A 144,179-nucleotide genomic window follows, 5' to 3' on the forward strand; every position below is an offset into this window, starting at 1 on the left:
AAGAACTGTGTAGGGTGCCAGGCGGGTACTAGAATTATCAGGAGGATCACTTCATCAGTTATATAAATGCCTAACCATTGTGCTGCACACCTGAAACTAATATAAAATAATACTGACTGTCAAATAATATTGACTGTCAACTATAACTAATACATAGTCACGGGATATAAAGTACAGCATAGGGAATACAGTCAGTGGTATTGTAATATGTATGGTATCAGATGGTAGTACACTTGTTGGGGTTATCATTTTGTGAGGTGTGTAAATGTCTAATCAGTATCTTGTTTTGTGTACCTGAAACTAATTAAAAAAAAAAAAAGAAAGAAAAAAGAATCCATGACCCAGGGTTCTTCTCCCTGCCTTGGCCACGCCCTCTGTGCTTTTGAACAGGTCACTCGCCTTCTCTGAGACTTGATTTTCTCCTCTGTGAGATGGGGGTGGTGATATTTGCCAGGAAACAGAGAAGCGAGCCAGCAGGAGTGTGCTGAGAGTGTGAAAAGGCAGGTCGTGGGTGGAGGAAGGGAGAACGCTAAGGGAGCAGAAAATAGGAGTGGCCCAATGTGGGGAGTCTGGAAGGGCCTCCCTGGGAATTGACGTTTAGCCTGGAATGTGAAGGAGTAGGAACGAGGAAGGGACATTGCTCCTGGCTTCTCTAGCTTCTGTCCTACTCCCGTATCTGTTGGGGGCCAGGAGTCCCTCCCCTTGCTCTCTGGGCAGGACAGACTGTCGTGGTCCTTCCTGGATTGCCCTGGCCCGCTCTGCCCTAGGCTCTGGGTATCAGTGACGTCCCAGCAGCATGTTTGCCCTTCTACCGAGAACAGCAGCCCCAAGGTGCTCCGCGAGGAGGGGCCCAAGTCCACGGGAGTCCGATAACTGGAAATTGCCCCGCTGGAGCCACAGTGCGCAGGACGATGTATAGTCCTGGCATCAAACGAGTGGAAGGAGCCGCCAGGAAAAGGGCCCTCAGGAGCCCCAAATCTCAAGAGGCCATCACTGGCTCTTACATGCAGATTGGGGCTGTGCAGCTAACTGTGCACTTTTCCCAAGCCTCCTCCTGAGGAGGAGATTCTGGAAACACACCACCAGAAGACCAGGTGTCTGGGGGTCCCATTGGTACAGAGGCCTTCCTTCCCAATGTATAAGTTGCAGTAGCAGCAAAAGTGCATGAGAAAGTACTTTAGCAGGCATGAGAAGCTTTGTGTGGAAAATATGGTAGATGCACAATAAAGGTTGCATGGATGGATGAATGGATGGTGGATGGATGGATGGATGGATGAAGGTGGATGAATGGATGGATGGATGGATGGATGGATGGATGAAGGATAGATGGATAGATGGATAGGTGGAAGAGTGAATATCTGTGTACATGAATGTGTGAGCATGAGTGAATGAGTGAGTCAGTGAGTGAGTGAATGAATGAAAGAATGAGCCATTAGATGAATGGGTTGATAAGTAAATGAATGAATGCACAACTAGATGCTTGAGTGTGTCAACACGTTAGTACCTAAGCAAGTAAACTTCTAATCCAGAACAGAAAATCTACCTTAGATGTAGGAAACCCTTAGAAAGACAGCAAGAGGAAGAGAGAGTAGCCTGACTCTTGAGTGAGCTGCACTTTCAGGCTTCTTTAAGGAAGTACCACCTCTTGGCTTCCTGGAGAGCCATGCATACTGAGAATGAAGTGAAGTGTGTCCACGCTCTAGACAACATTCCTCAGGGCTGGCTGGGTCCCAGCCCCGGAGTATCGGCCAGGCCGGTTAGGTCACGGTGGAGTGACTCAGACATGGCAGCCCTGCACCCGGGCAGCCTGCCATCCATCCCACCCACCCACTGTCGTCAAGAGCCAGACCCGTCATGCCTCTCAGACCCAGAAAGCACCCCAGGGCAATGTGCTGTGTGCTCAGCATTTCCTCCCTGCCTTTCTATCTCTCCCACTCCCCACTCTAGCACTGTCCTACCCTGTGTGATGTAGTGGAGCCCTGTAGGCCTGGGATTGATACTCAGCTCTGCCACTTAGGCTGTGTGACCTCAGGCAAGTGCCTTAACCTCTCTGAGTCCCAGCTGCCTCATCATTTCAATGAAAATCTTGCCGGTCTCCAGGGGTGGTTGTGAGAGTTCAGAGTGATAATACACACCCTGCACCTAATTTCTAGGTGCTCAACTTTTTTCGTTTGGCAACAGTTTATGGAACATTGATACAGTGCCAGCCAAGCACTGTGCTCAGAGATTTATGTGTGTTACTACATTCAGTCCTTGAACCGTGTCCCACCACAATTATATGTGGAAGTCCTAACCGCCAGGACTTCACAATATGACCTTTATTTGAAAATAGGGTCTCAACAGAGGTGATCAAGTTAAACTGTTACCCTTACGGTGGGCCCAATCCAATGACTGATCCTTAGGAAAAGGGGAAATTTGGACACAAATAAATATGAGGTCAATTAAGTTCCTGAACTCTTCCTAGAAAAAGTGCTACATACCCCATTGCTGAATATCAGTACAGTCACCTTCGAATTCCTCCCCTTATGAGCTATGCACCAATGCCAGCGCCTAGTCCACTCTTCAACGCAATTTTGGAACTCTTTTTCTGGAATAGCCATCAGAGCTGTCGTTTTATTACCCTTGATGTCCTGAATGTCATCAAAATGTCTTTCTTTCAATATTTCCTTTATCTTCGGGTAGAGAAAGAAGTCATTGGGGGCCAGCTCAGGTGAGTAGGGAGGGTGTTCCAATACAGTTATTTGTTGCCTGGCTAAAAACACCCTCACAGACAGCGCCGTGTGAGCTGGTGCATTGTCATGATGCAAGAGCCATGAATTGTTGGCTAAAAGTTCAGGTTGTTTTCATCTAACTTTTTCATGCAGCCTTTTCAGCACTTCCAAATAGTAAACTTGGTGAACTGTTTGTCCAGTTGGTACAAATTCATAATGAATAATTCCTCTGATAGCAAAAAAGGTTGGCAACATCGTTGCAACAAGTTCACGCACTGAATGGTCAGACCTCGTGTGTGCAGAGGGAAGATGATGAGACACACAGGGAGAAGTCCTATGAAGATGGAGGCAGAGATCGGAGTGATGTGGCCACAAGTCAAGTGACATCTGGAGGTGCCACAAGTTGGAAGGGGCAAGGAAGTTTTCTTCCCCTGCATGTTCAGAGGGGGCCTGACCCTGCCAGCACCTTGATTCCGGACTTCTAGTCTCTAGTGCTGGGAGACACTAAATTTCTGTTTGTTCTAAGCCACCCAGTTTGTAACCCTTTTTTTGTGGCAGCCACAGGAAACTAATACATAGGGGATTGGTGCCATTGTGCTGGTAGTGACACTAAGGTTTAAAGGGATGATGGTAGGAAGGGAGGGGCTTGTACTTGGGATTAAGGGTGGGCCTGGGAGATGTGTGGTGACAAGTGTTCCAGAGACTGTTGGGTGGACCCTGCGTCTCCGATGGCCCCTGCAGCGCCCCTACCTTACCCTGGTGACTGTCCTCCCAGCCTCCCTGAGTCCCTGGGTCTGGGAAGACAGGTACACTTACTGTTCTCAGCTCACTTGTGTTTACTGCAAGCATGAACAGCACAACCTTAAGCTGCAGCGTTGCAGTCCAGGAAGTGGCAGGGATACTATGTGACTCCTGAGAAACATGTCCCCGTTAAGCGTCAGAAAAATAGGCCACTTCCGGGCTAGGTGACTTTGGGCAAGTTACTTAACCTCTATGACCCTAAGTTTCCTCATCGGAAACTGGAACTATGACCGACCTCACAAGGTTGTGAAAATTGAATAAGAAACCACGTGAGAAGCACTTCGCACTGGACCAGGCCCTCGGCCATGGCTGTTATAATAGAGATGAGGTCTGTCAGGGAGCCTATCACTGGAGGATCACTGGATGTGTTTACTAGACACACACACACACATACACACACACACACACACGCACACAGTGTGCTGCCTAACAGGACAAAATGCCAGCAAGGAAGCTTCAGTCCACACCCTCTGAGAACCAGGGTCTCAACCCCCTCCCCGCCCCACTCAAAGCAGGAGGGCATCTGCCCACAGTCCCCACCATCCGCTCATCCAGAGCTGCTTACCTGCCAGGGACCCCAAGTTGCTGTCTCCCCTGCTTTCTGCCATGTTCTCCCAGGAGCACAACCAAACATCCTCCTGCAGAGCTGGGGCCCACCCTCCCTCAGGGGTCTGAGCTCCCCGAGGCTCCTCTGGCCCCTCCAGAGCAGCTGGGGCCTGGGAGGGGTGGTGACTCACCGGGCTTTTCTAGATCTGCATGGAGGCTGAACACCCCACAGCCCTTGACGGCACAGGGGGCAGTGGCCAGCTGAGCCACCACGGGACTCCATGGAGCAGGGAGGTTGGAGAAAATGCCAGACAAAGCCAGGGAGAAGCTTTGGCCTGTAGGGGAGGTTTGTTACCAAAAGCTCCCAGGAAAACACAACATTGACAAAAGCTCATCGTCCAGAACAAAGCATATGTAGAGAAAGGAGTGTGTGTGTGTGTGCGCTCTCGCGCGCAGTGGGGCAAAGGCCTGGAAAAACAGGCAATTTTATGTACACTCTTGGTCCGTCTTTTGATAAGACAACTTGGCAATATATATAAAATGTAAATGCAGAGATCTTATATTTAAGAATTCCTCCTTTTGGAATTTATCCCGTAGATAGAAGCACACTTGTGTGCAAAAATATAAGTTCAAGGGTGTTTGCTGCAGCAGCACGGATGGTAAGAACAGAAACTGCGTCCAGAAAATTCAGTAGGGCTCAGATCCCAAAGGGTAGCTCTCTCACCCACATGGAACTCGGACTTTAGCCCGGAGCCATAGAGGGCTTTGAGCAGGTGGAGGGACGTGTCCTGAGTGTGCTTTCGATGGATTATTCAGACTATCAGGGAAGAAAGAGCAGAGCCCAGAAGACCAAAGTCTGGGAGACCAGCTAACACTTCAGGCTCCGTTCTTTCTCCTTTGGACAGTTTAAAAGCCTTGTGGTGGCTGGTGGGATGTGGGGTGAGACAGAAAGAGGGGACGAAGGTGATACCCAGTAAAGGGGGTGGGGGCCCTCCCACCCCCTTCTCCAGACCATCCAAACTGCTGCCTCTGGGTAGCCAGTGGGGTGCAAGGACAGGTTGGGATTTCTTCAAAGTGCACCCCTAATGACTCCTCCAACACCCCAACCTGGAGAAGAATTGGCGTAGCAGCTTGGGGCCAAGCTCTAGAGTCACCGGGCCTACGTCCAAACCCCAACACCACCATTGTGATTCAACAAGTTTATTGACTCCTCTGGGCCTCAGTTTCCCCATCTACAAAACAGAGATAACCAAAGACCCTACCGCATAGAATTCTTGTGAGGGTTAAAAACAAGAATGTGTGTAAAAGCGCCACCCAGAACAGAGCCAGGGGCACAGTAAGCACTCGTTAAACATGAGCTCTCCTTAGCACAACTAGGCATGTGGGAGACGCCTGTAGATATTTATAAAATCAATATTCATTCTAATATTAAAATCAACCTGAAGGCTAATCAAGGTGAGTGAGTCTGATCGCAGAGCAAGATCACCCAGCCTTCTGAACAGATGGGAAGGAGGGTCAGGGATTCCCAAGGGGGTTGGCAATGGCTCAGGTTGGTGCCACGGCTGGGGCTGGGCTCAGGCCCCACAGCTCGTTGAAAGAATGGAGTTGGCCAGGCCCAGCGCATTTGTCAGGGGTCTCCGGATCACAGGAAGCCTCTGGTTTCTTTACTATGGACCCACACCCTCTGGCCCAGCCCTGCCCTAGGATGGCCTCTGAATGGAGTCACCATCTTTGCCCTGTGTGCCTGCTTAGACCATCTTTACAGACTTGGGCTCCTCCCTGGGGGCCTGGGGGCATCGTCTGTAATGGAGAATAGCTGGTCCTCCGGAGGCACTTGTGTGTCCATCGGTGGGGGTCCCAGGGAAGCACTTCACTCGCCAAAGTCCTCTTCCCTCCCCGGTGAGTCTCTCCCTTCCACTTCGACCATTGCCACTGCCCAGCTGACTCCAGGGTAAGCAAGCTGGGAACAAACGCAGGTTGGGTTAGGGATGACAACGGAATGCGAGTAAGAACGGGATAGATACATGATGGGAGTGGAGAGGGCTCTATATAAATGGGAGAGGGTCTCTGAGCAGAGTTCGGACATCTCTTTTTCTTATCCTCCTAATTGTACACAAACAGGACAGGCTACATAATTTGTGGGGCCCATAAAAAAATGAACACGTGGGGCCCCTTGTTCAAAAATGAAGACTTTTAAGACAGTAACAGCAGAGCATTACAGCAAGCACAAGCTCTCCCGAACATGGGACCTGGTGGGGCCACACAAGTCACACCCTGTGAAACCGGCCCCATAAACAGAACTCTGAGTGCATGCACGTGTGTGTGTGTGTTTTTCTGGGGAAAGAACCCTCAGCTGTCAAGGTTGTGACCCAGAAAGGCTAAGAATCACTGTGACAGAGTAAGTGAGGGCCCCTGCTTCTCACTCCCATCTCCTTCCTCCCTTCAGACAGGCTGGGGCTCCACGTTGTGACCCCCAGGGGGCAGAGTAGGGGTTTAGTGACATGTTGATGAAGCAGACTTCAGAGCAAGCCTGGCTGTGGTGGCAGTGGGGACAGAGACAAACGGACATGTGAGAGATGGAGAATGGGCAGGACTGGATGGGATGGGAGAAAAAGAAAGGCATGAATCTGCCCCGAGGTGTGTGGCTCCAGCAGCTGGACCAATCGATGGTGGTTCTGTACATGGAGATGGAGAAAGGCTGGCAGGAGATCACGTTGGTGTTTTGCTTTGTTGGGTAGAAAAGGGGATACCAAAAAAAAAAAAAAATCCTGTTCTGGCCATGAAAAGGGGTCAAGCAGACAGATACTATAGCTCAGCAGGAAGACGAGAGCGAGAGCCACACATTTGGGTCAATGGCTTAGAGGCAGCATTTTGCCTAATTGGAATGGGTGAGGTCTCCTCGCTGTGCAACGGGACCTCTGTGACTCTGGGCAATTGCTTAACTGCACTGCCGCTCTCATTTGTAAAACGGAGGTAAGAATAATATCCTCTTTGTAGGATTTCATATATGAGCTTGTGGAAAGGAACTGCTCAGCACGGGCCCTGGTACCTCCTAAGCACCCAGTATCAGTTCTTCTTATTATTATTAATTATTATTGCTGTTATTCCTTTTCAAATATCTACTGAGTCCCCACTATGGATCAGGTATTGCTGTGGGTACATGTAAGAAGGTGATAAGTGCTGCCGATGGCATAAGAAAAAAGAGAGCAGAGTAAGGGGGTCATGGAGCCGGGGAGAGATGGTAATATTAAAGGAGGTGGTCAGGGGGCCCCGCTGAAAAAAGTGAATTTGAGCAAAACCTGAGAGGTGAGGGGATGCACCAAGTGGCTGCCTGGGGGAGAAAGGTTCCAGGCAGAGGGAAGAGTCAATGCAAAGTCCACAAGGAGAGTTGTGAGACGTGAGGTCAAGAAGTAAAGGGTAGGAGAGAACTTTGTAAGAAAAGTCTTCACGGCAGAGATGGCTGGTCCTCCAACAGGGCAAAAGCAGGTCTCCAACCCGATGAGGCAGAAGGTTCTTGGACATGGCAGAGATGGCAAGCTCTCCAATAGGGTGAAAGGAACCAGCTCTCCACGTGGCAGCCGCCCAAGGCTGGGGGTAGGTTCTGAGGCTCCCGCTTCTCCCCTAACCCCACCTCCCTAGAAGGGCCTTACCTGGCATGACATGCTCACCAGCCGGGCCTCTCCTCCTTTTGGCTTTGGCGTGTCTTGTCACGACGAAACTCGGCTGGGCCTTTGCTCCAGGACTCCCAATCAAAGCATAAATCTGAGTCATTTTCCTCTGAATCTGTGGAGGTATAAGACAAGGCCTCTTGGGTGGTCACATCTTGTCTCCTACCCCTGACGCAAAAGGAGCCCCCACCGGGCCTACGCATCCCTGCAGCTTTGCCTAAGGCCAGGTTGCCATGGCAGAATCATGACATATGGGACAGCTCAGACCTCAGGAAGACGTCAGGGCCTTGACTGTGATAAGGGATCAGAAAGAAGGTTGTCCTGTGGCTCAGAAAGTGGCCCTATCCACCTACTAAACAAGGAAGGACCCTAGAGGCGAACAAATTACCTGCCTGTATTGGGAGTGGTCCAGAGCATGCACGGAGGAGACACAGACCCAACCATTCATTTGTCCACCAGTCCCTTCATTAACAAATATCTGAATACGTATGTATCATGACTTCCACTGCAGCACTGTTTTGTGGTAACACACACACAAGCAATAAAACACCCTGGAAACCATGTGTGTGTGTGTGTGTCCATCATAAGAAGTCTGGTTGGCTGAAATCTGGCAGACTCCCACCAAATGGAGACCTGGCACATCCCTCCAATGGGATGTCATGAAGCTGTGAAAATGACTGCATTAGGCCTGTATCTTTCTACCTGCAGGACATCTATGATGCACTACAAGCAAGTCGCAGAGAAATGTATATGGTAGAACACTCTCTCCCCCATATTTTGGGGAAACCTACACGTGACATTAGAGGTACATGAGCTTGCTAACATGGCTTACCTTGGGAAGGCAACGTGAGAAAGGAGATGGGGCAGGGAGATTATTATTTTTCTTACTACGTATACTCCTGTTTCACTGATTGCAGAGAAGTAAAGGAAGCTGAAGAGAGCCCTCAGACTGCAGACCAAGAGCAGGAGACAGAAGAGGCTGAGCCTCAGTGCCCTCATCTGTAAAATGGGCATAATAGTAGCCTCTTCTGTGATGAGGGTTAACTTCCTCAGAAATAAGACATGTAAGATGGATCATCCACAATGTTGGCCGTTACCATGAGTTAAAAATCAGCATGATGGCTTGAAGTGTCTTTTGCTCACTAGACACAGTAATTGTTTTCTGAACACATACTACGTGCTAAGTGTTTCACATGCATTTTCTCATTTAATCCTCTTAACAACTTCCTGAAGGCAATTGCTGTTGTTACTCACATTCTATAATGAGGAAATCTCAGAAAGGTGAAATGTTGGGTCTCACAGCCAGAAAGTGGTCTGCTGGACTCAAATCCGCCTCCCACTCCACAGGCCCGGGGGTTTCCATCGGTGCACCTGTTTGAAGTCAGGGAACTCAAAGGCAGCTTTGAAATTAACAACTTGCTCCAAGGACCAGCATGAGAGATGGGTAGGACCCTCAACAGGCGTGGCCTCTGGTGCCACTTCTCTGTCTCAGCCCTAATTCCACGTCTTTGGAGGTTTCCCTTCTTCTTTCTGTCAGTTACTTTCAAATCACAAAGGAAATGTCCTCAGTACAGTATCTTCCCCTTGAAGGGCACGTGTGGCTTCGTCCTCTCTCCTCATGTCATGGTCGGGGATTGATGTTGTCCCTAGGCCAGCTTCTCCAGGGCTCAGCTGTCCACAATCTTTTCTTGCCTTAGTGCCCGCTCACCAGGCAGCTCCCTTCTCCTCCCCACTTGCTCCTTTCTTGACTTGGGAAATCGTGTCCTCGTGGGCCACATGGCACTCGCTGCTCAACTCTGCCTCCTGGGCCCTGAAAATGCCCTGCTGATCCAGACTGGGGGGTTGGGGGCTGGGGGGAGGGGCAATCAGAGCTACTCTTGTCTGTTTTTCATACTGGTTTCCAGGCCAAACTGACTCCAGTGAAAAGATCCCCAGCAGACTAGAAAGCCACAGGCTAGAGTGTCGCAAGCCCCAACCCCCCCAAACCCTGGCAGGCCCATACCCTGGGTTGGGGCCAGTTCCTAGCACAAAGACAGAACAAATGCAATAATACTGAGAGTTCCAAGAAGACGGGGACCCTGAGGGAGGGTTGCTTACCTCACTTTAAGGATGGTTTCTGGTCATTGCAAAATTAACAAAAGGACTCATTTCTTAGTGCCATGTGAGATGTCGGTGGGTAAACAGCCTCTCAGGAGAGAGTGGGAGAAGGAGTCGGGGCAGGGCAGCTTGTGGATGGCTTTAGAGCAGGGCCTCCAAGGAGAATGACTTGGAGAGTAGTGCCTTAGACCTTAGGTAACTAGCAGTGGCCCTAAGGGGACACATACATGCACACATATGTATTGCACCCCCTTCCAGAGAAGCCATCCAAAGCCACTCCTTGATGAAACATACCGACTGGATATTTCTCAGCCTATAAGCACCTACTATGTGCCACACGTATACACATACTGTGTGCATCTCTCCACAGCCCCAAAGGGTAGGGGGACCATTATTATCTCCATTTGGTAGATGAGAAAACTAAGGCTCAGGGAGGATCTGCCCAAAGTCGCACAGCTGGTAGGTGGCAGAGCCAGGATTTGACACCAGACAATCGGCACTCTTAACTACTTCATAAGTGTGTGACCTTGGACGGGTTGCTTCTCTGAGCCTCGGTTTTCTGTTGTACAATAAGGATTATTTCACAGGTTATCCTGAAGACTAAATGAAATGATGCCCATCAAGTGTTTAGCACAAGGCCTAGCACACAGTGTTCAAAAAAGCTTAGCTATTATTATGAACTCTTAAGGGGCAAGGCTGAAATCGGGGCTCACGGCTCCTAGACTCCGGACAGATGGCTTCTATAGCCACTACTGGTGAAGACGGCTTCACCAGCCATTGGTCTGACGCCCGAGATGTGCCCCTCAGGGAGGTCTGGGGTCCACCCTGGGAATGAGGAGATCATACTTTAAACCAGCATTTTCTGGAAGCTCCTGCCAGGAACTCCTAATAATTACACCATAACCAGCCCCACATTTGAGTATGGGGCAGGTCGGTGGGGGAACTGCTCACCCTGTCTCAGTGCTATCTGACCAGACGTGGCAGCACACTCAGGGCCCTCCCTGCCCAGTTGGCCAAAGGTCATGGGCTGGGAGGTCAAGCAGTCGCCAGGAAGAGGCCCAGGGAGACCGGACGCCTGACAGAACAGTGTCAGTCCCGCCACGTGGCCAGGCTGCATCCTTGCCCACCGGACCCCAGCTTCCCTCCTGGTCAGCTCCACCTGCCTCCTGCTTCTCTTGGTAGTATGCTGAGCTCAGGACGAATATCCGCCAGGTGCAGTGATCCTGTGCCCCAGAGAAACCCAGATCGTCCCTGATGTGTGGTCTGGGCAGAAAACTGTGTGTCACTGGGCCCCTGATAAATGCCTAAGGCTGCCATACCCCATTGAGCAAGTTGTTTATTGCACAAAAGCACGGAGCTAAAGGGGTGAGAGGGACTGAAATCCAGCCCATGCTCTGCTCAGAGCCTTGTGCCCTGGCTGCATTCACAGGAGGCGGCACTGTTTACTAATTCATCGGCCCAGAGGGGACACCTATTTCTGAGGACCCTGCTAGCACCAAAGACCTTACGTGCTAGCAGTGGCCCTAAGGGGACACATACATGCACACATATGTATTGCTTCCCAGTCAAACTTGGGGATTCACTCTCGGACTCTTGGTTAAGAAACTCTAAACTACCAAGTCAGTCCTTTTCTCTTTCAGGTGACCACCTGTCAACTGTGAGGCAGCTGTGAAAAGGCCTGAAGGAAGCCCCTCTCTCTGCAATGGTTTCAGAGCCCCCTGCCCAGCTCCAGGATTAGGACCCCGCCTGGGCAGCTCACCTTGGCTAAGTAAGAAGTGAAACCAGACGATCAGCAAGGACAGCAGCAAGCCCACGGGCAGGCAGAGCCAGAACACCAGGAAAGAAAACGTGAGGTCGTTCACCAGCGGTACCAGAGGATACTTCATGGCGTGTGTGTGGCTAAGCCGGGCCAGCATGGGCTGGGCTGGCAGGGTTGCCCTGGGGACCTGGTGGGCTGGGCCACGCTCTGCTCTCAGCCCAATTGTGACTGAGCTGGTGACGTCACAGGGAAGTCACAGTGTCCTTCAGGTGAAGGGAGAGCTGTTTTGGACAGGAGCCGGGGCAGTGAGAAGCAAAGCTTGGGCTTGGAGCCCTGCTAAGGTGCTAGTGGGTTCATGTGCCACCTCCCCGATGCAGTTGTAGGATAGAAATAATCCTTACCTCACCAAGCTGCTAAAAGTTAGAAAAATAAGTGCTGAAATAAACACTGCCCCCAGGTGGGTGTTCATATGTCTGAGGTCTCGGATTCCTCCAGGAGCCAGCCAGCTCTCTGGTCCCAAAATTCTGGCTACACGTGCCCACATTTACTGTGTGGGAGTGTGCAGACTGGATGGGGCTCAGTGCCTCTAAAGTGGGCAGATGTCAGCTCCAGCCAAGAACTGAGATGCGGGAAATGCAGGGCCAGTGTTGCCAGCTCTCCTGACTTTTCCAAGAGAGCCCCTAAATCTGGATTTTTATGTGAAATCTCCCAATTTAACAATGTTGAATCAAACGTAAAACATTGTTAGACAAGTCTGCCGAGCCAGATTGGGTCACCGGGCTGCCATTTAAAAACTTTCTAACACATAGTATAGGCCCTCAATAAATTATCATTCTTTAATCTGGAAGCTTCAGCACCTCTCCTTATTAGGGTTTTCAGCGAGGGGCTTCTAAGGCTTTAACCTCATTCCTTTTGCTCCCAAGTGGGCAGAATACGCCTAAATGCCCTCCTTACCTCCTATCTCACTCATTAATTCACTCACTCATTCATTCATGAAGTAGTTAGTCAACTTCCATGTGCCAGGAATCGTGGCAGGAAGGGGGCTCTGGACCTCCCAGGGCCTGACAGTCCCTGAGCTGGAGGGAGACGGGCCAGGCTGGGAGCCTGACTGGTGTGGGAAGTCCACATGAGGAAGGGCTGCTGCTTGTGGAGGGGAAGGAGGCAGAATCTGGTATTCTCCATGAGGGTCCTCAGACCACCTGCCTCTGTCACTGCTGGCAGGTGGGTGGGGGCTGGCAGGTACTTACTCCACATGCAGATTTCCACGTTCATCCTGTTCCACTGAGTCAGAACTTCCATTAATGGACAACCAGTCTGATGCAGACTTGATTCTGAAACTATGGCATTTCGTGGAACACTGGAAAGTTGGGCAGCCCCAGCTCCAGGATGGGGGAACAGCTTCAGGAAGTGGGGGGCAGACCTAAAGGATTCATGGGGTAAAGGACCCCCTTAGAGGAAGCCACCAGCCCAGGGAGAACGGCACGTGGGGCCAGCCACAGTAAAAACGGGATGGAGAGGAGGGGAGGGGAGGAAAAAGCGGGGGCTTGGAGGACCACTGTGTTTAGAGGGAGTCTTAGCCCAGCTGAGGGATGACCGGAGTTCCCGGAAAAGGACGTCTGGACAGATGGTATTAGAATGTGTGTGCAAGAAGCACAGTGTCCAGGTGGGCTGTGCCACTCAAGACCGAGGTCAAGACGAGGCGCTAGTGGTCTTGTCTGGGTTGGGGGTGATTTCTGCGCACTGGGTCCTGAAGGGGCTGGGGTGAGAAAGAACTGGACAGCACAGATGGGAAAGGCTTCGCACACATTTTCTTGCCAGATCCACAAACAGGGCCACAGTGCAGTCAGCCCAGGGAGCTTCCCTGGCCACGAGGGCCCACCTGGGGGTCCTATGGTGAGCAGGCAGAGCAGGTGTGGACACACACCTGCAAGGGGGGCAGCTCCCAGGCCTGGCTTCCAAGCGCACTTCAGGGCGACGTCGCATGGTCAGTGCTAGGCTGGAGGGGTGGCTCTCCGCAAAGGCACACATCAGTTTCCTCAAATGGTACCACCAACCCACCATGTAAGATCTAGGCATTAAAGTGCTAATCTGGAGCCGTGGAACCCTCTGCAGCCAACTCTATTCAAAGGGGCAGTGATCACCTCTCTGCGCCTCTCCCCTTTCCTGACTGGCCAGCCCTGGCAGAACTCAGATTTTTCTGCAGGCAGAGAGCATGGCTGCCATTTCCGTGTTCCCAACACACAGCCAGCCAGCCCCTTGGCAACTGCCAGCCTCTGCAAGATGGGCCTCTGTTGGCAGTGCTTTAATTACACAAGCTCCTCCCAGCATAGGAAGCCAACTTTTAAAATTAATCGAATTGTAAATACTTGATGAAACTCGACACAGCCAGGGTGAAAACCCAGACCTAAATGATGAAGGACGGCCAAAGCAGAACCCCCCTGGGAAGAGCAAATTAGGAACACCCATGCCGGAGCCAACTCCCCCGGCCTGAAACCAAAAGCACACACGACGTTATTAGATAAGAATCTCCTTAAAATTTAATTGACTAAATGTATTACATTCAATATTCCATGGGTTTCTTCTGGACAAAGGATCGGCATAAATACAAACAAGCCTCTGGGCCTTCTTCCCTCACCAACGAAGAGAAAACACAGGAGGCGAGGGGACACGAGTGCACCTTCATATTTACATTTCGCCTTTACTTTACAGTTCAGTGCCAGAAATATTTACAGAAAATACAATAAGAAAAAGATCATGTCTTGGCAACATACCGAAATTCATACAAATTGTATATATGATTTCAAGCACAGAATGATACTGCTTATTTTTAGCCACAACTGCCAAGCCCTTTGGAGGAGAAAGATGTTGGTCACTGCAAGAGACGAGGACTTGGGAAACTTCATTTGCTTCAACAAGTATTTATTGGGCGCCTACTGTATGCAAGGCACTGTGGAATCCCAAATTATACCTTTTCCCTCACCATTAAAAAAAAGAAAAAAGCATCTGAAGAACATGAGTTGATACCCTAAGAAAAACACTATACAGTACATGGCTTCTTTAGCTACTGAGAACCCACAGTTTAATTCCACATTGAGCTGGGGGATTACCTCCCATCTCTCCGTCTCAGGAAAAGAGGCTGTCATGGAAATCCTTACAACAGACCATTTAACATAACTCATTGTTTCATGTAAACAGAGAAATCAATTTTTTTTTATGAAGACATAACCTGAATGGATTTTTAAATGCTGAATGGAGAACTACTGCCAGCAGGAGTGTCAAATTACCTTCAATACATTTTTAACCATCTACTGCAAAACACATCTGAGCCAGGCTGACTCCCACTCTGGGTAAAGTTCCACCTTCCAGCAGAAATAAATGCTCTCAAAGACTCTGCCTCTCTAAAAATCAGTCTGCAGAGCCTGACAAGTACTTCCTCAGTGTAGGCAGAAGTAACCATTTGTGGAGGCCTCACGACATTACTGGCCAAAGATGTAGGTTTTTGTATTTATAAATGAGTCCAGAGGAGAATGGGCTGCCCTGAAGTAGAGGACTGGGGAATGGAGGGCAGCATGGAGGTACAAATGTGCGCCCGTGTGTGTGGGGCGGGCAGGGCAGGAGGCGGTCGACCTACCTTGTAACTATTCCAGTCAAAAGGCCAATGGGCAGCAGGGGGGGTGGAGGGGGAGGCGGAAGCACTGGACCAAAGGGAGGGTAGCTGAACAAGGAAAGGATTAAACCTGACAAAAGCTCCCCTCACTGTCCTCAGTGCTCCCAGCTAGAGGAGGAGGAAGAAAGCCTCCATCCCCGAAATGTGGGAAAGGAGTGGAGGGACTACCTGCCTCTGTCCCTTGGGTGACACTTTCCTTGTCACTGAATGCCATGCTCATCCACCTCCTCGTGCGCTTGTCACATGCAGCAACTAAACTGTTTAGGCCACGGCCCAAGCCGTCCTGGCTTCGCCCCAAAGGTTATGATCACATGCTAGCAAACCTACCACGTGGACGACTAAAGACTGTCATTGGGATTAAATACGCTCCTCCGCCATTATTCTACTCAAAGACTCTTAACAAGGGCAGTTGGGTGAACTCAGTGACTATGAACTCAAACCCATACCAGTGAAAGGTCCAAGGGTCCTCACCACGCTCCTTTTAGGTCGATGTTATTTTGAGCGGAAGGAACCAGCGGTCCTACACTGTCTGTGTCTTACATGCTGGGGCTTCATGCCTTTGGGGGCTGCACAGTCCTGAATCCATCCCTCCTTCCCTGGGAGACCATAAAGTCTTTCAGATCACAAACTGCATTCAACACAGCTATTCACTTACCAAAGCCATTCGAATTACAAAAAATTGCCAGAAATTAGAGTAAATTAAAGGACCAGGAAGCCCACCCCCGACATGCACACCACAGTACATTTTGCTGACAGTAAAACGAAGCCAAAGGTAAAAGTTTTATCTGAAAAATCACACTGAGGGAAGTAGACCTACATCAGTTATTTTTAACCTCTGGAATGTTATGAGTTACACAAGCCTTCTTTGTTCACGTCCACTAGAACAAAGGCCCATTTTCCCCTTGAACCATCAATCTGGAATTTCCATGAAAGTTGTTAAACCTCACCTTATACCTGCTGAGCTATGAAAACATTTTCAGGGTAGAACTTGCTAAACTTTATCATAATCCCCTCCCCCCATGCTACCATCTCGAAACATCAATTTATTGCCCAAATGAAAAAGAAAATCAATTACTGAAAAACATTATACCTGAATGGAAACTGGAGTCATAGAAGGTGGAGGTTTCCTTTACCTGAGCTTAAAACAAACATGAAGAAGAAAAGTACGGCAAACTTAAAACCAAGAGCCATTATGCCCACATTTCTTGCTTACAGATGACAAAATACACACTTCTGGAACAAAAATATCTGCACAGGGATTTAGGCCCTACACTATCCCACACCCCCTAATTAAACTACCAAAACATCAAACCAAACAGGCCATTGTAGCCCTGACCTACAGAATCTACTGACATCAGAGTTCAAGTGTGAAATCACCCCTATACAACTGTGATCACTCTTCTTTGGACTTTAAATGTCACTTGTCTTAACATAAAATAATCTTAATAAAGAAGAACGCACATAAGAATAGGAGAAATGAGCAGTGTATACTCTAGCACTGTAACAGGAATCTTTGTAAAGAAGTTCTGGGTCTGGCCACCTCAAAACATTTATCCCTGGCAGAAAAGTAGCAGCGAGGTAACAGAAGAATTTCCAAATGACAACAACAGCCATTTCTATCAGCAGCCGCCCGAAAGGGTGGTCACTAATGTTTGTCAATGATGATGGAACCAGTAGCTCTCTGGGAGAGATCTGAATTAGTAGCGGTGAGAGGCTATTTCCTGAACCACAAATTAGAATCCTTCATAAACTACTGCAGTCTCCTGCTTGGTCCTGAAATAAGAGACAGTGGAAAAAAACCAAATAATTTTCAATCCTTGTTATAAATTTACATTTCTTACTATTTAACCAAGAAATTACCAAGGAATTACAAATGTGTAACCTGTCATTGTATCACGGAGCTAGACAACACTGCCGAAAGTGGAGGCATTGCTGCTGTCATAGCATTTAACCCCACAAACTCCATTTGCACCCCCAATAAAGGACAAGGCTGTGCCTCCATTTTAGATCTGTTCCTGGGCCGCCCAGAAACTAAGGCCTTCAGTCAGGTCTGTGCATTGATGAGAACAACAACTTTTTGAAATTGGAGAGAGAATGAAATATTTTAATGTCAGACTTCTTATCTGAGCAGAAAACATTTATGTTCTTTTCTGTCAGCTGGACAGTTGGATGACAAATGGACCTACGAGCGAGCAGAAAGATGAGATTTCTTTCCTTCTCCTCCACGCTGTCAACAAGAGTCTTTAAATGTCCTGGAAGATTCTGAGACAGATTTTAATTTTGGACACAACCTCCTAAAAAGTGAGGTATAAAACTATCTTCAACTTCTAATTTGCAAATTTGATACTACCAATGCACGTGTTTAACTGAGATGCATAAAAGCCTTTCTCCTCAAAAGGCTTAGATTTAACTAAAATTATCATTTTAAAAAGGAAGTTTATGGCTAAAATGTATATCATCATTACCAGCAGGAGTATGATTGTGTCTGGGAGCCCATTTCACTAGAAAGCCAGAAGTCTTCTATCAAATGGGTTTATAATGTTTCTTCTATCTGGTGATTAAACAGTAAGCTCTTGGGGAGTGATGTTTTTTATTTTTACAGTGATCACCTATTCAATTGTTTTGCTTTGATATTATGGCCCCAAACTGAAGTTCAAGAGTCCTAGACAGACAGTGGTCTAAGAACTGCAGCTTCTGAGTCCAACCTCCTGGAAGAGCGAAGTATAAAACTCTGGCTCCAACTGCTTGTTCCGGTACTTGTTGACAATGTCGGCGATTTTCTGTTTCCGGCGAACGTGTGGCGGACTGTAGGAGTCGCTCTCCAGTCTCTTTCTTCTACAAATATTAATTACAGTCTGCCTCACCAGAAAACCTTGAAAACAGAGGGTTTTAAAATCAGTGTGAACAACCGGTCAGGTAGGTGAACCGTCAGTACTGATTACTGATGTGAACCACTCTCCTCAAACTCTAACTGTATCATTTCATTCCATTTGCAAAAAGGCCCGTCCCCGGAGACAAGGACGGCGCTCCACTAAGACAAAACTGTCAGAGAAAACACACAACGGAAAGGAAAAACAGAATCAAAATCTGGTCTGAAAACCCACGTCCTGCCCTGGATTTCAAACAACTATCTTCATTTCCCAATAGGAAGCTTGTGAATTATAGTTCTACTCATACTCACCAGATGAAGCACAGTTTGGAACAAAACTAAACATGCTTCCTTTTTACCAAGACCACAGCATTTTTCACATGTGGGACCTATTAAGTAATGTCCCTGTTTCCTTATTTCTACTTCTTTTTGGGTCATAAAAATGTTAAAGAGAAAAAGCAAGAACTCTTAACCCGTCAGCCGTACGTGAAGACCTTACCGAGTGCTCGCCTGCTGACAATCATCCCATCCACAAGAGGGATGACCATGTTAAATTTTCCAGTGGCTCCTTGAATTTTTATCCGGAATAATCCAGTGTTTAACGGGTGGATGAAGATGACAGGAACTTCTTTTTCAAGAGTGGTGGATCTTAAGAAAAGAAAACTTTCTTTACCCCAGATAATCAAGGGTTGAAGTCCCTCACGTATAATACAAGAATACCACGGGGACTTGTTGCCAAGCAGTGTTTGAGAAGAGCCAAGAAGAGTCAGTCTGCTCAGAGTCCTCTTTCTGGCGGCCCAGGATAAAGCTCCTGCCAACACCTGACCCTAAATACCATCACTGGGGTCAGGCTTGTTAACCTGACAAAAAAGGCACTAAAAATGTGCTTAGAGAACCACTGGGACACAGGGTGGAAGAAAAGGCCAGAGAAATCTATTGTGAGGAGTTGCAAATCTAGCAACCAAATACGGGCCTTTCACTTAGTTCCTCCTCCTTACAGGGAACAAAAGGGGCTGTTCCGAGTGCAGGGAATTCCACTACAGCCAACGCTGACAGAGAAGTGAGAGTACAGCTCACGCCCACTATGGGAACCCCCGATGTCATTTTTTTTCAGGGGTGGAGGGAGGAGGTTGGGAGGGCCTCCTCAGCAGAGGTGACAAATGGCCACATCTTGGCTGAGCCAAAGCCATCCAAGCCGCTGACAGATAATGGGCACTATAGCCAACAACTGTATCTTTGGAAAACTGAATGACACCTTACGTGTCAGGGACATGCCAATGCATCTATAGGTACTTGTGTGACTCTGTGGCGCTACATGTCAGGGTTGGTTGTTTTTTCCTTTTGCAACACGGTGAGCTTTCTTTCTGTGCAGGTAAAGTGATTTTGGCCAAAGCAACAGTGAAGCAATTTTTTAAGACGTTAAATAAAAATCGATCCTATACGAATTCTGCCCCCAAGACAAATTCTAAACTTCACTAATCTACCAATAAAATACAAATTTTACAGTCTGAGAATTTTTGACCTAAAAAGATTTTTAAAAAGTACAAGACACTTACAAGTTCTTTTCCAAACTAGTTCTAGAAAAGTCCATCTCATGAAAACTACTCTAGTCTCTTTAGTAAGTCAGTGTCATGGAGAAAAAGTAAAAACAGGATTGTTCTGGATTAAAAGAGACTGAAACAATACAGGATGCAACGTCCTGAAGTGGATTCTGATTTGAACAAATTATCTGTAAATGATGTTTAGGGAAAATGGATAAATGTGAATATAAACTGGTTACTACATGAAATCAAGGAATTGTTAGTAACTTTATTATTGTGATAATGTCATCTTTATTGGAAAAGTGTTCTTAATTTTTTGGAGATGCATACTTATGTAATTAGAATGTTAGGATACCTGTAATTCACTTTGTATTTCCGCATAAAATAATACAAAGTTTTAAGAATGACTTGCCCTCTTCTAGAAATTCTGAAATGTTAAAATAAATCATCTTTACTTACTTCATTCCTACAACAATCATTTAACAATGTTAGACTAAATTCATCTTACATGCAATACGAATCAGATCATGTAAATAGAAGGGAACTTACTCCAAATCAAAATATCAAGTTTAGCTTGAATATCAAGGGTAGCTCTACTGAGATGTGCGAAATGAGGTTAGCATTTGGGTTTAGATCCTTTTCTTATTTATTTACTGAATATGTGATGCCGAGGAACCTCTATGAGCCTATTTTATCTCATTTGTAAAACAAAGATGATAATTGTACCGCTGGAGTTATTTTAAAGTATGTGTTTCAATCAAAAACAGGCAAGCAAAAAGCCTTGGAACTATAATGGCTATACAGATACATTGTTACTATTCTTGCAATCATATTATTTTCTTTTTATCCTTTGCGTGCTACAATAGAAATCTTAACATTATAATAAAGTTAGTATTGCATTTTATTTAGAAATACGTTTCCATTAAATAGCTCATTTGATGAGGCTATTTTAACTACCTACCCAGAATGTTTTGACCAATTTTACTCCATTATGTCTATCTAACATTGTTACCCTATTATTACAGTCTTCATTAATACTTAATTGCCTTCATGTTTTCTTTTGCTGCAGATAAATGTAAAGCAGCAGTTAAATTATGCCATTTAAAAATCCTGCTAATTTGATCACCTTGTGCATTTATCTACCAACTTCTTTGATTCTTTTTCTCTAATTATGTTTATTATTGCCTTCATCGCTTCTGTTTCATTGTCTATTGCTTGATTAAACTGCAATCAACATACTCTAAAACACAGGTTTCTCTATACTTAAAGACATGCTGATAAACTTTCAGCCAGTAAGAGTGTACCTCAGAGAAGTGCTACTATTTGCAGTAGTTTCCACACCAGTACTGATTTCTGTCATCAGGTCTGAGAGGGGAAAGTTTTCTGCAAGAAAATAATCGCATTACAATTAATATCTCCCTCCTATTTCCCAAACAAATAACAGGAAATCTAATTTTTTAATCTCTTTACACCAGCAGGCAACAAACATGACTGTGCTCTCCTACACTGCATAATCCTAACTATTCCTCACAAATACAAAAATTCTCCCTCAAGACATACTTCTGCCAAGTTCATCTAAAGCAGAGATTTTTATAGAACATACTCTATAGTCTTTTGAGGGCTTGGAAAGGGTTTTGGAGGGATTGGAAAGCAGCTATCACACTTTCCCACAAACTCTGAGCTGGATGAGAGTCTAGACTAAATATGCATTTCTAATGCTCTTATGTTGCTGATATAAAAGTCACAAGGAAGTTATCCATAGCAGAATTCCCAAGGACAAATGAATCTTCACACTAAAACTAGACAGGAGGGTTCGTGGGAAGAGGATGAGGGAAATGCACCCACTCCCTTTCCAGAGGTCCTGGGGCAAGTGGGACCAAATGGGGACAAACCGTTAACTGTCACACCACGCACAGCTGAAGACTCTGTATCCACTAGACTCATCAAATCTTCACGACTATGAAATAAGTAGGTGCCATGAGTGTCTCCATTTAACAATGAGTCATCTAAGGCTAAGGAAATGAGTGAGTGGTGGAGCCGGGATACAAACCCAGGCTTGCTAAACTCCAGTCCCAGCCCTTGGCCGCCACACTGCGCCTGTGCTGCTGCTCCCTTTAGACATTTCCCAAGTCACTGTCATTCTGCTGTAACCGCATGTACAGTCAGAGTCCTTATACAGTACCTATATCATCATAGCGTTCTACCCAGACTACAGAAACTCTTGTCTCAGGTCCGAGGGGAGGCACAGGGCGACCCTGAGGCAGCTTCTTCATTCTGGAACTGGGACTGAGCTGCATGAGGCAGAGAAAAGCAGAAGAGGAGGAAAAAGAAAAAAAGAACAAGCTTAATAAAGTTACAACCATACATGTATCAAGCTGCCCAGTGACGTAAGTAGCAAGTCATGGGAAATCAGTTCAGAAAAAAAGTGTGAAAGACATTTGCCACCAAGCTCTTAATTGGCTTCTCCCTTTATCAAACCTCAATCTAAAACAAGGAACTGAAGGTCTAAAATCCTCAAGGGGAAAAAAGGTAAGGAATACCGAACAATCACAATTGATATGAATAAAAATAAAATTTGCGGGAATGTCTTCATGAGCGCTTGAAGGACTTGAGTCTCTCCACACGGCCAGAAGGCAGCATGCTTCTCCATCACAGCAACACTGCTGATTTGCCTGGGAGTCTTATCTCTAAATGTCCCATCCGCAAGCTCTTCCTAGTTCTCAGACCAACTGCAATCGAGGGCACAAAAATTCCTTTTTCTTGTCAGCAAAAAGGAAAAAGAAAAGTTGCTCAAGTCTTCACTAGTAGGCACCGTCTGCTTGTGGCTCCCCTGCCCACCCAACTGGCTTTAAGTTTCTCTGAAAGGCTAATAGGACTATGTGGTGCCCCGGCAACTGGCGTGGCACTCTGAGCCCCATCACTGTTAGGGCACGAAGCCGAGCTGAGTTAATGCTAAAGCCCGGAACAACGCTCTGTGTACAGAGGAAGAATCCCACACTTACGCTGAATTTTAAAAATAAAACTGCTTTCTTAGCACAAAAATATACATGTCTTTCCTAGATGACCAGAGACCATGGCAATCAATCCCCTCGATTCCTGTTGCCATTGTGGAATTCACAGAAAATGACTGAAAAAGAGCTTTCCCTCAAAGTAGTGACAGACATGCAACCCACTCAGAGACTATTTTCTTAGCATCGTGGCTCCTAATCAGCTTTGAATCTCTGACTTTCTCCAGCTCTGACTTCCAATCCTAGATGTAAAGGGCTCCTGTGAGTAGGTCAGGCCTACCTAGATTGATCTCCCTGTTGATTAACTCAAAGTAACCTTAATTACAGCCACAAAATCCCTTCTCCATATAATGTAACAATCACAGGCTATCTCATCATATCACAGGTTCCACCCACATGCAAGCGGATGACATTGTACAAGGGCAAGAGTCATTGGAGGTGGTCGTAGCATTCTGCCTACCACACTGACCTTTTTTCCTCCAATGCTGCTAAAGTGTTTTTTGTTTTTTTGTTTTTGCATCTATTAAGATAATGATCACTTTTCTTTTTTTAGTTTGTTAGTAGTCTACTGTAAAGTATGTGATAAGTAAAAACAATGTGCTTTAAGAGTTGTCAGTCCTTGGATGTTAAGGAATAACTATGCTGGTGGTCAGAAAATGAGTACAAGGGCAGCCAATCTCTGACTATTAGATCTGGCTAAACTCCTGCATTGCCACCCAACACGGACTTGTTCAGCTCCAAACTGTATTCTGTGAAACATTTTTAAATATAGCGACTCCGGATTTTCAAAATCAGTCTCTTTCAGAGAGTCCTATACAACTTAACTGTTTTTCCTAAATCAATTTTAAAGGGGAAAACTTCTCCCATATACTTTAAGCATATACTCCTGTTAAAAATAATTTTTGCTGTGGAAGGAGCCAAATTAAAATCTTGTACAATGGAAGCATGGCTTCCGTCAAGTATATACTTCTTTGGTCTTTGTTATTTTTGTGTGTTTTTTAAAAATCTATCTTCTTACACTTAGGAACTGATCCTGTACTCTTGCTTTCACTTAACTGGTTCCTTTCCAGTAAGGATTAAGAGGTAATATGAGCAGAAAAAACACAGGTAAAGACATAACATCCAGTGACACGGGAAGAAAAAAGTATAAAAGCAAAATGCTCTCTTCTTGTATTAATAGTAGCTGCTGTGTGCCTCATTCAGTATGTTCATTCACTCACTGGGCTAGTCTCCACATTGCTACCATTTCTATGTAGCCAGACCTGTTTAAGTTGAATGTCGCGTGATTAAAGGTGTCGAGCCACTGCCATACCTTTAGTGGTTATTTTTGGGACCAAATTAAAAACCTAGGCTTGAGAAGAAATGGGTGAGACAACCAAGCAGGTACCAGAATGGCTAAATCGAGAAAAACCACATAGGCTGTCTTAGGATGAACTATTTGCTGAAAGCTGAAAAAAAGAAAACTGTGAAAATTCGATTTTTAAAAATGAAGATACCAGTGAACGAGTACAGCTATAATTACTCTCTGGGTTAAAGTTAAAAGCTTTTCAGGCATGATTCTAAAATTACACCCATTTCGCTACAAATTTTTGGATATACATCAATAAAGTGACTTACCCTTTGTGAGGAATTAAGATTGTCTGTGTGATTAGGGAAAAGCTCAAGTGTTAGGGACGGCTGTTTCAGGATTCCTGGCATAAGATCCATATTTGAATCACTATCTTGGTCTGAGACATTACTTTCCAATGAATCAGCTATGAAGGTAAAGAAAAAAAATTATTATAATACCTACTACTTTCTTTGGAGCAAAAGTGTTTAAACTAATTATGCTAATCGTCTAAGCTAAGTCACTTAAGCAAAGCATTGCTTTTAGAGCATGGGTTGGCATACTTTTTCTGCAAGGGGTCAGGTAATAAATATTTTAGGCTTTGCTGGCTATATAGGTCTCTGTTGCATATTCTTCTTTGTATTTGATTTATAACCCTTTAAAAATGTAAAAACCCCTCTTGGTGTTCTGAATTTGGCTTGTGTGCTGTAGTTTGCCGGCTCCTGCTCTCCAGGATAAGGTAAGACTAGAAAATATTTGACTTTTCAGATGTAGAATATAATAAAAGCCATCTGTTATTCTCCAAATTATTTTGATTATATATTCAATCATGTAGCATGGTGCCAAGTAGCACTGGGGCATCCCAAAGCTACAGAGGACCTAGTCTCTGTTATTAAGGAGTGATCTGGCTGGAAGCAAACACAGAGTTATAAAAAAGAAAAATACAGACAGATGGGGGCACAGTTGGCACAGAGGATGTTCCATAACAGGAGGTGAAGGCTCAACTGTGGGAACTACAGTGCAAGGACACTGACCTAGCTCTAGAACTGGGCTGGTGCAAACAGGCTGGGCCAGAGACACCAGGCAGGACTCGCCCCACAGAAGACAGACGAGGCCTGGCTTCTGGAATTAGGTGGTAGATCACAGCCCTGACACAACGGCAAACACCTGCTAAGATACTGACCTAGCCCATGGAAGGCCGCTCCTGCCAGGGACACAAACATCCCCACAGAGACAGGGAGGGGCCTAGAGTAGGAAATTAAGGGTCCAAGTACAAAGGTGAGAAGGCTGCGAAAGCAGAGCACATGAAAAGTCAGTAGCCTGGAGGTGAGACTGAAAATGTGATGTGTAGCATCCCAACCTATGGATGGTCTCAATGAAGAAGGTAGTTTTCTGCCTACTGCCTGGTCAGGCACAAAGAAATGGACTTAATTTGCAAGAAGCAAAGATTTTAGGCAAAATAAGACTATGAGTTCTCACTGAATAGTAATCAGTCACTCCTGATCCTGAAGAACAGGCTTGATCGCTATCTTTTCTAGGCTGCTGAAGTTTCTCTTGCTCGGTGTTAGATCAGCTGGAGGCCGCCACAAGAGCCTTCCAATTTAAGGTTTTGTGGGGTTCCATATAAAGACTCTCATGTGGGAGTAGGATAATACGTGGAGGCTCACTCATAATTAGTGAAAGAAATGAAAAAACTGGAAAACAGGGCTTTTATGTATTGATTAGATTTTAAAAAGACAAAAATGGGTTGAAGTGGGTCTCCTTCACTATTTAAAGATTATTATTAGAGGGTCAGTGTGCTTGTCTTTAATTACTTTCCTTAAGAAAGTTAAGAGGGGCTAATGTCCTGTACCTTTGCATAATCCAAAAGCTATCAGGACTTAGAGGCAAAAAAATGCCTTCAGAATCTCTCCCAATGCAATAATACTGCACAAACCAGTGAATACAAAAATAGATCCTAAAGCAGCACCACATAAATCATGCTCTTACTTAAGGACTCCACAGGAGAAGGAACCACAAAAGCTATTTCCGTAAGGGCATCGGCGTAATACAGCACCTTCTTCTGTCCATTGAAAATGTTAGCCCCGACATCTTCAGAGGAAATCACTTCATCTAGGAATGAGAAACACTGCGTTACTGCTCCAAAAAGCAGGAAAACCCAGTTTCATCCTGCTTCATGAAAGTGTAATTGGTTAATAAAGGAGTAATAGAATGTACATTTCCAACAACAACCAGTTAGTGTGTAAGAATACACTATAAACGTTCATTAAATGTCTTTACACTAACTTAAGTCATAAAATCCTACATCATTTCTGAAATGACTCTGAATCAGACCACTTCTGATTAGCAGGGCCTTTGGCTCACCTGTATGAAGCAGATTAAAGGAACAGTCTTTTGGGAAGAGGTAATAATCGAGGGGAACAAGGCCACCACCAGTCCCTCTGCAGGGAATCAGAGCAGGTGTCTGAGTGTGTGTACTCTTGTTTTCAAGGCATTGCTGTCCCCGGTCTCTCTCTGCTGCTCCTCCTCAGCTGTGCTTCTATTCCTCTTCCCCCAGTGGTCAGTGATATAAAATGTACGGCAGTTTTAGTAATAGTAGCTGCTCTAAGCCAGCGAGATTCACTAACAACGGTAACATTTCCTGAGTTAGTACAGTCCTCCATTAAAATGAACACAATGTCCTGCCAGTAGTAATACATAAAAGACCAACAACCTGACAAAAAACTGCAAAAAGGAAATGGAAAGGAGTTTTCAGGAAAGAAATAAAAATATGAAAAGATGCTAAAACTCAATCATAACTGAAAATAGAAAAGTTCTCACCTAACATTGGAAGATACCTGATGTTGGTGAGGATTTGGCAAACAGGAAGGATAGGCCAGAGGTTAGCAAACGTTTCCTGTAAAGGCTCAGAGAGTGAAAAAGGCTTTGTAGGCCATGTGGTCTCTGCCACAAGTACCCAAGTTGGCCACTGTAGCGTGAAAGCAGTCATAAACAATACATAAATGAATGTGGCTGAGTTCCAATAAAACTATTTATAAAAATAGGCATACGCTGTAGTTTGCCGACTCCTGGTTTAGACGCTGGAAGGTATTTCGCATCTATTGTAGTAGATGCTATGGTTACTGCCCCAATACCCACTCTACCCTCCCCTACTCTGTCTGTAGCAGGCATGAACTGCGGGGGGGACTGACCCTTCACTCCAGTTCTATTTTGTCTATATTTCTCTATCAGGGTCATTCTATCTCTCCCGCTATAGCAACAGGTCTGGGGTGGTCCAACCCACTGCGTATCTCAGGATTGGGGACTAGGGAGGTTCTGAGACCCAGCTACTCTCTCCTCTTCAGGTTAGTGTGGTACGTGAATGTAAAGGCTGGAACTGCCTTTTTGCAACGAGAATAGCTACACTGGGGATAAAGCCGACATATGGAGAGCAGAGCTAAAGGAAAATTGCAGAGAAATAGGAGTGCTGATCAAGTGACAACGAAAGTGTACACTAATTTCTGGAACTTTCAGTTACAGGGGGCAATCAATGACCAAAATCTAAGCCAGTGTGGGTCAGGTTTTCTGTTACTTGCAACCATAGCATCCAACTGATATATTTATCAAACTGAAAAATGTGCATATCCTTTATCAGTTCCCCTTGTGGGAATTTAGTCTACAAATATACTCAAGCACATATTCAAGGATATGTGCAAATGAAAATTAGAATATATCCCTCAATACTTTTTTGATTCAACCTTTGTTGAAATTAGAAAAAAATTATGGGCTACGGATCACAAGTCACAGGGGTATTTAATGGGAAACGTTGAAAGAGTATAATCTTGTTGACAGAAGGACTCTGATAATTCAAAACATTGGACGCAAGCATTACCCACTTCAGAGAGATAATATTAACTTTCCAGTGACTGCAGGAGCCCTCAGAACAAAGAACATTAGCCAGGTGGGGCAAAGGTCTTAAGTTTAAATTTATACTTGCTCCGGTACTTGTTATCCTGATGACATTTCCTCAGGAGGATTTTAGAGATGGGCATGAATCTCTCAGAGATAGTCAGCTGCTTACTAAAAAGGTTTTCATATAATATCCCAAGAATATAACCTTTAATGATAGCCACAAAGTCTACAGAAAACATCTGTTAACAGAAAACTGTTATTTATTAGATAAAATACACTTATTAGGAAACTATATTGTTGCTACAGATAACCTAAATTTATTAGAATATTGTTTTTAAAAATGGAATTTGTTTACTCAAACTATAAAAAAGAACTTACTAGCCTTGTGATAAGCCATTCATTTTATATTAATTACTCTTTCTTTATATATAAAATTTATTCACTTACGATTTATTTTCCCCCATATACACAGAAAATAGCTGGAAGAGTACACAAACTATTATTAAGTGACATCACGTGAGGACTAGGACTAGCAGAAGGAGATTTTTCCTTTACATGTTTGTTTATTTTTTTAATAAGACTACAAACGCGTAGTAAAGGGGGGAAATCAAGAGAAACAAAACAAGAAAAAACACGACCATTACGAGCTTTACCTTGTTCGGGTCCTTCACCATCATCACAACTGTTAATAGACCAACTGGTGGAAACGTGCCCAGTCCAACCAGGGTGTCTGCCCACATCTACTGACCAGCCAAGGGAGAGCAAAAATTCTAGGAAATGTGGCTGAACATTTCTGGAAGACTCCACATTCTTTAAAATCTGAAAAACATACCAATCATCAGCTATAATGAAGGAAACAAAAGAGCATATCAAAATAAATCTTCATAAAAATCAGTTAGCTTTGAAGTAGCTGACAAATCAAGTCTAAGCTCAGAATAAATTTGGGAATGTGTCACTGTAGTTAAAAATGCATGTTTTCGAGTTAGATTTTAATTCAAATCTTGGCTGTGCCTTGGGCAAGTTTCTTAACCTCCCTGTTTCAGTTTCTTCATCTATAAAGTGGGGGGAAATAATAACAGTTGTGAAGATTAAGGGTGATATTGCAAGTAAAGCCCTTAGTTCCTCACCTAGCAAAACAATTATTGAACCAGACATATTTACTAAATGTAAACAAAAAATACTATTAATATGTCCCTGCCTTCACAGAGGTGACTGTCTGGTTAGTGAGAAACATTCCATAGGTATGTAATTATACATGAGTGTAAAAACATCCTTTTCTTAGTCCAAAGAAGAGAATGCAGCCATTCCAGAAAAAAAATGAAGTGACCAGGAGGTTCTCCCCTCTTCACTAAGTACCAAATTTAATACCTGGGTTTTTTACTGTCCCCCAAAAGAAAAGCCCCTGGTTCTCATGGGGTGCGTTTGCCCTCCAGAGGACATTTGGCAATGTCTGGAGACATTTTTGTTATCACAACTGGTGGGGCGCTACAGCTATCTAGTGAGTAGAGGCCAGAGGTGCTGTTAAATGTCCTATTTACAGGACAACTCCCAGTACAAAGAAGTAGCCTGCCCAAAATAGGAAGTGATGCTGTTGAAAAGCCTATGCTAAAGGAAGGAAAATGAGACATCCCATACAAATTAAAAATAAAAGGGGTGGCAAGGGTGTGTGTGTGTGTGTGTGTGTGTGTGTGTAAATGTATTTTAAACATAAGATTCTTAAACATAACATTCTCTTAGCCCACTCGACCTTCTGCATTGCAATCAGCAGATGCAGGATCCTGGAATCACTATTTTTAAAAGTTCCTCCAAAAGACTGACGCAGCCAGTCCACGTATCACTGATGCCGTTCACACAATGCTAATCTATGTCAAGACCATCAGGAGGCCTCATAAAATCAAAATCTGGGGTGTTACGTCTATTACTTCTCAGTCCGCTGGACATCACTGCTGGGCCATCATCTCTCAAACACATCATCTCTTAAACATTTTTCTTTAGAAGAGAAGTTCTTCTTTAGTTTACCCATATCCCTTCATATGCTTATAAGTGCCAGGAAACTGACTTGACAGTCAATTCTAGTTTTCTTCCAATTAAAATTTTTATTCATTAGTCAAACTTTTCAATAAACAATTTCTGAAAAGTTAGTCAAGATGGAGTAAGTGAGTCAAGTTCAAATTGAAGGGCACTGGCTGGTAGCCGGAAATTCATTTACATCTACACTGTAGCTAGGGGAAGCAGGTCTCAGCCACGCTAAAGGGGACCTCTGAGAATCTTCATTGTTTCCTAGTCACCCTCAGTCCCTAGACAGCTAAGGAACCTAAATGGGTTTGCATCACCTCAAAGGTGTGTGCCTTCTTTCACAGGTAGGAGAAAAATGGTCCCATCATTCTCATCTGAACCATGCGTTTGACTTCCTTCAAAAACAGATTCCCAACCCCTGCAATTAACCCAATTCTACTGAGGCTCTTCCAAAAAGTTGAGTCCACCAGTCTCATCCCTGGCTACCACCAGCCCACATTCTCTCAAGATCCAAGCATACTGGACCCCACAATGAATTTTGTGAAGACGGATTTCTTTCTTACCTCCAGGGCCCTTACGCATGTTATTCCTTTGTTAGTGGAACCTGCTTCTACCTTTTTCCCTATTGTCAATGCATATCTCAAACACTAGCTTAAAGGTCTTTTCCTCGAAGGACGCCATGTTAAAGCCAGGTTAGGTTTTCCTGTTATGGCTCCTGTTAATATGCTCCTATGCTTAGCACACTTTGCTATGGTTTTTTAATTTAATCCTCTGTCTTCTCTTCTAGACAGTAGTTGTAGGAGGCTAGAAGCCATGTAGATCTTGTTCACCACTATAACACTGGCACCTAACCAACAGCAGACACTTAAGAAACACTTACTGAATCAATTACCTCAAATGAGAAAAACTTTCCAGTAAATCAATCTTGTTTTCTAGTAGCTCACCAATAATTTGGAATAGTGCTTCTAGTATGAAGATTTAGTAACTTTGGTAAGTTTCTTTAGGTATGCTCAATTTGAGTAGCTAATGGTCTTACGATGACTACAAGAAAGTCCCCAGTCACAGCGCCCTACGTATCTGAATACTGTACTTTACAAAGCTTCCTGTGGCCCTTCCTAGTCACATTCAGTAACTACCTGCCTAGGCCATGTTTCACTTACTCATTTCCAACAGCCAATTTGCTGTTTTCATTCTCATCTATCGTAGTTTTCTTCATCCTTCTCCTAGTCTCTTTGTCACACATATACAACTGTGCTTTACTTAGTCTTCTGTTTTTTATCCTTTATTCCAGGTGTTATTTCTCACTACACACTACTCATGCCTCAACTGAAATCATTTGCTTGTGAAATTACCTAGAAAGTGAGCTCCTCCAGAGGAAAGACTCATTGTTCACGTCTATCCCCTGGCACATTGAGCCCAGGGAAGATTCAGTAAATACTTCCTGCTATTGTTTTATTCTTAAGCAATCAGGCCTAGCTTTAGCTTTTTGTGGCTAACTTTCTGTACTTTAGTTTGTCTTAGGAATCTAAATTCCTTAAGAGGAAGAAAGACATGCTATAGCTTGGCTCTAAATCACACTAACTGAGAATCAAAGGACTGGGGACTCCAAGCACTAGTTTTCATTAATTCAGTTTCTGAACTGGTTCACAACGATTCTTTAAGCGTCAACTATAACACATCTCCTACTATGGATAAGCATGAGCCATGTAAAATTTTGTGTATTTATGACCATAAAAAATTACCCCCATAATTCGGAAATCTTACCTCCTGGTTTGTTTTCTGGCCTGGTTTCATATAGAAAATAAAAACTGTGTCGAAGGGACGACATGGCAAGAGATCCAGATACCCAATGTCATCAAAAAATCCAGGTATTGTGGCGTCAAGTGCAATAAGGTGAGGAGGTAGACGACTATTTGCAGGTTCCTACCACCAAAGGAAGAAAGGAGAAATGATTACCTCTTTTCACTATTCTAATTCTAAAAGCAGTATTTGTTCATGGTTTAACAACTAGTAAGTATGAAACGTACAAAGTGGCAGGAATAGGCACATAATCCTCAACTAAAGAAACCATTTAACATTCTTGTGTACTTCCTTCTCGTTCTTTTATTTGCCTTTTTCTTAAAGACAACTGAGATCATACTATTGGGTTGGTGCAAAAGTAACTGAGGTTTAAAAGGTTGAAAATAATTGCAAAAACCACAATTACTTTTGGACCAATCTAATACTTATTTAATTCTGGATCCGATTTTCTCTATAATGTATTATGCTTTCTAGAAAATGATTTTAATGTATTTTTTCCTCATTCATTGCTGATGGAAATGTAAAGTGGTATAGCTACTTTGAAAGACAGTTTCGTGTCTTACAAAGCTAAACATAGTCTTACCATACAACACAGCAATTGCACATCTTGGTATTTACCCAAATGAATTAAGAACTTATGTCTAACGAAAACTTAAACATAAATGTTTATGGCAGCTTTATTTACAATTGCCAAAACATGGAAGCAACCAAGATGTCTTTCTGTAAGTGAACAGATAAATTGTGATCCATACAATGGAATGTTATTCGGTAATTTAAAAAAAAGAGCTATCAAGTCACAAAAAGACATGGAGGAAATCTTAAATGCATATTGCTAAGTGAAAAAAGCCAATCTGAAAAGGCTACATACTGTATGATTCCAACTATATGACATTCTGGAAAAGGCAAAACTGTGGACACAGTTAAAAGATCAGTGGTTGCCCGGGGTTGGGGAGGGGAGGAGGGAGGAATGACGAGGCAGAGTACAGTGGATTTTTAGTGGAACTATTTGCTATAATACTGTCATAGTGGACACGTTATTACACATTTGTCAAAACCCACAGAATGTACAATATGAATGAACTCTAATGTAAACAAACTATGGACTTCAGTTAATAATGCACAGATGTTGGTTCATCAACAAATGTACGACACCAATGCAAGATGTTAGTAAGAGAAAACTGGGGGAGGGGGAACATGGGAGCTCTTTATACTTCCTGCTCAATTGTTCTGCAAACCTAAAAGTGCTCTAAAAAATAAAGTCTATTAACTTTTTAAATGCATATCTTGGTTTTGTTTTTTCCCCTAATCCCTTATCTTCTTGGAGATCTTCATCTTGCCCAACAATGGTACCCATGGTATTTTGACATCCATGGTATTTTTCAGGAAAGCATATCCCAGGGATGGCAAGGATCACTATTTTACATCAGCAAGAATTGTGAGCTCGGTCTTCTAGTCTATTAGATAATGTTCCTGGCAAGGGCTGGGGCAGCTCCCTAGAACCAAAGACATTAATTCTGCAGTTAAAACAGAGGAGTATTCCCACTAAGTGAAATAAGTAAAGACTACAAATAGCCTGGTGTCAATTCAGGTCAGATTTTGTTACTAAATGAATTTGCTACAAACGTACAAAAAAACTTCTGGTCATCAGTTTTTATTTTGAAATCATGTATAAAGAATTGTGAAGCTATAGTATACTGTAATATACCTGGTAGGGCAAAGCCTCCAAATTCTTTTTTTAAGTAAGCTAGTTCATCAGCTTGTTCTTCTGGATGATCTTCTAATCCAGGAACATAACATGCACAAACTTCTATCTCTTAATAACTTTTTTAAGTTTTTTTCCTCTAGGTCTTGCACACAGTTTGGTAGGGTAACTTTTGTCAATATCACAGCTATAAATGGGGTATTTTTGCATTGTATTTTTAACTGAATAACTACAGTCATTAATTTTTGTACTTTTTTGTGTGGTGATCTTAACTCTCACTTACTTTAAACATTTTATTGATTCTCTTATGGTTGTCTAAGTAAGTCTTATTACCTATGAACTGTCTTCTTTCCAATAGTTTTTATCTCTTATTTAGTTTCTTTGACTATTTCATTGACTTTCCTGATTTTGCTATTATAACTACACTATAATGTAAGATGTTACTGGGGGAACTTTCCCGTACATTTTTTTTTTTTACAACTTTGTTAATCTATAATTATTTTAAAATAGAAAAATTTAATTGACTAAAAAATTCTCAGTGTTAAATAGTGGTCAAGGTAGATATCCTTTGCCTGATTTTAACAAATGGTGCTTCTAGTTTCTCACTGCTGCCATTTGGAGAGATGTACATTACTAGTTCTGATTTTTTGTTTTTTTAAATCAGAATGAGTATTGTTCCACTGAATATTGACTTATTGTTTGACTGATTCTTACAGGATCATACTATTTTCTTAATAGCTTTACTAATATTTCCCAATAACTAACTCTCCCTGAGTTCCTCAGATAAATCTTACTTGGTTGTAGAAGGTAATTTACTTAGTATACTGTTCAATTCAGTTTTACTAGCATTCTCCTTAATAATTGTATACACACTTATATTCATAAGTAAGATTGATTTACAGATTTTTGTATGTGTGTGCTGTCATTTTTAAGTGATTAGAGATATGCTGAGATTCATAAAATAAACCAGGTAACTGACTTTTTCCTATGGTCTGATACAGATGAAAAAGCATGAGAATTATTTTCTTGAAAGCTTAAAATTTTAACTAGAATAGATAACATGTAAAGAAAATTACAATCTCAGAGACAGTGCTATCAGGGCTCTTCTTATCTCGCTTCAGTCCACAGGATGTAATAACTTTTTCCTAGTATATTTTTATTACTGCTTCTACTCTTCAATTTTCTCCACTAGGAGTATGACTAATCATTTGTAAGTTACATCTTTGTTCCTTAACTTCCGTCTTTGCCCCTGTATTTTTCATTATTTCCTCTCTCTTCTTTCCTTCTACATTTTAAAAGAGTTTCTATGTTCATACTTTCATTCACCAACTCACTTTCCTACAACATAAATTTTTTCCATCTACATGCTGAAATCCAAAATCAAACAGCACTGTTTCCCCTGCTTTCCTAAAAAGGTAAATGGCTTTTAACCAAGTAGCTGCTAGGGAGTAAGAGCAGGGGACAACTTGTGCAATAAGCAACTTTTTGGTTGGCAATCTTCAGTTGTGCTTTTCAAAACAAAGAGGCCTTAGTGCAAATCCCAGGCACGCTATTTTACATCTTGAGCCTCTGTTTCCAAATTTGTGATAGAGGGACAGCCTCACTTCCCTTGTAAGTTGTTTTAAGGATAAGGAAACTAAGAACTAATGGCAATATTTACTTTACAGGCTGGCTAACATTGGGCTAAGTACTACACGAAGCATCTTACTTGACCACAACGAGATGGATACTTTTATCATCCCCACTGTAGACGAGGAACTAAGACTCAGAAAAGTCAGTAACTTGCCCAAGACCACATAGCTGGCAAGTAATGATGCTGGGACACACACCAAGACAGAGATCTCAGAAAGCACAAAGAAGAAGTGCTTGGCTCACAAATACTTGTTCCTTTTTAAATGTGGCATGAAATAGCAGAGTCAATCGGAGCCCATCCTTTTGGTAAGAAATTTTACTAGGGGAAGATTTCTTAAATTTTATTTTAAGGGAACACCCTTTTTGTTTTGTTTTTTTAATTTAATTTTATTTTATTGGGGAATATTGAGGGACAGTGTGTTTCTCCAGGGCCCATCAGCTCCAAGTCATTGTCCTTCAGTCTGGTTGTGGAGGGCACAGCTCACTGGCCCATGTGGGTATCGAACCGGCAACCCTGTTGTTCAGAGCTCACACTCTAACCAACTGAGCCATCCGGCCGCCTACTAGGGGAAGATTTTTAATATTCTTTTTCTAACTATCTGTAGATGTTATTTATGTATGTGATACATGTTATTTATATATGTCTTACATTACCCAGGACAATTCAGAGCTGGATGTATTATCAAAGCAGTCCTCTCAGCCAGAACTCTGAAAGCATTCATGGGACTGTCATGGACTCACACAGTAACCTATAGCACCACAGAATTTCATTTACTTGCATGCAGAGTAGGATTTAACCAGTTTCATTTCTTTAAATTCCTTCTACGTGTATTCTGATAAAAATGTTTCAGCTATCACCAGCTCAATGCCCATTTATGATGTACTTACTCATAACAGTTTAGGAAAATTACCTTCAATGCTTCTAAGGACAAAAATCCAAAGTGTGACAGGAAAAGGCGTGCTGTTTGGAATTCCTGGGCGGGAGGTGGGGGCTTACAATCCGTAATTGGATCAGGAAAACTTCTCTTCTGCAATTCTTCCTCACTTTGTTGTTCAAGGTGTATTTCATAAGCAATCTGCTGAGCCATGCCATTCCTTAATTTTTCATGTCTCTCTTCTAACTGAATTAAGCAAATATTGAATTTTTTGGAGCTATTACAAAAACATTATAATAGGATTAATCTTAATTTTAAAATGAAAATAAAGCTACAAGTAACAAAGTAAACGAAGATGATTTTCAGTGATCAACACTAAAGTTTCAATTCAATACAGTGTATGCAACCAAGCAAACATGTTTCAAGGTTAAAACAAATACCAAAGAAACTCCCCACCGGCCTCAATAATCGCTCCTTCATCTCCCCCCTGTAAATGAAACCATTCTGTCTCTGCTGCCCTTCAAGAAACGGGGCAGAGTTGTTGCTCTCGCCCTTCTTCCAGACCACTGTCCATCATCATCCTGCAGTGACCTCCTCGTGTTCTGACGTCCTTATCAATATGGATTACTCCACTATTCTCTGAGCCTCCCCCCCCCCCGACCCTCCACTTCCCTTCTGATCAATCCTGCTTTAAAATTCCATCCTCCTTCGTGAGTCGTGGTGATTCTTCTAACCACCTGGCTTCTACTTTGACACCTGCCCAACCTTCATAACTCTGGCCATCCATGAGTGCACTTTGCAGCTCAGGTGCGCTATACTTTCAAGAGCTACAATTCTGAAATTCCCTTCTCCAATCGTAAGCCCCCTTCCTGCAGAAATGTCCTTTCATTTCCACAACGTCGCTTCTCATCACTGTGAGGCACCCAACCCCTCCCCATATTTTCCCAGGCCACACGCATCCTTCTGGCTTCATCTACCTCCCAACCAAGCCTAAACCTCCAAACCTAACATCTTTTCTTGCTGTTGTTGTTGCACCAAATCTAACATCTTAATCCCCTCTCCTAAGCATCTAAACGGCTGTGCTGTTGCTCCTTATTCTTCCATATTCTCAACCCTGTCAATTTCCACACCAAGTTTTTCACTTATGCGTCCAGATCCCAAGGACTTTGGAAGAGTCAGCAGAGTAAGTTCACTACAGATGATGCTCCTTACTCTCAGCTGGGTGCCTGGCAATTTTAAGAGCCCTCTTTCATTGCCTATTTCATTACCAAGAACTAAGACTAAAAGTTACGTGAGCTCCTTCAATTTCCCTCCTTTCCATCTCTACATGTGTCTGAACATTACTCTCTTCTCCTGTCTTACCAGAAGTATCCCTTTTCTACACACAATCACATGGACTCCTGCCCCTCCTGCCCCCAGGGCCTTACTCTATTACTTATTGCCCCAGCCCACCCTACAGTGTTAGCAGATGCAGACCTTTCTCCACTGGTTCCTTCCTTTCAACCTCTAAGCACATTCGTATTCCTCCCATCCTTGAATTAAAAAAAGAAAAATAACTAGTGTTGCCTTTCCTCAACTAGGCTACTCCCTCCTGCTTTATCTACTCTGCACCCTTCCCTTCACTGCTAACAGTGTAGTCTATATTCACTGTTTCTCACTAACCACTCACTCCCCAGCCCCTTATACTCTGCCCCCAACTTTAATACCCCTTGAAACCTATTCTCAAAGGGCAGCTACAATTTCATGCCCAAATCTAGGGGCCTCTTCTTCATGCTCCTTCTCCCTGATCTTTCTAGCACTTGACGGTTAGGCAGCCTCCATTCCTGCCCTTCTGTTCTCTCATGCCCTGGCACACCTGTCCCCCACTTCTTAAAATTCTTCTTCCTTGACCTGTAAGATACCAGTTACTTAAACCAAATAAATTTTTCCTGTCTTCCCAAACCTTCCTCTTCCTAATTTCCATATTTCTATAAAGGGCACCGATATCTTCTTTGTCACTTAAGCTCGAAATCTTAAGTTCTTTAGCTCTTTTCTTTCCCTCATCAATCCAAGACATGTTGGAGCTACCTCTATAATAATTGCATATACGGGGGGCGGGGAGGTACGGTGTTCCCAAAAAAAGGTACACATTTTAAGAGATGTTACCTACATATTACTTTTCAAAGTTGAAGTGAATTATAGTAGCAACGTGTAGTATGACGTTCGCTCAAAAGATGGTGTTAATCAAATGAACGCAAGTGTCATTCATTGTATTACAATTTTAATATAGTTTTTTCCTTTCTTAAAATGTGTATCCATTTTCTGGCGCCCTCTGTGTTTAAACTTCCACCAGAAGTAAGGTGGCCCTTCCTTTCTTCTGCCAGAATTGTCGTAACAGTCTCTGAATTGGTCTCCTTTCCCCCAATATCCTCCACTAGAGTCTGACCATGTCACCACCCTACTGAAACCTACCACGGACAGCATGGGCAGCTCAGTGACCCTCTCTCTAAGAGGTTCAGTTCCTTTCAATAAGCCACAATCTATACTTGTCTTACTATATAACCTCCTGGATGACAGAGATCCAAGTCAGCTTATGAATCTCCTCCAAAAATACTTATTAAAAAAAAAAAAAAGGCAGTGTCTTGACCACAGAAGTTGTTTAAGAATGTTTTTAGTCATTCCCTTAACAATAGCTGAGAATAATTTATCTTACTTCTTCAGTGACGATTTCATGCAAATCTGGAATGCTCAGATCTGCTTTCACAAAAGGAATCTTATCCACCTCTTCAGGAAATGGTCGGTGTTTCACAGTATATTTAAATCCAACATCATTTTTAGGAACTGGACGAGGTTCAGGCACAAAAAGCTGTTAAAATAAAACAAATAACACTATTTTTATTACATTAGGTGCCATTGGTAGTGATGTGTACTTCCCTGTCTCTCAGATGCCTGTGTTTCTCTAGGATTATATATATAATACAGGAGCTCAGTAAGAATCCGCAAATACTACTGCTAACAGTAAAGGTGAATAGCCTATGTATCAATATACTCTAATATATTTTTATAAAACTGTTCATCAACCTATTATAAATTTGGGACTGATAAATAGGGATAAATAGGTTGTGGACTCCTACTGCCTCGGGTCTGCAGCTCCCATATCCAGTGGTAAGCCAATAGGTAAGGCATTTCAGAACTTAAGGCTCAAACTTCCTTCTTCCCCAAGGACTCTCAAATCATTCCACAGAATAAAGTACAGTTCAGCTCCACCGAACACCGTTAGACAGGGAGTTCAGCCAGAATCTTAGCATGGCTTAACTGAAAGAGAATGGGCCCCCAATCTAGGTCTTCCTGGCTCCAAATAACTGCTTTAATATACATTAGCTGTGAGACTTCCGTTTTCACCCCCGAAGAATGGAAGCAACCCATCACAAGGATGTTGAAAGCATTAAATAAAAATGGATGTAGCACATATTAAACCATCAACACATTTCATTCAGTTCCTTCCCTCTGCAGTCTTTAATGCTTGGTGGCTTGTAACGTTACTGATGGAATGTGATGTACAAGAGAAACTCGGGGTGTGCTCCTCACAGAGAGATAAACACATGATTAAGAATGACTGTTCTGAACAGAGGCCCCATTTAGTCATGTAATATTCAGATGGCAAAACTCAGGTTCTTAATCATAAGTGGATGTCAGAATCACCTGGACAGCTTTCTAAAACTACACCTGCCTTGACGATGTCTTGAAAGAGTAATTCCAAGAATCTGGAATTCTAGGCTCCTGAGATGACTCTGATGTGAACCCCCTGACTGAGACCATGGCTGGGGTCCAAAATACTTGCTTTTCTCTGGTTTTGTTGGAATTTTTTCACCTTTTCATCACAGCGTGCCCACACGCATGTGCACGCATCCACACCTCACTCCTGTCACTTTCCAGTAACTTCTGATGCATAAATACCTTCTGGTTTGCTTTTGCTCCTCTGGGTAGAAGGCAAAGCTGCTGTGCCCAAGCGAGTCTTCCAGACATTCCCCGGACCAGCACAGTGACGGAGGGGAAAAAATCATCTAGAATAAAAAGATGCAGAAGTTTTTATTTCGGACAGCCATTTAAAACACACCTGTTCCCAACTGCAGAGCTTCTAATAATCAAAGCCCTAGCACCATGTTTCCCAAACTTTCATCCTTTGTGTACCATCTCTATGGTTTCTGCCATATCCATGTACCACAAATGCTATTATCTTACTTTACATCAACCACTTGCTTTCTTTTCTTTATGGAACACTTCAAGAATTTGCGTGTCATCCTTGCACAGGGACCATGCTGATCTTCTCTGAATCGTTCCAATTTTTTTAGTATATGTGCTGCCAAAAGTGAGCACTCTTTCCTTTTTTTTAACTGAATTTTAAAAGGAAATTGGCTATCTCTACTTTAAATGGAAAACCATTATTTTAGTGTGCTAATTATATATTTTTAAAACACGTTTAAAATAGATAAAATAAAGTTTACCAACACATTGACTAACATCATCTCTCATATCTCCAATGGTACACACACACATTTTTGGGAAACACTGCCCTAGCCAACACTCTTAACTTCCAGTGCTGGGTACAGCCTAAGTGCAGGAAGACAGACTGGGTGCTTGCAGGGCCAATGGTACATTCACCCAGGCCTTTGTGTACCACTGTCCACCAAAGGCAGGCACTGTTCCCTCCCAGCAGAAGTTCAGGGGCAGGAAAAGGGGGTTAAAAAATTGAGGAGGGACTCCTTGAGTGACCCAGATCCTCCTTCTTACTCCCTTTTTGTCTCTGGTGCGGGAATCAAGCTTGTTCAAATTTCTCTCTCCCATATCTTCTGTTATTAACCATTACAATGAACTATTAAAATGTCCTTGTAAATCTGTAAAAATCCTACTTGTTTATATTTCTGGTAGACTTCTGATGAAATGAAATGACTTGGAATGAGAGTAGGGGAGCCCTAAACTACCGAGAAAAGGGTCGACACCTACCCCTCAAGCCAGGAAGCCCAGAGGGGATTGTGGGATTTTACAGACTCCTTCGCAGGTGGCTTGGGAGGAGGAGGCAGGAGGAGTCCTAATAATGGGCACGAGCCAAGGAAAATGGTCAAGCAGCCTTGGGTCTGGGGTGGAGAAGGAAGAGGTGCCTGCGGGAAAGACCTGGGACTAGCACATCTGGAGCTGGGCAATGACTGAGGGCCCCCATCTGACTCATACTCCAGTCACTGTATCTTACCACACCATGATGGAAACCTGTGATGGTACTGATTTAGCCCTGAACTACACGGAAATGTCTCATGCTCATTTTTATGGATTCATGAGATCCTGCTCATATATTCTCCACAGAATTTGCATGGGATGCTAAGACCCTGTTCACTTCTGCCCAGGTACGAAAGCAAGTCTCTAATTACGGATAAACCTTATCACTACAGGGCAACAAAAACACAAAGGGACAGTACAAGGTCCAGAAAATCTGGGTTCTAGTCCTAGTCCTACCATATACTTCTCAGTAACCCTGGACAAGTCACACACCCTCTCTGAGCCTCACTTTCTTCACCTGTCAATGAGGGACTTGTACACTAGGTGATTCGCTGGGTCCCTGTATGCCCAGAGATTCTTCGCTTTCCCTCACCTTCCGAGCAATAAGGGTCTCTCTGAGAACATGCCTCCTTTGCATGCTGGCTGACTCTACTTACTATCAGGGGGAAAAGTGTACTTTGAGTAGTCTGGGTTACAGTCGTAACCTCATGCCTCGAGATGGTTTATATTTGAGTCAGGGAGAAGAGGAAAACAGTGAATGTTGTGGCAATGGAAAATCACTGACGGTTTTTCAGAAGGGCACTGGCGTGGTCAGATCTGTACTTGACGATGAATACGATAGTAGCAACAAGTAGGATGGAGTTCAGGGTAACACATTTTGGAATTGGAAGTGGGGCGATCAGACCAGGTAGGAAGCAATGGCAATATTCTAGGTAAGAAATAATAAGGCCCAGTAATTGGATGTATTGGGAGGGTTACAGAGGAAAGACTCAAGAGTCGCTGGGGAGGTGGAAACTTGAAAATGATTATATAAGGGAATAACAGGAAGCAACAGGCAAGGGAAAGATAACTCCTCAAATGTCCGCCTGTTTGGGTGACACCAATAACTGAAATAGAACAAAGTGGAGTGAGGGGCAGGGTCCAAAATTCAAGAAGGAAGGAAGAGTAAAAATTATTTTTTACCCAGTAAACAACAGGAAATAGTCCAGTGAAATAAACATTTTATAAAACTACAGCGCACTTTTCTAATATTTCAGACACGCATTACGGGCCTCCAAGAGTCTATGTAATATATATATTCCATCTTCTGACCTTCTATTTTCCAGTTGCCATTATCCCACAGCTAGACAGCCTTTTGCCAAATGCACAATTACTTAGAACTTGCAGTCTTCCCTTCCCCGATCTTGGAATCAGCTTGCTAGTACCGATGAACATGTTACTTTAGCAGCGGAGGAAGCCCAAGTGCTGCAACTTACTCTGCTCATTTCCAAGAGGCTGCTCCAGCATGGCCAGGATGACACTGTTATCCAGGACAAAGTACCGGAAGCTGTGCTTGTTTATGGTTGGCAGCCTGGAGTATTTAATCAAAGTGGTCTCGTTCACCAGACTACAAGGAGAGGCAGGACCACTGGGGGAAGGAAATGCGCCAAGCAACTGCATAATACTATGGAGAACACAAAAGGTAACAGTTAATTCCCCAAGCAAAATCTTAGGTTTAACCCTGCATCAATGTGTCCTGCTCTTTTGATTTTAACTGACCACAGCCATGCTTTCTCTTTGCAGGTCACATTTACTCCTCGTGCTGGATGCATGGTGTGCTGTCCAGATTCCCTCCTCCAAGACTGAAGATCCTTTACCCCAGATGTAGGGAAATGGTGGCCAGAGCTTTCAGCTGGGTCCCTCCAGGACACGCCCTCAGACAATGAGAACCACCTCACCTAAGATTACAGCTTCCTCCTGGGACAGCCGGAATCCAGTGAATGGTTGATGCAGGGGTATGAAATCCCAGCCCTCTTGCCCCAACTTGTGAGAACTCTGAAGGGCCAACCCAGCTCCAGAGCTCTTTGTTGCAAGTGCACCATAATTTAGTTTTTCCCTCTGCTCAATCCTGCTCCCTTCACTCACCTGTAGGGGTTGATGGTGAGAGCACTTTCCAATAAATTTCTTGCAAGCAAATTTCTCTTTCAGAGTTTGCTACTCAGGGAACCTAACTAATCACACTTCTAAGTCATGAAGCTCCTACAGACATATTAGAAGTTTTTGTGTGCTGCAGCTTTCAAGATTAGGCTAGCTAAAGCATTCTAGACCTAGAAAAGGATCCAGAGATCAGCCAAACCCACTCAACTTTTCAGATGAGGGAACTCAGGTTCAGAAGAGATAAGTGATCGTTAAAAGACCAGAAACCAGGGCCTGCTGCCCTCTCACTGCGTGGCCTTCTCATTAGAAAACAATGCTTTGGAAACTGGAATTAAACTGATCAAGCCTTAACACTCAAAAGTATTCATGTACACAGAGATGTCTGCATACATTCAGCAAATAAAAACGGCTTATATACAGCACTTACCATGTGCCAGACACTGCTCTAAGCACTTGACACATTTTATTTAGTTACCATAACAACCTTGAGCTAGGTACCATTATTATTCCATTTTATAATGAAGAATCTGAAGCACACAGAGGCAGTGTCTTGTAATGAAAACATACAGATTTTATCTCGTGGTCCTAATATCACCTGACCCTTCGTACGTAACTCATTTGGAAAACTAATATTCCCCAGTATCACTTTTATCATCTCAAGCCTCAGCCTGAGTGGCCTCTCCCTTTCTTTCATTCTAATGCTTGAACCCAAATATCTCTGCTAATGTAAGACAACATTGCTCAATAGGTATTTTCCTTCTGTTTTCTCTCGTCCTAGGAGAAGGACTATCTACGAATTTCAAGGCCCAGGAGAATGTGATGATGAGTCAGGCCTAAAGATTTGTGGGAAATAGGAGAAAACCCAGGAGACCAACAATGGGAAAATGTGGCTTTGTTTTTCTAAAACAGGACCGAGATGGCTGTCACCAAGCCTATGCACTGTGTGAGCTTGCTGTGCTCTAGGCAAAGTTCTAAGACATTATCAGATAGGTTGCTTGCAAGGGAATAGGTCACTAAGATCAAACCACACCAGCCTAACCACATTTTCTCTTCTTGATAATGACTAGACTGGAAAGGCAGAGAAATATCTTTGATATCAAGGCATGTTAAGTATTTACCAGTGTATCATGATAAACTTGTACACAAGATTTTAAAATGTCTGTGAACCTGAAGGGAAATCTCTTATGATGTGCTTTGTGAGTTTACCTCTGTTCAATGTTTTTATCAGTGTCTTTGATTAGGACACACAGCGTAGGCTCATTACATGTGCAGTTGACCAAAAGTTGAGATGCAGAGTTAATGTATCAGAGTAAAAGCTGGGATCCAAAAGAATCTTAAAAGACTAAAAATAATGAAGTATATCTTACATGAAAAAACTTTCAGGTTTAAATGTAACATTCTGTACATTACATCCAAATACTACCAAACAAATAAGTACAGAAAGACAGATGAAAGGGAAATGTGTGAAAAAAAGATTCAAAGATTTTAGTGGACTAATGTAAATCACCAAGTTCTCAAAAACCCAATGCAGTGTCCAAGTACATTTTAATGAAAACATAACACTGCAGAGTTTAAAGGTCATTAGACCACATCTAGCATATTATACTCAGTACATGACCTTTAAGAGGTACACAGCCAAACCTACACCCCTGAGAGGAGAATGACCAAGATGATAAAGGTACTTGAATCCCTGTCTTATGAAAAATAGCCGAAGATGCTGGCAGAATGAATCAGAACAGGCACTGTCTTCAGACATTGCTATTGCTTGGCAAAAAGGATTTCACTATCAAGAGTTTGAATCAGAACCAAGGAGTAGAAAGAAGCTAAAGTGGGCGAGATTTCAGCTCAATATAAACATCAGGTTTTTAACAATTAAGATGAAATGGGTAACCTTGGGGTCAGAGTATCCCAAAATCAGAGGCCATATAACTTGGTAAATGTTTTAAAGGTGACTTAAGCAGAAGGGCTGATGAAATGACTTCCAAGAGACCTAATTCTAAATTTATATTAGTACGCCAAGGAGAAAGAAATCCAACCGGCCAACCTGCATTCCACAACTGTCCACTGTCTGCTCAGCACTGACGCGTGTGAAGAGGCAACACGGCTTTTACCCAGGATGGGAGACAACGCCAGCAAACATCAAACATACATCAAACATAGTATCAAACATACTCAGCTACGATCATGACAGTACAGAATTCCATCCTGTGTGGTAGGGTCAGGCTAAATGAGCACAGAAGTACAGAAAAGAGTCATCGTGCAGAAGCAAAATAACTAAAGAAGGTTCTATGGAGGTAGCTAGATTTGACGTGAGCACTGAATAGTGGCGAGTGGCCAAGAAAAGAGGGGAGTTCTGAAAAGAGAGGTTACGTAGACAGGTATGAGTGTGCCCGTTCATAGACACAGGTGGCCTGCCAGGCCCAAGAAATGTGCTGGCAGAAGGCAATGTGCTGGGAAAGGTCAGACAGTTCGAGTGGGGACAGAATAAGAAGGTCCTTGAAAATCAGACCATGGCGTTCACACAACATGGCAGGAAACAGAGATCAATTCAGTCTTCAATCACTCAAGCAGCAGAATAAAAATAGTGCCTAAGAATGAGTTCAGCAGTAGAATGCAAGATGAACAGGAAGGGTAAGAGATTGACATCAGGAAAATCAGGCAAGAAGTGAGAAGGGCCTGGACTAGGAGGCTATCAAGGTTAGAGGAGACAGAGGAAACACTTCCAAAAGTAAAGTCCATTGGACTCAAGACACTGGCTTCATATGGGGAATGACAGATAAATAAGAAAAACAGCCAGAGTTCTGTGTCTACATAACTGGAAAATAGCAGCAATACTAACATACAGCTGTAATTGTGAGGGAAGAGAAATCTGGTTTTCGACATGTTTCATGACAGTCCTGTTCAGGGTATCCTTCAGGATTGGAAACTGGAGGTACCACTGGTGAAGTTGCCAGCAGAGATGAGACAGGTGAGCTACCTACATACCTACAAGGCTAAGCTGGGGGGAAGCACCCTGGGGCTCTCTACTCATTATGAGCACATATCCAATCCTCAATGCCAATCATTCTCTCATAGGGACGTCCCGTCCAGACTACAATGAAGCAAACTTGTTTTTGTACAACGCAGAGTCCCCAGTGAGAAAGGTCCTTCCCCTTTCTCTCCATATCCTTCTTTCTCTTCAAGGTACACAGCAATCTTAGTTCTTTTAAAATGCTTTTCAATTCACCTTAGCCCACACGTAGTTTCCTGCTTGAATTTTTATTATTTCTAGTACTCATTCACATTTTTCTGATTTTCTGGCTATTAGCCAAACCTCCAGAGTCACTGACAACCCAGCATTAGTGCAGTGAGCCAGATTAAACTAAAGCCCGCACACTTCTAAAAACTCTACTGAATGATCTAAGCCCATGAGAAACAGAAATAAATCCAACTTTACTGTGCACATCCAGAGTTATCAACAAACCACTGAACTCATAAAAGATTCTGAGATCTCGGGAAGGATTGATTTCTGTACAAATCTTCAAGTAGTGTTGCTACCACTTACTTTACTAAGATCAAGATAAGCCAATCCAGACTGACTTATTCCTCCTTCCTGCTTTTATGTTTTTCTGGGTCTACATCCGCATTTACCTTTTGATAAGCCCCATCTTTCCATCTACACTGATTCTACCTAATCTTCTCCACTTACCTCTTCCTTGCAGTCTATAAACCTGCCTAAACTGCCTTCCTTCCCGCCTACTCTCATCCCTTACCAGCCAAACACAACTCTCTCAACTCTCTCTGCTCCTTTTTCAAAATACCCATCTGTTTCCGTTCCTTCAATATCAAAAGGCTTGAACAAGAGTCTTCTCTTGCTGGCTTAACCAACCTAGAGTCTGGTTTATAGTTCAAACTTTACCCATCCTCTAAAAATCAGGTCCAGTGTCATTTTCCCCAGGAATCTTTAATTTCCCCTTAACTGGACGTATTCACTTCCTCCTTCCAACTCCCCAGCATTCTATATGTACCTCTTTCTCTTGGAGCATTTATTTTCCACCTAATATTACAGTTACTTGTAATATTATCTCATATCTTATCTTCCTTAGTGGACAAGAAGTTCTTTGAGGGTGGTAACGGAACCTGACTTAGCTTTGTGATCCTATTACCAGTTCATAACAGGGAGTTTATAAATCTTGGCTGAATGACCCTATAATATATCATATAAATGGTGAAGCAGAGACTACAGACCACTGAGCTAGAAGGCAAGAGACCTGATGGTGTGATCACAGACAGATCCCGTCTCTGGAGTCAGCCATTAAGTCAGGGGGTAGAACAAGGCTCTCCAAGATCCTTTTTGGCTCTAACAAGATATGACCTGAATTAATGTCAATAGACATTTGAGGACCCAAACTGTCAACATGAGGACCCAAGTTCCTAATTTCTTTTGGTCCAAAAACCAAGACATTTTCTTTTCCACTTTATTTCTGTAGAAAAAGTATCCTAAAGGGCTTGTGACATTTAATGCTGAAAATCTGGGGAGGAGATGAACAAGGATCGCAGCTAACCCATAACCAAGGATCGCAGCTAACCCATAACCAAGGATCGCAGCTAACCCATAACCAAGGATCGCAGCTAACCCATAACCAAGGATCGCAGCTAACCCATAACCAAGGATCGCAGCTAACCCATAACCAAGGATCGCAGCTAACCCATAACCAAGGATCGCAGCTAACCCATAACCAAGGATCGCAGCTAACCCATAACCAAGGATCGCAGCTAACCCATCCAAAATATAGGCACAACCCCTGTGCAGTCATTTTCATACCATGTCAGCGTGGCTTCAGCAGCATCCTTGACCCTCATAGATGCAGGGTTCGGTTCCTTATCTCCTTTGTACTTGACCTCTTGTTCACTGCTCTTGGACTTACTTCCTGAAATACCCAGTTCCACAATCTCCAATACTTCCTTAAGACAGTCCTAGAAGCAGGAAAGGCAAATCAGTTTTTATAATACACTTATAAGACAAGGAAATATTTCACATGTCAATAGTGGTTGTGGTTTGGTGGTGAGGCTCCAGTTTCTCATTTCTTTTAATAGGTATATATTAATTTCGTAATAATATAATAAACTCCCCTCCCCAGTTTCTCTTTAAAGAAATAAATTTAAGTGTTCAGAGAGTTAGGTAATAAATAATAACAAATTCAATTTTGTTAGTCATAGTTTTTATAAAATTATCATGAACTATAAATCATGAAAGCCCAAATGAAAGAGATGTAACAGCAATCCATTAAACCTGGATGGTTTAAAACATGTTAGATTATCCAAAGGGAAGGTCATCAGTTATTGACATTTTTAAGAAATTTCTGGTATAATTTTAGAAGCCATAATGAAAATGACTAAGATTTAATCAAAAGAATTATTTTTAAAGCTATATAAGCAATAAATATCCAATAAGGCTGGTATCTTTTCTTTTATTTACACTGTGAATTCATTAGAACTGCCTGCCTTGCCATAAAAAAAAGTACTAAATGGAACAATGGCAATGAAAGCAGCGTAGATATCTGTGCTTCCATGAAAGCAGACAAACATGCGTGAAATGAAATTTTTAGATACAAGCTACCTTTACAGACAAGCTGGGCTCTAGGTTTGCAGCCTGACTATTAACTGCCCTTTTTGGTTTGGTGATGTGTTACCAATGTGCTTACTGGCCATCTCAAGGCTACCATCTTTTAAAAAAATTCTTGATAGTTCAAATAAATTAGTCAAGGTGCCATCTTTCAAAAGAACGTCTCTCTTAGTTAATTTTTGCAACCAAACAGAATTTTTGAGTTGTGCTCAAAAGAACAAGTATTCTACTGAAATATAACAAGTCAAATCAGTTTAAAAGATGCAATCTTGTACTTAAACTTAGATATTCTCTTTTAAGAGACATTTTCCCAACATATATTTTGGTTCTAAGGATTTACTGTTTTAAGGTCTAGTGGAACTAACCTTTTCATCGAGCATATCGGGGTGCTCTGTCAGCCAGACACAGAGACACTGGAAAGCGGCCACGATCATGGAGTGCAGATCCCGGGAGTGAAGAGGAGCTGGCCGACTACACTGGTACACAATGTAGCTGCACACGGAACTGATGGCTCGCTTCCGGTCTCCTGAATCCACCATCACCTTCACCTGAGCATATTCGTAGGGGGAACACAGTTAGCCAAGAACCATACCAATTTCCAAGCATCCGCACTGAGGCCCGCAGTTCCTGAGAATGTGACACTCCACAGGAAGCTTTGCTTTTTAAATGATTATTTAGATAGAGAAACAGTATTTCAGATGTACTAGTATACTCCATATAAAAAGAGAGGGCATTTTCAAACCCGAAAACAGTATTTCCATTTAGCATCCTTTTTCACGTGCTAAAACCTACACTCCCGGGGGTGCACCTAACTCATCATTGCCAGAGATTAAAAGAATAAGCTGGCAATGGACAGGTGCACATTTTTTAAGCCAACTCCAGTGATGCTCTACAGGCTACAAAGGTCTGTTCAGCTACTCAGAGGTATAATTACATACAGTAAACTACATATATTTAATGTGTACAATTTGATAAATTTTGGTGTTAAGTATACACCTGGAAACTATCACCACAATCAAGACAGTAGACATATCCATCCCCCCGCCATCTGATGCACCTTGTAATCCTTCCTCCCACTCCTTCCCCCACTCACCTAAGTCACTGCTGAGCTACTTTCTGTCACTATAGGTTAACCTGCATTTTCTAGAGTTTTATATAAACACAAACAGTATTATACTTTTTTTTTTTTGGAGGGGGGAATCTGGCTTCTTTTATTCAGCATAATTATTCTGGTATTTATCCACATTTTTGTGTGTATCAACTGTTTGTTCCTTTTTATTGCTGAGTAGTGTTCCTATGTATGTAGGTAACACAATTTACCCAGGCATCTGTTGATGGACATTTGGGTTGTTGCCAGATTCTAGGTATTACAAATAAAGTTGCTATGAACATTCGCGTACAAGTCTTTGTATGAATACATGCTCTCTTATCTCCTAGAAGTGAAGTGATTGGGCCACATAACAGAAGCACGTTTCACTTTTTAAGGAACTGCCAAGCTGTCTCCTAAAATGGGTGTCACATTTAACGTTCCTGTCACCAGTGTATGAGTTCCAGTTCTTCCACATTCTCACCAACATTTGGGCTGGTCAATCTTTTAAATTTTAGCCATCCTAATATGGAGTGGTCTCTTATTGTGGTGTTAATTGCATTTCCTAATAGCTAATGATGGTGAGCACCTTTTCATGTGCTTGTTTGCCATCTGTATATATTCTTTGGCAGTAGTGTCTGTTCACATCTTATGCCCATATTTTAAATGGTTTCTTGTATTATTGAGGGCTTTGTTGTCATTATTGTTTTGTCTTTTTAAATGATTTAATTAAAGGTCTTTACAAAGCCATATCCAGACTCTCCAGATCCAGCTGCTGAGACTCTTATGTGGTGGGGAATGCCTGGAGCATGGCAGGCAGTTCTGGCTTCCTGAACCTTCTGTGATGAGACAGAGACAGTGGATAGCATCTCAGCTCTATGGTCCACAACACTCATGCGGTCAGACTGGGGCTTCTTAGGGCCATTCTTACTACTTGGGGCCCAGGGAAGTATGATCTTCACTTTGATGCCCAGCGCGCCCTGAGTGGCACATGGCACATGGTGGTCAAGACATAGTAGTTAACAGGGTCCCCACTGTGGATCGTTACACCATCCATAAGCTTCATGGCTCCAGGCTGTCCTTGGAGTTTCCATGACCGTGTAGCCCTTGGCCCCACTCTCCATGATGAACTGCAGCACCCCACAGCAGGCTCTCCACACAGCGAGCCCTCCTAGGAGTTTCTAATGCAGAGACTATGCAATGGCACACAGACTTCTTGTGGCCACCTTTTCCGCAGAAAGCTCTACACAACCCTCAGGGAAGTCAAACTTCTCAACTACACTGGTTAATTCCTAGATCCACTGGTCTTTCTCACCAAGAACATTCTGCGTCCTGGAGGCCAGGTGAAGATTCCTGTCTTGGTTGGTATAATTTGGACCTCAACTCCAGAGAAGCCGTCTTCAGCAAGCCTCTGATTGAGAACTCATTCAGTTTAGCTCTGAAAATGTCATCAACAACAAACTTCCTCTTCTTAGAAATTTGTACAACCACATCGCTACTGTTCACTACCAAAAGGACAGGCTACTGCTGAGTTTTGAGAGTTCTTTACATAATCTGGATACGAGTCCTTCATCAGATACATGCTTTGTAAAGATTTTCTCCCAATCTGTGACATCATCTCATTCTCTTAACAGTATTTTTTGAAGAACAGTAGTTTTTAATCTTGGTGAAGTCAAATTTAATAATTTGTTCTTCTAGTAATAGATAAAAAATTTTTGTGTGACCCAAATCTTTGTATAAACCACAAAGGTTTTCTTGCCATGATTTTTTGCTAGAAGTTTTAAAGTTTAGCTTTTACATTTAGATCTACAATCCATTTTTAGTTCATTTCTGTACATAATGCAAGGTGTGAATCAAAGTTCTTTTTATGTATAGGAATATCTGCTTGCTCCAGCACCATTTGTTGAAGACTGTCCTTTCTCCTTTGAATTACCATTGCACCTTTGTCAAAAATCAGATGTTCCTACATATGTGCATCTATTTCTGGATTCCCTACACTACTACTGCCCAATTTGTCCCCCCCTATGCCAACAGTAGACTGTTTTGATTACTACAGCTTTACAGCAAGGCTTGAAATCAGGTAGTGTTGCCCTTTATGATTTGGTAGACAGGTCCAGAGCAGCACTCCATCTAGGGCTGGCTATCGCTTACCACTGAGAGTAGAACCTTACTCTCAAAGACAGTGTGGTTCTGCAAGTCTCCTAATAGCTGTTCTTACTTTCTGCATCAGTAACTGCTCCTCACAAAACTGTGGCCATTACACCTATTCCTGAGCATCTGAGGTAAGCTCTGGTGAGAACATCGTAGGTTTTCTCGCCAATGTTGTCTCTCATGACTTAGGTAAGTCACAGTCTCTGCTCACCTGTCCCCACATCTGTAAAACAAGGGCTTGAACTTTATCATCGCAGACAACATCACCTTATGTGTGTATGTCACCTTTTTGCTTACAAAGTGGTATGCATATTTCATTTCCTTTGATCCTCACACCACCAGGTGTTAATGCACAAGGTAACCCTGCTTGTTTTACACATAAGAAAACACTTAGATGTTAGTGAGGATGTGGAGAAACTGGAACCCCCGGTACATGACTGGTGGGAACATAAAGAGATTCGGTCACTACAGTTTGGCACCTCTTCCAGAAGTTAAATATAGAACTATCATACGACCTAGCAGTTCCACTACCAGGTACATCCCCAGAACCAAAAATTGGAACAAACAAATGACTGCACACGGACCTTCAGAGCAGCAGTATTCACAATAGTCAAAAGGTGGAAACAGCTCAAATGTGCATCAACAAATGCATAATGAGAAGACCAACTGGTGCATCTAAATACAAGCATAGTATTCAGCCATAAGGGCAACGGAATTCTGACATATTCTGCAACATAAATAAACCTCAAAAACATGACAAGTGAAAGAAGCCAGACACAAAAGGTCACCCATTTTACGATTTAATTTATATGAAGTGTCCGAAATAGGTAAGTGCAGAGACAGAACGCAGACTGGTAGTTGCCAGGGACTGTGAGGAGAGAGACCAGAAAGCAACTGCTTTATGGGTATGGATTTTCTTTTTAGGGTGATGGAAATGTCTGGGAACTAGACAGAGGTGGTGGGTGCACAACACTGTGAAAGTATTGATAGCCACTGAATTGTTTACTTTAAAATGCTTAATTTTATGTTAGGTGAATTTCTCCTCAATAAAAAAGAAACTACTTAAGAGAACTGCAAATGGCCACCAACCTCTAAGATTCCACGAAACTGAATAACGGCTGTGAAAGAAATGAGAAAGAATAGCCAATTTTCACCTCTCTCTGGTAATGGAAGATGGGAGAGGCACCGCCAGTCCCAAATAGCATGTTTTAGGATAATCACTCTTTATAAAAAGAGCCCCTTTTCTTCTTTTACCAAGCTTGTATTTGCCTATTGAAATTAGAAGATCCTATCATGGCGCAAAATGCCATGCTGAAAATTTAGGGAAATTATGAGTGAATACAAAATAAAAAAAAGGTGAACTTCATTTTGTAAAATCTCACGTGGAGGCTCACTTTTGCACACTTAGAATATAAACTATATTTGAGTATAACCAACACTGCAACACCCACACCAAGGGGTGGGGAAATACAGAAAAAAAAAAAGAGCCATGGTCCAGGGCTCTGGGCTAAAATAAAGGACTGTCCCTTCCTTCTCACCTTTGCCAGGCCAGAGAGGAGCTCTAGAGCTGCCAGCGATATGCTCATGTCTTGCCGCCACTGGGAGTTGAGTCTTTGGGTGACGAGGTGAATGCTGCGAATCAGGAGCCCAGCAGCTGAATCTGTATTAAGAGCTAGGATATAACCCCAATGCCACATCCCACAGGGAGGGAAAACAACTAAGCGTTAGTAACGAAAGCATAGCATTCCACAGGCACAGTCCACAGCAGCCACAGTGAGCACGACGGGCACCCACACCGTGCTATGCTCCCGCCCCACTGGCCTGCGCGTCAAGCCTGACTCAACAACAGTGCACAGGGCATACACACGGGACCAGAGCAGCTTCTAGTTCCCAGCTCGGGTACTGTGATACAGGTATCCACTGGGACTTGGCCGTTTCAGTATCATTCTTATAACAATGCCAATTTTAAAACTTCTAAATTAACTAAATAGTTACATTTTCAAAAAAAAAAACAAACAAAAAACCACAAACCAATGAAAGGCTATCAATTATTTCCCTCGAATTTTATGTGAGGGAAAGAATTCAAATCTTAGAATCTCCTCAGATGCTGGGAATTATTCTAAAGCATCTGTTGAAATTTTCAGGGTTTAAACCATCAAAAGTCACATGCACTGCCTTTTGAAACACATTTTAACATCTAACTTTCCAAGACTACTTTAACACTTCTAAAAAAAATTAAATAACCAAGTCATTGTTTTTATTTGGCCTTCAATTCTACATTTAAAAGTAATGACTACTTAGCTAATAATAAATTAGGGCAAATTAAATTAAATTTATTAAAAAAAGCTTTAGGGACATTATACCTGTCGATCCTATCAGAAAGAGGGCAGTGACAACAGAAAAAGGAATGATCATTAAAGAGAGACATTCATGCGACACTAACACAAATCTGGGTTTCTTAGTAAAAAAATATTTTATGACATTACAAGCAGAACTCACTAACACCAATTCAAAATGCTGCAACAAACAATAATCACTTCAAACACTTATATTAGAACACATACAATAATGCAAAAATTTCTTTAGTTTAAAAGTGTTTTAGAAAGCATGAAGAAACTACCCCAAAACACAAATTTTCACCTGTAGTACACTTAAATTCATGAACATAATGAGTAAGAAAACTAATTTAAATAACTTCTTTATAAATGTTTAATATTCACATAATGACTTTATGTATCTGATATGCTCAAGGATACTTAAAGCAAACTTAAACCACAGAAACATGCCTGGACTCCTAGGACCATGAAATCCCCAGATGATTAAAAAATTTAACTCACATCTAAGGATCTAGATTTCATTCCAATCTAGTTGGATTAGCACTCACAGAGTCAGTACACTGTTAGTATTTGTGTATAAAAACTAAAGGCACCCACAAACTCATAGAACCCGTAAAGTAACTTTCCAGGTTAAAGGACATCATGGAATAGGATGTCCTGCTGGCAAATGTCCCCTTACTCTTACTGAAACACAAAGACAGTAAGAGTCTTTAAACACAAAGACAGATGGGTTCCCATCTCATGCAGATCTAAATCACTCACCCTCACCACACTGCCATAACTGTACTGGCTGATTCTGCCATTAGATCCTGAGCAAGAGCCCATATCCTATTTGACTCTGTATTACCAGCACCTGGTACAGAATCCAGAACTGTTTCCTGACCACCCATTATAATCATTTATAAAATCTAATACTACCCAGAATCTAACTACTAAAAGAGCTAAATTCACAGACTTGTTTTCTTTTTCTTAATCTTTTAGACTAACAGCCTCTTTATTATACTTAAATACATTGAAAAAAATTATGAACATTAAAATTGTGTTAAAAATGTTTTGCTTGTTTGTTTTGTATATCTGGGCATTAAAAGTTATTCTATAAATTTTGGATTTCAATAGAACAAACATGGCTTACCATAATCTCTTAGAAGAGCTTGAGCAGGTCTTTCACTATCGGGTGTTGTAGGCTCTGTGCTTCCACCACTTGCTGAACTAATACCACTATTAGTGCGACTATGACTCTTCAGGTTATTTTCTCCACCACCCTAGTCAAATAAAAATGAATGAAATATTTCAGGGCTACATCCATAGTTTACAAGTACAGACAGAGGTCAATCATTAAAAGCCATGTTAATAAAATGGAATGTATCAACTAAATAGCACTATCTGAAACATAGATAAAAACTGACAAGGGATGAAAACTGCTGTACGTGGTGTTTTTGCATAGACACCATCTACTGAAGGGTATGAAGGGTCTGATGATTGCAGGTGCCCATTCTGGGTTCTTCTTTGCTGTTTACAAAGGGCCAGCCCAGGACCATTTCCATCTTCACTAGACTTCACTAACTAATGACTGGGTTTTTAAAGAAATACCCTAGTGCCTCCCAAGTAAAACTTCAGAACAGGAATACATTCTTAAAAAAAAACAAACACAAATAAACAGTAACTCACAAATGTAGTTATATCATAGAGCACAAATGATAAATTACTATGGTTAGTATAAAGATTAATTATTATATGTATAGGAGCTAAAATCTGAGATTTCCCTCATTTTCCCCCCATACAAACACAATTCATTACATCCAGATCAGCTGATTATTATTAGCCACTTCCTGGGACACGAGTATATTCCTTAATAATAATTTGATCACCCATCCTACATCTACTCAGCTCACTCCAGTATACTCCATTAATTTTCTCACTCCCCCACCTCTACTTCAGGTAAAGGAATCACATGATCCTGAATACAGAAGCAGGAGGCACTGGGAGTCTCTGGGAAGGTTTTTGATTTAGAATCATTGGTGCTCTGGAAGGGACTTCAAACTTTGGTCTAGAGAGCCTAGAAAGAGCTGATGAGACGACAACAGCAAACTCAGCGCTTGCTAACAGCCAGGACTAGATCTACTAGGGATGGAAGAAATTACGAGTTGGGGAATTTTCTAGATTTTTCAAGCCAGTTCACCAGCACAGCAAAAGAAATAAGAGCTTTAAGTGGACACTACTCAGGAATAAAGACTGCATTTAGCTGGAATTTCTCTCATGCAGAATCTCTTAGGGACCTGATGTAGAGTTGATGAGGCACTGAAAGGTAAGACGCCTCAAAATATATTTTAAAATAGGATCCTTTTGAATCAATAAGCTGAATTTATAAACAAATGCCTTTAAAAAAATCATAAGGACAGACATTTTGGGATATAATTTACATAAAATCAGAAGTTGATACTCTCTGACAGATTACACGCTGGTATGCTTCTTACCATCTCCATTTGGCAACCAATGGCTTCTAAAAGTGCTGAATCTTGAACAATATTTAACATTGCCCCTATAACAGCAAAAAAAAAAATGCATTTAAATACATGACAAGAATACTAAAATGGCTAAAATAACTCAATTAGCAAAGATAATAATATGATCTTAGCTGCGTATTCCTGAAATTTTCAAATAATTACTTATAAATCTGATTGGTCAGAAGAGATACTCTTTAGAAATTCCCTAGTTCTGATCTTCCCCCAAAGTTTTACAATTACATTTTTCTAAAATAACTTTAAAGGCCAAACTTGGTTCTATATAAAAACATGACCATTATCAGATGTTATTTAATTGGTGTGAAAGACCAAATGTAAACATCTCAATTTTAAGAATAATACAAACTAAGAAAATTATAGAATACTTTAAAAAGCAGATACTGAATGTTTTTAAAAATAAAAACCACAATTCTATCTTTCTGACCAAACTGCTTTTTAAGAATGATTAAGCCCACATGGTTCAGGGTTTAACCATGGCTGGATATTCCAAAGGCAAGCTGCATGTATTTATTATCAAGGAACTCACAGCCCTAGAAAGGCTAGGACAGAAACATATGATCAGCCTCCCACAGCGCTTCTCATCTCAGTGGGGGAGTACTCTTGTCCACCGTGGATCAAGATAGGACAGACACAGCTTTGCCCATCTATGGCAAGAGTGACAACAGACTCTTCCTTGGAATGTATAAGGGAGCTCTTCAGAACATGGGTAAAGCAAAACTAAATTATGAACTGTAGAAATTATCTGATTTCAAGTGATATGTTTCTTGAATACCTTAAAACACTACAACTTAGAGGCTCTCTCAGATCGAGAATTAACCTTTGTTCCTTCAACTCCTTTCCAAAATGAAAGGACTTACTTTACTCTTCCCTATGGATCCCACCTTCTCACCCCATAACATATTATACTTCCTGAGCACCCACTCCAACCAACCACTACTGCCATCGCCAATTCTTTGGCTGGCATTTCCTCTCTTGGAATGAAATCCTAACCTCATTTCTGCCTATTCAAATCCTGCCCTGCAAAATCCAATTTAACTTCCACTTCGCCCTAAGAAGTCTTTCTTGCTGTTCTGGTTTCTTCTCGCTCAACACTCAAGACCTCCATATGATATGCAATCAGCACTGCCTTCTGCTGTTATCTGCTTTGTGAGGGTACTCTAATCTCTGCAATGAGACTTGCTCAAGGGTAAAAGCCATGCTCTTCACTTCCAGAATACCTGTAACTAAGACCATGCCCTTGGCTTTGATGAAAAGACAGAAAGTACTGTAAGAGACAGCCGCAGTAATCAAGTTGAGAAGTTGTGAGGGCTTAAAATATGGCAGTGGCCATACTGATGAAGAGCCATTTAAGACTGAGAATCAGTGTGGTTAGGAAACAGTAAGGAAGAGGGAGGAAGCAGAACGATAGCTACTCCCCAATTACCTCTTGGCAGGGTTCTGACATGCCTTCCAGAATTACACCCACCTCAAAATATTTTCACATGTATGTAATGGGCAGGAAGAAGAGGAAGAGGCAGAAGTAAGGAGGGAAGAAAGGAAAAAGAAAGAGGAGGGGAAGAGACGGGAGGGTGGGAAGAGGAGAGAGAAAGCACAAGAGGGAAAGGGAAAAAGGAACACAAATAACACTAAGCAAAAATGACCTACCAAGACGACTGTAATGCTTCCCTCCCCTCATCTCACCCCTTTAATTTTTTCCACATATGAAAGCAGACAAATCCTGCCTCTCATTCAGAGTAAGTACAGTTTTGTTAGGCTGAGGCTCCCATCACTGACCCCTGCCTCCTGAGCATGCCTGGAGTCAACAGAATCTTGGTTTTCACTTAGAAAACAATGTGTGAACACAAACCTAATATCATTTGAGTGTTGTTGGGGTCTGTTTCCGTTTGCAAGGCACCTATTAGTATATTCACAAGTCTCAGCTTCAGGGACAAAAAAGTTATTGGTTTATCATAAGAAGAGCTGTCATCATTACTAAACTTTCCTTCCAGGACCACCTACGGAAGAAACAAATAATATTTAACATTGACTGTTGTGGTACGCTATGCCCATGGAGGAAATGCTACAGTGGAGAGAGATCAGCCTCACAAGCAAGGCTTTCAGTCTGACTATTATTAGCCACTGTGCTATGTCTGTCACTAACTCATACAACATATGTTATCAGGTGTCACTAGCCAATCACTACTTGAAATGGTAGGCCAAGGCATGCTGGCTGACTGACAGAAGAAATACCACAAATCTACTTTGTTGATTCACTTGAAATAATGTGAAAAATGTTTTTAAAAGCTCCTGCTCCATTTAAAAAATATAATTTGACTTGAATTAGCACACAAAACAGAATACAGAATATAAAATCTTTAATAAAATATTACCTCAGATTTGACTGTGCCAAAGTGATGAGGGAGGGGCAACAAAGAAAGCAGGATATTAATGGAAGATCTTCTCAATTCTGTTGGATTTACATAGCTTTTGAATTTGGAGAGTTCTCTGCCAAAATAAAAAAATAAAAAATAGCTATTAGTATTTCTGAACTAAAGTATGTTTTTAGCGATTGCCAAATATACATTATGCCAAGTTTTCACAATACAAACACTGGGTTTGGTTTCAGAAAGAATGCAATACATACTTTCCACTGAGTTTATACTCTGCAATTCATGTGCTTGTGTATGTGTGAATCTCTATGTTAAACTGTTATAGAATTAAACTAGAATCTGATTGATTGATTTTAAACGTAGGGCCTACTCTACAAAAATAAGACCTCTGGGCTGGGTTGCTCTTGCCCCTCTAGAGGATTCAATATGACCATGGACAAATCAAAACTGAAGGAGTTCACGGATGGGGGTGGGTCTGAATATTCTACAATCATTTAATGTGAGCTAAGTTCCCTTGCTATGAAAACAACAGGATAGGATAAATTAGGAAACTGGGGAGGAAGCACCAAAACAGACCAGGCCAAACCCGATAATTGATATACTAGTACAGAATGACAGCTTACCTGTCAGGCAAAATGGTTTCAAGAGCTGAAATAAAGTAAGGAACCACAACATCAATCCCTTTCAAGTCACAGCAGAACAAAGGAGGGGAGTTTAGAATAACGCTGGCCAAGACAGGGTGGCACACATAATCATTTATCTGCAAACCTTGAATTAAAAGCATGTAAAATCTAGGAAAGCAAGAAAAAAATTTTAAACAAACTGATCAATTGTTTTCATAATTATTACTATTTTCTACATAGTCACCTGAAAGGCTATATATTCCACTCTTCACTACTTCTACCCTTTAAAAGGTATATCTGGAGTTAGAACAATTCAGAATCAAATACACTAAGAACCAAATTATCTTTCCTAATTAAAAGGGAAAAAAAGATTCAAGTCTATTATACTTTCTTGAAGTTTTAAGCCTTGCAACTCAAATTTATAGGTGCCTGCAAATGAAGCAACCAAAACAAAGCAAATGGCTGCAGTAATTATCAATAAACTGGAGGAATTAAATTGAATGCCAAGTCAGCAAAATTTTGCAGTATTTCACAATTCCTGAAAAAGTGTGTTGTATCTTTTTGCCCCTGACCCATTATTTTTGGAGGGACAATGAAAGAAAGAACCTCATTCAACTTTGCATTTATCATGATATGAAGGTAACTGCATTAGACTCCTTTTAAGAATATACCTAAAGTATACCTTACATTTAGTATACCTTACTTTTAACCTCTCCTCTAATCCCCAATCAAGTAAGCATTCAATCTTACATCATTCGAGAACAATTATTAATATACTGGTATACTCTTTTTTAAGGCACTTTTTTCTTCTCTGCAACTCTTCTGAAACAACTTCATCTCCTGGTCATTGCTCAACCCATTTTAATCCATCTTTTCTCCCCAGAACTAAACTAAAACCATGTTAGCAAATAACCAAAGACCTCTCAACTGCTAAATCCAGAAGACACCTCTAAGTCTTAATTTATGCTGCCTTTTTAAAGCATTCAAATCTCTGATTACTCCCTTCTCTCCTTCTTTGACCTCTCTGGCTAGTTCCTTGAATAGTCCTTCTTACTCCACCCCCCTTCCTAATATTGGCGTTCCTCCGATTGCCAACCTCAGTTCTCTAAGCTATTTCCTCCACTAGCCTAGTTTTAAACACTGCTTAAGCCACTGAATACAATCAAATCAGTCTCTAGCCCATAACTCTCACCTGAGCTCCAGATCTATTAGCCTAAAGCATACTGGAAACCTGAGGACATGACATGACTACTGATGTACTCCAGTAATCCCTGTGCACAGTGGCATAAATACTTACTGAGAAATACTCCACGGGCACTCAAACTCAGTAAGTTCAAAACTAAGCTCATCACGGGCCCCCTCACAAATTTGCTATTTTGTTTGGTCATCCTACTACCCGTCCAGTCTCAGGGATCAGACAGAAAGCTCATGGTCACAGCCTTCTTCCCTAATGCTGGTGATACCATCTGGGGTTGTCTCCCCAACCAGTAGTCTGCCTCCTGAGAAATGTACCCCCGCACACACAGGGGTGCCAGCATCCCATGGGACCACCTTCACAGCCATAGTTGACCAGACCAGAGGTAGACACCTGATTAATCAGATTTCCCTTCTCAGGAATCTGAAATTAGGATTCAGGGATGCTAATGTCACCTAGACCCAGGCCATGAAAACTAGGAACTTAGAAGCATACTGCGATATAAGAAAATGAAGCAGTTCTAGAATACCATGAAGACAGAGAAGCGGGAAAAAGGAAAATTGTTTTGGTCCTTAAACACTTTCTAGTACCTGGTTCCTCCCATTCATGAGGCCCTGCTGCACGTCCAGGCCTCAGAATGTATTAAATAGTACTAGTTTCTCATAACTCATTTCCATTTTGCTTAAGTCACATTAAGAGGCTTTTCTGTTAAAGTCAAGAGCCTATTAAAATACCCCTGATTAGTTCCCTGCATGCACAGTTCTATTTCATATCTATATGCTTCTGCACTTTGTTCCCTCTGATAGTTTAATCCTCTCCTGAGAACCTAGCAGGTACACAGACACCTGAGTGCTCTTGTTGATAGTAAATGACTTCAGCAGCTGTGAATGATCAGCTGAGGAGGGCAAAACAGAGTCAACGAAAATAGGAAGCTATTACAAGTTAATTTCAGGAAGCAATAAAAGGCCCAAAGTGTCATAGTGGGGACAGAGTAGAGAGATTAGAAAGAGGGTTAAGTAGGAGAAAGGCGGAAGTTGGATGACCAACTAAAGATACAGAGCCAGAGGAGTAGAGTCTAAAATGACTCCTAGTTTCTGCGACGAGCAACGGAATGGATGGCAGAGCCATTAACAAAGATTGGTTGAGGTCACAGATTTCGATAGATGACCCCAACTGACTTGCTAACATAGTCTAAATACTACCCATCCTTTGTAAATCCAGCACACTCATCCAAGCCTCTGTAACTCTTTCCTGAACCCCCAGGCTACATGTACACTGCTTCTTCCTCTGAATGCCCATAGCACTTTATCTGTGCCAACGTCATATTAATATTGGATCACTGTTACCTGTGTGCATGACTTTACTCATTCAAGAAAATAAGCTCTTTAGAGGTGAGATTTACAGCTAACATTTCTGGACCATTTACAGTGTCTAATGCTGTGCTAAAAATTGATTTAAAAATTAGGGTGGTCCTTCCAAATCTCTTTATAATTAACGAAAGTCAAATAGAACAAATAATACTTCTAAAATAAAAAGGGTTTTAGGGATCTTTACCAAATCTAGTAAGGCAGATAAAATGGAAGAAGTAAAGCAAAAATTTCAATTACTGACAGACATTTGCAGGTTATTTCAAATAACATTTACTTATCAATTCTGCCTACCAAGCCATGCTACAATAGTTTCACTACCCCAACAATATAAATGGAAAAATAAACAAAAAAAATTCTAAGACCTGGATAAATAAGCTGGCAGAATCTCTTCTCCAGTCTTCTTGCTACAAAAAATCCTACACAGTGTCCCACAAGCCTCAGCTCTTCCTGCTTCATAGTTATCAGGAAATTCACTTGCATCAAACATAGGATTGGAAACCATGGTGTCTGTGGACATTTGTGACCCTTTCCGTCGAAATTCCATGCTAGCTTGTGTTGTAATGGCTGGGGAGAGAAAAGGAGGGTTTTATTATATTTGTCAATATGCAAATAGGCTCATGGGACCCTGGACACAAAGATCAAGTGTTGGTGTCATTAAATAGCTATGTGAATAAAATCCAATAATGCTTTTGTTTAGCAACTATGTCTTAATTTTTTTTAAAAAGGGCTCTCTGAAGTCTTCTTTGAAAATGGGTAATTTAATTTACAGTGGTATTATCAGTTTAACAAATTCTACAATAAGTAGTTTTCAACTGAATTTTTGATCAGCAGAGTACATTTGTATATATCTGTTTATATACAGATATATAACACACAATTTGGCTTTTCTATTATTTATTCTGTTTTTAACTTCCCCTATAGAACAATGCTTAAACATTAAGAAATACAGCTACTGCAATTTACACATTACCCCAGAGGGACATCATAATTGAATGGGCAATACCATGCCAGTTTGTGTACTTTAGGGAGAGGGCGAATTAAGGATGACAAAATGGGTAGGAAGAGACAGCATTCCCATTACCCACCCAACTTCGAAACACACACCAAAGAATCGTCCAACCAAGCAAAATGAGAATGAATTTTAACAACCACAGACAGCAGCTAACTTGAGGTTGATAAATCAGAAAATTGGATCGGTAATAAAGATTATCATGGTCATTCGTTGTCACTGAAACAGAAGCCCTTCGAAAGTTGCCTTTATTTTTAACAAAAGATTTCACAATGCATTGAAAATCACTCTGAAATCTTTTATCACTCTCCACAAAATGTTTAAATTATTTTGTAATAATAGATTTAATGGAATGCAGAGTCAAGCATAAATCTTTATGCAACTTCCCATGAGCCATTTTTAGTCCTGAATAAGCTTTCCAGCAATAATACATTTGAAAAACACTACATGCAGAATGCATACAAATCAAACACTAAATCTGTATAAAAATAAGCTTAAAGCTTGAAAAAAAAAAAAAAAGCCAAAACACAGTTAGTGCAAAATCCTGGAATTTATGACATGACCAGACTAGTGTACAGAAATAATGGGACTGATTCAGGCAGATTAATTTGCTTTTGCCAACAATCTTCCCCATTCAAAACACAGAAAAGTATTTTTCTTCCCAAGTGCAAAAACTACAAGAGACAATGACAATCAAATTTTTTAATGGAATTATGAAAAAAATAAAAACATGACTGCAATTAAGGAGAAGCTTCTGGTTCCTACTTACAAGATTTATAAGAAAGAAGAATTTGGATAAAAGATGCTGCAAGATAATAGAAATAAATGGAAACAAATCAAAGGACAGCAGTAATTATAAAATACTTTAAAGATGGTGAAATTTTACAATAAGTTAAGAAGCTCTTTAGCTTTTTAAAAGTTAGATTAAAAGCTTTATGATACCACAAGCTAGTTCAAAAACATAGGAAATTGTGCATTCAGATCCAAAATTATAATTTTTGTACCATGCAAAAAAATGAACAAAGAAAATTATACAACTACAAAAGAATTGAGGTTTTGAACTGCCCATTACGTGCATTAAAATTTTAATTCATTAACCCTTCCCAGCTCAATGTGACTTTTACAAAGCACGGTGTACTGCTAAGTAAATCTAAAGCTAATCAGTTCACAGAAGCAAATATTTTAAGTTAAGAGGTGAACAACGTGGTAGAATTCCTTGATGACAGCCAGTACTTAGAAAACAGACTAAAAATGTTAGTATTCCCAAATCCCCCACCACCCCCAAGACCTCAAGAGTGGCACCCAACAGCACTCTTAACCATTCAACTATCTGGACACCTCCTATCTCCTGGATAATGTAACAGCCTTTCTCATCTCTGAACGCAAGGCAGGGAAGAGGAGCTTCTATTCTTTCCCCATGAAGGAAAATTACTTAAGAGTTAAAAAATAAGAATGTGTTGCCCACATATGATTTGAATTCTGGCTTCTATCTTTTGGCACAAGAGGATGAGCAAAGCTGTTACAAACTCCCTCAAGAGTGAGGAGATCTGTAAGTTCCCTTTAAGCAAGCCCATCGAGGCAGCAGGTGGAGCCATTCTGGATTCAGGGATTTTAGTGTCAACAGCTCGATACCCAGAAGTTACATGGTAAGAATTGCATCTTAATAAAAAATAAAAATATGACTGACTCATTCTAGAAAATACAACACAAATTAATACAAACATGGTTCAGAAAACTCAAAATATAAAGTACATGAACATAAGAAAATATAAGCCAAAAATGGTTTTTAAAAGTTTTCATTTAGTCATCATAAGTACATTTACTTATCCATAAGTAAGCACCACTTTCAAACTTGTAAATAAAATATGGAAATGATATAGTGTCTGAATCTGAACAAAATAAAGAAATCCCTACACTCAACCACACAATCTCAAATTGTATTCCTGAAAATGTCTTTATATTCACAACTTTTAAAAATTATTTATAAGATTTGTAAACACATCCTAAATAATTATATATGTATAATGCTAACACACATAGACCTCTGTTGAGATCATATGTAATAGATAAGAATGCCTTTCTGAAAGAAAGCAGAGACCCTTATGGCCATTGGTTTTATCCTTGGAATTAACATTCTCCCTAGGGATGCATAAACTAATGCAATTAGGCATCCTTTTACCTCAAGCTATTTCCAACCCCAGTGGAAAAGTGCTTTCTTACCAAACAACCAATACACTCATTAATGCATACAGCACAGTGCCTGGCACAGAGTAATTTAGGTCAGTAAGTGCCAACCATTATTATTATTATTCAGCTCTAATACATGTCATAAATATTCAGTACATTCTGCACTACCCCACCCTCCATACTGCACCCTATGCCACTACTTCCAAGTAAAATGGTAAGACGACAAAAATCAGGTTTTACTTAGACAGTGTTTCATTTCTGTAATAAAATCTAAATGAAGATATCAGGGTTGCACTATGAATTCTCCACCAGACTTATTTAATTTCAGAACAAATTGTATGTTTGAAAGTGTACCCCTGAAATAAAGTTCTCTAAACTAAAACCGGAGACATTAGAGTCTTTTGTGAGGCAGACATTTGTATGTACTAATGAGTGAGTGGTTGTCAAAATCTAAGAAAACACTTCTTGTGAATTTCTGGTCAAAATCTTTAATTCTTTATGTTAATATTATTATCCTGGCTGACATGAAGGGAACTTCCAGGTCACCTACTGAAAGGAATTTGATTCAACAACAACAAAAAATGGCTAACCTAAAGTGTATCTAATAAAACCAGACAAAAGCCAAACCTCGTAGAACAAACATAAAAAGGACAGGTAGGAAAACTTCCAAAATTCTGTTACTTCAGCTGGAAGGGGTTAAGCACAAGACACCGGATGGTCAGAGACAGAGAGCTTTTGAAGATACATATTAATCTTGCAGGTAGGAAAGGTTAAAAAGAAAAAAACAGAAAAGAAAAAAATGATAGCATATTTCTTGAGCAATATTTACCAGTCATGCTGCTGTCTCTGTTTATCCCATTATGAAGTTTACAGTGAACAAATGCTGCATCAAATAACCATGATCCAAAGAGATTCAAGATGCTGTTAACCTTTGGTCTCCGAGGGGCAGGCAGTGGCCGGGGTTCTGTACTAGTCTGATTTGGACTTGACAGAGGAGAAGTGGAGGATGTCTGGTGCTGAACTTTCGAGGCATGAGCAGTACTAACCTATGAGAACACAAGAATATACCCACACTCATGAAAAGTTTGAGGAAGCAGCAGGACTTTTTTTAAAAAGGATGGCAGATTAAAAGGGCAACTTTCTACAGAATAACAATTGTCATGGAAACTCTTACTGTGCTTGTTTTCATGGTGGCCTTATTCACCGTAACAGCCCGGTGCCTCCGGTTATGTGGTGGGGTGGTATTGACAGCAGTGCTTTGAGGCATACTTAATCTGTTCACAGGTGTTGGAGGAGCACTGTCTGATCGGGGTCTAGAAATGCCTTAAAACAAAAGATGAACAGAGTTATTCTTCATAGTTCAAAATAGGCAGTCAAAAAATCTTCCTCAAGCAACACCAGGGAAGATTTGGGACAGACTACAGCAGACAATGTTAGTGGCCTCCCAATGGCCATTCGCCCATTCTTCCTGAGTTATAGAACATAAATTTTAGTTGGACATGGCTACCTAGAATAAACCACTACATTTTCAAGGCTCCCTTCCAGCCAGTGTGGCCATGCTCTGACCACAGAGAAGTGGGTGATTGTTGGGTGGGTCTTTCCTCTTAAGGAGTTAAGAGGACCAATCAAGTGTAGACTCTCCTTCCTTCCTAATTCCTAAACAGGATAGTTGGGACGCATTCAACTATCATAGCTCATGAGACAGTACACAAAGGATGAAGTCACAAGATGGAAGAGCCTTGGGTCCCTGACAATAAGGGAACTGCTGTAACAGCCCTGCACTGCCTAACCCTGGGCTTAACTCATGTGAAAATAAACTATCTTGTGTATTAAACCACCTGTAATTTTGGTTGTTATATGGCAGCCAAACTTAATTTGAACTAATATATTATCTACGTAATATATTAACAAATACATATAACAAATGTTTTAGAAAATGATGCATAGTAAATATCATTGTCTTTCAACAGGTAAAAAATATCTGACTTTTTATATTCCTAAAATGTGAAAAACAGTTTGAAATAATGGTTCACAAAAGGTATATAATTTGCCTCCTAATGTTACACATAAGAATGATATCTAATACATTTTAATTTGTATTTTCTTGGATTACTAGTAAGAATGAACACTTTTCTCTTTTGTAAATCTTTTTACTCATATCCTTTGTCCATTTAGCTACCGGGTCTTATTCTTTTTCTTATCATTGTTTAATATGTTTGTATAGAGACAACAAAAACCCTCTAGTTTCCTAGTTTGTTATTTGTAATCAAATCTTTGGGCTTTCCATAATACTCTCTAAAACCAGACTCTAGAGTTATCTACATGTAGCTCTTCAAACACCTAACAATACACACAAAATTCACCTAAGAATGCATCCACCAGACAGCTGATTCCACGCATGGCACGAAAAAATATTTGAGGCAGATGTTTAAGGCAGGGATACTGATTCAACTCTTGCGGCATTCCGCTCACATTCAAGAACTGTTCCTGAAATTTGGGAGTAGAGCTTATAATGGCTGGGTTACTCAAATCCACGGGATTACTATCAAAAGAGAGAGAAGAATTAATTACACATTTAGAAGTTTCTTTAGCAATAAACTGCATGCAATCTAATTTAAGAACAGGGCTGTTTGTGCCTATTTAATTCAGAGAGGAGACTAATCTGTATTTAACAGGCAACGGACTCAATCACCAACACTTCTTTCCAGAAGATCTGCACTTTGTTTACATAAACTTACTCTGCCTATTCAGAGAATGAGAATCAAAATAACACTAGAAATTTTTAATTTTTTAAGAGTACACATAGATGTTTTTCTAATGTTCTATATTTTCTAATAAGCAATGGAATAAAAACTGTAAGTCAATCAAAAAGAACTCCAAGGAGAAAATTTTACTATAATATTAGCATATCCAATTTTTAAAAAACTAATTGAAAATTGGAATTACTAAAGCAATACATTTCAAAACAACATATTTGGACTTGAGTTATATTTTCTGTATAAGTAATTTTAAATATTTCCACTGAAAAATAGATTTAGATTTCCACTCAAAATGGTCTGCTTTGCTGTCCATTAAATAGCCAACTCAAAGTAATAACCTACAGCCAGCACCTGGAAAAAATTTCCACTAGCTACAAGTTCAAAAGAACTAGGCTGAGAAATACAAATCAGTGGTTTATAGATGCTCTACCCTTTGAAACCTCTCTTTCCATCCACTCAAACCCTTAAATGCAAGTGGGAGCAGGGGAGCATATATACATGTATAGAAATGGACTTCTAGTATTAGCACACTGTATCCATATGACTAGTTCATGTGGGGTAGAGGACATACGAAGTCTAGGAGCAGTGCCAAAAGGTTTACACCAGCTTCTCCAGATGTAAACCTGAAATGATTTTATTGGCACTCAAATTTAGAGGACAGATTCAAAAAAATAAAATTTGAATGAAAATGGGTAACAAAGGACTTAGGTCAGATCATAGAAACTGCACCCCTGCAGCTCCCAATGCCCTGTATATCTGACACATGTGGAAAGCCTGTTAAAAATCCAGATTTGACCTAGATTTACTGAAATAGAACCTCCAGGTGGAGCATGAATGGCAGGTGGCCATGCACAAAGAAGTCCAAGGACAACCATTTGAGAAAGGTAGTATTCTAATCAAGAGAAACATTTTTCCCCCCTAGATAAAGATATAAAGCATTACCATACGACGCAAAATTTGGGTGTCTATCTCCCCATCATATTCCGCCCTCTTCCCAGGAAATTTGCCAGTGACCCTTTCTGAATAAGCTTCGTGGACCTGCCTCCCACCCAGCCACAGCTCATTTAACCAAAAGGGTAACACTGTCCAAAAGGTATCTATCCAGATGCTTGCTAGAGACCTACAACTGATGTAGCCTAACTAACAACATTTAATCCAATTTATCCAGTTTGAGAATGTGAGCAAAGGGAAAGCCCCGGTGCTAAAATGGCTAGAGCTGTTAAGTCACAAAGCTGTTTACACCACTGGGCAGTTATCATGGGGCTGCATGTATCCCAAAGGCAGGAAGAAACAGGAACTCAGGGGAAGCCTGCCAGAGAAAGAGAAGTGTATATATGCACAAGAAAAGCAAAAAAGCCGAGAGAGAAAGATGACAGAGTGGCTTGTTCCGAGGCTGCTTTGATCCCTCCCCACCTTGAGTACTGGACATTCGCTTAGAGTCCAATGAGACCTCTCTATCATCTTTTCCCCCTGCAATTGTTTAAGTAGGTTCCTATTCTTTATATCTGAAAGAAGCTTGACCATAAATAATAAAATCTTTCAGCTCAAGAAGATAAAGCCTGAAAAGATCAATTAACAGTGAAGAAATGGGAAAAGATTATCCAAGAACTACCTCTCAAAAAAGATTTCAGGACTAGAGTTTTACTGGTGATGTATTTCAAATTCTTAAGGAACATACAACTTTCATGCAACACAGCACAGAAAAAGACAGGACATTTCTTATTCTTTTCTTTAAGTTACCAACACATAAATTAGTCAAAAGATATAACTAGAGACAATTTGGGCGGAAAAAATATTAAAAGACTGGCATTCCATACATAACCAAGTACAACTTTTCTCTCAGGAATGAAACGTGATTCAATATTAACATAAATGAATATATCACGTCCTTAGGTAAAAAAGAAAAAACATTTAATTGCTTAAATGAATCCCAAAATATGATTTGAATAAAATTCAGTACTATTCCTGATTTTATTTATATGTGAATTTTTTTAATTGCTTAGGAAACCAGGAACATAAAAAAAGAATAACTAATATCAACAGCCAACATCCCACTCAAAATTTCATGTAGTAGATGCATTCCAATGAAAAGCAGAACAAAAGATGTCAAAACAATGTCATTTTAATTCAGCAGTGTTCTAGAAGTTTTGACTAATGCTGTAAAATAATATACAAAAATAATTATTATAACAATAGTGGCAACTTTTCAAGCACCCATCAGACACTAAACATTGTACTGTTTCATATGCTTTTTCTTCAATTCTTATAACAAGATGGATACTATTACAGTTGACCGTTGAACAATGTAGGGGTTAGGGGAACCGAACCCCACACAGTCAAAAATCCATGCATAACTTTTGAGTTCCCAAAAACTTAACTAATAGCCTATTATTGACTAGAAGCCTTATCGATGTCATAAACTGCTGATTAACACATATTCTGCATGTTACATGTATTACATTCCTACAATAAAGTAAGCTAAAGAAAACGTTATTAAGAAAATCCTATGGGGGTAGCCTGGTGGCTCAGGTGGTTGGAGCGCTGTGCACCTAACGCCGCCGAGGACACTGGTTAGATTCCCACATAGGCCAGTGAGCTGTGCCCTCTACAGCTAAGACTGTGAACAACTGGAGCTGGGCTGCCATGAGCAGCCAGAGGCTGGCGCGGGCTGCTGTGTGCTGCTGCGGGCTATCGTGTGCTGCCAGAAGCGGCCGGTGGCCAGCGTGAGTGGCCGGCAGCCAGCGTGAGCAGCTGGCAGCTGGTGAGTGAGCTGCTGTGAGCGGCCGACCAACGACCGGCGACTGACTGCCTCAGCTGGGGGAGCGCAAGGCTCATAATACCAGCATGGGCCAGGGAACTGTGTCCTACACAACTAGACTGAGAAACAATGGCTTGAACCGGTGTGGGGGGGAGGTGGAAGAAGGGGAAAAAAATAGATAAATAAAATAAAATCAAGAATGGTCAAGGGAAATTTAAAAAAAAAAAATCCTATGAAAGAGAAAATATATTTATAGTATTTATTGAAAAAAAATCTGCCTATAAATGGATCCGCACAGTTCAAACCCATGTTGTTCATGGATCAACTGTATTATCCCCATTTTATAAATTAAAAAGAGACTGAGACTCAGAGAGACTATTTGCTTGCTCAAGTACATAAAGAAAAAAATAGTAGAACTTGAACTCATGTACAGCTCTTACTGCAACTAAAGCACTTTTAAGACTGAAGCATGAATTACTAGAAAGGAGACACTTCTTATTTGCAGATAAGTGCCCATAATGCCTAGAGCTCTTTTAAGTGTCCAAAAATAATACACAAAAACAAAATACAACATTTTCTTTACAGCAGTAATAGCTACTTATAAGATTTAATAGCAGAAAAAATTAGCCTTTCACAACATCAGCAATAAATACTAGGAATAAGGGCATAAGAAATATGCAGATTTGTGTGAAGAAAACTACAAAACACTTCTATAAGGTATTTAAGATTCTAAAAAACAAAAATACCTACTCTTAGAAAGACTCACTATATTAAGGTATCAACTTTTCCTAAATATAAAAACAGGTGTAATACAATTCTCATCTTTGGCAGTCTGGCTAACTGTTCACTAGTTTTTCTTTTCCTCCTACTTCTCTTGTAATTAATGGCATTGTATGACTACCGGTCAATGGAATATGAGCAGCAGTCATTTACATCACTTCAAGGCCTGGTTCATAAAAGCCTTCCACATAATTTCCGTTGCTCTCTCTCCCATCTGCTAGCCAGAAACAGAGGCTCCAGCTTACAAAGCTGAGGCCCTAGTAATATAGCCACATGCTGAAGATGGCAGAACCTCTGCCACGCTGGGTCCCTGAATGACTGAGTAAGCAGAGCCACTCCCTACCTGACTTGACGAAACTTACATTGTACTAAGCCACTAAGATTTTCTGGTTCCTCTACCAATGCAGAGTGTGTCCCTTACCTTAATCAATACACAATCCAAACCCCAAAAGGTTTTGTGGGTTTTTTTTTTTTACTTGTGTTTTATAACTTTATCTGGAATGTTAAACAGGCAAAGAAGAGATGAAAAAAAAAATTCTAAGAAATGGAAAAAGGGAAGACAGTAACTACTACTATAACATTAAAATAATTAAAAGTGAACTTGTACAAAAATGAAGCAATTAATGGAATATATGACCCAAAGACAAAACCTGGTATATAAAAAGGAACTTAATGTCACAAAGGAAACAAAGAAGAAATCATAGGTGAATCTATCTGATCAAAGAACAGACTTTCTAATCTTAAAGGAAACAGAAAATGTTCACAGAAAAATAGATTTAAAAAATAAACTGAAATCACTGAAAGATGAAAAACTACAAACTGAAAAAAAAATGATAGAAAATGGTTAACATCCTTAATTTATAAAATGTTCATACAGAGTAATTTAGAATCACCAAGTATAAAAATAGAAAAATGAAGCTAGTCAAACAAGAAAGAGAAAATATGCAAGGAAAACATTTAAGAAGCAAGAGAGTACACGTTCCAGAGCCCAAGGATGGGCCTATTAGAGAGAAAGGTAGGAAGTGATGAAACTGAATTGAATAGAATTACTATAAAGAATGAAATAGCAAGAAGTAGCAATTTATCCCTCTGTGAAATTTTACAGTGTATCCCTCAGTAAAATTTTAAACAATAAGACTACTAGAGGAGAAGCCCTGAGAGCCAGACTGACCAGTCAGGGATGGTCACAGAGAATGTGACAGTTCCCACAGAATGTGACAAAGTCCTGAGAGACATATCATCCAGGCTGCAGCAACAGGCAAAAGAACAAATGCTAAATCTACCACAGGGAATAAGCTTCCAGAGAGCACAAACGAAGAGCAGCTGAGGATAGCCTGACCGTATTGCAATAGGGAGAACAGGAGACACATTATGTGGATATGTGTGTTGTCCAATTTGGCTCCTCCTGACACTCAGAAATCCAACAAGAGAGTTACAGCATGGTTCTTGTCCTAAGACACTGGGTAAAGAGCACATGAAAAACTAAATTAACAGTACCTTAACATATGTAAAAAGCGAAACCATGTCTGTGCAACACACTCATTATCCATTTCAGGAGGGATCAGACTGGCATCTTCATCGGGAACTTTAAATGGAGGAAATGAAGGACCATATGTAAAGCGTAGCAATCTAGAATATAAGAAAATACACACCATTAAGTTCATTTTCTTAACAGAATTAAAGATATACTCGAGCATTAAAATACGGTAAGAGAAATAAGAGAAAATAGATGAAACATGCATTGTACCTCACTGAAGTAAGATAAATGAAAACCCTTGATTATAAAACAAATTGGAAGACTTCCAGTTTTATAAACTATTTTAAAAGTTTTATTTAAAACATTTAATTTACTTATTTTAATAATTTATTGTTATTTATGTTATTATTTTAATTTACATTTTATAAGTTGTACAACTTATATTATAAATGTATCTGTTATTTATAGAATTATTTCTTTAAATGATTTTATAAATTTATATATTATTTAAATTTATGATTTAAGTAATATAAATTATTTCACATTATAAGTGTTATATTTTATTATATAAATATAATACCTTTATAATATATATTTATAATTACATTATTTTGCAATATAAATATTACATATTACTAATTTATAAAATTATAAGTTATTTAAAAATTTTTAACCTAGAACTGCAAATGACAAATAGTAAATTAATTATATAATCATATAATATGCAATTATATTTATATAATTATCCAATTAGTCATCTAACATAAATAATAAATTAAATTATTTTTAAAGGATTCATCCCCTTGCCAACGCCTTCAACACAACTTATTCGTAATAATAACGGCAAATTTATTTGTAATAGTAACAGCAATATAACTTCACATGAGGTTTAGAATTTATAGTGTACTTTAAAAGTAATTCAACAATTCAATTACTTAATTTAATAGTGATAGTCCAAATGTATTAAAACTGTTTAAAACCCTTTGACTCAATTATTCTACATCTAGAGATTAGATCTTAATAAAATAACCAAAATACATACAAAGATTATATAAAAGCATTCATGTCAATAATATTTTTAAAGTAACACACTGGGAACATAAATATCAAAACAACAAGGAAACTATTAGATGAATTATAATTCCATTCATATAATGAAAACGTATAAAGCCATTAAAAATAGGATCTTGGGATCTACTCAAGAGGAAATAAGGCATATGTAATTAATGTGACAAGAATCAGACATCAAATGAAAAAAGCAAATACTATATAGAATAATCTCAAATTGATTTTTTAAAAAAGAGAAATGGAAAACAATACATCAAATGTTTAACACTGGTTAGCTGTAAGTGATGGATATTTCTCCCTAAATCTTCCAAATTTTTTATAAGCATGTATTGCTTTTATAATCAAGATAAAAGTATTAAAAATAGATTCATAATATTGACATTCACCAAGATATACCAGAATAAACAGAATATTTCAAACCTTCATCTTTTAGTTTAAACAATGATAATGATATAAACATTTTATTATCTCAGAAAAAGACCAGTCTACCCTGATATATAACACCACCTACAAATTATTTGTTCCTGCCTCCACCCCCTATCCTACCCCCAATCAAACCTGAATCAGACCAAATCTCTAGATCTAACTGTATTTCCAGCTGACAGGAAATACAGGGGACAAAGGAACATGTTAATTAACACAACTTAGACATAATCAGAAAAATCCAGAATGTGAAACACTCTATAAGACAAACAACCCAGTTTCTTCAACCAAAGAAAACAAATAACCTGCAAAGAAATAAAAATGAGAGAGCAGAAACCTACAGCTTAAAATAGGCTTAAGAAACATGTGGACTAAATGTAATGTAAATGTAATATCTAAACCCTGTTTGTTTTCTGATTCAATGGAATCAATTGTAAAAAGAAAAAATATAGAGACATTCAGGAACATCTGAGCATTGAATGGCTAACTGCATTAAAGAATTGTTAGCATTTTTTAGGTGTGATATGGTATTGTGACTATTTAAAAAAGAATCCTCATGTTTTAGTTATATATTAAAACATGTAGAGTTGAATGAAAAAAAGTCTGAAAAAAAATGAAGCTTAACAGTTTACTCAGACTAATGATTGTATTATACATAAATGGTAAAAAAGGTAAAATTATTACTATAAAAACTGCCTACTTTGATTACATAGTAGCACATTACTGTATAATCCCATTTCTGTAAAATTATATATAAACATATATAATAGGATTTCTGGTGAAATTAACTTTTTCTGTTATACTTTTGTGTGATTTGTTTTTTAAAAATAATGATCATGAATATTTTAAGAAGGTGTCAGATTGGCGAAACGGGGAGTGGTGGGTAGGGTGCAGAATTTATCTGCTTTTCCAAGGCATTTGCTGAATCTGAAAGGTTTTAGATTAGACAGACACTAGCCAAACTACCATATCTATTTTTTAAAAGTGACTCGATTCGGTATATAAAGTACTGTAATGAGAAACACAGGATACAGGCTTTTTACAATGTATTGCATGAATCCCAGAAAGACACGAAACAGAGGCAAACTGCCTAAGGCCAGCAGATGAAGGCGGGCAGATCGATGATAAGCCACCTGGAAGTGAGCGCACAGATGACCTTGCTCCACTGCTCCACCACGGCGGGGTGATGCCTCCAGTTAGCCACCATCTCCTTGGCTGTTTTCCAATATGGAGGTGTTGGGAAGCACCGAGTACACGCGAGTAACCAAACCTCGAAGAGAACACCAATCAACTTCTCTGCCAGGTTCTCAGCAATGCCACCTTTCCAACAAAAAGAAAATGTATCTTTGGTGTACTTACTTTTTAAAGCAGAATCTTTAATTCGCTAATTTGGGAGAATTGGTCAAAAAATTAAAATAAACGCAATGCTAAGTTCTGACTTTCAAATAACCATTTAAAAGTAAGAACAAGAAACTATTCTTAGGAGCTCCTAGGAGGGAAAGCATGGATCCATCAACCAATTATCACTTTGACAGATTTCAAGTTACCCGGCCCAGTGTTTGTATATTGAAGATCTCAATCCTCTAGCAAGTGGGACAGGAGCACAGCGGGGGAAAGGAAAAGACGAGTGCTCATGAGAACTGACTACTAGGAGGCAGTTTCTGTGCCAAGTAGTTGATACACACGACCTCCCCTAATCCTCACATGAATTCTACAGGGTATATATATATGTGTGTGTGTGTGTATATATATATATATGTGTGTGTGTGTGTATATATATGTGTGTGTATATATATATATATACATATATATACATATATATACACATATACGTATATTTTTAAATTTTTGTTGGGGAATATTGGGGAACAGTGTGTTTTTCCAGGACCCATTAGCTCCAAGTCAAGTTGTTGTTTTCAATCTAGTTGGGAGGGCACAGCTCCCTGGCCCATGAGGGAATCGAACCAGCGACTTTGGTATTATGAGCACTGCGCTCTAACCAACTGAGCCAACTGGCTACCCCAGGATAGACATTTATAATACCTATTACCAATTATAAATTAACCCATTTTGAAGATGAGAAAACTTAAGTTCAGGAAATTTAAGTAACTTAAGTCGGCTCAAGTTCAGACAGCCAATAATGAAAAGAATCAGAACCAATACCCAGGTTTTTCTACTCCAAACGTAGTTATAAATTATTTCAGGTGTTTGAAAGCCCCCCCTTCAAGTGAGGAAGCAAAATGACTAGTGCTGCACAGGACAGAGCCTCAACCATGAAAACAGAGCTGTTTCTTGGCTCTGAGTCCTGGAACTAGGGACTACAGTGGTCTGTACTGGGGAACTAGAGGGCTCTACTCGGCATAGCTCCAGAAGGCAAACTTGCTGCTTGAAGGAAAAGATATAAGGATGTGTAGGTCAAATGAGCAAAAAACAAAGTTTCAATAATAGTGAGCCCCAGAAGGGGATAAACTGCCTGCCTTGTGTTGCTGAGATCCCAGGCCTGGGGAGTGTGTAGCAGAGAACACTGACAGTGACTGACGGCTAGCATCGACACCAGGTGGGTATTCCTATTGTGGGGTCTCTTTCAACACAAAAATTCCATGATTCCTTTTAGATATTTTCTGGACACAGCATATGTGCGAGCACAAACGCACTCACACGTGTGTTAGTAAGAGACCACACATATGAATAAGTAACAGGGAATTTAGAACTAGAGTATCAACTTATAGTCTGTGTATACTGTGCTATAACATACAAAACAGGGCTTCTAAAATACACTCTGAAGTCTTATCGGAGGCTTTGTAATGGCTAAGTAACAAGCAGAATACTGTCATACTTCCAAATGGAACACTTTAAGACTGTGTAGGTTTCATCTGCTGAACAAAATATCTTCTGTACCTATCAAGTTTTCAGAGTCTACTTTGATAGCTATTTTGTAATCAGGTACATTACATATAGGCTCTAATTTAATTAGTTGTTTCTTATCCAGGCTTTATCTAATATATCAAACAAGCTACTACTGTTCCTATCACTATAAAAAATGCATTAATTCACTGAGTCCCTCTCTACCATCACTGAAGGTAAAATAACTTAATATTGTGCCTTTGAAGGTTTCCATTTGAAGAATTGTTAACCCTGGTTTGTCAACTATTATGCCAAAATTTAAAAGTAAACCGTCTTTGAAGCTCAGAAATAAATTAGAGAAAACAAAATTAACAAACCTTGAACAGTTGGCGGGGCTAGAAGTATGTCATTAATCTGCAGGAGAAATAACAGTAAGACTTCCCAGGTTTCTCGGGCCATGATGGATGACTCACGGGCCAGTTTCTGAATGGCTCTCAGGACCTGTAAGCATAGTCGGATCTGACTGGAGCCTTGTTCCTGTCTGAAGAAGATAGAACATATCACTGAGCAGCCTGGAGGTGAGAAAGCAACAGCGTAAGGACAGGTAACTATGGACGCAGCAAGCAATGGTCCATGGCGCTCCCTAACAGCGTCAGCAGACAAGGCTAGGCACACCCTCTTTAGGTCAGTTCCTTCTTCCCCCTCATACAGCTCAGCACTCAGATCTCAGCCTACCACTTGTATCAGAGCTTGAAAGCTCCTGGGTAGAGAAGGGGAGACTGCAAATGTAAGCTTCAACTCTGGGTTATCTATGTCTATAATGTGATGCCTGGCACATAACAAAAGGTACGCAATAGGTTTCTGCTGAATGAATGAATGGATACCCAAAGCCACTCCTGCTGCTCACATTGAAGCAGAATAGTCTTTTCATTCTTTAAAAAGCAAAATTTTAAACACACATTCACAAGAATTCTAGTGCTCACAGTGTCTTTGAAGCTAGTTATCTGCCAGCAAAGAGCCTCTGGATCCAAAGGAATATCCTAACAGAACTGGAGGTGGGAAAGTAATTGCCTCAGAGATGAGCACCTGCTACTGCTGTGCTACTAAAAAAGGCAACTTAACCCGAGATGAGGGCTCCAAAGGTTCTCAAAATACCCTAGAAGAATAGTTATGTAACTCTGTTTAGTGCCCAGTACCATTTTTGTCCAAGGGAACAATATAGGTCAAAGTATTAGGGCTAGGGCTGAAGAGGAAGGAAGATAGAGGTCCAAGTCCCAATCCTTATCCACACCCTCCAAAGTAGACGATCTGAGAATTCTGAGACCAGTAGGAAACCCACTGCATCAGTGAATGGTGGGTTGGCCTCCAGACCTCCTATGTGAAAGCCAAGACAAGTAACCAATATTATTGAAATAAATCTTGAGGCCAAGTTCCTATATATTGTGACACATCACAAAAAAACTGGTAAAAAAATGTCTGAATCATTCCTCCTTAATTTTAAATGCATAAAAGAAGCTGCAAAACTGTTCTTCTCCGGAGCATTAGAGATCTTGTTCCCCAGCATGTCATCAATTTAGCTCAAATAAACCCTTACACACACACACACACACACACACACACGCACACGCGTGAATCAGAGTAGGAAATCTCAGAGACTCCTCAAGAAATCCAGAAAATGAAGTGAGTACCCATGGAACTCCTACCCCAACCTTAGGATAGAGATTCTCAGATTCTAAGCCAGAAAATCAGACACTTACCCCAGAGGTGCAAACAAATGATACCACTAAGTTTTCCCAAAAGAAGTCAGACCTAATGCAAATGATGAGACATTCACCTAGGAAAAGCCAAGAGACCCCAGGAGCAGGGAGCTGGCCCACGTTCAGGTGGAGGTGAATCCAGTCCATAAGGGCTCAAGCTTGTGTCTGTTGCTCCGCTACTTGAAGAAGAATATGAAATTATATAATAGCCCCAAACCTCATCTGGCCATCTAAGAGGAGGCCCAGAAGAAGAAATCAGAATGCCACCAGTGACACTGGGGCTGACACTCTTCCCTAGTCACACTGCATGCCTCCCACATGGGACCTAGGCCCGCCCACTATTTCCAGCTGTCTGCCCAGTGGCAGGAAAGGAAACATCTGGTCCTTAGGTCTAGCAGCCTCACTCAGAAAGCCTCAATTCAAGAGCAGTGTCCAAGTTTCTAAAGCTAAGAGAAGCAAGGTAATCTTTACTAAAAACTAAATAGGAAAGTCTAAACACCAGAGATTTTCCTTCCCTCTCAATATTTTCAAAAGTAACATGCTCTTCAGAAAAACTTCTAGAACAGGGACTGGTGAACTATGGCCTATGGGTCAAATCTGGCCTGCCATTAGTTTTTGTAAATGAAGTTTTATTGGAACACAGCCAGGCTCATTCATTTACATATTGTCTGTGGCCGCTTTCTCTTTACCAGCAGAGCTGAGGACTTGCAACAGACACCATATGGCCCACTAAGCCTAAAATATTTACTATCTGGCTCTTTACAAAATAGTTTGCCAACCACTACTTTATAACATCACGTTTTTTCAAGTACAGTATATTTGAGCAATATATCAAAATCCTGATCATTTTTAAAAGATGGCTCACTCTCAATTATGCAAAAAAAAAAAACCCAAAAGAAATCAAACTGATAGGCAAAAGAGAAAAGTTACATTCACTTTGACTTAATCTCTAGCAAAGTGGTAAATCGCAGTTTCTTCTACTTTGAGTGTCACTTTTTATAGACACAACTAAGTAAACTTGATGATAATTTTGTGAACTATCTGAATCAAAAAGAAAAAAATGAAGTTTCCAATAATGGGAGATGAGATTGTAATTCAATATTCAGCATTGAAATTATTCAGTTCTCTAAGACATTATTGGACAGGAGAACGCTAATACTCAGTTCAGTGCCCTCTCAGAAGTATGTACACACACTTTTGAGAAAACAAGCTAATTACTAAATAATACAATGAACATTTATAAAGTAGTTTTTTCTCAAAAGAGAAAAGCAAAAGCCTAATTAAATTCAAATGCCATTGATTTTTTTTCATCAATAGAAATTAACTGAGTACTGAGAGGTGGTAAGGGTACAAAGAGACACAGTAACAATACAACTCAGGAGACCGTCCCATGCACAAACAAAAAGGCCAACAAATCAGTCTCCTAAATGGGATGACAAGAAAGCATTAAAAGTATTATACCATTTGAGAAGAACCGGCTTAGCCACAAACAACATGCTAATTACTACCAAGCATTTCCTGTTATTACTTCCATTTGAAATCAATAAATACAAGCAACCAGCATTTAATCCACACCTAAGGTAATATCAGTATTGCACCAGGCACTATGGAAGCCCAAAATATATACAATAATAGATGGGGAAATGAGACATACACATTTTAAAAGAAAAGCAATAAAACAGGGGAGAGGTAAGAGTGACACAGGAAGTAAGTACCACACAGGTTCACAGAAGGTGTGATCACTGTGGGCCTCAATGGTTAGGTAAGGCTTCTCCTTACAAGGCAGAATTTAAGATAAACCAACAAAAGTGAGATGAGGACCGCTGGGAGAGGAGGGGGCGGGGGGAGGAAGAGGAAAAGGGGGAGGAAGAGGAGGAGGAGGAAAACTGAAGGCTAGGTGATGAAGGGGAAGATGTTTCGGGAGTCTTAGGGAATGATGAATTTATGAGTCTGTCTGACCAAAGAGCAGGGCTCATGCAGATTTAGTAGCAGCTATTCTGGTGGGGGCCAGATTAAAGCAGGCATTTCAGACAAGTAAGTTTACACTTGACCTTGCTTGACACCAGAGTTCTTAATGGAGATTTTTCCTTTTCAATTCAGATTTTCCAAAGTAATTTTCCTTCTATATTTAAAAAGCTAAAATTTATGGAGCTGGTTTTTGGATGAGTCAAAGTCCCTCACCATCAGACAGATCAAAAGCTCTAACCAGAACTTTTCTAAAAGGAGACACGCCTCCTTGCCTCTTTCAAAAACATTGAAAATAGGGTCAGCCTGGTGGCTCAGGTGGTTAGAGTTCCATGCTCCTAACTCCAAAGGCTGCCGGTTCGATTCCCACATGGGCCACTGGGCTCTCAACCACAAAGCTGCTGGTTCTACTCCTCGACTCCCGCAAGGGATGGTGGGCTGTGCCCCCTGCAACTAGAAACGGCAACTGGACCTGGAGCTGAGCTGCGCCGTCCACAACTAAGACTGAAAGGACAACAACTTGAAGCTGAACGGCACCCTCCACAACTAAGATTGAAAGGACAACAACTTGACTTGGAAAAAAGGCCTGGAAGTACACACTGTTCCCCAATAAAGTCCTGTTCCCCTTCCCCCCCCCCCGCCAAAAAAAACCCACAACATTGAAAATAGCTAAAAATACATTTTTTTTACAGAAAATCCCCACAAATGGGCAGGGAACTAATGCTTTCTTCTCCATTAATTTATATATTTCCCAAATTCTTTACAATGACATAATTTTTTTAGAAACAGAAAAAAGTTTAAGCACAACTAAGACACATATACTACATTACAATATTGAAGGTGTCTGCTTAGCGATGGGGTGAAAGTCAGTAACAAACTGTCAAGATAATCTGTTGGCCTACTATAAAATGGCCCCTAATAATGTCAAGTCTGCTTACTTCAATGTCTTCATTCTCTCATAGGAAAGATTCATTTTAAGGTAGAAGGTTTAGTTGCCCTTAGCTTAAGTGGATATAAGAATTATGACAGACAACAGTATGTCTTTTTGAATGGAAGGGAAAGGGTTCACAGTATTTTAATATCGAATAGCTATCAGATTTAAAAGAAAAGCCAAAAGCCTTTAAAATGAACACACACTTTTTAAAAACCCCTAGTAAACATTATATAAACCTATCTCTCCTATCACTTATATTACCGTGTTTCCCTGAAAATAAGACCGGGTCTTACATTAATTTTTGCTCCATTAGGGCTTATTTTCAGGGGATGTCTTCTTTTTTCGGGTACAACAATCTACATTTATTCAAATACAGTCACGTCATCTTCTTCTGGAACATCGTTATAATGTACTAAATGTGTCTGTCTGGCTAAGATTTTAACTGGGGCTTATTTTAGGGGTAAGTCTTATTTTAGAGGAAACATGGTATTAGGTTGGTGCAAAAGTAATTGCGGTTTTTGCAATTCTTTTTAACCTCTGAAACCACAATTACTTTTGCACCAACCTAATAATATACTCTTTAAATGAACAAGTAGTAAAAGTAAACTGTTCAAAGGACTAACAAAAAAATAACATTTATGAACATTTTACTATGATCCTGATAATAGGCCAGATAGACAGGGATAGCTTACCTTGGTACAAAAAGATTTTGTAGGTGTTTTAGTATACTTTGAACATACAGGTTAGGTTCTTTAATAACTGGCAATGGAATAGAATCTTTCGGCAACACTAAAGCCATAATCCAATCTGTATATACATCAACACAATATTTTACAGTCTCTCCATCCAATGGAAGGGTCAGTCCATAGCAAATTACTTCCATGGTCCATTTTACCTAAACAAAAGATAATATACATATAGAATTATCACACACCCCTATCTATATCTCAGTAGACTGATTTAAAATATTAACCTCTTTTATTGCCAAATAAACCTCTCAATTGACGGTGTATTCATCTCAACATTTAGATCAGATTTATGCTAGAGAAAGCACTCTCCATGTATATAACATACTAGGACATTTTCTAAGCAAAAGATTTAAGAAGACAATTGGGCTAGCCCACTAGCTCAGGTGGTTGGAGCACCGTGCTCCTAAGGCCAAGGTCACCGGTTCGATTCCCACATCGGCCAGTGAGCTGCGCCCTCTACAGCTAAAATTGTGAACAACTGCTCTCCCTGGAGCTGGGCTGCCATGAGCAGCTGGAGGTTGGCGGGAGCTGCGGAGTGCTGCCATGTGCCGCCGTAAGCCGGCAGCCAACGTGAGCTGCCCAGCGACTGACTGCCTCAAACGGGGGGCAGTACAAGGTTCATAATACCAGCATGGGCCAGGGAACTGCCCTACCCAACTAGACTGTGAAACAACAGGCTTGACCAGGAGTCGGGGGGAAGAAAGGGAGGGGAAAAAAACAGAAGAAGGGGGGGAATAAAAAAAGAAGAAAATACTTATTTCTAAATAGTAAACCTATGTCGGCATTTACCCTTTAGACATTATTACTGTTCGCTCTGTGAAATAAAAAGTAAGTACAGGTCATCTTGATTTTCCATAAAGAATGGAGGCACAGAAATAGAAAATTTCAGATATTTTTCTCCACTTAATTGTATACAGGTACACACATATTTAAGAAATTGTGTACATAAATTCAATCACATTCCATTTCCAGATTATGCAATGTTAACAGACAACAGGAAGGAAAATGAACTGCTCAATTCTTATCTTGTGACTATTTTCTCTGCCAAGGAAAATAATATTTAAAATGGAAAGGTAAGAACAAACACAAGTGAGAAGGGACTAAAGCTGGGTACGTTTTTAACAAGGCACTTAGCTGCTCTAAATGAGTTCCAGCCTCCTGACCCATCTGAATCACAACCGAGAGGCTGAAAGAACTTGCCTAAGAGACTGCTGAACCACTGCCTCCAGTCATAAAGAGTGAATAAGGTGAGATGAGAAAGGGAATATAGCTCAATTTGCAAAAGAGAATGAAACTATATTACAGATACTATAAACTGGAAAGTTTAAGTGAATTCCAGACAAAACTGGGACAAATTACTAAGCAGATGATCAGTGAGCACTTATAAAAGGGAAGCATGGTCACTGGGAACCAGCCTGAAAAAGAACAAGTCATGCCTGACAAGCTTCATTCCTTTATTAACAGGATTACTGTGGATGCAGCTGACAATTACATAATCCTGGTAGTTTATGAAGCACTTTCATCTAACCATCAAAACAACCCTGTGTTCGAGGGTAAACTATCCTCACTTTATAGATAAGAACACTGAAGCTTAGGAAAATTAAGCAATTGAACCCTGGTCTTCCAACTAGCAATCTGAAGCTATTCTCACGCTGCCATTAACAGCCTTCTCTGTGAAAGCGATCTGGGCATTGGCAAGAAATCTGGAGAGATGCAGGATATCCTCGTGCATAAGATGGAGACATATGGCCCAGAGGAAGGTAGAATGGCTCGATTTATAACTGGTGGAAACACCAGATGAGAGAGTAACAGTGGATTAATGCCCCAAAATCATTTTAGAAGAAGGTGCCCATGGCATGCCAATGGCCATGCCAACATTTTAACTTAGGAAAAAAAGAGAAAAATAGACTATATGCTGACCGTTCGTAGATATCACAAAGCTAAAAAGAACAGCTAAGTTGTTTGACAGAAATTGAGGATTCGAAAAGACATCCACAGCTTAAAACTAAAGTTGCATCAAGATAAATACATGATTGAAATTTTTAAGCTCAAGAACAACTACAAAGGCTAAGAGTAGGAAATATACAACATTATGTAATGTAATACACGTAATATACAACAGCAATGAATGTTAAAGAAGACTGTAACAGCACAGTAAAGACGTGACACATCAGAGAGTGGGGGCAGGATTAAGCTGCACAAGAGGAAGAATTTTAAAAGAGGTTGCAAATCCCTAATTCTCAGATAAAAGACAAAAGAGAAGCCATCTTTGGTGATGGTTTTATTGCATAATTGTAGAGGACACTGGATTCAAGGACTGTTCTCTTATATCCTGTGAGGGTGGGAAAGGAGGATAAACAAGGTCTGCACCAAAGCACCTCTATCCACTCATATGCCATCTCTGCCCAGGAGACGGAAGCCAGGGATGACAAATACATCAAGAGGACAGCATGCCAGGGCCAGTGCTGGTCCTCAGGGTCAGTCTCTGCGAGGATACTCCGAAAAGAGAAAAACGCTCCTCAAATAGGAATGAAGACCTTCCAAACCACCTCTGAGTGGAAACCTGAAGACTGAGCCTTGAGCTTATAGGAGAAAGGCCTGACACTCAAGATGGTCTCAGGCACGTAGCTCAGGTGGATAAGTGAGTCGGGCTAGTAGGAAGTCCCAGCAGCACATGGTACAACCCGTTCCGTGTAACTGCCATGAACTCTGAGCCCCCAACTCCCAACTCAAACAAAGTCAAAATGGAAAAGGCACACTACAGTGGGCACAAATCCATGAAAAAGACAACGTTAAATAAATTTTTCATTAACTTATATTTTCACATAGAATGAAATGAAGAAACACTTACTTCTTTGTCAGTTTTCAACAAACTCTCGCTGCCCGCCACTGAAGGAGTCACTAAGGCCTGCCCGAGAGGATGGACCACGGCACTGGCCACCTCTCGCCCAACGCTCTCTGGATAGCTGTGCAGCACGCTGGTGTGGCCCTGATCATTCTGAATCACCAAGTGCAGAGACCTCCATTCAGAGTACATCGTGCCGCTAAAGGACTATCCAAATGGCACCTGAAAGACAAGACAAAAGACAACGTGACAAATTATACTGTTGTAAATTAATAAGGGGAAGTAAAATACAGATTTACCCTACCTGGCAAGATAAAGAAGCTGCAACTACATTGCCTTAAGAAGACTGAGGAAAAAAACACATCTGAATGTTTAGAGGAGTACCCTAAAATAGCTTCCCGGTGAGATCAGGGAGGAAGGCAGACCCTGGGAAGCAGCTGTCTGAGCACCTTCCCACAAGAGCCCTTAAAGCCCCGGAGCAGAGCTGGGACAGGCGGCCACTGTGCAGGGAAAAAAACGATCAGATCTGGTACACTCACAGCATGAGGGAATCCTCCTCGCTAGGTTCCAGGATAGAAGAGGATGGAAGAATGGAGTGCCCTAAGTAGGAAAGGAAGACAAAGGAAAGACTTTACTCTAAGACCCAGATTTTTCAGTCAATGGTTTCCACGTACCTAATACATGCTGGAAACATACCCCTGAAATTGCCCACCAATGTCCTCAAATCAGACACAATATTCTTTGGGAATATTTCATTCCCGGCAGCAGTGGCACACAAACTTCCGGTAATGAAACACCTAGACGTCACAGTGTCCTTCAGAAAACATATTAAGAGCTGCCACTTACTGAGCATTTACTACATGCTACTTATGTAATCATCAAAGCAACTCTATGAATATGAAGTAATTTATCTCTATTTCACAGATGAAAAAACTGAGGCATAGAGAGGTTTGCTTCTTACCCAAGGCTTCAGAGCTATAACGTGGCAGAGCTGGGTTTTAACCCACATGCTCCTAACCGTGGCATGTACTGCCTCTCCCTATAATGCATATTCTCCATGAAATGATACCCAAATCTACCATACAAGTGAGAGATTTTAGCTACAGAGAACATATCTGTATGAATGCAATGTAAATATTACAATCATAAATGCCATATTCATGAAGAGAATCAAGGACAGTTAAGCCTTTCCAATTTATTTGTTAACTTCCATTTTCTACTTGCTCTGAAATGTTTGCCCAGACAGCAGTGTTTAAACAAAATACATGAATACATGTGATCTTTCAAAAGTTCTATCCCTTAAGCTAATTTTTCTTCGAACTGGAAAGAGACTAGCATTGTTGAATTTTATCTTAGAAAACCTCATTCCAGCTCATCAAGTACCAGTGTTTTTCAAGAGGATACGGTGTTTGAGAATCACAGGCCTACAGAGTGAAGAGCAAACTCCTTACATGAAAGTCAGTCATTCACAAACTAGTCCTAAACTACCTTTCTTTCTTCTTTCCATACAGAGGAACTCACCATCTGCCCTTCCCTCTCTTGTGAACCCTCCCCCATTTGATTTAATCTTCTCAGCTTCTTCTGGAACCTCATGGACTCTGGGCCCTGGTACCTCTCAGTGGCCCTGTGAGGTCTGATGTCCTCTTCCTCTGGACAAAGAGGCCCTGAACGGGGAAAGCAGGAGGGATGGGCCAGCACTGAACAAGGTATCTACAATTTGAAGGGTGGATGCAACTATTAAAATCGCTCAGTTTCCTCAGGATTTATAGCATTTCCCCCAAGGAAATCCTGGTGCCCCACCCCCAAAATAAGCACTCTCAAAAATGGAAGGGGAAAAAAGGAAAGCTCTGACAGGGGGCCATCCCCATCATCAGATGACAACTTATTCCCATACCACACATTTTTTTCCTCACCTTTAAAAAATTAATATATACCGGGGATGGCAAAAAAAAATGTATAGACACTTTAAGAAAGGAAAAAACTATTAAAATTGTAATAATATATACCGATAACAAAGGATGAATACAAGTCACGTCTGACTTCTGCAATTACAAGAAGTGCTCAAAGTGGTTACTGTCAGCATCCACACACTTCTGATTACGGAGAACTACTGCTTGAACAACATTGACCAAAGTGTCCACTTGTACACACTTTTTTGGCACCTGTTTTTTTTTTTGCCACCCCCAGTACACACACACACACATGCATACATACATATAGTATACATACAGTATAAAATATACACTATATGTATATATAGTCTTTTACATAAATGCAGAATATTATACAAGTTTTTTTGTTTTGTTTTGTTTTAGCATGCTTTTTCAACATTTTCATTTTTTGTTTGGCTTCATTCCCTGACCAAATAATTCACTTCCCTGGATACATAATCCATCTTAACAACCTAACGTTTCCTCTTGTATTTTGTTCTACCTTAACTCAATCTTATTAATTTATATACATGCATAACTAGGCATTGTATACTTTTCTGTCCATTTTTTTTCCTGTCCAACAATTCCTCATGAATATCCTTCCAATTAATAGATTCTTTTTAATGGCTGTGTAATATTCCATGACATGGGCATGGCATAATCTATTCAACCAGTCTCCTAATGAAGTACATTTACTTCATTTCCTTTTTTTTTTTTTTTGTCATCAGGCAATATTGATGCAATAAACATGCCTGTTCATGTATCTTTGAGCAGTGGCCTTTTAATTTCTATGGAACAAGTTCCCAAGAGTGAAACTGTTGGGTCAAAGGATTTATGTAATTTTAATGTTAACAGGTCTTGCCAGATTGCTTCCCAAGAAAGCTGTAACAATTCCCATTGACATAAGGAATGGATGAGAGCCCTTTCCCCCGTTAACCCCTTCCCTCCTGCCAGGAATCTGATTGATTGATTGATTGATTGATTGATTGATTGATTTGCCAATTCAGCAGGTGTGAAGTGAAATTTCATTGTTCTACCCAAATATTTATCTTTATTTTATAGCTTCTAGTTTTGAGTCTGGCTTAGGTGGTCTCTATCCCCCTTCTCCTTTGTCAGTGTTTTTCAAACACTGGGTCATGAAATAAATGTAATGGGTAACACTTTAGTTTTTAATTACGTGGAATCAGATATACAATAAAGGCATCACACATGGTAAAGGTCAGGAATGTTCTATGAAATTTGCTTCTTTTTTTATATATGCGTATGTTCTGGGTCACTGTGTAAAATACATTTGTTATGGATCTAAGTCCAAAAGCTTGAAAACGTAACTCAAGTGTCATGTAGCCTACTAAGTTTCCATGCAAGACAACTATTTAATTCTTCCCATATAAGTTTTATATTCATCTGGAATTTATTTCTACAAGAGGTGTAGAAAAGGTCCAATTTTATTTTCTTCTAGATATATAGTCAGTTGTGCCAGCATCACCTATTAAAAATACATCATTTCCTAATGAACTGAAATACCAGTTGTCATACAGTAAGTTCTCATTTATATAGCAATCTGTTTATAAATGTTTAACTGTTCGTCTATTCCTATGCTAATGCACAATGATTTAAATTCAGTGGCTTCATAACCTTTTTTAATATCTGGAAAGGAGGCCTCCTCCACTTCCACTGTTCTTTTTAAAAACTTTATTGGCTATTCTTGGGCATTTATTCTTCTCTATAAAATTTCAGATGATTTTATCCAATTAAAAGAACAAAGCAAAGCCTTGCTAGAACGCTAACTAAAATTGCCTTTTCCACCTTCCCAGCCTCAGTCTATTGCCGCTTCCCTCTGCCCCTCCATCCACACCCACAAGCTACAGCCAACAAGAATTACTGGTGATTCCTCAAGCCCCGCAAGTTGTTTCATACCCATATTGCTTACACTACTTCCAGTAACCGAACTGCCATTCCCCACTTGGTCCACCGTCTGAAGTACTCATTCAAGGCACAGCTCAAGCTCCTCTCCTTGGTAAAACTTTACTTGACTCCTCAAATCACCCCTCCTCCCCAGCTTGGAGCGCCTATCACAGGCTGTCCACATTGAGCTTCACATCAGCTTACCCCTTAGCTGTGTGAAGATATCTTCACCACAAGTGTGTCAACCCTTTTGGAAAGGAAACCTCACTTCCTGAATCTTTGAGTAGTCCCTGGGACACAGTGGGTACTGAATAAATGTTTCAGAACATCAAGGTTTACCCATGGAAAAAGGAAGACATTAGAAGGTGTTCCCCGTATGTCCAAAATTTTGCATGCCGTATACAAATAAAAATTGAAAATTGTCCTTTGTTTTAAGCTAATTATTAGAAAAATAAAAAAGTACTTGATGGTTTCCAAATATTTAAGGTATATTTAATTAATATTAAGCATCCATTCCAGATAACACATTATCGGAGGAAAAACATGTTTCAAGGAAGAAAAAAAAAAAAAAGGCAAGTTAGCTCTCAAACTCCATTGTATACATTAAGAATCATCTAGGGGTGGCCGGTTAACTCAGTTGGTTAGAGCGTGGTGCTAGTAACACCAATCTTGCTGGTTCAATCCAGCATGAGCCACCGTGTGCTGTACCATCCTTAAAAAAAAAAAAAAAAAAAAAAAAAAACTCTAAGGTGCTCTGATATAAAATGCATATTCCAAGGACCCTAGAAACTTTAATTCTGTAGGTCTGGGTGGGGCCTGGGAATCTGCATTTTAAGAAACAGCTACGACCTCTCCCAATTCTGAAGTAAAGACAGGAGTATCATTCTTTAAAAAAAACACCAAGAAAAAAACAATCAAAACAGGTTTCATACCTCTTAAATTCTTCTCAAAAACTTTTTAAAGTTTTTAAATGTGAGAAATTTTAATTCTTTAACTCTATTAATGTTTAACTCTATTAATGTTTAAATGATTAAATGTAAGAAAATATAATAAATGCTTACAAGAAACATGTAATGTAGAAAGGAATAGTGAGGATACAATTATAAAGTTGAACTGAAATATTAAAAATGTATGAATAGAAAAAACAGATGCTAAATTTTAAGAAAATACATACAGACAAAAACATTAAGACAAAAATGTGCATTATAATTACAGGCAAATTAGATAAAACAACGAAGAGAAAACCAACATTGGAAACAAACAAGGAAATCAAAAAAACACAAAGTAAAGCAGTTCTGTATCTATTGAACTAGCAAAACAAGTGATAAGAACTCAGTTCTGATTAGGAGGTAAGGCCAGCCGCACACATTCAAGAGCTTAGGGCAACGGTTTTCAACAGAAAACAACTGCCCCGAGGGGGTAATTTGGAAATATTAAGTGCACTTTTCGTTTACACAATGATGGGGGCGTGCTATTGGTATTTATGGGCAGAGTCAGGAAATCTAGACATCCTGCAATGCAGGAGACAGTCCTGCACAATGAACAATTACGCTACATTTCACATGACTTTCAAACGGCTGCCAGAAAATCATTCTGTTCTCAACTGTCTAAGCCTAAAAATCTAATTCCATCTTACATATAAATGCTTTTATAATAGCCACTGAATTACTGAATTTCTCAGTAATGCAATTAATCATATAAACTGAAAAAAGGTTGAATTTTTTTATATTTAGAACCTTACCATACCAAGATTTGTTCACCATTTCAGAAAAATCACATCACCAGAGGCCATGCCATTTGTCGCATCTGAGTTGCTAATATCTAACACACTGTTGTTAGGAAGACAATCACAAGAACTACATATATACTTATTTAGCCCTTATTTCAAAATGTCAAACATAAAAAAAAAAGTGCACGTAATTCTCTTCTCAATTTATAAGTAGACACAAGCATCTGACTACTCTGTTATGTCCTCTAGAACCTGAGCATTTTTACTGAAATACTAATTTTATTGGAAGGATAGTAATTTATACTTTTCATTTGTTAAAGAGTTTCATTGATTTTTTTGTAGTTCTATGTGTTGGTAGGTTATGTATTATCTGTTAATTTCACGATAATAAAGTGGTTATTACTAAATATTAGGTCTGAGTAAGCGGAACACCCGCTGCCCTCCTGCCCCACCCCCACCTCCTCTAGGAACCAAACACGTAATATAAACACGTAACTAAAGTGGGTAGGGTGGGCACTGTGGCAAACTAAAAAATATAGGCTCTCTTTAAAGGGCACAGCCACTATTCAGCCCCAGCCAACTATTACCTTGAAGGAATGCAGACCCAGTATTGTTAGATAATCCAATTTTTCAAGACACAGAAAAATTGGACATTTCTGCAAAGTCTCCTACTCTTTAAAAATGTTGGCAAATAATTCAGTTTTTAAAAAATCCACACAACGTGGGCTTAAAAGAACTCATCTGTAGGTCAGTTTATGCCTCTGATCAAAGATAAAGGCTGGTTTTGGTAACGGAATTAGCACAGTTCTTGTGGCATACCCCATGGATGACCTATTGCTGCCCTGGAAGTCCCCCACTTCACCTATGCCCCAGGGACTGGGCTTTGGAGGTCCCATAACTTCCAGTTTTGTTGCCGTTAGAGAAAATAAAGATGAGCACAGAGTGTAGTGTGACCGATGCGGTAGGGTGAAGCTCCCCTCCGCCGTCTCGTCAGTGAGCGGTTTATCCTTCAACAATAAGGATGCCCTCTTGCTGTTACAGCCCAGCCTGTCCAAAGCAACGAATCCAGAGATCTCAGAGAACATCACTTTCAGGAGCCAGAACTGCTGCACAGCCTTGGTCCTCCTGGGCAAGGATGTTCACATTCACATCACCCTCTCAGGACAGCACAGAGGCATAACAATGTTGGACCTTGAACGCCTAGTCCACCTGCCATAGGGTTTGTAACCCTATACTGTCAATAAATTGGCACACTTGTCAGGCACCTCAGGCTCATGTCATTTTTCTAATCATTCACCCAAGGACAGAATGAATGTTTTGCCAACACATAGCAGGAGACATTGTCACATCAAGTACCTTGATCCAGTAATACCATTTAATTTTTCCTTATAAAACAACTCAATAGAAAAATGGACAAAATGGTCACTGTAGTATTGTACTTAAGATGGGGAAGTGGGTATAATTTATCTGCCCATCAATAATGGGATAACTTTATAATCAAAACATAAAAACTATGTATTATAATATAGCCATTTACCATCGAGATGAGAAGCATGAAAACACACCGGAGGACTGGTTAAGAGCCAGGGCTCTGGGACTAGACTTCTCAGACTCAAAGCCCAGCTCCACCACCTGCAAGCTGGGAAAACTTACAGAAGTCACCCCACCTCTGTGTCTGAGCATCCTCATCGGTAAAACGGGGTTAACAGTAGGATTATAGCCTACTTCCGTGGTGTTGCAGTGATTACAGAATCAATGTAAGATGTTTGGAACATGTCCTAGTCTTCAGTAAGCAATCAATAAATGATAGCTGTTCTACGGAGGGATAAAAATACATATCATGATTAAAACTAGATAAACATGCATACGTGACTCATGATTAGAAAGAGCTCAGAGAAATGCAAGTAGTTCTGAGTGGTGGAACTGGTCCATTTGGTACAACTTGATGTAATAAGTTTTTATTAGTAGATCATCATGTCACGTATATAGACCATCATGATCCTATATGTCAGGCTCCCGTCTATACATATGAATACTCAAACACTGGCAGGCACCACCAAGTTGGCTTATTCAATAAATAGTTATTAACCATCTACTATACACAATGCAGTGGTAAGACCAGAAAGGAGATAGATTAATAGTACTTGGTTCCTGTTTCAAATGATTTTATAGTTTAATTGAGGAGATAAGTAACTGTAATATGAATTAGAAACTTGAAGTGCTAAATGCAATTTTTTTAAAAGAAGCTATAGGCAAGATATTGTGCAAGTTCAGAGAACAAAAGATTACTTTTGATTGAAAGAAGGGCTAAGCTGGAAAACAACAGGATAAAATCAGGGAGGGCTACAGCTTATGTGGCATATGAATTGGGTACTGAAGGAAGGTTGCAATTTTAACAGAGGAAAGAAGTTGAGTGGATAAGAGTGACAGCAAGAAGGGGCAGGTAAAGGAGGAAAGAAAAACATGTAAGAGGAAGGATGCTTGCTTCAAGTAGCAAAAAACAGCACCAGAAACTAAAATCCCAGAGTGGGAGAAAAGAAAGTTGTATGTAGAAGGTGGCAGGTCAGGCTTCAAAGGTAAGCAGTGACCAATTTGGAAAGACTATGAATACTAGACTGGTAATTAATTTAGTAAACACTGAGGCAGAGGAGAGAAAGTTTAACTTCATCATAGAAATGATAGCCAACAGGAACTGAATTCCTATTAAAGAAATTTTATGGAAGTGTCCCAGACAGGCTGAAGGGCAAGCAAAAAAGCAAACTCCAGTGTGGCTAATATATGAAGGAAGAGGAAGGCAGAAAGGATGGGGAGAAGGCAGGGAGGGCTGGGCACTGCAGTGAGATATGAAGACAGAACTGAAGCTCGATGATTAAGGGCTTTGACTGCTAAGTGAAGGATCCTAGGAGTCTCCTCCCCAGCTCCGCTCTGGCGGCTAACATGAGCTGCTAGCAGAGAAGTCTCTCTACCTTCAGTGCTCTAGAAGTAAATATGGAGAAAGGGGAAGAAGACGACAGTGTTCCCCTTAATTCCTTCCCAATTCTACATGCACTCATTTTCTAGGTAATCTCCCTGGAGGTTTCTATTATCAGGTAACCATGTGCTGGGTAACAGCATATGGCTTATAGGTACTACCGCAGAATAACATGAAGGTTGGCCCATTTGACAAATTACCAAAATGATCAATACAGTGGTGGACACACTAAGGCCACAGCCTGACATTAATTACATCAATTGATTCAACCAGTATTTATTACATGCCTTCTATACACCGGGCACAGGGAATATTAATGGTGAATAAATAGATCCCTGTTCCCAAGGAGCTTCAAGTCTACTTACAGAGAATAATTTTTTAAAATTTCGTATATTCAGACTTCAATTATTTCATTAAACAAACATTTATTAAACACACGTTACATGTCAGTTATTGTCATAGGGCGCAGGTACCATTGTGTCTTGTAGCTATATACAGGACACAATGGCTTCCAAGAAAAGGTTTCACAGTGAAGAAGACAGAAATCCATGACAACACCATAGTACAGTAGCATTCAACATAATAACAAAATGAAGGGAGCGTCCTGCAACAGAAAAATACTGGAGATCTTGCTTAATGACAATGTAGCTTTGTAAAACTAACTGATCATTTTCAAAGTTTTCATGTTACTTCATTTTATTCCAATAACAAGCCTAGAAAGTTAAGGAAGACAGATGTCACTAGCCACTAGGTGAGGAAACAAAGTAAGGTTATAACTTGCTCAGGTCACATGAAGTAAGGGTAGAGTTGGGACAAGAAACCACCTCTTGCCTCCAAATCCAATGCTCTTCCCTTTTTTCTGACTCCATACCTCATCATGTGACCTTGGACAAGTCTCTTGGCATTTGTCATAGTTTCCTCATCTGTGAAACAGGGAGAATACCTGCAGGACCCAGCTAAAGTGACTTGGGTGAAGGATCAAACAAAGCAACATAAGTCAATGTGCTTTGAGATGTACAAATACAAGGTATGTATTATCAGGCATGCCTTGTTTCTCTTAGGAAAAATAGGGCACAGGGTGCCAAAACACTGAGTAAATAAATGAACCATACTGGATGTTAAGGCACACAAGTACACTCAAGGTCATCCATATAACCTTACAGCTAACAAAGGCAAAAGGAGCACAGTTCATATTTCTGTTGTAGTCCTATTGACTCTACAAGGCAAATTTATCAATCAAGTTTGGCTACAAAGAAATGTATTCACCTGTGCACTAGATTCCAACTGTTAGGGACCCTATCAAAAACCTGAAATATCAGAAATAATGACAGGTTCTGCCTACATTCCTCTCTAAAAAGGAATAACAAAAACAGGTAGCTTTTGTTAGTTTATCCGAATATATATATGTGTGTATATATATATATGTGTGTGTGTATATATATATATATCCTGCTTGCTCCCCACCAGCACCCAGTTCTCATCTTTTATGTCTCAAATCTGCTCTGTCCAATTCAGTAGCCACATCCACACGTAACTGCTTAAATTTAAATTAAATTAGAAACTCAGTTCCTTATTTACTCTAGTCACATTTCAAGTACTCAATAGTCCCATATGGCTAGTGGCTACCACATTGGACATGGCAAATATGAAACAGTTCCAGCACTGTGGAAAATTCTATTTGACAGAGCTGCCTTAGATACTGCACTTTTATTCTTATTACAACCCTGACTACAGACTCCTTAAGGACAGGGGCTGTGTCTCATTTACCTTGGTATCCCCAGTTTATATAGCAAAGTACACGCTGCACACTCACTACATCAAATTGAAAATCTCAAACATAACAGCCTACTCTGCCCACTTCCCTCATCCCCCCCCACACACACCACCACCACCACCAACGAAGACATTCTCTCACATGGGAGGAATGGGTGTGGAAGGGGACACTGCGTTCAGAGAAAGGAGGCCTGCTTTCTAGTCCTCGATGTGCTAGAAGCCAACCATGTAATCTCGGGCAAGCTACCTACTTTCTTCGCCTGTGAAATCTTAGAATTAAACTCCATGAACCTTAATTCTACAACTTTAATCATCTTGTATGAAAGGAAATCATATTGTATCTAAAAGGTCTTTACGCATGCCAGGAAACACACCTGCTAACACTGATGGGAATCTCGAATTAAACAGAATCCATTTCTAGGTCTCAGGCTATCATGATTAGAGTCACTTCTGGACTTCAACTGAGCAGGTGGAATTTTTCACCTTTATTTTGGAGATCAACTAGAGACTTAAACCTCAGGCTTAAAGATTGAGTTTCTTCCATGTGCTGAGGCCAGAACTGGATACTCTGTCCATATCTGATCAGAGAAACAAGAGCAAGTTTCCTGAGTATCTGAATTTAACAGGAATTGGCCCATCAGTTTCTATCAGCCTTAGCCTAAACAGTGATAAACAGTACAATATTGAACCAAGAAAATCTTTCTATAACCATCCTTATGTTGCAAAGAATGTCATTTTATGAAATGTGTATTTTTTTATTCAGTCACATACTTCATATTTAACTGCTATAAAAAAAAAAATTTATTGTCCTAAAACCTCTTCATAACCACCTTCACACACATAGTCACTTTTATAAACCCTACATGGTTTTAAGACCAGCCAAAAATAGAATCTTTATTGCCCGGCTTTCCTCTAAAAAATGTAAATATGTTGGGCAATAGTACATAAGGCATTTTGCAATAAATGTATGTCAATTCCTCTGACATCAAAGTTTTAATCTTTATTAACTACTTATGTCACCTCTCCTGGTGAACAGGATGAGCTGTTCCCAACAGCAATTCCATCTTCTAGTATTTACTATTACCAACAAGGCAATAACATTTCATGGATGACAACTAAACACTATTTTGGACAACGAGGTAGGGAACATATGCAAAGACCTATGGGCAATAAAAAGGTTTCTGCTAAAGAATTGATCGTATCTGATTGTAATAAAATCAGATATTTAAAATCAACCCGTATTGATTGCACAGTTAGATCTACATAGTGCCTTGTCAGTGTTAAAAAGTCAATGTGTTTATTCAGCTGCTAGCTGGACAAATTAATGAACCTAGAGTATTTCCAAGCAAAAGGAACAAAACTCGATAGGTTAAAAACTACCAAATACCTTTTACAAAAATGGAAATAGAAAACAATCAGTAAAATCTTTGTGAGTCTGTATGTCAAAGCACTAGAAGGAATACAGAGATGGAGAAAACATGGTTCAACTTGCTCATAATCTAGTAGAAGAGACAGAAACACAACACAGAAAAATAACTGGTAAATTCCACTATAACGCAAAGGAGCAGGTAGCGAAGACCCACCGGAGGAGGCATCTTGAATGTTGGAAGTTATGCAGCCAGAATGGGAAGAAAAGGATATGTGCATGTGTGTTAAGACAGAGCAGAAGTGTGTGCCTTTGGGTGGAGTGCAGAAAAAGTGTGGAGGATAGTCTAGGCAGAGGAACAACACACGCAAAGAAGACCCAGAGGTTAGAGACACTGCACCCGTGGGTACTGTATATTCAGGAAAATTGCAAACTAACAGTTTTGCATGACATATATACTTTAGAAGGTCCAGCTGACTCAAATCCTGCAGAGAAAGTTACTCCCCACCCCCAATAGGCTTTAAGAGGGTGCCGTAGTCAGTGGGCCTAATAAAAAGATCTCTGCCAGTGGAACTTGCATTTTTAACAAATTGCCAGGTGATTTTTCTTATACGTTTAAACTACAGAAACACTGAAACGTTTTCTGAGATGCAGAATTACCTACTGTAGCAGTTCCCAAACTTTGCTACAAACTAAAATCATTTGGAGCTCTTAAAAAAAATAAATACTTGTCTGGCTCCCCACCCCCACCCCCATTCTGATTTAATGGGTGTGCTACCTGGGTATCAGGAATCTTTAAAAGCTGCCCTAGGTGATTTTAACCTGCAGCAAAATTGGAGAGCCACTGACCTAATTGTTAAGAACTTGAATCTGGAGTCAGACTGCTTGGGTTCAAATTACCAGCTAAGTGACCTTCGGCAAGTAAGTCACCTAACCATTCAGGGCCTCAGCTGCCTTGTCAGTAAAATGGGGCGAATAATCCTACCTTACAGGGTTGTTGTGAAGTTAGATGTGGTGAATGTATTGACCTGGCACGATGCCTGGCGTATAGTAAGCGCTTAACGAGGGGTAGCTGTTTGGTCTCCGTATTAACTCTTCCTCGTCCGATTGTCACTGTGCAATAGGCAGCATCGTCCCCATAGGGCGGCAGCAACTCGGACCAACCTCTCTGCTGGACCAAATTCTTCGCCGGAGTTGTCTCGCTCCGCTCCAGACCCGCCCCCTCCCCCAGATTGCCCAGACGGAGTTTCGCCCGGCCCCGACAGCTGCCAAGGGCTAGACCAGGGTAGAACAGACCCGACAGACGCCGCCGACTCCAGGGCCAAGTTCCCCCGGACCCCGTGGGTCCCCAGAAAAAATGCGGAGATGAGCTTCCGAACGCCGGGCTCTGGAGCACCCGGGGCCGAGCAACAAGGCATGGCCGTCCCGGGACCGCCCGGAGGGGAGGAGAGGGGAGGGTCCGGCCGCGACCCGGAGGGCCGCCCGGTTACCTGAGGCGACGGGCGGGGCCCGCATCGCTGGGGCGGGCGCCGCCACCGCCGGCCGCAATCGGCCTTCCGCCTCACGCCACCTGCGACATAGGGCGGGCGTTTTCGCTGCCCCAGCCGGCTGTCCTCAGGCGGTCGGTCCGTCCACCGGTCAGCGACTCTCCGAGGGCGCTTGGGGACGACGAAGGCCGGTCGGGCCGGCAGGTTAGGCGCTGCTCAGGCAACTTCCGACTGCCAGGGACGGCAGCGTCAAATAACTCCCCGAGCCGAGTGGGCCACTGCGCGTGCGCGGCGCGCCAGATCAGGGACTTCTGCGGGTGGCGTCAAATAATTCCCGAGACACGGAGCCGGAAGCTGCGCCTGCGCAGCTATCCCAGATCGCCGCGCGGAGGGACAGTCCCTCCTCCCTTTCCGGATCAAGTGGAGGGGGAGGAGTGAAATGACGGTTGCACCTACCTCATCGCAGTACAGGCGGGAGGTGCTCTACCTGCGTCCCTGTGAATCAATCCCGATTCTGCCTGTTTTAGGCAGGGGCGGAATAAGAGTCTTCTCTGCAAGATTCTGGCTCCCACCTAAGTTCTGAAATTTCTCACATCCCATTACAGCACCCTTCCTTTGAAATGTTACCCTTTATCCGCCGCCTCCTTATTACCTGGACATAGCATTAATTATGAGCAACGCTGAATTCCAGGCCAGGTGTGGGTTACGAAGATGAAGCAGACATCAGATTCAGAGCCTCTCATTATGGAGCTGAGTCTGATATAGGTGATCAGACACTAACAGTAATAATAATAGCAGGAGATACCAGCTTGAGAACCGACAATGCACCACACATTTTGTAAACAGTATCACTTTCAATAATTTGGTTTCAGCTTCAACGAAGAAAATAATAAATGCCATTAGAGAGGTACAGCTCAAGTGCCTTGGGAGTGTAAAGGAGGAAACTTGGGCCAAGAGACTAGAGGAGGAAGGACCTGGGCTTGAGACTCTCCTTGATACCCAGGAAAGAAGTTACTAGGGTGTTGAGTAGTGCTGAAGGCACAGTTGTCTGAAAAGAGCAGAAGGGAGCGAAGAAGATACTGACTCCGATCTCCGTATTCTCAGTTAGAAGAGACTACTAGGAAGTAGTGACAAAGGAATCGGCCTAAAGAGGCTAGAAGTGTGTTTCCTCAAGACCTTGCCCCACCTCCCACCCCCACAGCCAGGAAAGTAGCTAGAAGTATCTAGAGGAGGGAAGGAGAACAAGATGTAAGAATATTCCAGGACAGGAGCAGGGCTATATCCAGAACATTTTGTGGATCAAAGCAATGTACTTCAATTAGATGCCAAGTGACAATACCTTCAGAGTCTGACTCAGTATCTATTCCAACCACTTATCCCTTGCCTTTCTAAACTACAGAGGCTGGAAAGCAAGCAAGCACACAATTCCCAAACTCCCTTGCAGCTAAGGGTGGCAATGAGACAAAATTCTGGCCAATAAGATGTAGGCCGAAGTCCCCAGGGAGAACTTTCCTTCCAGAATAAAAAAGAAGTCTTTGGAGAAGTTTGTCACCTTCACCTTTCCCGTACTTCATACTTGGAACTGAGGCACAACACCTGGAGGTGCAGTAGCAGTCTTGAGACCATGGGGAGGGCACACTAAGAAAGGTGTAACAGAATGACAAAATCAACCTGGTTCTCAAGTATATCTCAAGATATACTCAAGCAGCTCTACAGACCCTGGACTGCCTTCCTGTTTTATGGGGAGTGGGGGGATCTTATTTGGACCATAGTTTGTTTTCTTTTACTTTCAACCAGATGCATTCCTGACATAATAAATATTGAACACCTTCTGGAGGAGAGACCCTAGCCAAAAGCAGGAGATTGCTACCGTCAGATCTCCTTTAGAGACTATCCGATCGTAATGGATGTTCATTCTGACATAAAGCAGTACCCCTCCTCCACCTCCCACTACATGCTGGTTCCTGGAATAGGCTGTTGTTCCTGATCTGGTCAAGCATGTAAAGTAATTTCCTGTACCTGATAACGTTCATCTACTAGTACCCTGTAACTGTCCCATCTTGTCCTATATAATTCTTTACACCTGCCAAGTGGTGCAGGGTCCATTTCATCTTGCAGCCACCTAAGACACATGTCATTTGTAAGTTTCCCTTAAAAAATTCTATTAATTACCAGACTGGAGCTTCTTCCTTCAGTCTTTCCCTGACCTCCACTTGTGGAGGTAGATTTTCATCCTCAGGGACTTTCCCTGAGTCTTTGAGTACTAACACACCTGTAATATATTGGACAGGTAAGGGGCTGATGATGGGGATGACCAAATGGAAGAGCAATGGGTGATGGAAATTGGAAAAGTGACAGACACCTAGGACTGGGAAGCTGTCTGAAAGCTCTTGGGGAGATGATGAAAACACATCTATCTCCTACCTGGTGACTTAAATTCATGCCTGAAAATTCTGCTTCCAAGTGAAAAGCTGTTAAATGAAAAAATAAAATGGTGTTGGCATGCTGATTTTGGTGACTTTCACTCACATTGAAACCAGTGTGAGTTCAAGACTCTGAGCTACCAACAGTCCGCTGCAGACACTTGGGCTTGAGCTGCATGTGTGGGCCTGGGTGTCAGCTCGCTCCTCTCTGTTCAGGCTACAGTGCCATGGCGGGGACTTGGGAGAAGGCAGCAGACATCCTTTACTCTGTGTACTCTGCATTTCCCCAGCTTGCTCCTGGGGCGGTCACTTTACCCCCTTTGGAGGCGATGTCAAACATCCAAGGACGTTTGAGACGTTGCTCAGCAATGGTAATGTGCTCTTCCCATTGGTGTACTTTCTTGCTTCCAATCAATGTGATAGCATGGTTCTCTCATCTGTCTTAAGCCACAGAGAACAAAGGATGACTGTATCTTGTGTGAATGGGACTGCTCTTCTGTCTCTGCTCACACACCCCTTTCCTGTGCTCCTCACTGCTGGTGGTGTGTGGAAGGCAGGAGTGTGGTCAACATTGAAAACAATCATGTTTTAGACATGCAGTGATTATGACCTAAAGAGTTCAAGATGTGATTGGAAGACCTGTTGGTCTATGTTTATGAAACAATATTCCAAGTGGAAAATTTAACATGACCAGAAAATAAATTATCATTCATATTTTCCTGCATACTGTGGGAACCCATTTAGTTCTCATCACTGAGGCACAGTAAAAATCTTTGAGTCCCTGGAAGCCAGGATACAGGGACCACCAGCCATGGGTGACGCAGCATCATGAGTCACCCATCATTAAATAAATGTATTAGAGAACTACAAAGTTAGGAAGTACTATATGCTTCAATACTAACAGGTTCCAAACAGTGGGAAATACGAAATTAAGCAAGAATGGCACATTTTACAATAAAAAACATGAAGAGATGGTTCCTGGACTTGAACAGGAGGAGATGGTCTCTCACACCACCAAGACTCTTCCCATACACTGATAGGACAATAAATGAAGTCCCAATACCTCTTCTCTACCCATTATTCTAAATCTCGATCAATAAATCACTATAGTCCATGTGGGCCCATGAATTTTGTAAGACATTTAAAAAGTTCTTTTATTTGTCAATTACAGTTGATATTCAATATTATATTAGTTTCAGGTATACAGCATTGATAAGTCTAGTACCTATCTGGCACCACACACAGTTATTAGAGTATTATTGACTATATTCCCTGCGATACTATAATACATTTTTAAGCAAGTTGTTTATATAGACAAGGGCCATGCAAAAAATATGTGCCCAAGGCCTTGCACATACCTGCTAGGACTGCCTTGGCTGGTATCCTCCTCCTCCTCCTACAATCCCCTGGATGTTCCCTGAGCTCACTTCCTCCACTCTTGAGAGCACCATCTTCCAGGCTGTCTGAATTGCCAGCCAGGCCCCCCACTGGAGTAGCTACTTAAGCCCCAGAACATTCCCTCCAGTCAAAAGGTCCAATTCACACACATACATCTTCTCCTGCCTGGAGAGAGTATGCCTGCTCTTGTATTTTTAATAGCAGGAAGTAAATTCAGTGACCAACAAGTAAGGGCAAGCCATTGAGAATGGACAGCCGTCTGAATGCCACCAGCAAAGGGTATCACAACATGTTTATTTTAAGAGCTCAACAAGCTTCCCTGTTTGCTGGTATCTCTGTGGCCGGTAAGGTGGGCCAGTGTCGGAGATGGGAAAGTCAACCTGGATAAGCAAAATGCCCTCGGTGCTTCGGGCAACAGCCTCCTGCATAAAGGGAGTTCATGAAAAACAAGGAAAGACTGAGAAACTGGTTCAGATGGGAGAAGATGAAGGAGACATGACGACTAAATGTAGTGTGATATTCTGGATTGGATGCTGACACAGGAAAACGGACATTGAGAAACTGGTGAATTCCAAAGAGTCTGTAGTTCAGTGAATGGTAATAGACTGATGTTAATTTCTTCATTTCTGCTCAGTAGGGGAAGCTGGGTGAAGCGTATATGAGAACGCTCTGTACCAGGTTTTTAACTTTTCTGTAAATCTAAAATTATTCCAAAATAAAAGGTTTATTTTAAAAAGTCATGTCTATTACTTGTTCCAATCTCCTAGTAAAATTGAAGTGAGGGGAAAAATAAGGGGGCATTCTCTAAAAACTTGTACTTTGGAGACTTCAACCCCAAAGACCCCAAGATAAGAAACAAATGCAAAACTTGGCCTTAATGTGGTGCAGAAGAACCTTCAATAAATAATGGAGGTCAATTTAAAAATGAAACAGGGCATCTGCTATACCAAGAGTTTTCATGGCGCTCTCTTAATCTTCACCACATCCCTCTAAAGGAGGTAACCGAGGCCCAGAAAGGTTGAAACTTGTCACCCAAGTCACCCAGACTGGTGACCAGTCTGTGGACCAGATCTGTGGGACTCTGAAGCCAGTGCTCTTACACCCACTCCAGGCTGCTGTCCTAATCCTCAGTGTTGCATACCATCCACATCTGCCGTCTTTTGAGATCCTCCCTGTATCCCCCATGCTACCTTAGCACAGGGACCATTCCTCCTTTCTTCAGTTAATTCTACTTCCTCAGGGAGACCTTCTCTGACCAGCCTCCCACACACACACACACATACACACACAAGAAGTCAGGTGTCCCTGTTTAGTCTCTGCGCCCTTTCATTTGTCCTCCATAGCATTTCTTAGTTTTTAATGATTTCTTCATTTGTGGATTGACTATCATAACGGGACCGTGTGCTAATATCTGTCTGTGTTGACTAGTGTATGTGCTTGATTCTGCTGCCTCCCAGTGCTCAATACAGAGGCTGGCACCTAGTAGGTGCTCAGTAAACAAGTAGCGACTGACTGAATGAAGAAACTCTGGGCACACGAAGGTTAACTCCAGTAGGTGGGGCTTGTGCTGGAGAAGCAATACGGAACTTGGCATCCTGCCTGCAGAAGGCTCTGGAAGGTGATGTAGGACTCCATCAGGCACACCTGATATCTGCCAAGATGGGGAAGAAGGATACCGGAGAGTGGGGGACCCAGGCTGGAGAAACTTTTTTAAGCCCCAACAAGGTGCAGCAGCCCTCCTGTGAAGGAGGCATCCTCGCAACACTCTTCTTCCGTGGACTAACCTCGAACCTCTCATCCTCTAGATCTCTGCCATCCACATGTGGCACTGAGCATATGAAATGGGTTAGTCTAACCCCAGATGTACTATAAGCATAAAATGTACACCAGAGTTCAAAGACTTAATTTGGAGGAAAATGTAAAATATCTCAATAATTTTCATATTGATTATACGATGAAATGATGCTAGTATTTTTTGATGTAGTGAGTTAAATAAAATATATTACGAAAATGTATTTCACCTGTTTTTTTATTTCTTTAGTGTGGCTACTAGGAAATTTTTAAATTGCATATGTAGGTTGCATGAGTTTCTATTGGACCGTGCCATTTTGTCTATAAGCTCCATGAGTTGCCTCCTGTTTTGTTCCGAGTTTTGTTTTGTGCCTCCTGTTTTGTTCAGAGCAAGGCCCAGCACAAAGGGACTGTTCCATAAATATCTGGAGTGTGAATTAATAGAACTTATGATCAATGTACTTGTCAGCACAGTGCCTAACAAATATATTTTGATTGGAGAAATGAACCTCCAGTCTTCCAGCTGTTCTCGTGGCTTGATTCTGCTCTATGACTCCCACCAGCTGCTTCACCAGCACCTCTGGTGCCAGGCACTGATTTTCTAAAAGGATCATGGCTCTTCTTGCCCCTAAATCTGGTTCTTGGGCCACCTTGGTAATAACCTGTGAAGGTTTCCTCAAGCTCAGAAGAGCTATGGATGACTCCTGCTTCAGACACAACAGTAACAAGACGGACAGTTGATATTTTGGTGTTGAGTGAAATATGCTTATTGTCTCTGAACATGTCAGGTTCACGAGTTCACTCCTCAAGACTGTTGATTTAGATGAAGAATATTTTAGGAAGACTGAATAATAGGCAATAATTTGAAGCAGATGGAGGGAAGAGTCAAATATCCTCATTTTCAGTTTTCTAGTACAGACAAGCATCTGACAGCCTGGTATGTTCATGCGATTTATGAAATCAGGCTGCACCATTTTTTACTTAATACACCAGGAAATAGAAAACCAGCTGAGCCGCTCGTTAGATGTGGGAGAGGTCCCTTCATTTCTCTCAGCCTTGGTTTCCTCATTGATAAAATGGAGGATAATTAAATCTACCTCACTGGGTTGTGAAGATTAAATGAGGTAATTATATATATGGGCTTACTCAGTACAGTGCATGGCATTTAATAAAAGTTCAATCAATGGTAGCAACGATTAACGTCAGCCCCACCGGAATGTCTGTAAATGAGCAAAGAAAAAGATACTCACGGTGTCATGTTAACAGATGAATCTGTCATAATGACATTTTCTATTGGTTCTTCATTTTAATTATCAGCTAGCTAGATATGCTCATCAAATAAAAATAGCTGACATTTATTGAACACTCAGTATAAGCCAGGTACTGTATTATGCATTTAACATGCATCATTTTATTTAATCCTTAGTATTTGGGGTAGGTGCTATTCTGATGGTCAAAGTACAGAGAAAGAATCTGAGGTTCAAGGAGGCAAAAGACTGTGTTCCAAGCCCCACAGCAGTTAAGGGACATCTGAATTTAATAGGCTCTTAATGACTTTACTAGACTGCTTCCCTGTATGGGCGTGGTGACATGGCAGTTGTAGTCATGGGGACAGAGGGGCTTTGGTGCACACTGGCAAGGCCACCACTGGTTCCATTCCTCATCCTTGCCTGCTGATGGAGCTCCTTGCATGTGTCAGTCACTATGCTGTAAGTGACACTCTCTAGTAATGGCACAATCGTGGTGAATGTAAGGTCTCCTCCAAAGAAAAAGAAGACTGGAAGTTTGGTCATGTTGGCACACCTTGTAAAAATCCAGGCCTCATGATGAGTGAGTGCTGCTCACAGCCAAACCACAGCAGAGCACCACTGTGGCTTGGAAATCGGAGTATCATCCTCCCCCTGTAAGAGTTCCAGAAATGGTTCTCTCGCCTGCAACAGGAGCTCAATACTCTCTGCACCTTTGCACTCTATTGATAAAGGGACTCAATTCCCGTCTCTTCCTGCTTCTGTTCCTGCAACCAATTACTCGGGCTCTTGATATACTCAGAACTCCCCAAGAGGAAAACTGCCTGGCTGGGTTATCGCTGCTCTTGGTCCTAGACCAAGGTCATGGGTTAGGTCGGCCCCAGCCACCTGAGCTGTGGGGGTGGGGGTGGAAGGTGAGGGGGCTGCAGAGCTGACAGGTGTAGAACCCGACCTCAGGACATCCACAGCCTGGTTGGCTAATCCCAACTTGATGGTGCTGCCCCCCTCACCACCTGGCAGGTGTTCACCATCAGGTGCAGCACTGCAGAGGCCGCAGAGGCTTCTTGCCCACCTCCCCTCCCCAACCTCCCAGTTCCCTGGACCTGGTTCCCTGGATCCAGAGGAAAGTTTCCTACCATCGCAGGTCCGTGCTGTGACGGAGGCTGCAGAGGCTGCAGTGACCACCCAGAGATGAGAGCCTGTCACTTGACTGAGATCACACCTCCCACAGGAGGCCTTCCTTGTCTATTCAGCTTAAAATACCACGCCCCCTGCTGGCACCCAGACTTCTTGTTTCCCGACTTTATTATTTTTTTTCCTTAGCCCTTCTCCAGCATACTGCACATTTTAGGACTTTATGGTATGTCTGCCTCAGAATGGAAGCACCAGGAAGGCAGGGATTTGCTTTTGCCTGCTTTTGTTTACCAGGTCCTTAGAACTGTGCCTGCACATAATTAAGACTTGGGATGAATGAAATGAGGGACAGGGAATCCAGTCTGGGTGGAGATTTAGCCAGTGAAGGAAGGCTTCCTGAAGGAAGTGCCACAAGCAGAGTCAGCGAGTGTCTGAAATGGAGGACGCACTCCAGGCACATAGGCTAGGAAAAGGAGAGCATTCAGGAACCTGAAGGAGCAGAGGGGCAGGGGCCTATGGCGCTTGTGGGGAGTCATGTGTGACACTGGGTGGACACACAGACACAGGCAGTGAGCAGGCCCTGCCTGTCTCCCCTGGAGAATGGGAAGTCTTGTCAAGAAAACCCTGCGAGAATAAAGGGGAAGGGAATGGGGTACAGACATTGCTACCGAAAGCTGACCGGAAGCTGCTTGGCAATGAGAGGGAATGGTCAGTGTTCAAAAAAGAGATCTACAAATGCCACGGCAACAACCAGCAGTAAAACTTCACTGAAACAAAAAGGAACACTGGCTAAGTTAGAGGAAAGGTGGTCATTTTTCCCTAGAGGACCAGGGCTACGGTTGGATGGAACTGACACAGAGGAGTTGGAGTAGGTGGGGAATCACCTTCAAGAGAGCACATGGTTCCTGCGTGAGAGTCAAGGAGAGGGGCTGGGCAGAAGCACCTCCGCCAGAGCTGGAGGGGAGCTCCACCCGCTCGCCCCCAAGGACGCCTCCCGCTGACAGAGACCCTCAGGTGCTGATTCACGAGGGTGGGTCTCGGCCACCCGGTGTCCACTTCAGCCCAGTCAAGGTGATTTCAGTTTCACTGCAAGGAATGGACAACTGACTCCTCTCTTTCCACTATGGCCTTTGGGGGAGCTCCTGTGCGGACTGTACCTGAAAAATGAGGGCAAGGTAACATGTTCCCCCAGGGTGGTGAACGAAGCACATGTGTGCTTAGCACGTCCCCTTGGGGTTTCCTCCAACAATCTCCAAATCCAAGACAGCACCCCCAGAGTGACGAGGCCACAGAGCAGGAGGTCGCAGCAAGCGTTTGGTCTCCAACGTTTTTTCATCTTTCTTCAAGTGAATATCAGTGAGAATGTCGGCCCTTACTGTCACTGAACACGTTTCCTAAGACCAAATCTCTCTGCTGGGAACAGTCACAGTAACCTGAACACCTTTGTCTACCGCATCCGGAGTTCCCCCAGGGTTTCCTCATCCGCCCCACTCCCACCCCTGCTCCAAACCATCTCTCTAAATTCACCCAGTGTACGCTCACCCCCGGAGCACAGGACACTCCTGCCTCCCTCGGGGACTTCAGCCCCTGGCCCTGCCTCATCGTCCACCCCACCATCATCATCTTTCCAAAGCCTTGGCCCAAATGTCCCTCAGCCAACAATTCTAACAGTTCTCTTCCCTCCTAAAGCTGAGTCCCCCAGAAGCACTTGGGGTTGTTCCACCCTAGTCCAAATGCTACCTCCCATCTCCTACCCCCTCAGTCATGCTCAGTGGAAACTCTCAATGACTGAAAGCTGAGAGATCTGCCCGTGAACCACTTTCTCCACATCCCGCCTCACTGGCACATGGACGTATTGATTTTAATAAAGAAAACAAACAAATAAAAACAAGCAACAGGGCAATTCCGAGATTTATTGAGGCAGGTGAGAGGCCAATGCTGCACAGCAGAGACAACTTCGACAGAACTGTTGGTTCTAAGGGGTTTCACCAGGAGTAGGTGGGGGGGCCAGGGGGCCACTGGACGACCTAGCCCAGACAAAAGGATACCGTAGTCCTGGTCGACACGCTCTGTGGCACCTGCCGGGAAGGGGCAGAGCCAGGTGGAGGTCTCCAAGTCTGCACATAACCCTCCAGGGCTTTCCTGATGTCCTGCTCACTCAGAGGAAAAAGTCCTTCCATGCCGTGTTGAGCTAATACAGGTAAGAAAGTCTGGCGAGAGATCACGTGGCAACATCACTCTTCACTCCGCTACGCCTGTGTCCGTGATCAACCCCAAAATAATCTAAAGGAGAAAGTCAAATGAGGCCAGCAGCTCGGAATGTCCACCTCAGAAACACAGGCCCACCTGGCCCCTGGGCATTAGCTCACCACGAGGAGGCCCCTCCAGGGCAGCTGTGACCCAGGTCACTATCGCGAGAATCAGTGCCTCTGTCCCCTTGGGGTTTCCTCCAACCATCTCCAGATCCAAGATAGCACCCCTAGAGTGATGAGGCCACAGAGCAGGCAGTCGCATCAAGCGTTTGGTCTCCAACATTTTTTCATCTTTCTTCAAGTGAGTATCAGTGAGAATTCCCCCAATTAATCACGAGTGAGATGCCGGTTTTGTTTTTCTACACCAAACTCAACTCAAAAAGGTATCTCAGTGCTTCTAAACAAGAGTCAACATGGACACGGTCTTAAAAAAACGGGCCTTTTCAGGGCAACAGAGCAGATGCAGTGATTGGCAGAGAGACTGCTGGAGAGCGTGTTCCAGGGGCTCCTCCCACTGAAGCCCCGCCAGGCGGTGTTGGGAGTGAAGACCACCAGCCCCGCATCCATCCCATCCCTCCACGCGGTCACGACCTGCCTGCACATCTGTCTCCCCAGGCGCTTGTGCTCACCCCGGCCTCGTGGGTGTTCTCCTGTTGCTCCCTTCCCTCCAATACCTTCCTATGGCGCATTACATCCCACTCTTTCAAAAGCCTGCGCAGGTCTACCACCTCCAAAGAGCTGCTTCCCTTTGAAAATCTGATGGCAATCCCTATATACCACCCAACACAGCATTTATTCATTATGCTTAAATTATCCTGGCCTCCCAAAGTGTCTAAATCCTGATATAGACGTCGCCTGGCTCTGACAACAGGAGGCCAAGCTGACAAAGGCCAAGCTAAAGAGTCTCCTGCCGCCGACTCTCACACAGCAACCCACAATGCCTGAGAGTGGAAAGCATTGGCAGCAGAAGCCGGAGTGTGCGAAAGCGTCAGCATTTGAAAGGGACGGGTGTGGACCTTCCAAACACGGGAAATTGCTTTCAACAATTCCTCTCCCTGCATTATGAACGACCAGGGCACAGACAGCCCGTGATCCCTTCTGAATGCAGGTGCATACGAGGCCAGAGAGAGATTCCGGAGAAGAAGCAATGCCAGTGGCCTGTGCAACACATGGAGTCTAGGAACACAACCCAGCAGAGCACAGGACCCCAGGAGCGGCCATTCCTTCCTGGGAAAGCCCCAGCGGACATCCTTGCCAAGAGGAACCAAAGAGAAGTCACTCAGGCAAAAACACCGGGAAAATGTTACGGTTGGAAATGATCGGAATCATATGATCTTAAGGACCACGGAAGTCCCCTCTGTCATATCATAGCTTTGTTTTTCAAACAAAGCAAGTAAGGTTCTGAATAGGTCACCGACAGGGAGCAACAGAGGAAATTCAAAGCCAGGGACAGGAGTGTCTGACACCTAAGTCCACCCGGTTTCCATTACAGGCTTCCGCTGATCCTCCAGGGAGGGAGGGCAGATATCCCAGGGAGGGCTCCTTATTCAAGTGGGCCTCTGGAGGCCCCAGCCTGCAGCAGCCGCTGAAGCCATGTGAAGGGCCACGTGTGACCTAGGCGGGCTGGGGGTGGGGTGGCGATCAGATGCTGGCTTCATCGCACCTCTCAGCTCCCTTACATCTCTTCACCCAAAGGCCCTGGGAACACGAACATGACTGCAGCGGATGCAAGGAACCCACACTTCAGATAATGGACCAGAGGTCTTACCTCAAGGACACTGGGGGTCTAGAATGTTCCTGCCACGACAACTCCCATGATGCTTCTGTATGGTGCATTCATCTGCAACAGACAAGCTGTGAGTGAGCCCGCGACTTGTCCCTGCTCACAGCAGGGCATGGTGGGCATCAGGAGAGGGCGCAGCGCACTAGTTACAGATAATAAGCAGCTCACACGTGGTGGCTGTTGTTATTTCCTGACAAGACACATGACTTCCTCATGAAGAGGACAGTAGTTAACTCTAAGGAGACAGGGGATAGTATGTGGCAGGGTGACCAATGCCGATTAATGGGGAGTTAATCAGTGATAGGCTGAAAAGGATGCCAAGGCCAGGTTGACGGGGAGGTGCCATGGCTGACTGACAGCAACTGTGCTGGGCATCAAGGGGAACTTAAGCAACACACATAGCCTGGTTCCCCACAGCCGGGGCAGGAAGTGAAAACCCCAGTGACACTAACGCACACAGCACAGCCCCTGAGGCCCTGGAGGCCAAAGGCGTGTGCCAAGGAAAACGGTGGGAAAGCTCCCAGAACCGCAAGGTCGAGGACGTGGACCCTCCAGACACGGGACGACCCTTTCCACATTTCCCCTCCCTGCACTACCAATGAACAGGACATGGGCAGCCTGTGACCACTTCTGAATGCAGGGGCAGAAAAGGACGGGGTTTTGCTGAAAAAGGAGGCCACTGACAGAGGCTGGAGCAGTCAGCCTCTCCAATTGAGCACAAGGACCCAGTAACTGTTTCTAATCCTGCAGAAATTCCTCCACTATGGCCCAGGCAGGAAAGGTAATTGGAAGACACCTCTGAAAGAAAAGTCTAAAAGGCTTTAAAAAGGCTCTAAAAGACAGCGACTGTGTGATCCTAAGAAAACTGGCTTCTGTATTCTTGCTTTCTGGAGGATGAAATGGGGATAAGAGAAGGTCCAAATCTAGGAGGAGGCAGAGAAGAGATTGAGACCTGGGTACAGGTGGATATGCCAAAATCCTTCTCCAAGCTTTCGAGTCAGACATTCTGCTGCCAACCTAAAATTTGAGGAAGGGCTCCCCAAGGGCTCTCAGAACCAAACACATAAAGGGGAACCAGGTGTGTTCTCAAAGATTCCAGAGAGGGTAAAACTGGGGGCTAGCATGAAACCACATCATCTCTCCTCTATCTTCTTCCCAGACTACATCACACCTAGGGAACCTGCGTGCACCTCGTGGCATGCAAAACCCCAAGCCTCCAGAGAACACAACTCACCTTGGGCACACCGTGGTCCAGCCACTTCCTGACAGGATGGAGACACCTCTCAAGGGCTGCTCTGCACTGAGCTCACTCCTCTGCAATAAAAGAGAAGGTCTGGATGAGCAAACTTGCTGTCCCCTGGTCACAACATGTCCTGGTGAGCACATACAGAGTGTCTGGCACAGTAGCTAGCGGCTTCACAAATGTGGGCTGTTGTTAGTTAACCCACAAGGCACGTCATTTTCTCATGAACTGAAAAGAAGTTTGCAACTCCACATGGGACAAGAGATGCGGCACAAGGGGCTTTTCAGACCATCTTCTGTGCAAACTCTGATGAAATTGTCGAGGTTCCGGAAGCTGGATCTTGAATAGGATGTGGAATCCAGAACAGGTTTGGGAACGTGTGGGACCAGACAGGCAGTGCCTGGCAGGGATGGGGAGGGCAGTGGGGCAGGAACACCTCAGGATGCCTATGGAAAATCCTCCCCTGGTGGACTGGGCTCCGTCTCATACCCAGGAGCCTCCAGTGGGCCAAGGGGAAGAACAATTCCGACAGAAGAAGCTCACTCACCTTCTCCTGGCTGGCGGGCTCACAAGCAGTCTTCCCCTGGTCCTCCACAGGTAAAGGGCCATGCCAACTTACAAAGACGCATCTCCCCTTTTCTTTGCTCCTGTTGTGCGTTTGTTCCACAGCTTCTCAACACGGGGCACCCGCCAGGCACTGACACGAAGGACAGGTGAGACTGACAGTGAGATCGAGATCAAAGCAGAGAGAAGCAAAAGGACAAAAAAACCAACGATTTCCACAAAGCATAATCAATGCTCTCATGTCATGTCAAGCCACTTCCCAGACTACATCACACCAGGCATCCTACATGAGGAACGACCTACACAGGGGAGAGAAAGGAGGCAGAAATGGCCTGCTGGAAGGAAGCCCTTGGTGAGAAATAACCCACCTTGTGGCTCCACAACCACCACATAGCTCCTTGACATACAGCCCATGCTTTATTCTCCTTTTAAAAAGCCTCACAGAAACTAGGCCTGTTCACAGCCTGCTATCTGCCCCGAAGGGCAAAGCTACCCAGCCAAGCCCAGGACCCAAACACTGTCATTAGTTCATGTAAAGATTCCATCTTCCCCCATCAAGAGTCCACAGAAAGAACACCTTTTGGTAAAAATACCTCAATTACTCATTCACCAAGCATCTATCTACTTGAGTACCTACTATGTGCCGGGCATTGTGGGTTCAAAAGCAAAGTAAAACACAGACAAGGCCTCTGTTCCCCCAGAGCTCTTACACTTCCCCGACGGGAAGGAAAGTAAAGACAGGACAATGAAGAAACTGACCCAAGGTTCCAGAGCTAAGGGGGGCTGAGTCAGGATCTGAACTCAGGCCTTCCTGGACCCTGGCCCCGCCCCACCTACAACACCAGGCCTCCTGCACCGGGCTTTGCAAGACAGTTCTCAGAGCCGGCCTGAGCTCCAGGACCAGCCCCTCTGCCCTGGGGCAGGAAGGCAACAAGCCCCAAGTTCAAGGTGCCCCGGAGCAGCAGCACTCACCCAGGGGACAGCCTCACTGCCCGGACACGGTGGGGACACATCAGGCAGTGCAGATCAGGGTCCTGCAGGAGAAAAGGGCGCTGGCTCATGCACAGCCCGCACAGCCATCCAAGGGACAGCTGTCCTCTGTCTGCAAGGAGCCACATAGTCGCAAGGCCTAGGCAGGGAAAAGCACGGGGAACAGGCTTTAGTGCAGAGCAGGGGACAGGAATCCAGACTCTGGGGCTCTGCGAGCGGCCTTTAAAGCTCAGTCAACAGGTCTGTAAAAGGAGGTTGCAACACTTTCCTTTAAAATTTACTATGGGGAAAGAATTACGGTCATTAAGGACACTTTGTAGGCAACAGACCAGTGGCTTGGCCAACAAACGACAGGAGTCCGAGGTGGTGGGGCGCAGTGAACATCGGGGGGCTCTGGCGCCCCTTAGGTCCGGGGTCACACGCGGCTCCACACGCCTCGCTGCGGGACGTGGGGCCCACGCGTCGCCGGATCCGTTTCTGGCCACTGGCGGACACGAAGGTTCCACACCGGGTGGGGGAGCACGGGGATCCGCCGCCGGCACCCGCCCGCTCCGAAGCAGCGTCGGTGATGGAGCGGCCGAGCTGAGGCCCCTTTCTGGGGGACACGAATCCCGAGAGAGGTCCATACCCGGTGGCGGGGGCGGGCACGGAACCCGGGGCTGGGCCTGGGGTCGGAGCTGACCTCCTGCCGGCTCTCCGCGCCCCCTGGGCCTCTTGTAAGGGGCACGCAACACCCGCCTTGGAGGCCGCCGGGGTTCCCAGTGCAGCGTGTCCCAGCCGTGACTCGCTCCAGGCGCCAGGACTGGCGGTGGTGGGGTCAGAACCTACGGACCGTTCGCGACACCTCCGTGGACAACACAAGATACTCCTCCCACCACCTGAGCGCCGGCTGCAGCCTAGAGCAGCGTCTCCGCGGGCTGAAGCCGCGCAAGCGGTCCGTTGGTGCCCCCTAGTGGATTGGAGCTGAAAATTTGACTCGCTTAAAATAGTCATCGATTTATAGTAAGCTAGTTTAATAAATTTTAGTTATCATTATGATCATCATTTTATAAAAACTAATACCCATTCATAACTTTTAAAAATTCTGAGAATTCTAGAAATAGAATGTGCATCATAACCCATTAGCCAATATCATACATAACGGTAAAATCATAGAAGCTGACTTCTGCTTTTATCCTGGAAGTCCCAGAAAAATAGCCAGGGATATCTGATACCCTTGGCCAGGAAAAGCCAAGGTCTTAAGAGTGAAGAACTGATGTGGTCAGCTAGCATAGTGAAAGATAATGAGCCAAAGTCACATATCGTTGTCCTGGAATGCCTAAGTATTCAGGAAAGAAAGTTAACAATTCTCAAGCCAGGAAAGTTTGAATTAGCCACAAATATCTCAGTTATTTAGTTAGCAAGGAAGATCTAAAGTTGTTGTTCAGAGAAGCCCAAGTTAATCATTCCGATTCATTAGTCAAGAAGGTTGTTTTCAAGGGTCATCCACAATGGATAGATGGAAAGTCCGATGTCACTGTCAAGGTTATTAGTCTTTAGGACTCCAGTTCCTCGGGGCACAGCCCTGTCAGTTTTTGAAGGGAGAGGGCCACCTCTTCTCATGTCTGTCCCCATGGCAGAGGCCTGGGCCATTTATACCTCCACTGAGCCCCTCTCCAGAACCAGCGGCCTTCAGCCCAGGACAAAAATGAACCAGAAACAAAACTAGTAATAGAGAGGTTGTGGGGGTCAGAGGACCAGCTATGGGATTCAGGGAGAAGGAGGTGCTGAGACCTAGGTGGGAGCCGACTCTGGTGGGGAGACTCTCTGTCTCATCTCAGTGTGTCAGAGCATCCAGTGAGGGCCTGGGGCTGCTGGAGACTCCAAAACAGACCAGTATCCAGGCCATAGGGCAGCTCAGGAAGAGCCCATCCTATGTGAGAGGCCCCAGGAGGCTGGTCTGCTCAAGGCTTCTATCAGTCCTCAGTTCCAACCTGGGGGCGCCGGATCCTATTGCTTCCGAAAGATGAAGTAACAGAGGAGCAGTAAAAAGCCAACGAGGATGATAGACAGGTACAGCAAGGTCTCCAGCATGGTGATCATTCTTAGTGAAGGGACGGGGCCTGGAGCTCCTGCAGGCCTCACTGGGCCAGGTGCTGACTTCCAGCCTAGACCCTGGGCATCAACTCCTTGGAACAATCTATTCAACTAGCATTCCTTTTCCCCAAGGGTAAGGGTTCCAGGCCACGGGCATCTCTCAGCCACTGTGAGATCACAAACTCTAGATTGGTGGAATGTTGGCCTCCTAGCTACAGCCCAAGCCTTTAGTGACCAGTATGTGGAAAGCAGGTTTCCTGGTATATAATCACAATTTCTTTTCCCTCACCTGTCTCTTTAAACTTTGTAAGTAGAAGTATCTTTTCCTCATCCCTGGAAAAATATCAGTCAGACCTCATAGCTTTTCTGCTCATCGTTAGGTAATCAGTCTTGTAATCACTAAAAATGGGGAACACAATTTCCATTCAATTATTTTAAATGTCCAGTCAAATGTATTCATCACATTTACAATGATCATTTACAGGTAAGACTTCTCTCCTCTCCACCAGCTGGGGCCAAGCGTAGAGTGGGCTGCTGGGAGAGGACAGGAGCCTTCTCTCTTTACTTGTCCAAATGTGTTTCTCTTTACCAGGTTTCTGCCCACTACCCCACTCACAGTACCTACAGGATCAAAAGAAATGAAATAAAGAGTAAGGTGGACCAAAAAAACTGAAAAAAGAGTAAGGTGGAGGGGAGACTTCTCTCCAGGTTGGGTTCACGTTTAATGCTAAGTCTTTCTCTCTTGGCCTCTATTTCAGGGGTTCTTTGAAGGCTGATGTCCTGGATTGCACCCCTAATGATGTGAACAGTCCCTCTTCTCGGGGTCTCCTCACCCTAGTAGGCTCTCTCCTAGGCAGGATCTCTTGGATAACAGATGAACGTTCCTACCACAGATTCTACACCTGCTGAAGGATATAAAGAAACTTTGTCCAAGGAGTGGGTCAGGCACCTGTTGTGAGATTGTGATTTATAAGAAATATATATTTTATCATTCTGATGATCAAAATACGCATATACATATTTCTCATGTATACGTGGTCTTTGTCCAAGGTTCCTTCCTCGCAGGTCCCAAAACTCTTGGAATTTCATAAGTGTTGAGAACAATAAAGGTGTCTTTTGTTATGTAAATGAGACAACTTTTGGAAGCACCTAGGGATAGGGGCTGGCACAGGGAGAGCTCACCTAATGATTCAACCGTTGAAATTTTCAGTCCTACCCCAGACCTTGAACCTCCAGGGAGGAGAGAAAGGCTGGAGGTAGAATCAATCCCCAATGGCAAATGATTTGCTCACTCATGCCTATGTAATGAAGTCTCCATCAAAACCCAAGAGGAAGAGGTTTGGAGAGCTTTCTTTTAGGATGTCCCAGGTTCATAGGTAAGGTGGTATAAAAGGGGCATGCTGTCAGTCTTCTGCTTGCTGCTTCTCTCCTCTGGCTCCAAAGGACTGATCACAGCCCGATGGCCCTTTAGACCTACGCTGAAGAACACAGCAGCCACCAGCCACATGTGGCTACAGAGCACTGGGAATATAGCCAGCCTGCACTGTCAGTGTACAACATGTACTGAATTCCAAAGTCTTTGTACAAAGAAAAGGAATGGTACATAGCTCAGTAATCATTTAAAAATGTTGATTCCATGCTGAAATGATAATATTTTGGGTATCTTCAATAAAATATATTATGCAAATTAATTTTACCTTTTTTGTACCTTTTTAATGTGGCTCCTAGAAAATTTTACATATGTGGTTGGTATTATATTTCTTTTCTTTACTTTCTTTCTTTCTTTTTTTGGTAATACAACTTCACTACTTTATTCAAATCTTCAAAATAGTCTTTGTTCTACATTTTCAGTATAAAAAGATCCAAAGTTAAGTGCACCACATTGTATAGAGAGACATACAATACTAACCTTCCATAACAGTCAACGATACAGTCAAGTATCACATGTACAGAACACAAAATTTAGATGAACTGAAATTATAAGGTAAAATAAAATTCAACTGCCGAAAACAAAAATCAAAATACTAAGGATCATTGAAATATACTTAACCCTGATTTCACTAGACTCGAGTCATTTTGTAGTGAGGCATTCACAATATGACCCCGTTAATCCAGCTTAGGAATTCTGGGGAGGTCCAGTTTGGCTTGATGTTGTGGACGGTCTGGCATCATATTTCTACTGGACAACGCTACCTTAGACTTTTCAAACACAGCACACTCTCTCTGCCTCATAAGTAATCCTACAATGTTCTCGCAGTGACAGATACCCTCGGCTTTCTCAGTATTACTAAATACTAAAGTATAGCAACTACCATGCTTTGGCCATTTGCTCTGTGCTATGCTCTTGACATAAATCATTTCATTTAATTCTCACAGTAATACTATGAGAGGGGAGCTCTGCCTTTGCCCATTTTTCAGAAGAGGACAATTGAGGCTGGGCAGAGAAGTGCGGTCACTTAGCCAAAGTCTCAGACAGTAAAAACAACAGCGGCCATCATGAGAGGATACCAGTGCTCTGTGGTCACAAGAGTGCAAACCTAACCCCTTTGTCCAGCGTCCTTCACAGCCATACCACGCCATGGCCCCTCCTCATCACAGACACGGCCAACATTCACAGAATGTGGAGTCTTCCCACCCTCAGAGACCCCCGTTTATCTCTCGGTCCATCCATCTGGCCTGGATTTTCACATTGTGTTGACCTAGTGAGTGCAAGGATTCTCACTGAGGGCCGCCCCCACTCAGGCCCAAGGGTGGGCTCTTTACACTTCCAAATGTGGCCCGAGTTAGTGGCAGGGCTGCTCCAGGTTCCAGAGGTGCACCTGGCCCAAGATAGAGGCAGTGTTACTGCTCGTGAGATTTGGGGACCATGAGTCCCCTCCCAAGTCTGTCTCTGGAGTGATGTTGGGAGCACAGGACTTCTCTCTTCTCTGCCACGATGCATATCTGATCAAGTCCCTTCTGCGTCAAGGACTCTCTCCACACTCTAATCCCATTTAATTTTAGGACGAGGTTCAGCAAACCACCTGCTCACCTCTCTAGGCTCATCTCCTTGTCACTCTCACATTCAAGTCGCAGGCCATCGGAAAAATATTTTTAAAACTGGTGATGCCCAAATAAATAGATGGGCAGAATTTATTCATTTGTTCAACTGTGCCAGCCACTACACTAGGTACTTTGGATACAACGGTCAATCAGACAGATCCCTATTGTCCAAACTAAACACAATTAAAGCCACGCTCCTGCTAATAAAAGCTCCTGGAAGAGTGATCATTTCTACATATAAATGACAAATCAGTGACCAAGGAGCAAATAGAAAAGCAAAACAAGTGGGGGAGTTTTATTTCCATAATTCCAGACTGGGAAATAATTCCAAACCCGCATGAGTCAGCTCCGCTCCACGAGGGGGCGCGGCAGGACCGCTTCGCGGGTTTCGCCCGGGGAGAGGCCGCTCTAGGCCGCAGCCCGCGCGGGAGCCACGTTTCGGCCCAACGCTGAGCGGTTGAAAGGAAGTATCCTGGTCGTGTCGTCGCCGTTGGTGGTCGTCCCACGTCATCTCCTGAAATCGCCGGGTATCCACACTCTCCCGCAGTGTCGGCTGTGTCTCCGCTGCTGTCCCGCACCGTCGGTCGCTGCGCCCGGGTGAGTCCACTGCAGGGAGCGCTGCGCACTTGGTCTGTGCCTCCCCGATGAGGGGAAACTGAGGCCCAGAGGGCGCGGAGAGCCGGCAGGAGGTCAGCTTCGACCCCAGGCCCAGCCCCGGGTTCCGTGCCCGCCCCCGCCACCGGGTATGGACCTCTCTCGGGATTCGTGGCCCCCAGAAAGGGGCCTCAGCTCGGCCGCTCCATCACCGACGCTGCTTCGGAGCGGGCGGGTGCCGGCGGCGGATCCCCGTGCTCCCCCACCCGGTGTGGAATCTACGTGCCCGCCAGTGGCCAGAAACGGATCCGGCGACGCGTGGGCCCCACGTCCCGCAGCGAGGCGTGTGGAGCCGCGTGTGACCCCGGACCTAAGGGGCGCCAGAGCCCCCCGATATTCACTGCGCCCCACCACCTCCGACTCCTGTCGTTTATTGGCCAAAGCCACTGGTCTGTTGCCTACAAAGTGTCCTTAATGACCGTAATTCTTTCCCCATAGTAAATTTTAAAGGAAAGTGTTGCAACCTCCTTTTACAGACCTGTTGACTGAGCTTTAAAGGCCCCTCGCAGGGCCCCAGAGTCTGGATTCCTGTCCCCTGCTCTGCACTAAAGCCTGTTCCCCGTGCTTTTCCCTGCCTAGGCCTTGCGACTATGTGGCTCCTTGCAGACAGAGGACAGCTGTCCCTTGGATGGCTGTGCGGGCTCTGCATGAGCCAGCGCCCTTTTCTCCTGCAGGACCCTGATCTGCACTGCCTGATGTGTCCCCACCGTGTCCGGGCAGTGAGGCTGTCCCCTGGGTGAGTGCTGCTGCTCTGGGGCACCTTGAACTTGGGGCTTGTTGCCTTCCTGCCCCAGGGCAGAGGGGCTGGTCCTGGAGCTCAGGCCGGCTCTGAAAACTGTCTTGCAAAACCTAGTGCAGGAGGCCTGGTGTTGTAAGTGGGGTGGGGCCTGGGGCCAGGAAGGCCTGAGTTCAGATCCTGACTCAGCCCCCCTGAGCTCTGGAACCTTGGGTCAGTTTCTTCATTGTCCTGTCTTTACTTTCCTTCAGGTCGGGGAAATGTAAGAGCTCTGGGGGAACAGAGGCCATGTCTGTATTTTACTTTGCTTTTGAACCCACAGTGTCTGGCACATATTGTGTTACCCCGAAAATAAGACCTAGCCGGACAATCAGCTCTAATGAGTCTTTTGAAGCAAATATTAATATAATACCTGGTCTTATTTTACTATAATTTAAGACTGGGTCTTATATAATACCGGGTTATATATTAATTTTTGCTCCAAAAGACGTATTAGAGCTGATTGTCCAGCTGGGTCTTATTTTCGGGGAAACACGTTTGTAGATACTCAGTAAATATTTGTGGTGTAAATGAAAAAAGTGAGGCCTTTGTAGCAAAAATTGGTCTTCCTGTGGACTGTCCTGAGGAGGGAGATAGAATCTACATGAAGGGGTGATCGTGCTTGGGTCCTGGGTTGGCGGGCCAGCTTTCTCCTGCGTGGGCAGATCGTGGGCTAACATGGGCTTTTCTTCCTGGCTCACCTGCCAGTTTTTGGCCCTGCATTCGAAAGTGATTGTGGGCTGCCCGTGCCCTGGTCATTGATAGTGCAGGGAGAGCAATTACTGAAAGCACTTCCCCGTGTTTGGAGGGTCCATCCCTGTCCCTTCCAAACCCTGGAGCTTTCCTACACCTCCCTCCCACCACTTTTAGATGCCGCCTGACCCCTGGTGTCTTGTTAATTGAGTGTTCTCTGTGCCTGGCTCCGTGCTGGTTTCTGGGAAGCTTTCATAGAGAATGAGAATGGGTCCTGCCTCAGGGAATATACGGGTTGGTTCTAGAACCACAGCTGTGGGCTTCTGACACTGGTCTTTCATTTCAGCAGTCCTGTGTTCTTTTCTGTCCCTGTGTTTGAAGTGCTTACAGGCTGCCTGTGTTCTGGTAATGCAGGCAAAGGAAAACATGCAAGGTTTTCCTCACATTCAGAGGATCCATGCTTATTCCTTTCAAATGGAACAGCCTTAGACGACTGGCAGTGACTGAGAATGAGGTAGACTGAAGATCAAGGGAGACCGGCTGGCAGTGCATTCAAATACTAAGACCTGGATTCCCCAAGGGGCTTTCTGTTGACGAACATGATGGTTTTCTGGACATGGAAGCAGTGCCAAGTGGCCAATCATGTGCTGGCTTCTTATCCCCTGCAGAATTGACATGTGACTGCTGTTCCACATGTGTGAGAGGTGTCCTCAGGGAGAGCCTGAATTGTGAGGTCCCAGGTAAGTGATGTCCTGTCTGTTTCTCTTGAGCTCAAGTTCTGTACAGGCTACAAGGCCAGAGGTGTTTAGGTGATGAAGTGTGTGGGGGGAGACAGTGCCGGGGAAGGCTGCTGTGATGTTGAGAGGAAAACAGCAGTGTGTTGCAATGGACAGAGGACTGACTGCATTTTAGAGTCCAACCTGGATTCATAACTGGTGACCAGCTGACTGCTCTTCTATGAGCTTGAGTGAGTCCTGTCAAACGTTCCGTATTGGTACCACTTACACCCAGTCTTTCAGAACCCAAGGATTCTCAGTGTATCTGCTGTTAGTCTTCCCTTCAACTCTTGGCAGGGACTGGTAAGTAATCTCTGAAAATCAGATGTGGCTTCTGGAATTTTAGGTTGTAAATCTGGTCATTGAGCTGTCTGCTGGTCTGTTCCCAGTTCAGGCCATTGCTCAGGCTGCTGGCAGTGGCCTCCCTTCTCGGCTCGCTCACTGCCCTTTTCTGCCCCTGCATTCGAAAGTGATTGTGGGCTGCCTGTGCCCTGGTCATTGATAGTGCAGGGAGAGCAATTTCTGAAAGCACTTCCCCGTGTTTGGAGGGCCCATGCTGTCCCTTCCAAACCCTGGAGCTTTCGTACATGTCTTCCCACCAGTTTGGGTTACTTCCTGGCACCTGGTGCTCTGGCGCATGGGGAGCCGTTTTCGCTGAGCGGGGCCCTGCCATAGGGAGTTTGTGTTTATGGGCTGGTCGCTCTCCTACGGCTCCCCTCCTGGAAGCTTTCTCTCCCTCCCCATCCATCACACCCCTTCCCTCCTGTTCAGCCTCACCGCGCAGCACTGAGCACACCTGGAAATTACTGATTTGCTTATCATGCCCCCATGCTATGATCTTGAGGGCAGTGCCTCTACCCGGAGCCTCACATGTGGCACCTGGACAAAAATAAACCAAACGCGATAGAGATGTGGAGAGGACATGTAGTAGGGTGGTCGGGCTCATGCCATGGTGGAGGTCACGGGAACAATCCCTTGAGCAAGCCACCCTGCCCAGGGCTGAGGCATTCCCCATTCTTCTCCCACTGGAACTGTTGTTTCTCTATTGGAAGGTGGACTTCTTATGGCCTGCCTTTAGTCCTGGCATGGGCAGGGCCCACGGTCCAGCGGGGGTGGTTGTCCCTCTGCCCTTACGTTAAGGGCAGATGCTAGAGCAGTAATCGCACTGGGCCGAGCACAGTATAGTTGACGATGTGTATGTCAGCAGCCCTTACACTAGGTGGTAGACATGGGGCCTTCCCACCACCGGGTCCCCTCCCGGTTCCTGCCAGCCGCTGCGTCAGCCATGGCATCCTCCCTAAAACCTGGCCTCAGCGTCCTTTTAACATAGAGAGCAGCATATTGGTCACAGTTGGCACGTAGGCTAACACGGCTGCCTCTCCTGATCACAGATGACCTGCGGACCCCTTCCTAGAGTTAAATTGTTCTTGTTCCTGAGACAGCAGGGTGGCCGTTGAGTAACATCCTGCATTTGTGGGTGCTGTCATCTGCCAAGTGCCCTGTGCCCCAGGGCCTTCTGCGAGTACCCATTCATGGCTTGTCTCTTGCAGATGGGTCTGTGCATGCAGAGGTGCCATGGGCGGCGTCAGTCATCTTCGTGTCAGCCTTCGTATCAGCTGGGCGCCGGGCCATGGGGCCTGAGGTAAGGTTTTCGCACCGTTTTCTAGAATTTTGTTATTTTGTTTCTGTAACGTCGCTGTGCATGTTCCCTGGGGCTTGGGGGATAACACAAGGGGAACGGAGGTAAAAGTGGCATCCCGTGAGTTCCCAGTTGTGTTTCTGTTGAGGGGCGGTCCCTCCATGCCTATAGGGGAGGGGCTTGGGTAAAGGGCTCCCTGGGGCATCTCCGGTTTCAGTGCTGGAGGCTCAGCTGCGCTGTGATGGAAAACGTTCATTTAGACAGCAGAGACGCTGGTCCCACCTCTGAACCTGTCTGGCTCTGTGACCTATTCTCAACCTCTACGTCTTCATCTGAAAAGCAAAGCTGGGATAGTAGAGGTTTTTAAAATGTTCACGATGGTGTCATGATCCCATGATCCTGATCCTTTCCAACCTAAAAGCATTTCCAGTTTTTCAGAAATGTCTTGACTCTCTCTGCCCCAGAGGTTTTATGGGGTCTTTGTAGGACACAACAGAAGCTGCTACGTCGGGCTCTGCTTGGCTCAGCCGCTCTCCCCGACTCAGGCCGTTCCTCATTCCTCAGGCCCCTGGCACCAGCCTCCCATTCTTCCCAGCTCTCTTTCTGTCCCTTTCTTCTCCTGCATCCGAAAGGGATCACGGGCTGCCTGTGCGCTGGTCATTGATAGCGCAGGGAGAGGAAGCACTGAAAGGACTTTTCCCCGTGTTTGAAGGGTCCAGCCGTCCCTCCCAAACCCTGGAGCTTTCACACACTAGCTTTTTCCCCCTGCCGTTCCCTTCAGAGCTTGGGCCTTTGCTGGCCCCCATGTGGTATGGTGACTGCTAACCCCCTGATTGGTGGGGTTCACTTTATCTTTTCAAGTTAAGGACCTTCTGGTCAGTAACCAGTCCATACGGTTATATTTGGACCTCACACTAGGGTGAGTCACATGGTGCCGAAGGGCATGGTTGAGGATTATAAATCGTGGGGTCTCCGCTTTATGAATTTATAGGAGTGGAGGGTAATCCATAATAACACGCTATCCCAGACAGCGTGACTGAAATGCTCGCTCGTGTGTTGTCTTCGGTCCTTTACTCTTTCTCGAGCACAATGTGTATTGCTTCTCCGGGAGCCCTCCCGAATATGGATTAAGTAGAGAATGAAAGGTAAAAGGTGGGGGCCAGATATAGGGGCACAGGGGTTCTGTCAATTCTAAATCAAGAAAGTTTTCATTTGTCACAGCCTCCCGGACGATTGGGGAGCGTTGTTGCCAGTCACCAAGGAGAGAAGATAATTGACTGATTGCCCTCCTTTGGCTGACTTTTCATTTGTGCCTTTGTGGGTTCTCTTTTGAAAAGGGTGACCCTAGGGGTTTACTAGAGAAGAAATTCTCAGGTCTGTGGGTCTTTGAAATCTGTATTTGTAGACTCCAGACTCCCTCGCCTGTGTCCTGGTTCACGTTAGGATATTGTGTTGCCGACTGGGCTCCCAGACATGTAGTTCGCCATCCAGATGGGCTGACCTGCCTGCCTTCTGTGTGCTGCTGTGTGCTGTGTTCTGTGGGAGGCAGATACCTGCAACGGTGCCTTCACTTTGGAGGCTCAGAAGATGCGACACGGTGCCCCTGAGGCGCATGTCTTGGCTGAGGTGAGGTCAAAGGACCCATCCCATTGATCCCCACTTTTGGTTTGAGGGTGCTTGTCTAGGTCCCAGGTCCTCTTCCGTTGACATTCAGGTCTTATCTTTGAGGATGGCATCCTGTTTTATCAGATATTTTTGTTCCCATCTCATGATGATGTGAAGGTGGTGAGAATAGTGTCTGTGAGCCACTTGATACAGGCAGCCATCTAATAAACCTGAGATTTCCCTTGCCTGTCAAACCTGCCCCCTGCCCCTTTTGCATCACGGGCCCACAGCCTCGTTCCTGGGCTTGGGGCTCCTCAGCCAGGCTGGAGCATTTAGTGGACGGTGGCGACCATTTGGAAAGAGCTTATTGCCCTCTCAAGCCAAGACCTGGTAAAAATCAAACCTCTGGGTGGAGAGTCCTGTGGGTTGAGCTGAGGTTCACTTACGTAATGTCCTCATGCTCTGACGTCGTTTTCTCATTTCTCCTTTAAACGGGACCGCAGTCTTGATCTTCAGAGATCACGGCAACTAACAAGTCTTGCTGGAAGTTTATCTTTCAGTTGCCTTTCTGGCAGGGTCCTACTAAGTGGATCTCTGCAGAATAGGATGCCAGCTGCTGGGCAGACAAGTAATGACAACTTGGTGTGAGAGCTGCTGAGGACGGCGGTCCACCCCCTTGTTCAGGATGCAGTGGGACCTCGGTGTCAGAGCCCCTGACAGTGAGCGCTGAGCTGTCTTCCCGTGGATCCCTCTTATCTGGTCCATTGTCCTGGTCGTGAACTGCTTGGAAGAAAATAATTTATTCTAAAATCTTGGCTTTTAAGATGTTGTTTCCTTCGTTGCCCTTTCTGTCCTGGTGATGCTCTAGTTTGGCGTGCATAAAACGGGAGCTTGGGCCTGGGTGACGGAGACCCTCGCAGTGATGTCACTTGAGGAGAAGATGGAGCTGGAGACTGAATGCTTGTGTGCCTCCTGTCCCTCCTAGGTCAGCCTTGCACTGGAGACCGTGGAAGGAAGCCCTCAGGTTGTGAATCAGTGACCGTCAGGGTAACTTGGCACCTGGGTTTGCTGCTGTTCTCACCAAGGTGAGGTAATGCTAAGAACTGGGAACTCACAGCCAGGGGGTGAGCTGTCACGCACATGGGAGCTCCGCACCGTTGCTCTCACCGCTCCTTTCTTTCAGAGTCTCTTGGGATTGTTGGCGGACACCAGAGGGGCAAAGAACGAAGCCTCACCACCGCTGCCGGCTCAGAGCATCAGGGGACGACGGTTCACTCTGCACAGGAGATCAGAGGAAAAGTGCTGGGACCGGGGGTTGGGGTCCACTTCAGCTGGCTCTGAGTCTTGACAGCAAACAGTACCCTCACAGGGCCATGAGCGGGGGCGGGGGCGGGGCGCCCCGTGTTCCTCTGCCATGCTTGGAATAACCTTGATAACCAACAGTTTCTCTCATCACTTTCCTCTCCACCTACCCATTCAATAAACCTTACAAACTTGCTCCTTCTGCCTTTTAAATCAGTATCAAGCCGTGTGCCAGCAAGCCTAGGCATGGAGAAAGTGGGTCACAGGCCAGATGTTGTTTTCAGTCCTCAAGCCTTTCCGGTCACGCTCCTAAGGTTGGGGACATAGGCTGTTGTTGAAGTGTTCAGTGAGGACGAGGAGGTGAACAAGTGATGGCAGTTGGCTCAGATTTAGTGAAAGTTGAGGGTGTTGAGGAAGAGTCAATCCAAGGCTTTGGAAGGGGCTGGTGACAGGGTGGCCTGGTGTGAGACAGGTGCTGATGTCATAGAGGAAGCTGGGGTGGCCTGGAGTTCTGGGTCCCAGTTCTCCTGGGATTGAGGGGTTTCCCGGGACGTGGGACTTGCTTTGCTACAACTGGAAAAGTCCTAGGCAAACTGGGATGAGTTGGTCAACTTCTCTGGGGTATGAAATACATGATGTCAACTTGAGAGGACAGGTTACCGAGTAAAGGGGGGAGCAGGGTGAACGTGGAGCAGCTGCCATTGGTGGACGTTGGGAGTGTCCTCAAGGTCAGGCTTTTTGGAGATCATTGGGGTAAAATCAATAACTGCGACAATGTGATGATGGCTGTGCTGAGGGTGAGCATGCGTGAACTTTAACCCCATTTTACAGATACAAGGGGTCTACATGAGGAACTAGGTCCCACAGGCCATGGAGAAACGCTGGACTTCATTTGAAATTGAAACCACATTGGCTGGGCTGAGGCTGAGGCAGGATTCAGGCTGCAAGCCCGCCTTGCTGAGTTGGACACCTCGATGGTCTCCACCGCAGGGACCGGCATTCTTTGCGGGTGAAGTGTACTCTGCCAGCCAGTTCCTGGCAGAGGTATCCAGAAGTCGAAGGTTCTTTTTCTGCCTTGCCCTTCTCTTTAAAACCAACCCAAGGACGATCCTCTGACTTCCGTTTGCCACCTTCAGTGAGCTGGTCGTAGCTGCCTGCAAAGATGCCAAAGAAGGAGTCAGGGTCCACTTGAGAAAGTTGGCGATGGTGGCTGATGCCAGCTGCTGTGGAGGGGCAGCAGCAGGAACGTGGGCCAGGACTGAAGTCTGCCTGGCGACACCAGACGTGGCCGACCAGACACCAGGTGGTCGTCACTCCTGCCTAGGTCCACTGCAGTGTGTGAAGCAGGAGCCCTCCCAGGTCTTCAGGACCTGAGGAAATCCGGGAAGCGCATTACATCCAAGGCGACCCAGAAACCAGGATTAAGGTCGAGACATGATCCTTGCCTAGAAACTGCTGGGTACCGGAAGGCGCGTTGGAGCAGCTGGTGGGAGATTCCATAGCAAGATCGAGAGCCAGGAGAATGGAGACGTGGACAGACTGAAACTTCATTCATTTAAAAAAAAAAAAAAATGAAGCGATTTATTTATGAGCCAGACACCACGCTAGAAATAGCGCTACAAGGATGAATAAGACAGTGTGTGCCTTGAAGGGGATCATTGATAAGTATGTAATGTTTGTGATTTTACTCAAAGTTGTGTATGCTTTTGTCTTTTTGTTTCAGGTAGAAGAGCTCCTTTCAATATTTCTTGTAATGCAGGTCTTGTGGTAAATTCCCTCAGCTTTTGTTTGTCCCATCTCAGCCAACACACAAACAAGGAAGGGGCAAAAGAAGACTTTTCAGCTCACTTCTGTCTGACTTGTTTGTTCCCGTAACCATGACCTCAAATGACACGTACAGCATGTTTAACGTTGAGCAGGACGCTTTGGGCTGAGTAGTAACTGGACACGGCTCGCGCTTTTATTTATTTTTTTTCTTTTTAGTGGGACTCGCGCTTTTTTTGCTTCACCAAAGTTTATTCTAGCAACAGACAGGTAAGGGGTGGTGTTGAGGTCCCCAGAGTAAGGCTGCGGACAGCTGCATAGGGAACGTGGGGATGAGGGGAAGAGAAGCAGGAGGAGCAGGATGAAGGTGGAGAAGGGGTCCCGTGGTCAGGCGTGACTTCAGATGCCATAGGCTCCCGGTGGTTAGTGTCATGGGAGAGGAGGCAAGGGTTACAGCCTCAGGGGCGCCACACGGCAGGGCAGGTCCAGGTATGTCTGCCACTCCTCCAGCCACAGTTGCTGCTCTTCCTCAGTCTTCATCCTAATCAGTTTTGGCCCCCAAGAGCAAGAAGGACATACAAGAAAGGTCATTGAATTACATGGGAGCTTCCCGAAAGGGAGTCCATTAAAGGGAGAGACAAGTTCTTTCTCAAAAAAAAAACACGAGGTCAGTCCGAAAACCATGCTCAGAAGCTTTTATAAAAGGCGGCCTTATAAAACACTGTCCTTATCAGGAAATCATTCGCATTTCCTGAGCTGATTTCTGGAAGGCATCCGTGAATATCACTGTCCTCCCCAATTTTTCTCTCCTAGGAGAACAGTGCACACGTGGGTGCTGCCTGAGTACGTTTCTGAGAATGTAGTTCCACGTGACTGTGGAGTAAGCATATTATGAGCAGTGAAGACATTGCAAACTAGTACTTCTGGGTTATATCATAAAGTGGACTGTGATTGTCCCTGTCGCCTGCCCCGGGTAAGTTTTTTCCACTATAAGGTGCGGTCAGTTTTCCTCCGAGACCATCCCTTGCTACTGTGTGTGAGAAGGCTGGCCAGTGGCCCAGTGGAGACTTACCCCACCAGGGAGATTCGGGGCTCGTTAGGTGGCCCCTCAATCCAGAAGTGGTGCATCTCATCTGACCCCTTTGCATACACTCCTGCCATACCTGGCTAAAGGGCCTGGCACATTGTAGATAATTAACGTATTTGACCTGAATTACTAAGAACAGCTCTTTCACAGGAAGCCAAGCTTCCAGATCATCAAAACCTACCATTTATCTACCAAAATTCAAAAAAAATTTTCTATGAAAATTAGGTCTAGGAGGTAAGTGGGAGTTAGGGGCTTCCCCCTAATATCCACCAACCCTGAAGCAGCCCTCCCAGGAGGTCTTAGAGCTCCCCACTTCTCACTGACCTTGTGGATTTGGAGGGTCAAGCTGTTGAGGTAGGTGTCCCTTGGCAAAGGGAGTAGGAAACCTTCCTTCAGCTTTGCTGAAAGCTAAGCAGAGAGGTGAACTGGACAGGAAAGACTGGGGAGGTGTAAAGACAAACACTGTTTGCAGCTGGCCAATGAAAGTGGGCCACTGAAGCCAATAGGCTGTTGGAGTCAGGGCTGTTTTTTTGGGGGGGCAGGGACAGAATGCATAGAGACAAATGCTTTGGAAATGTAGCCTCTTTGGGAGCAGACAGCTGCTTGAGCTTCTGTTAGGTCCTTCAAGAGCCTTCCCTCAAACACCACCCAGACTGGCCAGGGCTGAGCCATGCATTGTTTATCCGTGTACCCAGGGACTCATCCCTGAGGGCCACCATCTCCCCCACGGTCTTTTCCAGGCCAATTTTGCTGCTCTTATTTCTTAGTTGTAAAAGGCAGATGGTGAGGCTAGTTGAAGAGGGCCCAGGCTGGGAGAGTGCCTGCTGGCTTCTCAGGCAGTGAATTCTCGAGTCCTACTTCCATCAAGGTCACCCAGCAAGTCAGTGACCTAACCTGGCTCAGAACCCAGGTGTGCCGGCTCCAGGTGGTCTCCACCATGCCCCCTGGAATGCTCCTCCCTGAGCCTAACTCCTTGTGCTTTGGGGCTCAACTTAGCCCTCACTTCTTGGACTGACCTCTAAGTCAAGTTCAGCGTCTCCTAGCTCCTGTAGCCTCCTCCGATTGTGGCATTCATAAAACGTACAGGTCTGCCTTCTCAACAAAGTGTGAACTCCATGAAGGCAAGGATCATGGGTTCCCAGCACCTCAGCCAGCACAGAGAAGCCCGAGCCTGACTTGTTGAATCCTCCAGAAAGGGTAGAACCCAACCGTTGCATGGGGCAGTCAGTAGCAGCGATTCTGACCGTTGACAGAGGGGTATATGAAGTAGGTTGCATACTGATTTAAGATGGTGTCCATCGACTCCAGCTGGAACAGAGGAGGGGCCAGAACAAAGGGATCAGATCGGACGTGAATAAAAACGAGTCCAAGGAAAGAACATCTGTCCCCACCGCCGGTCAAACCGACATGTCATCCCATCTACAAGATAGAGGTTGACTGTGGCCATCACCCCCACAGATGAACTGCTCCTTTTCACAATCCCCCCAAACCCCAAATCTCTGAAATTCTTTCTCCCTAAGTGCACGCAGGTTCATTTCATGGCAGAACAGAACCTGAACTGTCATGGGGCTATTCGGTGTTTCTTTATTCCACTTTGTGTGAATATTTTAAACTTTTGTTGCAGAAACAATGTGTTTGATGATAGAGTGCTGCCCCAGCTCCTGCTGGATGTGTTATATACCTGGTGCATACCCCATACTACCTCAAAAACTCTCAATTCCGAAACCCATCAGTCCTAAGGGCTTTGGATAAGGGATTGTGTACCTGGGCCACTCTTACTATAATAATGAACATATATCGAGAGCTTACTGTGTGAGATATTTTGTCAAGGTGTCTTAATTCATTGCCCCATTTCATATTACAGCCCCCATTCGAGGTAGATGCTATTCCATTTTAGTCAACGAAAGAGGCTCAGAAAGGTTCAATGATTTGCCCTAGGTCACACAGCAAGTGGCATGGCTGCTGTTAAGAGTCCAGATCTATCATGCTCTTAATGTCCATGTCCTGTCAACCGTTAGCCCCCAGGCAGCGCCCTTCTTGGAGGTTAACTTTCAGGCGTGATGTCCCATTTCCTGCGAGACGGCAGTGCATCTCTCTCTGGGACCTTGTTGCTTCTCCTGGAGCCCCACGCAGCCCTGCTTGGAGAAGACATTCAAGAAACGGAAAACAACTCACACTGAAGAAACTGATGTTGGAGTGTGTCGGTTCCAATTGCAGCTTACTGTAGAGAAGAGAGAAGCATGGTCACCCCACGTGGTGCCTGGTACTTTTTTGCATGACCCCAGTGGGGTGTGGCGTGCTTATGGGCAGGCCTTTCAGGGGCTGGGCTCCCAAGGGTTCCTCTGCAATGTGGTGCTTGTGGGTTTAAGCCTTCAAGTCTGCACTGGGATATAAGAGGTGACATTCCAAAATCTTAGTTGAGCGTCTTTGATAACTTGAAGAAATTATGATGGTATAAATATTAACTGGAGAAAGTGGAATGTAAAAAGGAATGCACTGTAGGTCTCCAATTATATAACAATATTTTAAAGGACTGGAAGGAAACATGGAACTATTAAGAGTGATAGTCTCGGTGGTGGCCAGTTAGCTCAGTTGGTTAGAGCGTGGTGCTCTGAACAACAAGGTTGCCAGTTCGACCCCCCCATGGCCCACTGTGAGCTGCGCCCTCCACGACTAGATGGAAACAACTACTTGAAGCTGATGGGTCCTGGAAAAACACACTTAAGTAAATAAAAAGTTAAAAAAAAAGTGATAGTCTCAATGGAGCGAGTTATGGATGATTTTGTCTTTTTTATACTTTCCTAATTCCCATTTTTTTCTTGCCATGAGCATAGATTATTTGTATAATATGGGAATAGACAATAAAACGGGAAAAGGGGCACCACAAATGATGCTGGCAGGCTGCTGGCAGCCAGTGGAGTGGAGGGAGGTAGAGTAACTCAGGCCCCCTGGATTGTCACTGTAAAAGCTGAACCTTATTCCCCCCAGTTGGTCCTTCTAACAGGCTTTGCTTTGGGCTGCTGGCCTGGTTCTTTCATTCAGGAATTCTGATGACCATGGACAGAACTCTGCTCTCTGCTCACGGGGCAGAGTAAGTTGAATCATTCCTCGGTGGAGTCTTGTGTGAGTTCCTCTCAAATCCCTCTCACTTTGCTGTCTCCTCATAATCTAAGCCCTGTCTGTCCTCCCCGATCCTGCAGAGACCCGCAAGGCAGGTCTACGCATAAACTCAAATTCCGGGACCTCCCAAAGCCCCACATGCTCTACATTAATTTCTCTTTTTAAAGACCTCCTAAGGAGACGTTCATTTGAATGAGGTCAGGGCATTCTATCAGCCAATAGGCCCCTAACCCTGAAGCCGGCAATACATTCCTCTGATGAACGCTTTGCACCTGTACCTCAGCAGGGAGCAGCACCCAGAGTCGGTGCAACGTGGGGGTCAGGACAGAGGACACCCCTGGGGCAAGTCCCAGCCCTGGGAGGCGGTACAGTCCCTACGGGGTAGGAACTGTCTCCGCTGACTCACTGGTTAAATAAATACCTGCCTATTGATTGGATGTCTGGGCAATGGGGCGGTAAGCAGTGGCTCGGGGGCAGCTTTAATCCTCCATCCAAAATCTCCACTTTTTGATACAGAAGTAATATTGACAGTTTTCCCTCAATCTTATATAAAACTCTTGCAAACACAGCTTCCAGTCCTACCTTCTCTAATGAGACTGTCGTTCCTAAGGACCCCCTTTGCAGAAGTTTTAGCTCAGGTGAGGAGCTCAAAGTGATAGGGGACGTGAAGGTAACCTCTGCTACCTTGACAACTTTTCTCGGCTTCTGGCTTTTCCTCTGAGGCGCTGTCAATAAGCCTTTTCCAAAGGAACATGGGATTAGAGAATGAGCCAGCCCCAGTGGAGACCTCTATTTTCAAGGGGCAACCTCAGGTCTATCAGTGAACCAGACTGGATGCTCTGACCACCCCCGCCACTCCCTCTCCTCCCCACCCACCCATGGCCTCTTACCTTCTTGGAGTCAGTGAACCACTGATCCTGCTGGAGCTCACATTAATGGTGGCGGAGATGTTGGTTCTCTAGAAAAGCAAAAGGGGATCACCCAGACTCTCAGCCTACATCAGCATCGCGTTGGCTCCCAGTTCCAAAGACGAATCTCCAGAAATGGAAACCACGGCTCGATGTGGGACACAGGGACAAAAAGCAGCTACTCTAAGATGATGGACTGAGAATGCAGGGTGTTGGTGGCTCCACAGCTGACTAAGAAAGGTGAGCTGAGATGTCAGAGGTCTCCATTTTAATGGAAGCATCAAGAACGGGGAATGAGCCCAAATTAAAGACACAGAGCATTCAAATTGGGAGACCGTCCACCTATAAACACAACTGAGCTTTGATGCAGGCAACCCAGGAAAGTTCAGAGAGTCCTTGAGCCCTTGTCAGATACATGATTTGCAAATGTTTCCTCCCATTCTGTGGGTTGTCTTTGCACTTTTTTGAATGGTGATGTCCTTTGAAGCACAAAAGTTAATTCTAATAAAGCCCAATTTACCTATTTTTCATTTTGTTGCTTGTGGTTTTGAGTTAATCTAAGAACGCTTTGCCTAAACCTAGGTCATGAAAATTTACTACTACATTCTTTTCTAAGAGTTTTATAGTTTCACCTCTCACATGTAGCTGTACGATCCATTTGGAGTTAATTTTTGTGGATGGTATAAGAAAGCGGTCGTTTCATTCTTTTGCATGTGGATATACAGTGGCCCCAGCACCATTTCTTAAAAGTCTGTTCTTCACATTTAATTGTGTTGTTCCCCTTGTCGAAAATCAATTGACTATAAACATGGGGAATTAATTCTGCTTTCTCAATTCAATTCCATTGATCTGTATATCTATCTTTGCACCAGTACCATACTATCTTGATTGCTATAGCCCAATAGTAAGTTTTGACTGTGTATGATTTAATTAACGATGTCCTCAGGAAGCTCGGCTGGTCAGACCAGCATTGCAAGGCCCACTTATGCCTCCAGTGGAAACAAATAGCCTCTAGCCTCTATCAGCTAGATAGAGCCTTTTCATAAGTTCAGACCTTTTCCGTGTGGGGACTTCTGGACTATTAATAAATGAAGAAATGAAAATATTTTACTGAAAGAATGCCACGGAAAACACAGTGTCAGCTTTTGCCATTCCAAAATGGAATTATGCAACAGGACAAAAACCTTGCAAGGCAGAGTTCTCCCAACTCTTTTTTCTCTTATATCAGTAAGCAAACTTGGAGAATCTGTTCCCATAGGATTTTTCAGGGCTGTGGGCTAGATATTTCTGTCCACCATTAAGGCTTAGCTGGAGTCAGGAAGAATAAAGATATAATTAGGAGTCACAAAAGAAAAGCCTGCTGCATTATGACCTTGGGGGATTGAGGAAGGAGAGGAAGCATAGAGAAGGCGACAGCAAAAGGCGACGATGGGTGTCTTATTTCCCTTCTGTGGACTTTCTTTTTTCTTATTTTCCATTCCACAGTTTCCATTCTGTGATCTTTGGCTCGCAGGGAAAAAGGGAAAGCGCATTAGAGGAAACACTGAGCACAAGAAGGGGAACCGTTGACTGCTTGTCATTTAATACTCTGACAGAAGCCACCTCTTGGCTATCTTCTGCCCTAACCTGTAGTATAGCCGGGAAAAGTGGTCAGGCAGAGGGAGGGAGATGTCTTAGTTAGCTCAGGCTGTCACAACAAAGTATCATAGACTGGGTGGCTTACACAACAGAATTTGTTTTCTCACAGCTCTGGAGGCTGGGAAGTCCAAGATCAAGGTTGCCAGCCAATTTGGTTTCTGGTGAGGGCTCTCTTCCTGGCTTGCTGATGGCTGCCTTCTCAGTGTGTTTTACGTAGGAGACACAGAGACAGAGAGAGCGAGAGAGAGAGATGGCATCCCTGGCCTGGTGTCTCTTCTTATAAGGACACTAACCTTATAAGGACACACCCTTATAACCTCATTTAACTTCAATACTCCCTTACTCCAAATACAGCCGCATTGGAGGTTAGGCTTCAACATATGGATTTTGAGATTACACAACTCAATCCAGAGCGGGAGGCCTTGGACTTCAGTTTCCCGGAGCTGCCTGGGGATCTTGAGCAGTCTAAGCAGACCCAGAGATGGCTGTGGAGCTGGCTGGAGAGCTTGCTAATAGGGACCACAGTACCAGAGTGAGGTCCAGATCTGCCCTCTGCTTAAAATCCAGCATGCACCATGGCGAACTGCAAATGTTTATTAAGAGAATCAGTTGGTCTGTGTCTTCTTGTTGTGAGTATCCCACGAGTGTCCCAAATTCGGCAGCCTTCAGGAGTTATCCTTTCGATGAACATCAGGTGTTACCCTTTCATTGAACATCCACTGAATATCACTGGCCCCCAGATCTGCAGGAAATCCAAGCGAGAGACCAGCCCATGCTCACGTGGTCCATCCTGCGGCTGTTCGTTGTGTCTTTTCTCCGAATGGCTGCATTGCTCCAGGCCTTTTGTGGTCACCTTCTGCCACTTCTTCACCTCTTCTCCCAGTGGCTGTTCTTTTCCTAAGCCATTTTGCTTCAAACATCCTTATGATCAGCTAAGGCTGCCTCCAGGCCAGCACAGATTCCAAACTCTGGCCTGATGTTTTTTCTGTCTCAGAAGCGTATGGAGCTATGACCTCAGATGCCATCAAGGTGTCTAACCACGTCGTGACTGATTAGCACCTACTTACACCCCACGACATTGAGGGATCAAGGGATGGTTTGTATTCTCAGCAACCCATTTATTTCCATCTTGATGGTGTGAAGGACAGGAGAGGATGTGTATCCCACATTGTGCAAAGGCCTTCGACGTGATGGCCACTCTTCCCCTTCAAAGTACTTTATTCTGGCCCCTGAGCCCAGCAAAGTGACCAAAGGCTTGTTACCAAGCATGAATGCCTTTCCTCTGACAGACAATAAACAGTTGGATCCAAGTTGCTCATTAGCTTCTTTAGGGACTTGTTGGACATCTTGCTACGGTCTGAACAAACAGATGGACTTGGCTGTTGGCTGCAAGGATATTTTGGAACAAGCATATCTGCCTACCTATTATAAAGAGCAAAACACTGTACCCGAAAGGGGTGCACAGTCTCCAGGCTGGTTTTGGATGAGGTCAGTGGTTCTCAGAATGTGGTCCTTGGATCAGCGGCATCAGCATCACCTGGGAACTGGTTATAAATGAGAAGTCTTGGTCTCCACCCCAAACTTACTGAATCACAAACTCTGGGGTGCAGCCTAGAAATCTGTGCTTTACCAATCCTTCTAGCTGATTTGCATGCAAGTTCAAATTAGAGTTAAGTTAGGGTAAGTTGTGATCTTTTCCTCTTTTCTGTCTTCTCTTGTTTTCCACCATCTTCTCTTCCTCCCTATCGCCCCCATCCTTTCTCACCTACAATCCAACACCTTCTCAGAAGCTGCTAGGATTCCGTCTAAATACCCAGCTGGATTGTGAGACCACTTGGTGGATCACCAAAGAAGATGGAAGATTATCAAGCTCCAGAATATTGTCAGTTTGGAATCTGTGCTGGCCTGGAGGCAGCCTTAGCTGATCATAAGGATGTTTGAAGCAAAATGGCTTAGGAAAAGAACAGCCACTGGGAGAAGAGGTGAAGAAGTGGCAGAAGGTGACCACAAAAGGCCTGGAGCAATGCAGCCATTCGGAGAAAAGACACAACGAACAGCCGCAGGATGGACCACGTGAGCATGGGCTGGTCTCTCGCTTGGATTTCCTGCAGATCTGGGGGCCAGTGATATTCAGTGGATGTTCATCGAAAGGATAACTCCTGAAGGCTGGAGAACTTGGGACACTCGCGGGATACTCACAACAAGAAGACACAGACCAACTGATTCTCTTAATAAACATTTGCAGTTCGCCATGGTGCATGCTGGATTTTAAGCAGAGGGCAGATCTGGACCTCACTCTGGTACTGTGGTCCCTATTAGCAAGCTCTCCAGCCAGCTCCACAGCCATCTCTGGGTCTGCTTAGACTGCTCAAGATCCCCAGGCAGCTCCGGGAAACTGAAGTCCAAGGCCTCCCGCTCTGGATTGAGTTGTGTAATCTCAAAATCCATATGTTGAAGCCTAACCCCCAATGCGGCTGTATTTGGAGTAAGGGAGTATTGAGGTTAAATGAGGTTATAAGGGTGTGTCCTTATAAGGTTAGTGTCCTTATAAGAAGAGACACCAGGCTAGGGAGGCCATCTCTCTCTCTCGCTCTCTCTGTCTCTGTGTCTCCTACGTAAAACACACTGAGAAGGCAGCCATCAGCAAGCCAGGAAGAGAGCCCTCACCAGAAACCAAATTGGCTGGCAACCTTGATCTTGGACTTCCCAGCCTCCAGAGCTGTGAGAAAACAAATTCTGTTGTGTAAGCCACCCAGTCTATGATACTTTGTTGTGACAGCCTGAGCTAACTAAGACATCTCCCTCCCTCTGCCTGACCACTTTTCCCGGCTATACTACAGGTTAGGGCAGAAGATAGCCAAGAGGTGGCTTCTGTCAGAGTATTAAATGACAAGCAGTCAACGGTTCCCCTTCTTGTGCTCAGTGTTTCCTCTAATGCGCTTTCCCTTTTTCCCTGCGAGCCAAAGATCACAGAATGGAAACTGTGGAATGGAAAATAAGAAAAAAGAAAGTCCACAGAAGGGAAATAAGACACCCATCGTCGCCTTTTGCTGTCGCCTTCTCTATGCTTCCTCTCCTTCCTCAATCCCCCAAGGTCATAATGCAGCAGGCTTTTCTTTTGTGACTCCTAATTATATCTTTATTCTTCCTGACTCCAGCTAAGCCTTAATGGTGGACAGAAATATCTAGCCCACAGCCCTGAAAAATCCTATGGGAACAGATTCTCCAAGTTTGCTTACTGATATAAGGAAGAGAAAAAAGAATTCGGAGAACTCTGCCTTGCAAGGTTTTTGTCCTGTTGCATAATTCCATTTTGGAATGGGAGAAGCTGACACTGTGTTTTCCATGGCATTCTTTCAGTAAAATATTTTAATTTTTTCATGTATTAATAGTCCAGAAGTCCCTTAATGGAAAAGGTCTGAACTTATGAAAATGCACAGAATTGTTTTAGGTTATGCACAGTTATGAGTATTTGTCTGTGGCATTCTTTCGGTAAAATATTTTCATTTCTTCATTTATTAATAGTCCAGAAGTCCCCAAACGGAAAAGGTCTGAACTTGGGAAAAGGCTCAGAATTGTTTTAGGTTATGCTGTTGTGAGTATTTATTTTGCAGGTTATGAAAATGTTCTGGAATTAGATTAATGGTGATGAATGTGCAAGTCTGTGACTGCCCCTGGCCAAAACGAAGAAATTCTAAGTAGGTTTACAGATTTAATTTATAAAATTTATAAAAATTTAAATACTTACATTTAGCAATAAACACTATTAAAATACACACACACACAAAAAAAACCCATGAAAAGTAACTATGCTGTTCACGTGACAAATATAGAATCTGTTTTTCTAAAAAAATCAATTCATAGTACATAGAGTCACTGTTGGCCCAGTAGAGACACAAATTTACCTTTGAGGATTAACCTGCTGAGAGTCTAAATCAAGAGGTCCTTTGAGAAAAAGGTGCCCACATAAATATGGCTGACTCAGTGGTATTGGACGTTCTCCTGTACAGCACCTACTTATACCCCACTACACCGAGGGAGCAGGAGATGGTTTCTACTCTCAGAAACCCATTTATTTCCATCTTGATGGTGTGAAGGACAAGTAGGATGTGTGTCCCATCGTGTAAAGGTCTGATGGCCACTACTCCCATTCATCCACTCCATCAGTATTTAGTACTTACCTGCCTAGTCTGACCCTGAACTAAGTGGAAACGTGCTCAGTGGGAATGGAGGTGGGCAACGAGGACATGCATCCAGGATCTGCTTCAAGGCCAGGCCCGTGAGGCAGCCTGTCATGCAGAGTCTCTGATCCCGCGTCCTGCACAAGAACGCAGGATATGGTGAGGCCAAAAAGGAACACCTATGGAACCAAAGATAGGGGAGTCATACCACTATAGTCTCGCTGGCAGCTGGGTTGGAGACACAGGAAGCAGGAGCCACAGGATCTGCAACCCGCTGTCCTCTTCTCTGCCAACCGACCTCACTTGCTAGCTGCAATCCGCCTCTCTGCAATCCACAACCCGCGCTTGCTAGTTTAGCCACGGCAGTTATATCAGTAGCAAATGGCTAACCGGTAACAGCGGATGGCCGACTAGTCACAGCTGATGGCCATCTACTACCTGAGCCAGCACCTTTCCATGTGAGGCCGAGAGTCTGAAAACTGCTCTCTGGGACTCTGTCCCCACACAGCTCCAGGCTGGTGCACAGTGAGGCCTCAAGAAATGTCAGTCTTGATGATTATGGATGTGTTTAAGAAAAGGGTCCCAATCACAGTGTGGCAGAGAACCCTCTTGCTTGCTGCAATTCCAACCTTCCTTCTGGGAGGAAATTAGCATTCTTGATAAATGCTTAAGCAATTTTCTGATAAACTTTAACAAGATTAAAACCTCTTTGGGGAAATCAGCTACCCAAACACTCAGCTGATTATCAGACATTCTTTGTCTTGCATTCATTTTAATAGTGATTAGCCAACCATTCTCTTTTCCTATAAAATGTCCTTAACAAAAGGGAACGCTGACTTGGCTTTGTGGCAAGATTAAAATAAAACTTTGACATATGCTTATAACTAATTTATCTGAAAAAAATTTAAAACAGTCATTATGAAGATAGGACATAAGAATAGTAGCTAACATATATTAGATTCTTTCTGCTTGGCAGATATTACATGAAAGGTTTTGTTATAGCTCAGCTCACTTTCTCTTTATAATGAGTTGGGTTATAATAGTTCTGATTTACTTATAAGATGATCAGAGAGGTGAAGTGACTTGCCCAAGAGCACACAGCCAGTAAATGGCAGAGCTGGGCTTTGAATCCAGGCCTGTCTGAGCCCAGAGCTGGAGCTAGCAATAGCTACACTCTGCTGCCTCTGCCAAAGGAATGATAGCAGCAGGCGGAGAGTGGGATAGTCTCTGAGAGAGGGGACGGGTATAAAACTGGGACTGCAGAGGAGGGAGGGAGCCCTCTCAGGCAGAGACCTTGGGAAGGAACTGCTATGGAGGAAGAGGAAGTAGGTGAGGGACATTGGAAACAGAAGGGCACCCAGGAGCAACAGCAAGGGCAGAGGCAGAGCCAAGGCCCAGGCATGTTCAGAGGAGACTGTAGAGTTAGTTTGTTAACCTAAAAAGAAAAGGCCAAAGTGAGAGGAACAAGCTTTTGCATGATATCTATATCTATGTCTACGTCTATCCTAGATATATAGATATCTAAATATAGATATATAGATATGTCAAGCATGTGTGTGTGTGTGTGTGTGTGGGTGTGTGTGTGTGTATGTATGTGTGTGTATATATATATGTATATATATGAATATATATACATATATATATATGAATATATATATATATATATATATATATATATATATATATATATATAGAATAGCTATTTAAGGAGCACTGATTCAGGCAGAAGCCCAAACAGTATTTTGGTTAGGAGACAAAGGCAAGGGGTATTTATGAGAAAGGGAAGGGAAACAATTAATTACATCAATAGAAGGAAGTCATTTCTATAACATCCTGACACTAATTCTAAACAATGTTTTTAATTTTCAGTCCAGTAGTTATCAGTTCGGTAGGTAGTTATAATATCTGCTTTCTCGTTCTCTTTGCAAACAGTTCTTTGGGGCACTAGGTTGCTTTAGGTCCAGTCCAAAGGTTATTTTGCCCTGTTTTAATCTTCCAGAGGTTTGAGGCTTAAGACATGTAAGACGAACAGTTCCTCTGGCATGGCAGCTCCAGCTCCATTTTAAAGTGGCTCTGTTTATATTGTTTACAAGTTCAATCTGGCAGCTGCAGGATGGTCCCCAGTCCTTTCAATAATGAGGAATAATGAGGAGCCTGTCATCTAGTGTTGTGGACCCTACGTACTGTTAGTTGGCTATTTATGACTCGGGATTCAGAGTAACCATCCCAGTTCCATCACTTACGAGCTGTGTGACCTTGGGCAGGTCACTTCACCTCTCTGAGGTGAAGGTTTCCTCATCTGAAAATTGGGCCAGGGGTATAGCCTCTCTCTTATAGGATTGTTGTGAAGATTAAATGAGATAAACCATGAAAAGTAATTAGCACATGTCTGGTACCTACTAAGGGTTCCATAAAAAGGTGAGATGTTACTGTTTTAATGTGTAACTGAATTATAGTGGCATTATGTCACTTAATTTTCTCAGGAGGGCTGTGAAAAAAATTTCATCATCTTATTTTAGTATAATTTCAGACTGTTAAGAAAAGTTGCAAAAAACAGTACAAAGAATTCCTGAACACCCTTCACCAAAACTATGTACTATGTGTGTGTGTGTGTGTGTGTGTATGTTTCGTGTTTTTTTTTTTCCTTCCTGAGCTGTTTGCAAATCACATGCATACCTGATGGCTCTTTACCCCTAAGTACTTCAGTGTGTATTCCCTAAAAGCAAGGACATTCTCTTACACAGTCACAGTATAATGATCAAAATCATGAAATTGACATTGATACAATTCTATTGTCAGCAGGCCATATTCAGATTTTGTCAATTGTCCCATAACATTCTGTGTAGCAAAAGAAAGTCTTGTATCATATATTGCCTTCAGTTGTCCTGTCTCCTTAGTCTCCTTGAGTCAATGGCAGGTCCCCAGCCTTCTTTGTGTTTCATGACCTTGAAATTTTTGAAGAGTATAGATTGGTCACTTTCTTCGTTTGTCTGTTGTTTCCTCATAGTTAGATTCGGGTGGGGTGTTTTTGGCAGGAATACATCTCAGGGCATCACATCATTGTGAACATTTTGTTCACAACCTTAAAAGTAGGGTCCCCTCATGGAAAGAGGTGGGGAGCACTGCACGAGAACCTCCTTGGGGGGGACTCGATAAACATGTAGACACCCCCAGTACCCGTGAGAGTGTGGGCCTGGAATCTGCGTGGTTAACCCTGCATGCTGGGTAGCCAGTTATGTTTTTTTCAGCCATGACATTCCAATACATGGCCAGCAGATGGCGCTGCACTCTGCACTTTCAATGCAGCGTCTGCATTTCTGGGAAGATGTCACTGTAATGCTTTCTGTGAATTCAAGCTAATATCTACCAGGAGAGCTTGGCTGCTTAAGCTGCCTGCCTCCTGCTCTCCCCGCTGTCCCTTCAGAGTGACTTCTCTGGATGCCCCAGGACATCAAACCTGTCAGAACTCACTTGGAGGTTCCTAAGCCAGAGATGACCCACTGCTGAGGTGACAGACCCCCTCTTTCTGAAGAACTAGCCAGGAGCTATTCAAATAATAGTAATAATGCCCCCAACTAGCATTTTCTGAGAGTTTATTGTGTGCTAGGAACTGTGACAAGCATGACTCATTTATTTTCTTCTCATTAAGGCTCACAAAACCCCTCTAAGGAGAGGGTTGTTACAGAGGCAGTGACCTGCCCAAGGTCACACAGCACATCACTGTCACCACCTCCTGTTTCCATCATGGCTGGTACTTGTGCTTCAGTTAGAGGAGGAAATGGGGAACAATAATGTCTGTGTTATAGGCTCGTGCTCTGAGAGCTCTGGGATTTGTCCTGAGAAGGGAGGGGATTTTCTTCCTTGCCGGTGGGGGCCAGGGTGAGTGGGCAGGGGCCTGCAAGGGACAGACACGGGGTCAGTCCCCTGTAGGGAAGCGGGGCTCAAATGGTCAGGGAAGCAGAGACGACATGGGTCACAGCACGTGGAGTGCCAATGAGACCACCGTCTAGCAGACTCAGAGGATGGAGGGATTGGGGGCCTTTTAAAGATTAGGGGACACTGTAGGACATTCAGTCTGTGTAATGTCCACTGTAGAGCAAATCATATTTGTTGATTTTGTTTCCACTTATTTAATCCTTTTCCAATAGATTGCATCGAGGAATTTTCAAGGGAAGAGAACCATCGTGTCTGGAAGGATGGTGTGAAACAAGCCTGGAGACTGAGCAGGCGGCAGTTTTCACCTGGAGACGTGACAGGTGGGGATTTTCACTGATGGGTGTCGTCAAGAGACTTGTCCTAGAAAACAGAGAAGTTTGGAGCTTTGGGAGGCGTCCTTATCAATATCTATTGCTATTGAGGGAGACCCTGCCTGTTGTGTGCGGAAGACCTCATCTCCCCTTCTTCCTTATTAGCAGAGCCCTGGATTCCCTGAAGTGGCCACTTTCCCAGCTAAAGAGCCACATTTCCCAGCACTGGCAGCTGGTCCTGGCCAATGAGTTGTGAGCCAAAACGTGTTAGTCTGGATTCAGTCAGGAGAGTAAAACCACTTGGTGATTTGAATAGGGAAAGCTTAATACAAAGAATTATTAACTGTAATAGGGGATTGTGGTAATGAAGGATTGGCTGGCAAGAAGCAAAGAGAACTCTGAAGAATATAGGAGTAATGTAGCTGATATAAGGAGTGGCTACTACTCTTAGGGCTGAGATAAAGTTTTCCTTGCTCCCTTTCTCTCCCCACAGGGCTGAGATCCAGATTTTGTTGGAGGGCCTGCCTGTGGCAGAGAAGTCATTGTGCTCCGTGCTGCTGGAACTTGCGGGAAATCTGTCCTCTGGAACTTCTCAGAAAATGGCTCTCTGTGGTGCCAGGGAAAGCTATTCACAGGGACGTGTCCCAGTGGAGGCACTCAGATACAAAATCACCAAAGGTGGGAATGCTGGGGGAAGCTCCTGGCCTCTCGGTATTGCTGGCTGCCATACACTGCGGAAGCCCGGTGCTGGAGTCACTGCCTGTGGTACAGGAGGCTGCTGAGTGAATATCCCTG

The 144,179-nt window shown here is 43.2% G+C and overlaps 2 protein-coding genes, 2 long non-coding RNA genes and 6 other non-coding genes across 27 annotated transcripts; 4 read left to right on the plus strand and 6 right to left on the minus strand.

Annotated features, from left to right (window-relative positions):
* Positions 1–5,261: 5,261 nt before the first annotated feature.
* Positions 5,262–11,748, minus strand: ADIG (adipogenin). The gene is made up of 3 exons (XM_033094305.1): positions 11,583–11,748; positions 7,709–7,841; positions 5,262–6,018 (listed from the first exon to the last, which is right to left on the minus strand). Exons 1-2 carry the CDS (start codon positions 11,737–11,739, stop codon positions 7,723–7,725), a joined length of 276 nt encoding a protein of 91 aa, XP_032950196.1. The 5' UTR covers positions 11,740–11,748; the 3' UTR covers positions 5,262–6,018; positions 7,709–7,722.
* Positions 11,749–14,260: 2,512 nt separating this feature from the next.
* RALGAPB (Ral GTPase activating protein non-catalytic subunit beta) lies at positions 14,261–99,321 on the minus strand. 8 transcript variants are annotated; one of them, XM_033094482.1, is made up of 33 exons: positions 99,056–99,321; positions 86,430–86,490; positions 85,897–86,112; positions 82,989–83,191; positions 78,018–78,181; positions 75,930–76,116; positions 73,326–73,457; positions 67,895–68,073; positions 66,706–66,854; positions 66,361–66,577; positions 64,114–64,149; positions 62,698–62,899; positions 59,771–59,938; positions 59,148–59,262; positions 58,625–58,772; positions 56,731–56,795; positions 55,389–55,518; positions 54,284–54,292; positions 53,459–53,592; positions 49,048–49,230; positions 47,882–48,033; positions 42,417–42,604; positions 39,847–39,953; positions 38,603–38,755; positions 35,947–36,156; positions 31,666–31,824; positions 28,539–28,704; positions 25,984–26,106; positions 24,285–24,421; positions 21,842–21,950; positions 20,964–21,042; positions 18,618–18,766; positions 14,261–18,121 (listed from the first exon to the last, which is right to left on the minus strand). In XM_033094482.1, exons 3-33 carry the CDS (start codon positions 86,080–86,082, stop codon positions 17,928–17,930), a joined length of 4,533 nt encoding a protein of 1,510 aa, XP_032950373.1. In that variant the 5' UTR covers positions 86,083–86,112; positions 86,430–86,490; positions 99,056–99,321; the 3' UTR covers positions 14,261–17,927. The 8 variants fall into 8 exon arrangements, with proteins under 8 accessions (XP_032950373.1, XP_032950375.1, XP_032950372.1 ...); XM_033094484.1 differs by lacking the exon at positions 86,430–86,490 and having other exon boundaries at positions 53,459–53,580; XM_033094481.1 differs by lacking the exon at positions 86,430–86,490.
* LOC117016355 (U6 spliceosomal RNA) lies at positions 40,156–40,266 on the minus strand. The gene has a single exon (XR_004421880.1). It is a non-coding gene; the product is annotated as a U6 spliceosomal RNA (small nuclear RNA).
* A 9,617-nt stretch (positions 99,322–108,938) lies between the features above and the next one.
* Positions 108,939–114,758, minus strand: LOC117016281 (uncharacterized). Of its 6 annotated transcripts, none has more exons than XR_004421857.1 (6): positions 114,560–114,758; positions 113,860–113,921; positions 112,871–113,020; positions 112,315–112,394; positions 111,066–111,137; positions 108,939–109,328 (listed from the first exon to the last, which is right to left on the minus strand). It is a non-coding gene; the product is annotated as an uncharacterized LOC117016281 (long non-coding RNA). The 6 variants fall into 6 exon arrangements; XR_004421856.1 differs by having other exon boundaries at positions 113,860–114,016; XR_004421860.1 differs by having other exon boundaries at positions 112,871–113,042; positions 113,860–114,016.
* LOC117016368 (small nucleolar RNA SNORA71) lies at positions 110,274–110,407 on the minus strand. Its single transcript, XR_004421891.1, has one exon. It is a non-coding gene; the product is annotated as a small nucleolar RNA SNORA71 (small nucleolar RNA).
* LOC117016370 (small nucleolar RNA SNORA71) lies at positions 111,588–111,722 on the minus strand. Its single transcript, XR_004421893.1, has one exon. It is a non-coding gene; the product is annotated as a small nucleolar RNA SNORA71 (small nucleolar RNA).
* Positions 114,759–119,412: 4,654 nt separating the features above from the next.
* Positions 119,413–128,425, plus strand: LOC117016214 (uncharacterized). 6 transcript variants are annotated; one of them, XR_004421852.1, is made up of 7 exons: positions 119,413–119,592; positions 120,229–120,385; positions 121,786–121,857; positions 123,444–125,158; positions 125,698–125,856; positions 126,123–126,222; positions 126,321–128,425. It is a non-coding gene; the product is annotated as an uncharacterized LOC117016214 (long non-coding RNA). The 6 variants fall into 6 exon arrangements; XR_004421851.1 differs by having other exon boundaries at positions 125,713–125,856; XR_004421849.1 differs by having other exon boundaries at positions 123,444–123,535; positions 124,938–125,856.
* Positions 121,140–121,273, plus strand: LOC117016365 (small nucleolar RNA SNORA71). The gene has a single exon (XR_004421889.1). It is a non-coding gene; the product is annotated as a small nucleolar RNA SNORA71 (small nucleolar RNA).
* LOC117016367 (small nucleolar RNA SNORA71) lies at positions 122,349–122,481 on the plus strand. The gene has a single exon (XR_004421890.1). It is a non-coding gene; the product is annotated as a small nucleolar RNA SNORA71 (small nucleolar RNA).
* On the plus strand, positions 124,150–124,283 carry LOC117016369 (small nucleolar RNA SNORA71). Its single transcript, XR_004421892.1, has one exon. It is a non-coding gene; the product is annotated as a small nucleolar RNA SNORA71 (small nucleolar RNA).
* Positions 128,426–144,179: the final 15,754 nt, after the last annotated feature.

The sequence above is a fragment of the Rhinolophus ferrumequinum genome, chromosome 23 (assembly GCF_004115265.2).
Source record: "Rhinolophus ferrumequinum isolate MPI-CBG mRhiFer1 chromosome 23, mRhiFer1_v1.p, whole genome shotgun sequence".
In the NCBI taxonomy this organism is placed as follows: domain Eukaryota; kingdom Metazoa; phylum Chordata; class Mammalia; order Chiroptera; family Rhinolophidae; genus Rhinolophus; species Rhinolophus ferrumequinum.

Bases quoted from the DNA above. Each gene is read 5' to 3' on its own strand.
- ADIG (XM_033094305.1), bottom strand. From the start codon at position 11,739: ATGCTGGCCCGGCTTAGCCACACACACGCCATGAAGTATCCTCTGGTA. The intron at 7,842-11,582 runs GTGAGCTGCCCA...ATACCTCCACAG, and splicing joins TCACTTCTTACTTAGCCAAG to ATTCAGAGGAAAATGACTCA.
- RALGAPB (XM_033094481.1), bottom strand. From the start codon at position 86,082: ATGTACTCTGAATGGAGGTCTCTGCACTTGGTGATTCAGAATGATCAG. The intron at 58,773-59,147 runs GTAATATTTTAT...TTTCTTCCGTAG, and splicing joins TTGGCACAGTCAAATCTGAG to GTGGTCCTGGAAGGAAAGTT. The intron at 31,825-35,946 runs GTAATTTTCCTA...CTTTGGTGGTAG, and splicing joins TGTCCTTAGAAGCATTGAAG to GAACCTGCAAATAGTCGTCT.